At 40.1% G+C, this 144,179-nt stretch overlaps 1 protein-coding gene across 7 annotated transcripts; it reads right to left on the minus strand.

Moving 5' to 3' along the window:
- Positions 1–9,947: 9,947 nt before the first annotated feature.
- On the minus strand, positions 9,948–71,581 carry LOC131217056 (OVARIAN TUMOR DOMAIN-containing deubiquitinating enzyme 12-like). 7 transcript variants are annotated; one of them, XM_058211772.1, is made up of 14 exons: positions 71,420–71,581; positions 55,063–55,121; positions 54,532–54,936; positions 54,239–54,414; positions 51,155–51,228; positions 50,840–50,894; positions 34,227–34,301; positions 33,988–34,061; positions 33,825–33,873; positions 33,648–33,704; positions 11,820–11,904; positions 10,672–10,728; positions 10,346–10,382; positions 9,948–10,201 (listed from the first exon to the last, which is right to left on the minus strand). In XM_058211772.1, exons 3-14 carry the CDS (start codon positions 54,857–54,859, stop codon positions 10,153–10,155), a joined length of 1,116 nt encoding a protein of 371 aa, XP_058067755.1. In that variant the 5' UTR covers positions 54,860–54,936; positions 55,063–55,121; positions 71,420–71,581; the 3' UTR covers positions 9,948–10,152. The 7 variants fall into 7 exon arrangements, with proteins under 7 accessions (XP_058067755.1, XP_058067751.1, XP_058067756.1 ...); XM_058211768.1 differs by having other exon boundaries at positions 55,055–55,121; positions 71,420–71,580; XM_058211773.1 differs by lacking the exon at positions 71,420–71,581 and adding an exon at positions 61,560–61,684.
- Positions 71,582–144,179: the final 72,598 nt, after the last annotated feature.

The following is a 144,179-nucleotide window of genomic DNA, read 5'->3' on the forward strand; positions in this document are numbered from 1 at the left end:
GGGACGTGATGAGGTCGATCACTGTCTTCCTCAGTGGATGTCTACAACGAATCCACAGAGCTCTCTGAACATCTCACAGAGCTTCCTCAAATCCACGGGGGATAAAAGTAGAAATAATTTCTAATAAATTCGAAATTACTTAATTGATGATAAAAACAAAATTACAACCCTTTAAATAATGAGCTCAAACCTAAGACAGAGTTTGACTAATTAGACTCCAACTCAAACACCCTAAAAATGTGACTTATTATAAATAGTAAACTTATTATTTATAGTAGACCTTCATTCCTATTAGACTTCACGGTTTTCAGTCAAAAATAGCAAGTGTCCAATTTGGCCCAACCACCACCTTATTCTCCTAACATTTCTAAGACCTTTTCATGTTGGGCATGATAGCTACAACTTAAAGGAAGGATCAAAAGTTATACTCAGAACTAAAACTTACTATTTATAGTAAAAACAAAATTAAATGGGACTTTTGACCGTCGATATGATGGAATCTTGCAAATCTAGCATGGGCAACCTAACATAGCGGGTTGGTTGGCTTAGGTAGCTTCTCTTACTCCAAAATCATATATAATATATCGAAAAACTCATCCCGATTTGCAAGGTACAACTATTTTAAGGTTTTGATGATCCGAATCATTTCCGCCTACGATCGGGCCTTCTCTGGTTCATCTTTGCCATGAAAGTATATGAGACCCAGGGCCAGGTCATCCGCAACGTTGTTGCTTTCTCTGAAAATGTGCGATATTGAGTGGTTAATCTCTTTGATCTTCACTTATTTATCCCAAGACACACCACACCCTCCAAGCCTGATTATAATGGTTGCTTCTAAGACCGTCAATTATGATATTTGAGTCAAATTCAATCATCACATTCTGCACGCCAAATAGTTGGCAAAGGTTTTTGTCGCCGTGGCTTCCACAGTTGTATTAGAGACTAATCCATAGTGTTTGTGGAATGTGAAGATAAGGTTACAGTTGTGGTCCTTGCACGCACACTCTACCTCTGCCATCATCTCTCATGTTACCTTAAGAAGACCTATATATGTATTTAGCTTACATCTCCCCTCTATCGGTGAAATCCATCTTGTAACTATATAATCTCTCTTCTCTGCTTTAACCTAAATGTCAACTGCTTGTGGCCCTATTGCCTCCAATTAGCAGATGTTGAAGATTGATCAAGATTCTCTTCCTCGTTATGGATGAATTAATTTAGAAATCATTTCCCTTGCAACGTCCATGAATTTTTTAGCCATGTAAAACCTCGGATCAATCGAATTAAAAATTAATTTTTGTAATTTATAATTAAACAAATCACTTAATAATTAACACATTGGTGGAGGCACTCTTAGACATAAGAGAGGTCAAAGTATCGAATTTTGTCACCACAAGTAGCTTATAACCTATTCTTATGTTTTTTCAGTTATAATCCTCATATCTATACCATAAACAGAACAGATCAACATAAGTTCATAGCATTGGTCATAGAGATCGATAGGGTGTCGACTAGTGGTATCAACTCAAATCCATATGGATCATAAGATACCTAAGGCCAAAATATATCAAGGCCTCAAGTTTCAAAATGATCTAACCATCGGGTATGGGAGGCATGTCTGTTCGTTGGGCTCCACCATCTTCACCACAATAGCAGGTAGCTCTTGTTGTGATCTGTTCTGCGGAATCACACAGAGATCGATCTAGGATAGCAATCCAAGAGAACCAAGCAAACACAAGAGAACACAAAGATTTAATGTGGAAAACCCTTTCGGGAAAAAACCACGGCACAAAGCGACAGAAATCCACTATGAAAGCATAAATTACAAAGAGAGAGGACTTACCTGATTTGAACAACCTCGAATCTTACCCTTGCTACACCCTTTGAAAACTCTAGAACCCTTTTAGAAACCTTTAGAATACCTTTAGAAAGCCTTAAAATACATTAGAATGGCCCTAGGGACTCCTATTTATAAATGGGGAACTCCCACTTACGCACATCCCTAGAAATCGCTTCAAATTTACACGGTCCGCGTACAAACCATGCACCATCTACGTAACCTTCAACTGGTCAAGCCTGACCTTCGACTGGTCGAAGATCACGAGAATTTCAAATATATTGTTGTTGGACTTCGAGCCGAACTTTATCAGGGCTAGTCGAAGATATCCAGATTTAAGACATCTTTTTAACAACTAGCTCCACCATGTCTTCAATATTCAAACAAGTAACTTCTTGACCTCTTCTCTTATCTCTACATCACACCATAGCTTCAATCAATGCTTCTCGTGCACACTCCATCCTTCTTTTACGTCATCGCCAAGCGTAGAGAAGTTGCACAAAACTTGAACTTCTCGGTAGGAACGACCTTGGTGAGCATGTCTGCTGGATTCACGCTGGTGTAAATCTTCTCCAGTGTTACGCCTCCTTCCTCAAGCACCTGTCGGATAAAGTGGTGACTCACATTAATATGTTTAATACGTGAGTGATAAATAAAAATTTTTGTCAAATTGATAGCGTTTTCCCTATCACAATTAACCGACACGACCTCCTACTGAAGTCCAAACTGATTTATTATGCCTCTTAACCAAAAATTTTTCTTGAACGCTTCCGTCATTGCCATATATTCTGCTTCGGTTGTGAAAAGAGATACTACGGACTGAAGCTTCAACATCCAACTAATTGCTCCACTTACTAGTACAAACGAGTAACCTGAAGTCGACTTTCTGGAATCCACATTGCCTGCGTAATCTGAATCCACATAGCCTACCATCTTTGTTATTGTCTTCCCAAAAGTTAAGACGTAGTCTTTTGTACCTCGAATATATCGAAGTATCCATTTCACTATTTCCCAATGTTACTTGCTGGGGTTTGACATGTATCTGCTCACAACACTGACTACTTGTGAAATATCTGGTCTCATATAGACCATGACATATATTAAACTGCGCATTTGAATAAGGCACATGAGACATAACCTGCTTTTCCTCATTTGATTTAGGACATTATTCTGAGGAAAGCTTAAAGTGAGCTGCATGGGGAACGTTTACCGTCTTTTCCTGGTTCATCCCATACTTGATCAACACCTTTTCAAGGTATTTTACCTATGATAACCAAAGCCAGCTCCTCTTCATGTCTCTATGAATATTTATGCAAAGAGCCCTCTTTACAGCCCCCAGAACTTTCATTTCGAATGTCCCTGATAATTGAGTCTTCAGTACATTGATTTCAGACATACAATGACTGGCGATCAACATATCATCAACATACAATACTAAGATGATGAATCTGTCATCATTCAGTGTCTTGTAATAGACACAGTGATCGTATTTACTTTAAGTAAATTTTTTATTCAAAATAAAAGAATTAAATTTTTTATACCACTACATAGACGACTGTTTCAGGCCGTATAACGACCTCATTAACTTGCAAACCTTTTTCTCTACTCCTTTAACTTCGTATCCCTTTAGTTACTTCATGTATATCTGCTCTTCCAACTCCCCATGCAGGAATGCAGTCTTGACATCCATCTGTTCCAACTTGAGGTCGTATTGGGCAACCAGTGCCAACACGAATCTGATGAATACTTGCTTAACCACCGGCGCGAATATCTATGTGAAGTCGATTCCTTCTCTTTGAGCATACCCATTCACTACCAGTCTCGCTTTGTATCTATCATGTTTCCCTTTGAATAACCACTTGCACCACCTACTGGACGCTCCACCAGCTCTCATGTGTGATTTTTGTGCAATGAATCCATCCCATCATCTATAGCCGTCTTCCACTTTTCTGAATCAGGCTCATCAAGAGCCTCCTGAATAGTTGATGGGTCACCCTTATTTGCAATGAGGGCATATGCGATATTAGAGTCGTCCCTGTATCTAGCCAGTAACCTGCGATCATGCGGTGGGTTCATTCTCATAAGTGGCTGCTTCACCTGCTTCTGTACCTCTGTCTACGCATTTGTCTCTCCCGGAGTATCATCTATGTCAATTTACATGTTTACGATCAACATTTCTGGTTCTTCTTGCTCCTTTTGATCATTCTTGCAGAATAGGGAGCTTTCATCGAATCTGACGTCACGGCTAGTGATTACCTTGCGTGTGACCTTGTCGAATAACGTATAACCTTTCACACCAATATCATAGCCAACAAAGATGAACTTTTTGGCCCTATGGTCTACCTTATCTCTCTTAATTGATGGTATATGAGAGTAAGCCTCACAACCAAATATGCACAAATTTGAGTAGTCTATCGTATGACCACTTCATACTTCCTTTGAGATTTTACATTCAATTGTCATAGATGGGGATCAGTTCACTAAATAACAAGCCGTGTTAACGGCCTCAATCCGTAAGTACTTGCCCAACGCAGCATTATTTAACATACATCGGGCCCTCTCCAAAAGAGTCTGATTCATCCGCTCAGCCACACCATTTTGTTTAGGCATGTGGCGCACTGTGTTGTGCCTAATGATTCCTTCATCTTTGCAACTCAGTAAAAGTGAATTTTTCACCATTGTCAGTCCTTAAAACTTTTATTTTTCACCCTAACTGTTTTTCTACCATTGCTTTCCATTGTTTGAATATGGTGAAAACTTCATATTTACGTTTCATGAAACCCAAATTTTTCTAGAGTAGTCGTCAATGAATGAAACAAACTATGACAACCCCCCCCCCTCCCCAATGGAAACTTCTGGCGATGGCCCCTATACGTCAGAGTGCACATAATCAAGCACTCCCTTACATATTTTCCAGATTTAAAAGATAATCTAGATTGTTTACCTTACATACAATGCTCACATATATCTAAATTAGAATTCTTAAAAGCTGAAATCAAACAACGATTAGATAGTACTTTCATGCATCGCTCGCTCACATGGCTTAGACGTGCATGTCACATACGTACAGACGTGGAATCTGCAATAGCTACTGCCGCTCCACCTGCTGAAGTGCTCCCGATCAACTTATAAAGGTTTCCGTGCCTTTGCGCTATTATAACCACGAGTGCCCCTTTTGAAACTTTAATGACATCATCAATACTAGTGAACTTGCACCCTATAACCTCGAGTGTACTGAGAGAAATCAGACTTTTCTTTATATTAGGAACATGCCTGACATCAGTCAAGGTACGCTCCATCCCATCAAACATCTTGATGCTTATAGTACCAATAGCCACAACATTATAGGCATTGTCATTGCCCATAAAAACCTGTCCACCATCGCATTCATTGTAACTAGTGAACCAACTCTGATGAGGAGTCATGTGATATGATGATCCTGTGTCAAGGATCCTACACTCATCTCTAAGATTTTCATATAAGTGTCCGACCATAGACACTGACAGAACATCACCACCACTTGTCTCTTCATCAGATGTGACAACATTGGCCTCCTTAGAAGAAGCCTCTAAGTTTTTTTTCTTCACTTTAGGATTAGTGCAATCCTTGTTCATGTGTCCAGTCATCCCACAGTTCCACAATTTAGTTTTCCTTTGCCCTTGCCCTTGGATTTAGATCTAGATCTTGAAGATCTTGTACCTCGCTTAGAATTCCTGCCTCCCGTAATCAGTGCATCGGAAGATGTCCTCATGTCGCCATTTAACTTTCTCATGGCCTTCTCTTGAAGGACTGAGATAACGGTGACGACACTCAGGATTTTATTCGCGGTGCACATTGTGTCCTTAAATGACTCATACGATGTCGGAAGAAAATTTAGCAACATACATGCTTATTTCTCATCTTTAATCACTTCCTTCATATCCAACATTGCAAACTAATTTATTAAAGTTACTAATATGGGCCTCCAGATCTCCACCCTCCGCCATCTTGAAGTTATACCACTGTAGCTTCAAGTGTAGGCAATTTTCAGAAGATTTTTTTGTATAGATTTCCTCTAACTTTGCCCATAACTTAGCTACAGTTTTCTCCCTTAAAACGTTATAAAGAACCTCATTCGTGAGATAAACGGATTCAGGATAAAGCCTTCTTAGCAAGGGTATTCCATTTATCATCAATCATAGCAAACTTTTTCAGTTCAAGAGCACCATCCTCATCTTGCCTGGTTAAGGAACTGATCATCTTGATCTTCCATAACTCAAAGTTATTTTTACCTGAGTACTTCTCAATATCATACCTAGTGCTTCCATTAATGTTAATCCTGTAGATTTAAATTTATGCCCCAACGATTGATCTGATATCACTTGTTGGGATTTGTTTTGCGGAATCACATAGAGATGGATCTAGGACAGCAATCTAAGAGCATCAAGCAAACACAAGAGAACACAAAGATTTAATGTGGAAAACCCTTTCGGGAAAAAACCCCGGCACAAAGTGACAAAAATCCGCTATGAAAGCATAAATTACAAAGAGAAAGGACTTACCCAATTTGAACAACCTCGAATCTCACCCTTGCTACACCATTTGTAAACCCTAGAACCATTTTAGAAACCCTTGGAATATCTTTAGAAAGCCTTAAAAGCCTTAGAATACATTAGAATGGCCCTAGGGACTCCTATTTATAGATGTGGAACTCTCACTTACGCACATCCCTAGAAATTGCCTTAAATTTATACAGTCCGCGTACAAACCACGCACCATTTGCGTAACCTTCGACCGGTCGAGCATGACCATCGACTGGTCGAAGATCACGGGAATTCGAAATACATTGTTGCTGGACTTCGAGCCGAACTTTATCAGGGCTAGTCAAAGATATCCAGATTTAAGACATCTTTTTAACAACAACTCCTAGGTCACTAAAAGAATCAAAATAGCATTAGTAAATGCATAAATAAAGAAATTACTTTTAAGTAAATATGCAAGCAAGTGGTCTCTACCCAAGTCAGACCGAACTACGTAAAAGGCCAACCAATCCTTAACAGCTTGAGGATTTTTTATCACAGTCACTAGCGACCGAGTAGAGGTTGGGAATGATGGCAGTTTAGGAAGATAAGGTGTGAGGTATTTTTCATCAAAAGGGAGATTATGATCATTCAATCTCTCTTTATCCCGCCACCATTCATTCCAACACTTATTGAAATGAGCTTCTTCATGACGATAAGGTGTGAGGTATTTTTCATCAAAAGGAAGATTATGATCTTAATCTCTCTTTGTCCCGCCACCATTCATTCCAACACTTATTGAAATGAGCTTCTTCATGACGTTTATACCCTCATCAATCTCATGAGAATAATCCTTAACACCAAGACTAGGCCAATAGTTTGTTTTAAAATATTTCTCGAAGGCCAATACAGCCTCGACTATAGAGGTATTCGACGACCAACTTGATCGTCACATCGGCCAATCTTTTATTACTGGCCCAGACTAGGGAGGATCAGCACGCGGGAAAGAAAGAATAGGATCTTGTAAAGGAGGTTGACTGGGAATACCTCCCAAGCCTAAAATTTTCTTAGGAGCCATCATTTGCAATTGAGTGGATACAAGGAGTTCAAGATGCTCCTCTGTGATGGATGGGGCCTCAAGGATAGGATCTTCGGTGGCTAGAGTAGGGGAAGAAGCAGCCAACCTCGTCCTCACTCGCGTCGTCCTCTTTACAATAGTGGCAAGCAGCGTGGAGGTGCTCCTTTTCTTATTTACCACTAGGCCCAGTTGGGAGAGGAATTGGGAAATAAGCTTTGTTATGCCTCAACTGCCCAAAAATTTGTTATACTGGTGATCCCACCATGCCACGAAACTACCCATTGCTTCAGAAGACTCTAGATAGGTTGGAATCTTCAAAAAGACTGATTCCCTACGATAGTTTTTGCTGAGGGTGACATAAAACTCGTGATCGGTCGCTATCAACTGATCGTAAGGAGGTTGATTGAATGTTTTGTGAGTGAGAGGGCATGGGATGTACTGGACTAGGCCTAATTATCGAGCAAACAAAGAAGGATGATATTGCTCAACTCCAACCTTGGCGTTTTTTCCTGATTTGATTGTGCAGCCATAAGGCAGGTCGCGATCGATAACATAGCAAGTCCAAGCTTGATGCAATCGACCGGTTGAATGTCCATCATCAGGCTGGAATTGCCCTGTCAACCATCCTAGTCCATAAGCATTTTCTCCTGCAAAAGACATGAAAAAAATTATTTGCTTTGGTTTTATCAAGGGAAAAGATTTTGAAAAGATAGTTGTCAATCGCGATGTTCTCAGGAGGGATGTAGAGAATTCGGTCGCCATAAGAAGAAATTTTTTTATCAGCCTGGGGTTAGCTACTGGTTGAGCCGAGCTGAGCTATGCCAAGCTCGACTCGGATTGACTCAAGTACAGCTCTACTTGTAGCTGATGTTGTTCTTGCAATTTTTCCCATGACCGAGATGGCTCAAAGTCTCAAGACATTGGAAGATATCGAGGCTAGATTTCTTTAGGCAGAGCCATACCCCTGGTCCAAAATGGTGCCCACACAATCATTTGGCACTCCAGCCAGTTAATCCCCTCCATCCCCTCCTATTTTTCACTCTTCCTCCAACCTCTACCCCCGTCTTTAGCTTCCCTCATCCATAACTTGGGAGCCATCTCCAGTCAATTTAGCTACTCGCAACGGGAAACCCATTCTATAAACTCCGCCTAACGAGAGCCATTTCTAGCTAATACAACATCCTACAACTAAGAAACCCTTCCAGTCAAAACCCCCCTTGACAAGTGTTACTTCCATTTACTTCAACCTCCCACAGTTGAGAGTCAATTTCAATCATACCCTCCCTCTAATGGGATCCACTCACAGCATTTCACCACTACAAAATTCCATTCCAGTATCCTCCCGTAGTCGGGAGTCTTTACCGGTCACAACCTTACTCTAACAGGAGCCAAATTCAATTCCTAGCATTTCCCCGTAGTCGAGAAATCTTTCCATTCACATCTTCCCCTAACAGGAGTGAAGTCCTGCAAACACTGCCTAAATGAAACATTAGAAAAATTCATCCACCCCCCTAATGGGGGCAATAGAGGTGTCGGACAGGTGGGTCGAACAAGATCAACCACTACTATGAATAAGTGATCTAAGTATCACAGGAGGCAAAACCCCTCCACTCCAGCTCCTCAGAAGCTGAGCAATTCTAAGAGCAATTGCACATTTCTTACCATAGTGTGTGCATTCATGCATGAGAGATGCTCAAATTGAACTGATTAGATGAAAAGTTACAAAACAAACAGTGCATAAGTTAGAAAGTATCATTAGTATATGACATTCATCCTGTCCAACGGGTTGGGCCTGCCTTAAGGACCTCATTGTGCAAAAAAACAACCCAAGTTTCTCATTAGGTAGGCCACGGCAGAGAAAGCAATGGATAGATGCTAACAAAGAAGAAACGTAGGCATGCCCCATTTGATGAGTGGATAAAAATGATTTTTGCACAGGGATATATTAGGATGGAAATTATCAGCCAAATGGACGCTAGCAGGCAGCTGTCCAAATGGTTGGATGAGAGCATTTGCGTGTAATGTTTATACCATCAGAGAGGCAGACGACTGTTGTGGAAAGATCCATTATTCATTTGCCTCGTATGAAGCAGTGGCATTCTGGAGTAGGAAGGACTCAGGAGGGAAATGAACTAGGAATTTTACGATTTAAAAGGTGGATGGCTGAACATGATCCGCATGTGGCTGATTCATTACATAGGCAATACTTAAGTTTTTACTGGATTGCCATCCACTCCTTGCCTGTAGTCAGTCGCAAAACAGACATCACTCTCCTTTACATGTGCATGGTGGTCCACCCATCCATGGGTAACCTAACCTAAACGATTTAATCAAGCTTTTGCAACTGTCCTTTATTTGACTATATATTACTATTTAAAAATCATTAGATGATCTGATACGGTGGGTTCAATCCCTGTTAGTGTTACCTGTCAAAAAAAAAAAGAGTATCTCTACTGTATAAATACAAATTTGGACCTCTCAGCTGGATCATCTCCATGCTTAATGCATATTGACACAGATGCAAACGCAGCTCTAACCAAAATATAATAGATGTTCAGAGCCTTGCATGCATCATTTCTTTTTATTTTTTATCATTGCATTTATGATAGTAAAGTAAAATGCAAAAATACACAAGCATGAGCATGCGTGCATGCATTACAACGTACATATGTATTGTTGAAGTTGAAAGAATTGGGGGGGGGGGGGGGGGGGATGCGCTGCCTTCATGTTTATGAGATTCACATCACCATACAAAAGGTGGATGTCATCGGTTTCACAAAATTAACCCTGAGAGAAACAAGATACATATACCGTCAACCATGTACAAATTATAAAAATAAAATCAAGAAAGAAAAGAAAGCAGCTTCTGAGACTTGGAAAACAGTCCCAAACATATGTAGTCCTTAATGCTTATGTCCAAAGAGCCACCACCTTTTCTTCCTCTTAGTTTCCAGCATCATGGGCATGTCTGGATCCAGTCACACAACACACACATCAAACATGTTTATCCCAATATACAAATACCAAAACATCTGACAACATGCACTATTCACCATTATATAATGAGAGGAACCCACCCGCCCAAGCAGGTCAGCACAACGAGCATCCTCTCTCACACACATAGGCATGTCACCAAAATGTTATACACCAGATCCATATTCTTTAACTAATCATTGTAAAGCAGGGAGGATATGCATTGACGACTGCCACTTTAACCAAATACTACAACTGACTAGTTCATCATAGTTTTTGCTTACCTCCTTCAGGATAAATTGAGTTGTAATGTACCTCGGCCCAAAAGCTCAAGCATATAACTGCACACGAATGATAGATGATTCTTGTTCAAATTATATTACTAGTAGATCAGCAGGAGTTCTACGAAGATTACAAAGAATGACACACACCAGAGCTCCCTCCCTCCATGTGTGTGTGTGTGTGTGTGTGTGTTGGATCTCGTACACATGACACATCGGCAATTATTCAATTAGTTGGACCATAACTTCACAACCCAATGAATGAGCTTGTGAGAACTGTGTGTATTTATGTGTATGTGTGTGGATCCACATACATACACATAGGGGAACACTGAAGTCACATCCCTAAGCTTTTAAGTGACATGTGGTGCAGCCAATTATCGATCCAGACAGTTCATGCAATAATACCATTGGCTGTAACCCATAGTACAAAAGTCACACCAATCAGATGTCATAGGATGAAAAATGGATGGTCAGGATTGAGTGGAGAAATGAAATAGGTCCAAGAATCATCTTGAAACACCTATTCAACAGGTCTTAGCGTGGATTGCTTATGATACCAAAGAAGCACTTTGGTTATACAATGCCATACATCTGATCTTATGGTTTACAAAAAACAAACAGTTGTAATAATGGCCTACATTTTAGTGATGCGATCAGTGTGATTTTTGCACAACAGCCATCCCCCAACTGGTATTTATTGAATGGAGAGGCTGGTGGGGGGCCAATGAGTAGTTTAGGGCTTTTTTGGGCTGTTTTCCATTTTTTATGGTGTGGACCACTGATGATTGAATTGGCCTGATTGTTTTGGAATCTGGGGATAATGGTGGGGCACACCACTTGAACGAGTTGAATTTCATCCACAACACGTGGGGCAAAAAATAGCATGGTACCATCATTATGATGGTGATACCACTGGTATGTGGGGCCCACAATTTCTATAATCACTACTAAATGCCCTTAGTTGATCTGGCTTACGAATGAATCTAATTTAATAGAGGACTGTTAGTTCTAAAATCTCCTAAAGACTAATATGCATTCAATAGATGGAAAAGGATAAAAAGGCACAAGTGATGTTAGTTCTAAAATCTCCTAAAGACTAATATGCATTCAATGGAAAATGGAGATATGACACTGAGATAGATACTTACCTCGCTCTGACTTCTGAATATTGGGCAGAATTTCAATATAGCACGTGTCCTTGAAAGATGTTATGACGAATATTTTAACTCCATACTACAGCAACACATTGAAACATGAATACTCGTCAATCTGAAACTAAACAATCCATTATACTCACCTAGAGGTTCACATTGAAATGGAAACAATGATGCATGCACCAGCAAGAATAATATGGCAACCTATTTCACTTTATCATTATTATGAAATCAAAGTTATTAACACAATGCATTTTGAATGAGAAGGCATGTCCTCAATCCAAATTTCCATTTCATCATCAGGATCATCAAGGATTAGAGGTGCAACTCGGGCGGGTTGGATCAGGTTGAGGGTCAACCCGCACCCGACCAGACCTCAAGAGGACCCAACCAATAACCTGAACCCAACTCGAATTCCTCTACTCGACCAAACCTAACTCAAACCAACCCTACCAAAATACATGTGATTATTCCCAACCTGACCTAACCCGACTGGAATTTACTGAACCCGAACCCAACCTGATGTCCTATTGGGTTGACGTTTTCCAACCTAAACCTGACCCAAGAACATAACCTGAACCAACCCAACCCAACCCAAGAACCAACCCACAACCTAAACTAACCCAAACCCAAGTTCAGCCCTATCAAGGATGTCACAATGAAAATCTAGAAATAAAAAACATCAGATATTGGTGAGATATCCATGTCGTCCAGCAACACCCCACATCTAACCAAGTGTGGACGGTGGATCGTGCTCATGGGTGCCTTTCTCAAAGGGCTTTTGTTGGTGTATTTTTGGCGTGGGGGTATTATATTTGACTTGGAGTCGCCACTAGTCAATTACTCCGATTTCCGCATATGGCTAAACCTTGTAGAAACCTTAGGAAGAGAAATCGTTGGATTCCTTGTCCTAAAATGACTCCTTGATTTGCAGCCGAAAATTCTGGGCAAGGGACCACAATTACAAAGAGGAAAGGTGTTAGGCACCCTCTCAGCCCAAATAAGCATATTCTCTCTACTTCACATGACTAAAAAGACTATCAGGGATTCCATTGGTTCTTACGCACTAGATGATGCAGGTGTGTGGAATGCAGAGTGATAATGCGATGCCTATGACAAGCGTTGGCCCGGGTTAGATAAATCTAGACTGACTCACCCACTTGACAAAGCGGTCGAATAGCCAGTCTATTCGAGTTTTTGATGAGCAAGATCTGATATTTCAACAAGCCTCGATGTATACATTCGAATCAACCGGGTGCTCAGATGCAAAGCATGCAATATGCGATGTTGATGGGCAAAGTGAGCAAGGGGGGTGGGAATTTGATCCGTCGTCTCATAAGCCGAGGGTTGTGATTAGGATTAGTTGTGTTGGGCATATGTATGATTTTTTTGATTTTGCTTAGTGAATTGGAGTAGACGTTGATGGCTTGATTTGGGAGGATGTGAGTGCTTCTCCTTTCCATTTCCAGTAGTTGTCTTGAGTATTTTGGTCTGATTTGTACGATCTTGTGCTCGCAGTTCGTGGTGCAGCCATATCTGAGGTCTACAGCGTACATGACCCCCTTTGGGATAGTTGCTCTCAAGGCTTCCTACTAGCGCTGCCTTTTTACAAACCTTGAGACGTAAATGGTATCTAGGAGAGCGGCTCCTTCAACAGTTGACTGGCTTTGTGTGTACCAATCTCGCCTCATACGGAGCCCTCGCATTAGGACCAACTTCCTCCTGACAAGTTTACTGCTACTCTACTCGTCCTGCCAGCAAACCGCTTCATCACTCCAGATCATGACTATTCTACCTAGTACCATGAGTTCGGCCTGGGTCACTGTAGCCCACCCCTCACGAGCCACACGACCGTTGTTGCCGCCATTCTGGAGGGTCCATGATGGTCCCTCTTGTCGAGAGACATCGCTAGTAGTAGGAAGAGGATGATGAAAAGTAGATCGGCGGCCAATAGTTCTTCATGTAATTCATCTTTGTGCTTGTTTTAGACCAGCTGTAACGTCGTCTTCGATTTGTACAGCTTGGATTAGCTTCTTTGTACCTGATTCTGCTTGATCAATGAAATTGTTTGCTTGATCCATGGTTTGTCTTTTCCGTGTTGGGCATTCTTATTTCGAGCACGACTCTTTGCAATCTGGTACCTCAGGAATGTTTTGGATGGTGTAGATGGGTTGGGGTGAGGACCAAATTTTGAAGCAATCAAAGGTTTAAGCGGCACATAGGGTGTTGCCCAACCACTTGGACCTACAAGTCCACCTACCACAAGCCCCACAGGCCAACCTGCCGCCTAGAGCTTAGCTTGAGCTAATTTTTGGGTTTTCTTTCGGACATTCGAACATTCTGTTTCTATCCTTTTTTTCCCCTAATAAGGTTTGAGGAATCGTGCGTTGCCATTCCTTCCCATCATCTCTCTCTCTCTCTCTCTCTCTCTCTCTCTCTAATCATGGCAGAAAAACATGAGGGGGATAGCTTTGAAGGAGCTGGAAAACCCCCTTTAATACCCTCTCTTTGTCATGGATGGTTTTGATGGAAGTTTTTGTGGGAGCTTTAATGAGGGTATTGGTGAGGTTATTGGGGCACAATGAATACCTTAATCAATGGAGCTGCTGGATTTTTTAATTTTAATGGTGAGGATTTGGATGGAAGATCCAATGGCTTGGATATGCTTGAGGTTTGGGCCATTGGTGGCGGTGTAGGTTCTTTGGGGGTAGGTGGACGGGATGGGATTATGGACGTGATAATGGAGTTGGTAGCATAGAGGGGTCGATGTCCCTTTTAAATGGTGTAGATGGCATGGATGTGGTTTTGGGTGGGCCCGATCAGGTTGTAGATGGTGGAGACGAGAGTTCAGCCCACTTAGATGGTCGTGATATGGCCTTGGATGGTAGAGATGGGGTTCCCTTTAGGATGGAGGGCATGGATGGTCCGATGGCCCACTTGGATGGCCAGGATGACAATTGGATGGACATTTTTAACTTGGATGGGATGGTCGAGGCAGATCTAGGCTTCAATTCCTTTATCGAGCCTAACAGGACCTATGGTTCGTACGGGGCTTTTCTTGGTCCGGATGTGCATGTGGCTCCTTTGATTGGCTCAAATATTGTCTTGGACGTTCAAATCGGCTTGGATGACCATAGATGGGGCCCCAATGATGCCTAGTGTGGGGTCATCTTTAAGGATTGTTTGGATGGTCAAATGGCCAGCTTGGATGGAGGAGATCACTCGATGCTCTTGGATCCTTCATTTTTTTTTAGGAGTCGTCATCCTGTATGCTTGACATGTATGGGGCGATCATCCAAGATGGAGTGCGGTCCACTTTTGAGATCGATGAGTTTTCCAAGGCAACCAAGGAGTAATCAGGTATTAGCCATGATGAACCCTTAGCTGAGCTATGCAAGTCATCTTGTGATATGATCAAGCTAGATAGTGTTGAGGTTGCTACACGGGAGGAGACTATTCCCAATGCTACTTCTGACATGGAGATCTTGGGAGGCCACCACCTTGCTTCTAGGAGCATCTTTGCAGACATCCTTCATGAGGCTATGGGGGTGGCATGCTTATTCTAGCATGCATATATTGATTTATTGCATGAGGGTATGCCTATTCGAGACAAGCCGGATGTCTAGTCCGATACCACAGTAATCAAGGGAGTATCGGTGCGCATTTATCGTCTTCAGCCTCGAAGGACATGCTCGGAACGGTTGCTACGTTGGATTGATAGTTTGGCTGCTTATGAGTTGAGCAAGCTACATTATTACGGTTTTAATCCATTTGGCATGCGTGGAGATCAATTGGAGGATGTTGGGAGTTGCACTGACAAATTGGGTCCCTTCGTTGAACTTGTTTGTGTTCAATGATTTGGAGATGGGACCCTCTTTTGAGGAGTTTGCCCGGTTGACTGGCCTTCTGATTGATCGCTCCCCTTTTTGTTCCTAGTAGACATGTTGAAGGATGCGAACCCTCAGCATTGGTTTGGCATTCCATATATTCTTTGCTATTGAGGGTGGTGGCGATGAAGTGGTATGTATTCTCACTGGAGGCGTTGTATGTTGAGTTCTCTATTGATCATGGTTTTGTTGGGTCCTCCCGATCTTCTCATTGTTGTACCGCGCTTATGTTCTGTGTGATCATTGAGCAGTTGTTCTCTAATTGGCTTTGATCATTCACTGTGATGCTCCTTGAGTTGTAGCGCAGAGCCTTTTACGAGAAGAGTATCATCACGGTGTTTTTATCCGAGCTATTTCATGGGCTGATAGATTACGCTCTGGGGCACACCCGTATCCTCCGCAGTTGTTGCTCCTTTCTCCAAGTATTCTTCCGACACTTTGCTAACATCCATTTCCCTTAGCATGTTATTTATTTCCCTTTGTGTACCTTGTGATGATGCCTTGTCTTTTGTCTTGGCATGTCTAGCTTTGGGAGCGCTTGTCGATGACTACTCCCATTTCTTGGCCTGACTCACATTATGTGGACCTCCTAGATCATCTTTTGAAGACTCTTCCCCAGACGACGTGGATGAGCAAGCCATTATATCTCAGTTGCTTTCGTAACTTTAGAGTTGGGAGGTTTGTTGGAAGGCACCGTGGTTGCGTGAGACACCCATTACCTGTGGTTCGTCACCTTCCTTCGATTCTAGTCGAACTTTAGATGTATGTTCTTACCATCCTATCCGGTTCCCGCGATAGTTTGGTTACTGGCAGGACATCCTACCCTTTGCATTCTCTGGTTTCGACCATTGTCCCTACCCTCGAGTTGTTGTTGATCTTGTGGGATGGTTGCTTGACTGCAGATGCATTGGGATTCGAGACTTGAGCTCCTCCCATGGCAACCGCTCCATATCAACGCTAGATAACTAAGCAATCTTTGTATCGATGCATCCCTCGTTGGCATTTAGCCGATGCTAAGGATGAGTTTGATTTGCTTAGGGATGTCGAGTCATCCACCAGCTCCTTTGAGGAGCATCCATTCATTGATCCCAACTTTCTATTGTTGACCCATGGTCATCTATTATCAAAGATCTAATTGTTGCGGTACTACTGCGAGGATATGGCCCGCCAAGATAAGCAAGAGCTGGCCATCCAACAATTGGAGAGAGATGAGTTGGCATACCTGCATATGGAGGTAAGCCAACTTAGAGAGAGAGTGATTGAGTTGGAGTCTAGGGAGAGGGACATAGCTGGAGAGAATTCCGATGATGATTGAGAGCTTTTCTTCTTCTTCTTCTTTTTTTTGGGGGGTGTGTGTGTGTGTGTGTGGGGGGGGGGGGGGGGGTGTTAGTAGGAGTTGTTGGTTGTTGTACGCTCTTTTTGTATGGTACATGAATGGCGAGGAAAGACATTTATATTTTTAATTTTTTTAAACAAAACGAGGGATACATACATATTCATATATATAATATATATGTAAAAGAAAAGATGCAATGGGATAGAAAACATTTTGTATCTGCCTCAAGTTGTTTGCGTGTGTGCATGTGTATGGATTTTTGTGCAAAGAAGCCAAAAATCAGAACTGTGGCTCAGCCTATGTGTGTACTTGTAACCTGAGGTTCATCCATTGGGGAATCCTGAATTCCCTAGGAAAGCAAGTAATTGTAATTAGGGTTATAAATGGGTCAACGGACCCGATGGGGTACCCAAACCCGACCCATTTGTTATATGATACGGATCTAGGTCGAAGAACAGACCTAGTTGCTAAACGGGTCTGGATCTAGTTTCCTTTATATTAGGCCTGGGCCGACGCGAAACGACCCAAACCCATTTAGTAAATGGGCGGGTCTGGTCTATGTTGCAAGGGACCCATCTAGACTCGAACCCGTCAAAACCCATTTTAAACCCGATAAAAATGCTTGCATACCTTGACAAGCAACATGAGAAATCCAAACCCGTTAGACCCGACCCATTTATAAATGGGTCTAGGTGGATCTCCCTCTACCAAACCCATACCCATTTATAAATAGATCTGATGGGGTTAACTCAGATCCGACCCAAACCTGCCTATTTAATAAAAGGGTCTAGGTCTAAAATTTGGAGCTAGACCCATTTAGTAAATGAGCGGGTATTGTTTAAGCTAAACCCACCCCAAACCCGACCATTTACAGCCCCAACTGTAATCATTGTCTTCTAGAATTTGGCGTATCATGTAAGACCCTTGTCTTTGACCGCACTTCTTGTTCTTGACTTAGACTGCCTTTAGCTGACTTCTGGTACCTGCTTCTTATTTTTAATTTTCTTTTCTAAGCATTTTTTGCTTGTAACGCCCTTTCAAGTTTTCACCACAGTTGGCTTTTTTCTATCATTTTTGCTCATGGCGCCCTTTTGGGTTTTCACCATATCCCGAGTATTTGATCTTTTCTGCCCCTCGGCATCTATGTTGTTTTTACCTTTGGTGCCCTTTCAAATTTTCACCAAGTCCATTGCGTGCCCGTTGTTTTCACTTAGAGCACCCTTTTTGGGTTTTCACTCCATGTCTCCACCCATCTTGCTTAGGCATGCTTTCTTCTATATTTTTCTTCGATCACTATAGCGGTGGAGATGGTTGGATTTCTGTCATTGTTGACTGATTGGTAGTTCTTCTCTCCTTGTCTTGAGTCACAATAGTGAAGCCGTTAACTCAAAGCCAGAACCATCCTACAGGGGAGTGAGGGATCGATGTGGGTAATGTGCTTCTTTTTGGGTCAATCTCTCTTTTTTCTTTTTCTTCTTTTCTTTGGACTGTAAGCTTTTATTTTGTCCTTATTTTCTCTTTTCTTCTTCTCACCTTTCTTTTTCCATCTTTTTGTTTTGACCCTTCTTATTGGAGCATGTATTGGGGACAAGGGAAGATAAATCTTTGGAAGACCAACTTTGGTTACTTGGCTTCTGCTATGCTATTGTAACTCTTGACATGGTTAAAAAAACTTACCCATGAAAGATTTTCACATTGTCAGCATTTATTGGCTCTTAAAGATCCTCCCCCCTCATATTGATGAGATGTAGGGCACCTCCCGAAAGAACTTCTCGAATGATCAACGGTCCTTCCTATGAGGGTTTGAACTTTCCATGGGGATCTAGCAAATGTGACGGTAGAATAAGCTTCATAACTATGTCGCCAACCTTGAAGCTTCTCTTGTGCACTCTCTTATTGTAGGCTCGAGCGATCCTTTTTTGGTAGCATTAAGAATGAGTTAGCACACGCATGCGCTTTTCATCTGTGAGATGCAACTGATCATATTCGGCTTGTTGTCATTCCCCTTCCTTCACTTTGCTCTCTAGCAATACTCGTGATGACGGGATCTCAACTTCGACTGGCAGAACTACATCCATTCTGTATGTCAGCTTGAAAGGAGTTGCACCTGTAGCAGATTGCACATCTGTCCAATAAGGCCAGAGTGTGCATATTGAAGCATCTTAGACCGATCTTGATATGTCTTGACCATCTTCTCGAGTATTCTGACGGGCGTCTTGTTTGGGGCTTCGACCCACCATTCATCTGAGGGCGGTAAGGGCTTGACCGATGGCGTTGAATTTTGAATTTTTTGAGGTGGTCTTCGATTTTCTTATTAACGAAAGGAGCCCGTTGTCTGTGATGATATGATAGCATGTGGGATCCCATACCGGCAGATGTTCTTCATAAATTTCACCACAAGATTCTGAGATGGTAGTGTAGGATGCCACTTCTACCTACTTTGTCAAGTAATCGACAGCCACTAGGATGGACTCATGACCATTTGAAGCTTTCGGGTTTACCTTCCCAATGATGTCGAGACCCCACATTAAAAAAGGCTAGGGCATAGTTAGGTTGTATAAATCGGAAGCGGGTGCATGGATATGATTCTCATGCTCGCAAAACTTGAAGCACTTCTTAATGTGTTAGTGGTAGTCTGTCTCCAATGTTAACCAATAGTAGCCGAGTCATATGATATTCTTTGCCATCACATGTTCCATTCATATGTGGGCAACATACTCCGTCGTGGATTTCCGTGATTTTCGTAACTTCAGTTTCTTTCATGCATCAAAGGACTTGATTAAAGGATCGTTTATAGAGAACTTCGCCGTTGAATGGTGCGGTGGTCAGTGGTTGTAGCTTCTTTCGGATACTGCTGCCTTTCAAGATACTGTTTCATGTCGGAATACCAAGGCTTGTTGCTAGGGGCGGCTTCAACCTCTTCAATTTGCAGGCAAAAAGAAGGTTCATCTTGAATTTCAACCATGAGCTTTCATTCAGAAGCTCCCCTCAGAATTTCTAACATTGATGTTAAAGTGGCAAGAGCATCCGTGAATTGATTTTTGGCCTACGGCGTATATGAAGTGGTGATTTCTTCGAATTCTTCGAACGTATTTTCGCGATACACGTGGTATGGTATCAAGTTCTCATCTTTAGTCTTCTAGTCGTCATTAGTCTAGTTGATGATAAGCTGCGAGTCTCCGAATACTTACAGTTTCTTTATGCCAAAGATTATGGCCCCCTTTAGACTGACAATACGAGCTTCGTACCCTACCGCATTGTTGGTGCAACCGAATGCTAGTTGCATGGAGATCGGAATAGAGATGTCATCAGGGGAGTAGAGAATGGCTCCAACTCCACTCCCTTTTGAATTTTCTACACCATCGAAGAACGTCCATTCCCCTGCCTTCTTCTCTTCTTCTTCCTCCTCGATAAGGAGATCTTCATCTGGGAAGAATGTCTTCAGTGGCTTATAGTCGGTCAGGGAGTAGGCATCTAGATGGTCGGCCAGTGCTTGCCCCTTAATTGTCATCTAAGTGACATCGGTAATGTTGAACTCAGACAAAAGGAGCTGCCATTTAGCTATCCTTCCAGTGAGTGGCGGCTTCTTGAACAAGGACTTGAGTGGGTCCAATTCGAGTAAGCAAGAGAATTGGGAATGTAATCATGTATTGTCGGAGCCGTTGAGTTGCCAGACTAGGACGGGGCACGTCTTCTCAATCGTTGATTACCTAGACTCATGGTCGGTAAACTTTCAACTCAAATAGTATATTTTTGTTCTTTCCTTCCCGTCTCGTCGTGTTGGTTAACGACATAGCCGATTGTGTCTGCTACTACTGAGATGTATAACAGTAGAGGTTGTTCGGGAGTCGGTGGGCCTAGGAATGGTAGATTCATCTGATGTTTCTTGATTCTATCGAAGGCGGCTTGACAATCATCATTCCATTCTTTTGGCGAATTTTTCCAAAAGAGTTTAAATATTGGTTCATAAATAGGAGTGAATTCTGCAATGAAGCGGCTGATGCATTGGATTGTACTAAGAAAGCCCTAAATTCCTTTTTTAGCCCTCGAAAGTGGCATCTCGATGATAGCTCTGGTCTTTGTTTCGTCAACGTTGATGTCCTCTTCACTTACTACGAACCTGAGAAGCTTGCCACCGGTTGCACCGAAGACGCATTTTCGTGGGTCAAGACAGAGCATGATTTTTTCCAACTTGTCAAAGAGCTTCTTCAAATCTTCAAAATGCCCCTCGATCGTGCAAGATTTGGCAATCATATCGTCCACATAGACCTTCATTTCCTTGTTTATCATATTATGGGCCAAGGCCGTCCTTGCTCGTTGATATGTAGCTCTTGCATTCTTCAAACCAAACAACATAACATTGTACTAGAACGTTCCCCATGGCGTGATAAACGAAGTCTTCTCGTGGTCTTCTACGACTATCTTAATTTGATTGTTCCCGGAAAAACCGACCATGAACAAGAAGATCTTATGTCCTGTTGTGTTGTTGACCAAAGTGTCGATGTCCGACAGGGAAAAGTCATCTTTAGAACTGGCTTTGTTGAGGTCTCAGAAGTCGATGCACATCCAAACCTTGTCATTCAAGGTTGGATGCTACTAAGGATCTCGAATTGTATTGCTTGATGACCTCCTCTTAGATTTTTAGGGCCCATTCTGGCTTCATTCCTCTCAGCTTCTACTTGACTAGCTTCATTTCGGATATTGCCAGTAATGAGTTCATCATCGAGCCCAAGCATGTCTTCAGACAAGAAGACAGTTGGATAGTCTCAAAATTAGGAACTATTTTTTGCTTGTATTCTGGAGACAGATTTCCTAATGGGTCCCCAGGTTTACAACCTCAAAGTCATCCACCACAACATTAGCCTTAGTTTCGAACTTTTTGAGGAGATTCTCTAGTCAAGGAACCGAGTCATCAACTTCCCCATCCTAGACTTCGTCCAAACCCATTAGTTCGAAGTCTTAACTCAAGATCGAAATCGTATGAGCTAACCTCAAACTCTAGGTACTACAACATATGAACTCGGCACATTCTTGCATGCATGTTTTGAAAGATTTCATGATTTTTTGATGTTTTGAGAAATTTAGATATTCGATGTTTTTTGTTTTTGAAGATTTTTTTTCTGGCATTTTGGTTTCCAAGAGACCTTGAGCAAGACGATATTGCAAAACACGATTGATCATGCCCTAGCATAAGGTGCTAGATGCTACTTACGTCGGCGTTTTTTTTAAGCCAGGGAGCTGCCTCTGCAATAAGGGGAAACAACAAACCAGTTGAACCCCGCACTCCTTCCCCTGAAGAGGCAGCGTTCGATAGAACAGGCGGATGATCATGATCTGGCTCGATGACCATGATCTTTGCCAGACTAGGTTTGGGATCTGAATCAGACTTAGTCCCCCCCTAGTATCGCTCATGATATATTGGAGCTCCTCTGGCTCCTTGATTCTCATTGGGATTTGGACATCAGACCAATTTAGAGCATGTCATTTCCCCTTCACAGTCCAATGGATGGGCTCTCTTTACCGCTTGTTGGAAATGTTGATTGGTGTGGTCTTCTGCCCATGGTTGCTTGAAGTTGAGGTGGGCAGATAAAGCCCCTGGTTGATTGAAGCTGAGCCCCTGGTTGATTGAAGTCGAGGTGCGCAGGTCGTGCCCTCGGTTGATTGAAGCCAAGGTGCGCATGTCGCGGCCCTGGTTAATTGAAGCGAAGGTGGGTAGGTCATGCCCCTAGTTGATTGGTTTGGGCAATTCTTGCCCCTGGTTGGCTACAACTAGAATGGGCACCCCATGCCTCTAGTTGACTGTGTTGGGAGCTTCTAGCCCTTGGATTGTGTAAGGATGGGAACCAAAGCCTCCTGGCTGACCTTTGGATTTGGCGAATCCTGCCCCTGGTCTTGTTCCCAAGGCAACTCATTTATCTGGGTCAACTATTTCCTTTGCAGCCCCAAGATTCTCTCCCATCTGATGGGCAGCCAGGTCAGAATCCACTTTGGAAGGGACGGACTGTAGTCTTTCTTGGCCAATAGTTCTTTGAATTGCTCCTCCTAGGCAGGACCGATGTCTCGTAGGGAGTTCCCAACTTCACAAATCTTATGGAAGTGAACCTAAACCTCTTCTTCTTCTTATGGTGGCCACCTACTCCTTAAAGGATGGTTGATACCCTAGCTTCCACCTTTGTGCGTTAACAAACATCTCAATCACTGTAGATATGGAGTGGAACTTTTTACAGTATTTGAGTGCTTGACACTCAATTGGTGGGATGACATAGTCGGCGAGGGGAAGGATTTGTGATTGCATTTACAGTCTCGAACTAGAAATTGTGGGATGGGATATCCTCACCTGAGTGTTGAATATCGATGACTAGGATATTGGGCTCAAGAACAGCATAACTGACCAGGATGATGAATTCCAACTCAGCCAAAACGGAGATCATTTTGTTGTCCCAGATGTGTTTGACTCATTAGTGGAGGGTAGAGGGAATGGCCCCGACTTTGTGAAGTTGAGGTCTTCCCAACAGTAGGTTGAAAGAGGCAGAAATGTCCAGAACCCTAAATGTTATGGTTGATATGTCTGGAACGATTTGTGCCTCAATATTGATTTCACCCTCCACAATTCTTTAGGAGTTGTCAAATGTTATCACGTTCATGTGGCTAGGCTGGAATGAGGATGACTCAATCTCTGGACAAGCCGTAGTCATAAGTGGGCACACATTCAGACTTGAGCCATTGTCAATAAGGACCAACAAAATCCGGAAGTCCTTATGACGCATGGCTATGTTTAACGATCGTCCATGGCTACGTCCTTCTGAGGGCGGCTCCTCATCGATGAATGTGATTGCTCAAGAAGCGAGGAGTTGTCCAATCATAAAGGCAACCATTCCAGGCAATCTGTCCTAAGAGATATGGTTGTATGTTTGTGTCAATGGAGTGAAATTCCTAGGCTCCCTTGCCATTATAGACCTATAGGGGTATTGTGGATTTCCCTTGGTTTGTTATTGTGGTTGTGGTTACGGAGTTTGTTGAGGTGGAGATGGGCGCAGTTAATATCATTGTTGGGGTTGTTGAGGTTAGTATTGTTGATACTGTTGGCATCCTTGTTGAGGAGCATATTGATTACTTGAGCAAGGCAATGATGTTGTTCACTTCTGTTGGACGTTGGGCAGAACCATTTCCATTCCTGTTCCCGTACCCAACGGGCCTTCCTTTAATTTTTTCATGTTTCATCGAGGTGGCCTGATGATACCAAGGGGAGATTGTCCCAACCCTAATTCCGGATTCAACTTGTTCCTCGGCGTGGATGAGTTGAGTGAAGTTTGTGTAAGAGTACGAGATCAGGTACCTAGAGATAGTCAGTTTTGCCTAGTGAGCGATCATGGAGATCTGCTCCTCGTCATCAATGGGGGTTTCTCATTCTGGCGGCCATAGCCCGCCAACAACCAAAGTAAGCGAACAAGGTTTTGTCACTCTTATGCCTTAGGGCGGCCAAATCTTCTCTCTTAGGTGCCATGTTGAGATTGTGCACAAACCAGTCAACGATAGCTTGGGAAAGCTACTCTCATGTCTTAACCTGATGGCAATCCAAGGATGTGTACCTGTCCAAAGCACCACCCTTTAGAGATTTTTGGAAAAGGCGGATGAAGGCTCCATCATTCCCTCCCACTACACTGAGCTCCCCACAGAAGGCTTTCACGTGCGTTGTGGGGCAATAGCTGATATCATGTCTTCTAAACTAGCTACCTAAGCATCTGGGAAGGGGGCACAAGTCTCTGAACTTTGTAGAGGGAAGATCTAATCCCTATTATTTCTAAAGTTGATTTTACATTACTCGGAACTACTCCCTCAACTTGTCCATTTCTAATCGGCTCGTTTGAGGGATCGAAGTCTCTCGCAGCAACCCCTATTCTGCTTTTTCAGCATAGTGGTCGATTTCTTCGACCTTATGGCTTCTGTGAGGGGGAGCTTGCTGGAATGTAAATGCGTTCTCGGCTGCAGGAAATTGCTGGAATTGAAAGACACTCCCGGTTGGGGAAGGCTGAGAGATTAGGAAGTGGCCCCCATTGTGGGTATCTACCACTACCTGTTGACTGAATTGGACTCGATACTGACCCCCACTAAGGGCATTCATCAGTACCCACCCTTTGGCTTCCGTTCGGGAAGCTGCTACCGTTGGAAATTGACTGGAAATCTTAGTTGCGGGATTGGATTGAAATTGACTCCTGTTTGCAAAAGGATATTGAAAGAACTGCCTCGAGGTACAGGGTTGTGCTTGTTGGTGCCAAATATCCTGGGCGGACTCCAACAGCTAAGGTTGAACTAAACTGAAAGCTGGAAGAAAAGCAAGAGCTGGTGGTTGTGGTTGTGTTGGGCCAACCTAGGTGTTGGTTGTTGGAACCTGTGCACTCCTGTTCTGCAGAGTTATAAAAGCAATTCTTGCATGGCCTTCATGCTTTGGGTCGGTTTCTGGGTACAGGAGACCACATTTCGAGATCAAGTGCGAATTAGACATTGAAAAAAGGAGTTTGTTCAAGGACGTCTAGCTTGAACGGGCACAATGGTTTTGATTTTTAAGGTTTTGGATTTTCTTCTTTACTTTGTATTTTGGAGTTTAGGATGAATGTTGGATGCCAATGCGAGTGCGCCAGAACTAGAATCCCTGAAAATACGTGAAGCCCTATTTTTCAAGTCGAGTAACGGTTAGCGAAACTACGATGTCCCCAATGGAGTCACCATTCTGTCGATGCTTGATCGCGCTGACGGGTGTCTTTCTCAAGAGCTTTTGTTGGTGTATATTTTTGACATATGGGGCATTATATTTGACTTAGAGTCACCACTAGCCAATTACTCTAACTTCCACAATTGGCTAGAAATTATAGAAACTTTAAAAGGAGGAATCATTGGATTCCCTATTCTAAAATAATTCATTGATCTGTGACCAGAAATTCTGGGTAAGGGACCACGGTTACAAAGTGTTATGCACCCTCTACCCGTACAAGTGTATGGTCTCTACTTCACATGGCTAAATAGACTATTAGAGATTCAATTAGTTCTTGCGCACCAGATAATTCAGGTGTGTGGAATGCAATGTGATAATGTGATGCTTGTGACAAGCGATGGCTCATGTCAGATAAATCTACCCCGACTCACCCACTACACAAAGCGGTCGAATAGTCAATCCGCTAAAAGAAGCTAATCACGACTGGACGGATGGGTGAACGGTTTTATCGCAAGGGTCGAATCGAGTGGCTTGGATTGGAGTTTCTAGTTGCTCAGGCAACTGAGGCTAGGCTAGACTATGTTGACCTGGGTTGGAACTCCACTCTTACTACTTTTCCTTCTCCTTGGTGGATGGATGGAAGATGGAGAGAGAGGTTAAGGATATGAGGATGTGAGGGATTTGGTGTGTGGAAGTTGCTTGGAAGATAAAAGGGAGGGGGCTATTTATAGCCTTTTGACCCAGTTTTTCGATAATTGTTGGAAAGTTTAGGTGTGAAAAGACTCTAAGGGCTTTGTGATGCAAGACAATTAACCACTTGCTCTAAAAGCTCGAACTGATAGAGCATGGTGAATTAATCCCTTTCTCTTAAAGCCCAGGCCCCAAATCCATGGGTTAGGTCCTCGGCCGAACCCTCTTTATGGGCCCCAAATCCATAGGTTCCACCCCCTCGTGAGCCCTGAATCCATGGGCTCTGCCTCACACGAGCCACCCACCTCGAGTGTGCCCCTGCATCCGACATGCCTTCCTACTTGAGCCCGATGCGAAAATGCACCCGCATCAATCACGTCCGATGAGTCGAAAAACACAAGACCTGCTCTGATACTAATTTGATGCAGGACCATTAACAACTTGCTCTAAAAGCTCGAACTGAAAGAGCATGGTGAATTAATTCATTTATCTCATAGCTCAGGCCCCAAATCCATGGGTTAGGTCATCGGCTGAACCTCTCGTGGGCCCCAAATCCATGGGTTCCGCCCCCTCATGGGCCACAAATTCATGAGCTCCACCTCACATGAGCCACCCGCCTCACACGTGCCCCAAATCCATGGTTATGCGGGCCACCCACCCCGAGTGTGCCTCTGCATCCCACGGGCCACCCCCTTCAAGCCCGGTGCGAAAATGCCCCCGCGTTACTTTGATTGGCTACTGCCATGTGGTGCAATCCAGGTGGTTGTATCAATGCAATAGGGCATAGTTTCAATGAAAGGTAAGGGCAATTGTCACAATGCTATCTTTTCCCCTACTAGTGTGATTGACGAGGAGTCCAACTGATGTCACCACTCCACCTAACTCTCTCATGAAAGTGGGAGAATTACCATGTGGCAGGCGGCACGCCCAACACATGGAATCTACTATTTTTTACAAGGGAGCTCTTGGAGTGATGTATTACCCCTATTTCCCTCAATCTTGCATTATTGTGATCCTAAACTCTAATGGGCCTAGGAATGGGCTTGAATTGGGCTTTGGACTTTGGCCTGAAGTTGGGCTTGGTTGAGTTGACTAGGTTGATCAAGTTAATCAAGTTTCACTGAGTTGACTGGGTTGACTGGATTGTCGGTGCTTTGATCAACTCGTTAGCCTTTGGTTGGGGTGTTTACACCAAGTACACAAGTTGAGATACCATTGATGTTTAATTATCACGATGTGTCACATGTAGTACTGAATAAATCAATCCACTACCGTTGCACTCATAGTAGCACCCAATGAAACTTTTGTACCTAAATGTATCCCTATTTTGTGTACCGGATTATGTTTCAAACGGAATGCGTACTCTTGTATGAAAGACACCCACTTTTCATGTATATTCTCAAATTACTTCAAGCATCGATGCATTAAAATTTATAGGGCTTCATGCAGAGAAAATAACACAAATTAGCACTGAATTAGGCAATGCCACAAATACATCCAGTGTTCGAAATATCGGTATCGCGCAATGTATCGCAACCTTAGGATACAGATACGTATCGGTTATCGCACGAGATATATCGTTTGTATCGCATAATTTATCGCACTTTTTGGAAACATGGGGAAACATTGGCAAAATAGTTGAATTTTTTTATGAAACTTCAGGGATTATTTAAAAAGACCTTAATACACACTTTTAAATCATAAAATCTCAAGAAAGAAGTGCACATAATAAATTTCTTTTGTATAAGGTCCTAAGTTATGCGTTATCTGATTAAACTAAGGTAAATATATTCAAATATGATGCATAACTTTTATAAATGTATAAAGATGTGCATGAAAACATAACCAATGCATTCAAAAGCAAAAGATACATTAGAAATTAGAAAACAGACCTATCAATGATGTGTGTATTCAATATCCACCCCGTCCATTCGTTTTTCCATGACATTTTAGGACATTAGCCAAAAAATGAAGCAGATCCAATAATAACAATGGTGATTGACCATTAGTGGCCACAAAAGTTTTGGATCAAGTTGATAATTGTTTTTTCCCTTCATTCAAACTAATGTGGACCACGTAAGTGAAAATAGTTGGAATTGATGCTACCATCGAAAACAATAGGGCCCACCTTGATGCATGCACGACATATCTGCATTGGCCATTGGTTTTGTAACTTGATTTTAGGGGTTGGCCTAAAAAATGAGACAGTTACAAATTTCAGGTAGATGTGGACCACTCCATGCGAAATAGTGGTTATTGACCATTAAAAATTGTGGGCCACAATTTTCTGGATCAATCTTATATTTGTGTTTTCCTTTCATCCAAGTCTGTGTGAACTTATCAACGGGTTGGATGGTCACGATGGACCTTAGGAAGTTTTCAATGGTGGGGCACATCGTGATGTTTGTAAGAAATCTACCCCCTCTATCCGTTTTGTGAGCTTATTTTAAGACTTAAGACAAACATTGAGTAGGATCCAAGACTCAAGTGGGCCGCACTAACAGAAAAGGTGGGTAGGGAAATTCCTACCGTTGAAACCTCCCCAGGTCGATAGTGATGTTTACATTCCATCCGTACCATTCATAAAGTCATTTCTATTGGGATGAACTAAAAACACAAATATTAGACTGATTCAAAACTTCTATGGCCCCGCGAATATTTCAAGTGATGTTTACATTCCATCTGTACCGCTCATAAAGTCATTTCTACTGGGATGAACTGAAAACACAAATATTAGACCGATTCAAAACTTCTATGGCCCCACGAATATTTCAACCGAGGACATTCAATCCTCACGTTTTCAGCCCACCCCCATGTCCTAAAATGAGCTCGAAAAACGGATGGGCAGGGTGGATTTCTCACAAACATCACGGTGGGCCCCACCTAAGTTTCCGGCGCAGGAACTTCCTGCAAAGGCTTTCGCAGGAAATCCGCGTCTGTGAAGGAAACGGATTGGCTACTCCCCTACCCCGGGGCAGGTGGTCGGTGCTCTGTGGGCCCCACCATGATGTATGTGTTTCATTGTTCATCCATTTTTAAATATCATTTTAGGTCTTTATCCCAAAAATGAGAGGGATATAAATCTCAGGTGGACCACACAACAGGAAAACAATGGTGATTGGATATCCATCATTTAAATCCTCCTAAGGCCCACTGTACTGTTTATTTGACATCCAATCTATTGATTAGGTCATAAAGACCCAGATGAAGAGCAAAAACAAAGATCAACTTGATCCAATACTTTTATGGTCCCCAAAAAGTTTTTAATAGTCGAAGTTCATTCAACACTGTTTCCTATAATGTGGTCCACTTGAGACTGGGATATACCTCATTTTCTATGTAGTAACATAAATTGATCTAGAAAAATAGATGGACGGAATGGATGAAACACATACATCAAGATGGGGCCCACATAGCACCGACCACCAGCCATTGGCTGGTGATAGGGTAGCCAATCCGTTTCTGTCCATGAAGATGAGCACTGAAAATCCTCGAGCTAAGTAGTACAAACAGTTCAAAGGAGATCAAAGTTACATGGGCCCCACAATAATGTATTTATTATATCCACACCGTTCATCCATTTGGAGAGATCATTTTAGATCATGAGCCCAAAAATGAGTCATATCCAAAGCTCAGGTGGACCACACCACAAATAGCAGTGAAGCAATGATTCTCACCATTATAACATTCGTAGGGCCCACCATAACGTTTATTTTCCATCCGATTTGTTCATGAGGTCACAAAGACCTTAATGAAGAGGAAAAACAAATACCATATCGATCTAAAACTTCTGTGACCCCAAAAGGGTTTCAATGGTAGACGTTTAAAATCCTGCAACTTTTTTCAGTGTGATCCACTTGATCTTTGGATCTGTCTTATTTTTTGGCTAAAGACTTAATACGAGCTCGCAAAATGGACAAACGGTTTGGATATAACATATAACTCACGATGGGACCCATAGAACTTGGTGACGTCAACACACCATCCAAGTCAGTCGTGTGCAATACACCAGCCCATCCGCTTCCTGTAAATAAGGGCTCGAGGCACTTTTTTTTTGAAGCAGAGAGGGTTCCGAAATGCCGGAACCCTAAAATCTCTCCCAAATGACAGGATTTCGAGGATTTCTCCGGATTTCGCGCCCAAATCTCTCCAAATCAGAGAATTGGATTCGAATGGCCCATCAAACGCAACTTTCGATCAGGACGATCTTCTTTACAGGTACCGAAATCTACTCTTGAAAGTTTTTCTTCCGATGAGGACGATCTTCTTTGGCGATATTATGCAATATTTATTGATATATTGATCGATACAAGAATTATGTAAATTTTTTCAAATTTTTAGTATCTTCTGAAGGGTTTCGTATCGCTGGACTGGGATACCGATAATATCAACCGATAGTACCGATATTTCAAACACTGAATACATCAATCTTAGTTGTATCATGAACCTTCCACCAGGGTGTCGCTCCTATTTTGAATCACACTTTGGACTCATACGGCATTCCTGCTTTGTGGCATTTAATATGATTTCCCATGTCTGCCGAATTGTCTATACTAGCCAACCTTTGTCGGTTTGGATTGTCCATTCACTGCATGCCACTATTGGCAAGAAGCCGTGATGCAAAATCACACAAATTGGATGATGTTAACCATCTGAGTAATTGCATGAAAAGTAGACAACCAAGAATGAGTAAATGGAAATTAGGTCCAATCGTCATCTTGAAACATCTATTTAATAGGCCCCAGAATATATTGATAAGGATTTTAAAGAAGCACTTTGGTTAGATGATGCTAACCGTCTGACATATGGCTAGTAAGATCAATGGTTATAACAAAATGACCAAAGTTCAAAGGGGTAGGTGCATCCAAAAAGCATGATTTTTGCACTATGGATGGTATTGGTGGTACAGAACAAATGGACAGTCTAGATTGATGATTGGTCATCCCACATCAATTACGGGGTAATATTGAAATCCTACTTCACCAAAATTTCTAAAACTGTATTTACAGTAGTGAAACGGCCTTCATATCCCTTCTCACATCTTCTATCAAAATCCTTTTAGGTCCTTCCTCTTGACTCCTTTCAGGGCCTACAACTCTAATCGAACTTCCCTTCCTGACCGATATCCAAGTCCTTTTAGGACTTTCCTCTTACAGTTTCTTCCAAGACCTTCAAACCTAATCAAAGTTCCCTTCCAACATCAAAGCAATTTCCGGTCTTGTACTCTTCTTCACACTCGGTTGAAACATCTCAAGAACCTCATCATCATGACGGAGTGTATGTATCCTAGAAGATATCTACGAAAGTGGGCCTAAGCTAGATTTCCTTGGGCCATCACCACTGACCAAATAAGACACTGCATAAATTTAAAATGCAATTCCTGGATATGAATTATTGGGTGGACGATGATATTCAGGCCTCGCCAACAAAATCAAGCAATTTAGGCAATTGCCTGAGTTACCCTTTGTTAATCATGTCATTGCCTCATTTCTCTACATTTCTAACATGGCGACTCCATTCCTGCAAGTTGATGGGTGGCATGAAACATAGAATGTTTCAAGTACAAAAGGCTATGAACTGCACCCCAAGTTAAATGTAGCAAAGTCTGAAATTCACAGTTGATTTTGGGCCCCATTTACAAAGTTGGTGGTATTGTTGTGTCCATCGTTCAAAGTATCCCTGATATTACCAATAATATCCCCAATATTATCCGTATCTCTAGCTCGGCGATACCTAAAACACTGGTAGTATCAGAAATTCCAGGTATCAATGATATATCGCTAACTATCGCAAATGTATCGATATCATCAATATATTGCCAATATTTTCAACTGTGTAAATTCCAAGCACCGCTTGTATCGCCAATGCCTCGATATTGCCAATTTATCACCGCTATTTCCAACTGTGTAAATTCTAGGTGTCGCTTGTATCACCAATGTCTTAGAGATATTTAGATAATATCATCAATGTAATGATTTTGCCCCTAATGATATTGCCCCAAAAAAAAAAAAAATTGTTTATTAAAAAATTTTAAGATGCATGTTTGTATGTGTGTATATGTATGCATGCATGGATGGATGGATGGATCATTGACGGATGTGTGTATGTATGCATGATGTTGGATGTCTATGTGTGTATCTGCACGCATGCATACATGGATGGATGGATCATGCATGTGTTTGTATGTATATATGCATGCATGGATGGATAGATCATGCATGTGTTTGTATGTATATACACATGCATGGATGGATAGATGGATCCATCATTTTCCCCATGTTTCCCTAAGTTAACGTTACATGCTTTTAGGCACCATTAAAGGGAAACTTATTATTTGATTCCTAATATGCAAATATTCGTCTTTTTCACTATAAATTGATTTGTAAATATGCAAATGTGTATTTCAGCATCTCCTATACTACCATTGAAAAATTCCACCATTTCCCATGTTTCTCTAATGTTTCCCTGAATTAGCATTATATTCATTTAGACCCCCATTAAAGAGAAATTTATTATGCATGTGTCTTTTTTGCAATAATTTAATTCCTAAATATGCAAATATGTGCATTTTAGCATCTCCTGAAGTTTCTTTGAGAAATTCCACCATTTCCTCTTTCTTTCTTATACATAAAAATGCATATTTGACTCTCGATTTACAAGTTGTAATTCTTGTTTAAACAAACACCTTGAAATGATAATGACCGCTCAATTACTTTGCATTACAGCTGTAATCGGAAAACCAAACACGCCTAATGTTTCCCTGAATCAGCTTTACATGCTTTTCAACCTCCATTAAAGATAAACTTATTATGTATGCATCTTTTTTGCAATTATTTAATTCCTAAATATGCAAATATGTGTATTTTAGCATCTCTTGAAGTTTTATTGAGAAATTCCATCATTTTCTCATGTTTCCGCAATGTTTCCCTTAGTCGGCAATACATTTCCGAGCATCAGCAATAACATCCACGACATCGATGCATGTCTCCGCATCCCCAGCCAGCTATACATGTAATGACACCAATACTAACAACACTGATTGTGCCACAAAATTCTCATTTGCATGGTCGCATCACAAGGAAAGAGAATATTTCACATATATGTTTTTTTAAGGATATTTCAGGTGTTACATTCAACATTTATTTCACATGAATGTTAAATGTAACACGAATAATAAATAAATGTATGAATGCCCCTACCAGAAATAAGTAGTATGGCTGCAAGGTAGAAAGCAAGACAGGATAATGTACAATATCCTGGTCAAGATATACAAAAGGTGTTTCATAGGAATAAATGTTCTCTTGAAAAACAATCAATTTGAAGGAATAAAGAATAAATGGAGAAATAACAAACAAAAGGTATTGGGTATTCCATACCGAATCTGCAGCAGCCTGCAATGTGACATGATCACCCCATTCACCATCCCTAATTTTCATTAGCATAGAAGGGTATAAAAATTAACAATTCTTGCCCCCCCTCCCTGAAAAAACTAATGACTGAAATAGCTAGCAAATGTAAAGAAAACCATCGGAAAGTTACTTCGAGATCTTCTTCAGATAATCACCATAAGCCATGGGAACATATCCCTCGTAAATATCTGGATGAGACTCAAGCTGGCATAAAAATAAAAAATCATAATAAGCAAAGACCTGATATTCAAATTAATATGAATTTCCGAGCAAATGCTGTGTCACTGAGAAGCTTACAATCTATTTAAGTTCATTATAAAAGAAGCATAAAGATAAGCATAACTTTAGACCTATAATATGGTGACCAACCTGATTAACAACTTGTTGTCTCACAAACTTGTGGTGCTCAGTAGTGCGATAAAACTGATCTGACAGTGCTCGGAACTATTAGGAAAATGAAAGCAGTGAGACACCATTCAGTTATTGATGGACCAATGAAAAAAGTCATCAGTAAAGACTCAGTAGTCACAATCAATCAAGGAAAACAGAGACTTCACAGCCACAATGAGCTAATACAAGATATTACAGAATGCATTCAAATAGTTGCTGCCAAAAATAAAATAAAATAAATAAATAAGAAAAACCTTCCAATTCAGAGGTCACAATACTCGTTATGGGTCTTTTCTAGCGGAGATTGCTATTTTTATGGACCAGAATTGTGATCCCACACTCTCGTTGGCAATTAGGTGGTTATAAATTGGTTCTTGATATAAATAAATAAACATGAGGAACAAAAAACAAGAATTGTTTCTTGAGAAAAAATAAATAAACACGAGAGAAGAAAAAAAAAAGGGCCAGATGCTGGGCAGACAACTTCCTGAGGAATAGGTGCACAACATGGCTAGGGTCCTTGCTGCAGGAGCAGTAGCTTTCTATCTTGGCCTTCCCCAGCATGTTGGAAAACCAGCAAAGCGACTGTGGGACTTGTGATAAATAGGTTGAAAGGAAACTCTTAGAATGGAAAAGCATCTAAGGGGCTGCATTACTCTCATCAATGCATCCCTTTTGAACATGACAATATGTGTCTTGTCCCCCTGTTTCAAGGCCCCATGAATTTCATTCACTGTATTGAAAGATTGCAAAGGGGCTTTCTTTCGAAGGGAATTGAGGAAAAGAAAAGGTTTCAATTGGTGAGGGCAAGAGGTATGACACCCTCCAAAGAGCTCCAAGAGCAAATGGAACAGCAGGGCGTCTTCCAGTTTTTGGGTGGTGACACCCTAACTTTGAGCTTCAGCGTATTTAGGCGTTGGGCAGAGAAAATCTCTTCCTTCTCTTGAGACAGTCCACAATTACATCAGAGGCAATGCTCATCAACATGCCTCTTCAGGTATTTAGTGCACAGTCATTCCAGAAAGGTATGATCTTGCTATCCAAGACTTATCATGGAGGACCATGTGAGAAAGGGCAGTATCAGGGGTTTTCCTCGAAATACCGACAGGGACAAACTTGTCTGCACATATTGTGGTTGTCAAAGACTTGTGCATGAACATTGTTACGATCTTCACCCCCACCTTTGATGTAAGCCCAAGAAAGCAGCTCATAATGTTGAGGTTGAGGGAGAGCAGGCTTCAGACGATGTTTCACAGTCCAGGGAGCAGATCAGTGTCCTCACCTCAACAAGACTGTCTAAATAAACAGTTGAATTGTTCTCACTTTCTTTCCATCTGATTTGTGTCATCCAGGATCTGCAAACCAAGAGGATTGGTGGTGGACATGAGGATCAAGGGTTGTACTAATTCAACAGTGACATCTCTACTACTCTCGTCTCAGAGTCGCGTCGTAAGAAAAAGCGCGTCCAACTTTGGCATGCTCGTTTGGGTCATGTGTCCGTAGGGTATCTAAGGCCATTGTTTCCCAATAAATTTTGATCAGATGTGGAAATAAAGTATGATGTCTGTGAGTTGACAAAACATTATCGTACTACATTTCCTCCTAGTGCTCATAAAAGTTCAACTTCTTTTGATTTAGTCCATTCTAATGTGTGAGGTCATGCCACCATTACTTATCATTACAAATACTTTATTTCATCTGTTGACGATTTTTCTCAATTCACGAAGATTTATTTGACGAAATATATTAATTATGATAGTATCATCTATTATTGAAGTTTTTCATAGCATGATTCTTACACGGTTTGAGTTCCTAATCATTGTAGGCATGCACTACAGGTCGGCATTGAGCCCGTACCTTTACACATTAGTTATGGACGAGTTAATGAGCCCGTACCTTTGCTGGAAGAGATACCATGGTATTTTCTTCATTTTTCTTTTTTTCAGATGACAGTTTTGATTGACAAGACGATGGAAGGCATAAACAGAAAAGCTATATTTATGAAGGGTTGCTTTAGAATCTAAAAGATTTAAAATTAGTCAGACTAAAACAAAGCATATAAAGTGCAATTTTAGTAACTAAACAAGTAGGAACTTCAAATTAGTTAAGATTGCACACCAAGAGTTCTCAAAATGACACCTTTTGATATCTTAGGTCGACAATTTGTAAGTGGAGAGATCGAGAAGGATGTTGCCCATAGAATTCAAGCAGGGTAAAAGAAATTGAGATGTACCTCTGGAGTTTATGTGATTGTGATGTACCACTCAACCCGAAAGGGAAAATTTATAGGAAAGCTATAAGACGAGCCATGCTTTATGGGACAAAATGTTGAGCAGTTAAGGAACAACATCTTCATAGGACGTGTAGCTGAAATGGGTATGTTGAGAAGGATGATTGGTAAAACAAGGACAGCTTTAGAAATGAATTCATTCGAGGGAACTTAGGAGTAGCATCAATAGGTAATATAATGAGTGAAAGTATACATAGATGATTTGGTCATGTGCACCATAGACAGAACTACAGCAATTAGGAGTTGGTACAAGTTGAAGGCTAATGGGCAAAGGGGAAGGCCCAAAAGGACGTGGGTGGAGGCAGTATGAAAAGACTCGCAGTTAGGAGTTGGTACAAGTTGAAGGCTAATGGGCAAAGGGGAAGGCCCAAAAGGATATGGGTGGAGGTAGTACGAAAAGACATGATAACCTATGTTTTAACTGAGGTCATGGCCCTTAATAGAGTGAAATGACAGAAAAGAGTTCATGTAGCCGATACCAATTACTTGGATAAGGCTTAGATGATGGTGATGTGACAGTTTCATAAAGAGAAAATACAACTACTGTCTGATAATGCTAAAGAATACATATGCTCTTCAAGGCTACTAGTGCAATCATGGTAGAGAATTCCAGATATCCCTGTTCCTGCACTCCTCAACAGAGTAGAGTTGCAAAATAGAAAACGTTCTTCTGGGGGTCTCTAGATCCATCTTAATAGGGATGAATGTTCCGAACGTCTACTAGGATGAGGCAGTCCTTACATGATCAATAGGGATGCCATCCCCATTATCTGGAAATAAGTATCCCCTAAATTTGTTAAAACCCAATCTGCAATTGTTCTCTGTTCTCCCAAAGACCTTTGGGCCATTAAGAAATAAATTAAGTACCCAGTTAGTTAAGTCCATTTTCTTAGGCTATACTAAGAAATTATACAGGTGCTACTGTCTGGTGACTAGAAGAAGTTAAATCACCAAGGATGTTATATTTTTTTAGAATGTCTCTTATTTCTTATCACATACAATTGCTCTTACCCCATCTACCAATGATGTTTTTCCTCTCCCAGTTGTCGATGACCTTACAGGTCTAAATGAAGTAATTCCTGTGTTAGTAGACAAACCTTTAAAGTTGTATACTCTGTGAAAGCACATGGATCGGCCCTTATATATGATCACCAGCCATCCATCCATCCACCGACTTGATGCCAAATACAAAGAACCACCAACCTTCTGAAACTGGTCCTTCCACTCAGTCTAAGCTACCCATTGCTCTTCAGAAACACATCCCATGCTCTTGAAAGATACAAATCCAACAATTCTCATCCATCAGCAATTTTGTTTCTCATAAGAACATTTCTCCTTCAAAGCTTTTCTTTCAATCATCTCGTCCATTTCTATACCATCTAATGTCAAAGATGCCTTGCCTGACCTTGGTTGGAAAGCTACAATGATTAAAGAAATGGCAGCTTTTAAAAAACAGCGCAAATGGAATATAATCAATCGTCTTGATGATAAACATTTTGTGGGTTGTAAACAGATATTCACCCTCAAGAATAATTCAAACAGGTCTATTGCTCAATCTAAGGCCACCATCTTGTCACTAAGGGGTTAACTCAAAAGTTTGGGTTTTATTATCAGGAGAATTTTGCCTCTGTTGCCAAGTTGATCTTTGTGTCCTCCTGTAGTATCTCACAAACGATGGTCTCTTCTTCAGCTTTGACATGAAGAACGCCTTTCTTGATGGTGATATTCATGAATTTACATGACTCTCCCACCTGACTTTCCACCATCTCTCTCTAGAGAAAAAGTTCACAAGCAAAAGAAGTCTTTGTATGGTCTCAAATAGTCATCCCGGGCATGGTCTGAAAAGCTAAAGGATGATTCTCATATAAAAATCTCATAGAAGTGTGTGAGACCAGTTTCTTAGTTGTCTACGTAGATGATGGTGTTCTTATTGGTGAGAGTGAAAATGAGCTCGCCATTGTGAAATAATTTGAGATGAAAGATTTAGGCTTGGTCAAAATACTTTCTTGGAATTGAGGATGTCTAATTGAAGTGAGATATATTCATTTCTCAGAGGAAATATGTTCTTGATTTACTTCATGAAACGGATGTTGGGTGCTAAAAAAAGAAAGAAAGAAAAAAAGAGAGAGAGAGAGAGAGAGAGAGAGAACCACATGTTCATCATACCGAGTCCACTCTCAATGATCCCAATATGTATCAACACTTATTTACTTGATTGTCACTTGTCTTGCCATTGTGTATGCGGTGAGTGTGTTCAGTTAGTTCACGAAAGCTCCTTTCTCTCACCATCTAGATGCCACATATGGAATTGTTCATTACTTGAAATCAACCCTAGGAAAAGGCCTCTTGATGCCGATCATGGTCACCTTGATCAACAATAGTGATGCAAATTGGGTTGAATCCTTTACTTCATTCCACCTTTGGTTAACGCATGTTTGTCACCTTATTTTGTGGAAAAGTAGGAAAAGGTCAGTGTTCGCTCATTTCGCCGCCAAAGTGGAGTATCAGTCGATGACGCATGCTACTTGTGAGTTGTGAGGTTATTGAGGCTCAATCCCTTCTTCGAGACATGGTCAATTTCTACTCTGATTCCGTTGTATTGTGAAAATCAAGCCATTATTCGCATTGCCTCCAATCCAGTCTTTCATACATGGACAAAACACACAGATTTATTGTCACCAATGCTGTTATTATCTTAAAATATACAATTTGAATTGTACAATTCAAAAAGTATTGTATAGGCATATGATTCAAATCGTATACTTAAATTGCAACTTGACTCGGATCGTGCAATTCTGTTGAATCGTACGATTCGAGCAACTGACGTCAATACCAGAACTTTCTAGTAAAAAAATCAGAATTTTCCACTTTAAATCATTTTTTTCTTCTTTTTTTTGTGTTTAAAAATCATTTAGTTCCCACCTACACATCTTTCGCTTCTTTTGAGAGAGTGGAGAGATTGGAGTTTGTGGCCCACAAAAAACTAAGAGAAAAAAGTTGACACATCTTTTTCGCCACTCAACGGAACCAAACATTGCTTGTTTGATTCCATTTCCACATCAAAATAGGTATGAATACATACAAAATACTTCTTTTATCTTTTTTATTTCATTTCTTCCATTTTTAGGTTAAAATATGCATTTTTCATTTTTAAAATTCATTTAGGGCCAACCCACATTAGAATATCACATCTTTTCCTTCTTCAAGAGAGAGTGGAGAGATTTGGAGTTCATGGTCCACAAAAAAACTTAGAGAAAGAAGTTGTCATATCTTTTTCGAGGTCGTTGTTCGGTTTGAATTGAAGCCGCAAATTCAATTCTGGCATGCCCGCACTGTGTGAGAAAACAGCAGCAAATACCTTCCTTTTTAAGGATCAATACAAGGGAGGCCCCAAATTCCTTAGGGAGGCACCCCCTGCAACAAAAATCCAAAATGGATAGAGCAAAAGTCCACCTTCACTATTTCCCAAAATATCTAGAAGAAAACAATAGGAAACTCATCGAGTTTTGGGGCTTTATCTACCCATAATTCCAACACCGCTGCTTTCACTTCCTCCTCATCTACGGGTCATTCCACCTTACCGGCTTACATCTCGCTTATATGTTCAAAATCCAAGTTTTCTAGTTTACGCATTTTATCCAATTTTCAGACAAAGGCTTGGAATAAAAAACCACAGTAGCCCCTTACCCTACCTGTTTAACACCCTCGAGTCCTCCACTACTATGTTATAGATAGTTTATTTTGACTTCTCTTGGCATTCACAATCCTGTGGGAAAAACCTATCCTTGTCTTCACCTTTTTTAGCCATATTGCCCAAGACTGTTGTCACAATTTGATTTTTCTTTTCTCGTACTTCCCTTTGGAATTCAAATTTGATACCAAATCATCTTTTCCTCTACTAATAACCCCGAACTTTCCTCTTTGATGTTTTCATTTTGTACATCTTTCAATATTGCTGCCATCCTTTAACACACATTCGGAGAGAGGTTCTTCTTCCAACCTTCGATGAGTTAGTTTGAGTTTCTTCTTCATTATAAGTTGGAAGTCAGCCTCCCTCCTCCACTGCCAAAGAAGAAAAAAATTTCACCAATTCACAAATCCTTCCTCTTCCAACCACATAAGTTCGAAGCGAAAAGGAATCGGAACCCAAACTTCTTCTTTGGTGGCCAGCAGCACGGGGCAATGATCTGAAGTAACCACGGGCAAACCAATTTGAGTCGCACCTGGGTAGTGACTTTCCCATCCTCTCGGAATCAAGAACCAATCTAACCTAAACATTACCAAATTATCTTGGTAAACATACAGGTCAATCAACACCCCCTCCAGCAAAAAATCAATGAGCTTGTTGTGGCCCACCCAGTCTAAGAACACCCTCATTGCCAACGTGATTCTGTTGTTGCTCAACTTTTCAGATGATATGACGTTTAACCCTCCACAAATGCATCAAGTGAAAGACCATTTTGATATAATTTTGTTTTCCCTCCCACTATTGTGACCACCCACATGAATCCCACATCTTTCTTTGCAGACCACTGCCTATCACCTCCAGGACATCATTAGGGCATCTTATAGCTATTCCCGCAGCTACACCATTTGCATTTAAATGTTGCATCGTCCAATCCACTATTTCCCCATAATGCTCCCCAAAGAACCTTGTTGAAACTATAATTGCACGAAATATGAAGTAGCAACAGATTTGGGTGCAGGAGCAAGGAAGCATCCATTTCAAAATCTAAGTATAAATGGGTAGGAAGCAAGAGCAAGGGAGACAATTCGAAGTGCAATTCGAAGCAGGAGCGGCACCTAGTCAGAAGGATCCTGCAACTAAGGTTAAAATTTTGTAACTTGGTTTCTTGAAGAGCCAGAATCTGAGTGTTCCATGTAATGATCATCAAGGAGACACTGTCTATACCCTTTTTACTTTTGAATCCCTTTCATTGAAAATTGAGACCTCACCTAATTTATCCACCTTCACCTATCTTTATGTATCTTGATTATTAATGGCAGCATGGGAATGCTCCAATTCATGGATTCTCTTGCATATTCCGCTATATACTTTCTGATGATGAAATGGCCACCCTCTTAATCCAGGTACCCTTCAATTTTCCATTGGGCTCATCGAAAGCACTGCGAGCATTATTTTCATTTATCCATGTCAAACGATACCCCGATCATCTTATTTTGATCACCCCATCTTGAGAGTGATTTTGTGTGCGACTGACATTGGGATTCCTCCAACAGGACCAATACCTCGATGTGAGACCCGGTAGACACTTCGTTCACAACAACCTTGGGATCTTCTATATTGTTGCTTACCTACTGGGAAATTCATTTGTCATTTGGACCAACGTGATCGAACTCACTATGTTCCACATTTGAAACTTGAATTGGGTCCTTTCTTTGCGGCGAGACCCTCGACGACTTCTCCCTCTTCACAAATGTTATACCACCATGAACTAGATCTTATGAAAGACTCATGAAACACCTCCCTTTTAGTAATGGCTACTTTCAGTGACTCCAAGTAATTGAACCCACCCAGGGAATCTTTGTAAGGGACAATCCTAGGGAACAGAATGGGAGATGACTATCAACATGGTCCACTGGCTACGAAAGGCGAGGATTGCAAGATGGTGCCCAGATGTGACTGATTGTCTTAAGGCCAAGCGGCCTCAATGTTGTGACGAAAAATACATTTGAATGAAGATATTCATAACAATACCTGCCCATCCATCTCTTTGTTAGTGCACTAATTTGTGCACCTTGTTAGTCAATCACGTGCTTCTGTGTCAAGGAGTCGGTTGAACCCTTAAAATTTGAAGACTAAAGCATCAAGGAAGCAAAGAACAGGTAAATGAGGTGCCTTGGTGACCGAAACCTTGACCTAAAACAACCCTTGAACCTATAGATGATCCCTGCCTTAATAGAAAAACCTTGTGTGATCATCCCTTAGCCTAAGGAACCTAATTAGAATATGATAAGATAGGCTATGAAGGTCCTAAGATGCTAAAAATATAAACTGCCCAAACCAGTAGTCTTAGTGGTGTGCTCGAGCAAAGCTCGATCGATCGACTGAACATGGCCAAAAACGTCCAGCAAATTGTAGCCTAAAATTGATTTAGTTCGAGTGCTCGAAGCACGAGCTTAATCGATCGAGGAATCCTCGATTCCTCTTGAGCAATCGAGCTCGATCGATCTAACATGGCCAAAACAATCTAGCAAGTTCACTAGACTATTTTCGACATAGCTCGATCGATCGAGAGCCAGGCTCGATCGCTTGAGCCTAGTCATTGGAGACATGTTGGAGCCTTTTATAATAAATATTATATTTGGATCTTTGGCTATTTAAGGGGTTTTCATTGCAAATAAAGGCTAAGGGTTTTCCCACTCATAACTCATATCCTAGACCTCTATCCAAAGAGTTTAATGTCAATCTTCTTGTGATCCTTCACTCTAATGAGCATTCAATGCTCCTATTCAAATATATGAATGAACTCTCACATTTCTAGAGATTAGACATTATGCCTATAGTTAAATCCTTATCTAAACTCTTTAGAAGACACTTCTAGGTGAATCCCCTAGGATCACAACATTCCCATGAGTTGTAAGAGATTCACCCATCCTCCCTTGCCTTGGCCACCTCATTGGCACTTCACATGCAAGGCAAACAACCGTAAAAGCTGAAGCATTGGCAACACATCGGCATCAACGATCGGGGGAGCAAATGGGGAGAGGATTGAAGCACGGGAGAGCATCAATCAAGCAACTCGAGAAGGCGCTTGAAAATGGGCTCAATCCGACAAATAAGTTGTTGAATTGTATGAGCCAGTACACTCCTTGTATAAGATTGAGTGTAGAGTTTGTAACCCAAACTCGTGTAGGTTCTTGTGTAGGACCGTATCACCACCAACACGGGTGAGTACGTGTGTAAGTCCTTGAGTATGTCACCCGACAAGGGGTGCGAACATGTTAGTCTCAGTGGGAGCTTCCGGCGGGAGCAAACATAGGTCATTGGATTAGGACTGAGATTGTTGGCAGTGTTTTAAACATCGACGATATTAGCCAATATATCTCACGATATATCTTATATCCCACCTATGTGATACAAAACGCACAGGTAATGTCGATATATCCCACCTATTCGATCCAGTGAGCATTTTCTATTTTCGATCCATGTTTTTGTTGTAAATCACATTAAACCAATGTCAAATGGCTGCAAATATATGATTCTTCATGTTTTTCATGAAAAATCATGGATTTGGAACTTCTGTTTTGATATTTGGGGGAGATGGGTCAAGTTATGGGAATTTGAGAAAAATTAAAATTTCTTTATCTCATGCAAATCAGTTGCGATCTTTGTATCCAAACACAATTAAACATGTATGTAACCTGATCTAGTGTTTCTTCTTTTGCTTTTGAATGTATTGTTTGTGTTTCCATATATGTCTTCTAATGTTTATGAATTATATGAAAAAACTTTGAACATACTTGCATTAGTTCAATTGGAAAGCACATACATTAGGACCCCATACAAAGGAAACCCTTATTATGTGCACCGTTTTTTATAATGTTTTGATTTCTAAGTGTATTGATGTCTTTTTCAACAATCCCTAAAGTTTCGTTGAAAAAATCGACCAATTTCCCAATGTTCCCATGTTTCCTAACAACAACAATACATTATACGATACAACCGATATATCCCATGCGATAATTGATATTTATCCGTATCCCAAGGGTGTGATACATTACACGATAACGATATTTAAAACATTGGTTGTTGGTTAGCCGATAGAAAAACAACTCAAGTCTCTTGCCGGAGCCTCCGACGGGAGTGTACGCTAGGGTCCTTGTGTAGGGCTATAAAGGTTAGATGTGAACCTGATTTAAAACCTCCGATAGTGAAATCCGGTATACTCATGGGTTGAGTGCATCCGTCAGGAGTGGAGTAGGGAAACCAAACCACTATACATGCTTGTGTTTGGGATTATCATTTGAGCGTTTTTCTCATTATACTTAATGTGATTGTTTTGTTGAATTATATGTATGCATGATTAGATTAATATTTGGAGTTGATAGTTAACACATCACACACACACACATGTACGCTATCATATACAAACTAGTTGCTTCATTAGCATATATCATTTGTAATCTATGTGATTGGACCTTCTATTGGCATGGAATAGTTGTAATTAGAAATTAATGTAAGCAATTGTATGTTTAATTGGCTAAAATTTTATATAATCCTAATCACCCCTTGTTGTAATTAGAAATTAATGTAAGCAAGCAATAGTATGTTTAATTGGCTAAAATTTTATATGGTCCAAATCACACGCACACCCACACCCGCCCGTCCTCATTCTATTGCACCACCAGGCTCATGTGCAATTTCACTCTTGACATGAAATTATCACATTACCCCCACTATCATAGCTATTCTTTAGTCAACATCAGATAAGATTGCAATCATGCTCTTCCTTCCAACTGATTGTTGCCATGTCTCTCAACGTCAGCCAACGAAAGCCAATTATCATGCCACTTCCTAAATTTTGGAAAGGGATGGCTGGCACTAATGTGTCTCTGGCTACTTGAAGCATTAGAAAGAGCATGTGCAAGGACTTCAGTCTTGCAACACAGCACCTGCTAGCTATCAGTGTTCTGTGGTCCGCAGGACACACGCTAGAAGCTCCATCATCCCTAAAAGCTTTCCCCCTTATCGGCAACTTTGTTGAAAGGCACGCCGGATCTTGTAGTCAACAAAGAAGAGTTTCTAGATTCTCTTTGCATCGAACTAAGATCTGGCGGGCCATGTTTTTGAACCACAGATTGATAAACTCTGGAGGCTAGATCCCCTCCTTTTGACCTTCATCCTAGCATGCAGGATTCTCTCCATCCTCTAGGAGATTTCATCTGTCTCCATCAATCCTACACACTCCCCAACGGCACTAGGACATCGTCTATCCAGAGTTCCAACGGTCTACCGGATAAGTGGTACTAGTTGATGCTTTCCTCAAACTAGACCAGCCCTGGCATGAATTGAAATCAAAGATCGAGCCTTCAAAGGGAGTGGATTTGACATCATTCAGGCGATCGGTGTTGACATTCTATTGCAGCACTAGCCACATATGACCATGGTTTGAGGAAATGATGGAGAACTGCAACAATAACCTCCATCATTGACTCATTGAAACCCGCAACTTGGCATTGGAAACCCTGCTATCTGAAAATAGATAATACAAACTTCTCTAACAATCTTCTACCAATGCACTGTCCACAACAACTAATGTCCCATTCACTATGATTCAAGCTACTGCTATCAACCCTCTTCCTCTAGTGGAGCTTCTACCCTTCCTATAGACCTTCCAGCCAATATCTCCCTATATCCTCTTCCCCAACCAGGGTTTCTAAATCGGTTTCGCCAACAATGCAAGGTCATACTGCCCCACCACGTATCACCCTGGTTCAGGCCCGTATCAGGGCAAGTATCGCTCATGGACAATGTTGGTACATACGGGTGATACATACCAGTTTTGAACAATACATCAAACCTTGTCCCCAACCCCATTTCCAGTAAGTGCGATGATCCCAACCCCTTCCTCAAACACCCTGTCCCATTTAGATTTTGCCCCCCTCCCCCTACTTGGCTAATCCACTGCCCCTTTAAGGACATGCTCCAACTAGCTTTTGGGTGGCTGCCCACTTCCAGGCCATATTTTCAAGCTAACCTTTAGCCTCCTTCCATCGAACCTGGTGTCATCCATTCTTCTGCTTGCTTCCACCGTCCATTGATCCCTATTTAAAGAGGCAAAATCCCATGTCACAACCTGCAAAATCAACCGGAGTGAAGACCTCAACTGTAAGACCCGTGTCCTAATCCGTACTGTTCCGTTGGCTTCCGCGGTCCTTCCGGTCAAATTCCGGCAACCTTTGCACCGTATCCGGCGTTTGCGCATGATCCTAAGCTAGGTCCCGCGCACCGACGTCGGCTTGATCCGAAAGTTGTATCATAGCGACCGCGTCGTCGCTACGGTTCCAACGCCGTGACTTGCGCACCGAACCGATACCCAGGCAAGAAGATGCCGATCTACGTTTATTCCGAAGAAACACCGCGCGTTGCGGATTTCGAGGGAATCTCTACAATTAGTCCCATCAATCAACCATTAATGCAAGCCTTACCTCAAGTACAATAACCCATTCCCTCCTTTTTCAAAAGTCTACCCTCTTTCCACCTCACTACTCCTCTTTTTCCAAAATTCAACCACAACCATACCACCTTTACAAAATTTTCAACCCAACCCATCACCCATCACACCTCACCCATCCATATCACCTCTCTCTCTCTCTCTCATTTCTCAAATCTCCAAGCAACTCAACCTCTCAACGTCCAAGCTTTCCTCTCCCTCTCAAGTGTGGTCCACCTTCCATCTTCCATCTACACCCTCTCATCTCTCATCCCCACCATCAAAAGTCCATCAACCTCCATCAAAAGGCAAGCTAAGGAGCATTTGAGGCCAAGGGAGCAAGGAGGAGGCTTAAAGGTGGGTGATCCACCATTGAAATCTTGATCTTTAGGGCCCACTTGTTGTGGGACCCATTTTGATGTATGTGATGTATCAATGGAGGGCCATAGTGGCGGGGTCCCTCCTCTTTATCTCACCGTATATTTCTCTCTCTCTCTCCCTCTCTTGTTGTGATGGTGTGGATCCCACCAATATGTGTTACATCTACCCCGTCCATTTACATCAGACGGTGTGGCCCACTCTATTACAGGTGATGATCCACACCATCCACTGTTTGGATGGGCCCAATGCATTTCTTGTCCTCTATATGTTATATTTTATATAATATGTATAATATTATATGTATTATATATATAATATAAAATATATTTATTATTGTATATATGTTGGTGGGCCACATTCACGTGGGACCCACCACATTAATGAATTCATGCATGCCGTCCGTTGACGCTGGACGTTGGCGAACAGTTAAGTGTAAACTGACATGGGCTGTATTAACGAGCTAGCCAAGAGGAGGGAGTGGTGGGCCACCCATGCAGGCCCCACCTTGATGTATATATGAAATCCAAGCCGTCCATTTTGTTCCCCATCTCATTTTAGGCGTTGAGCCGAAAAATGAAGTTAATCCCCTTCCTTGGCAGGCCATACCATAGGAAACAAGTTTCCTACCTTTGATTTACTCCCTGATGCTCCTGTATATTTGAAACAACCCAATATTGGACTCTATGGGTTTGTATCGAGCCACAGGGACTCATGGCTGGTGTGGATCTTACTGAAGCGGGCCCCACCTGGGAAAAACCACAGAAAAACGATTTTTAAAAAAAAAAAAAAAAACAACAAAGCCAGCAGCAGCAGCCGCTGCCACTAACAACAGACGCAGGCAGCGCCTGCGCTGGACGTCCTGATGGACGGACGAGGCAGGGCCTCACGGCCCAACTGTGGGCCCCACCTTGATGCGTTTCTCCCATCAGAACCGTTCATTTGATGGGACCCCAAGGACCATCCGTCCATCCCAAAAATCAGCCATATACGGAACTCAGGTGGGCCATACCATCTAAAATCATGTGAAGGCATACCTAAAATATATAAAATCGCTTGGTGGGGCCTACCTGAGTTTTGGATGTTTCTGAAATTCGGTCTGGACCGTTAGTCCAGTGGGACCCACATAATGGGCGGGCTGGATTTGTGAACCACATTTCGGTGGGCCCCACATCCGCCCCAAGGTCCAATGACCTTATCAACAGGTTGGACGTCAAATAAACGTCACCGTGGGCTCCCTGCCCACGTGACCTAATCAACAGGTTAGATGAAAAATAAACATTACGGTGGGCCCCTTCACCACGTGGCCCCGTGAACAGGTTGTATGAAAAATAAACATTTCAGTGGGCCCTTGGTCCACACGGCCCCATCAACAGGTTGTATGGAAAATAAATATTACAGTGGGCCTTATCCAGGCCCACATGACCTTATGAAGAGATTGGATGATAAATAAATATTATAGTGGGCCTTACCCTGGTCCACATGACCATATGAACAGTTGGTTGGAAAATAAACATTTTGTTGGGCCCTAAGTTGGGTGGAAAATAAACATTATGTTGGGCCTTAGGCTGGGTGGAGAATAAGCATTATGGTGGGCCCCACTTATGTAAGTATTGTAAACCACACCCTCCATTAGTGTGGGCTCCATCAGGATGCATGCGTTTCATTCGACTATCCAACCGTTTTGGAGATAATTTAAGGCCCATATTATGAGGCCCATTGTAATGTATGCAAGCCTATGTGACTAAGCCCATGTTGATGCATTTATGGCCCGTCATTGAGAGCCCACCTTGATATATGTAAGACCCATGTATGAGGCCATTTGATGTATTAGAGGCCCATGAGTCGAGGCCCAATAAGATGTACAAAAGGCCCATTGAAATGTGTGATTCGTGGAAGGCCATCCTTTGGGAGCAATGTTGGTTTGATGTCCACATTGTGAGGATAATGTTGGTTAAATGTCCGCATTACGATTCTCCCTAAGGCCCACTAATAGGCCCATACCTGTAGTATATAGGCCGTCCAGGCCCATCTTCATTTTGATCAGAGCCCATCACCACATAACATGATTAACATAGATCCATGATTCATGATCATTCGCATCATATGTATGCCTGATGTGAGGAGTGACCGATCATAGCATATGCCTTTGAGCAGACTGTTTATGGGCTCCCTGATAGGCGGAGTTGCCCCATATAAGTGCATGGTACATACAGGACTGTTGCATGACTGATAATGTGACTCATGCACTTGCATTTGTGTGATTGTAGTTACTGTATGCCCTAGCGACATCAGGGTCATAGCCTCCATAGACACATCATGGATGGCTGAGTTGGATACCGGAAATGTTTGGTTCTAGCATACGGGCGCCATAGACGTCCCTGAGTGAAAATCCCTAAACCCGATGGTACCAGAGGATGACTCCAATGTCGAGACCGAGTGGATATATGAGCGCACAAGGGCCGAATACCAGGAGGCCGCGTCTCCCACTGTGTCGTGGTCGGTTGGAAAGGAGTGTGGCCTTACTCGCCCGAGGGTAGGGGGCAATACTAGGCTGAGTTTGACCAGCTCACGACTGCTATCGACGTGCCGGATAGGTATTGGCAGACTATTGGCCAGGCGGATAGTGAGGTTTCTTACGCTTACTTGGACTGTGCGGCTAGGAGAGCGACAGTGCCATTTGGAGTGTATTGAACCCCGGTGATTATCCAGAATGAGAACTGTACTGATACATGATGAGGATTGGCATGCTTGAGTTGCATCTCGCATCGCATGGCTGTGTTATGGCCGATAGCATTCATATCTTGCACCGCATAGCCTTGGTACGGCTGATTGCATTCATGTGCTCATCACCATGATTCCGCATTACTCTGACCTTGCATTTGAGCACGCATACATTGCGCACATACTTACACCACCCTCTAAGCTTTCTATAAGCTTATGCACGATTGATGCGTGCAGGTGACGCCGAGACGCAGTCGCAGCCATAGTCTCGCCGTAGTTGGACCGTGCAGACGAGCCTTGGAGTTTCTATCTTTTGCACTACATTGTATTTTCCCTTTTTGTCGCATTGTACTAAAAAGTTTTTGATCATAGTGGATTTTGTGGTGGTGTTCTTGTGCTTAATGTTTGTGGGTTATGCTTTTGTTATGTTCATTATGAATCAGACTGATGATTTGAAACCCTCCTTGTAGTATCCCAGGATCGGAACCTAGTGAATGGGTGCCGGGATCCGAGAATGGGGTTCTACGGAGGCTGTCGGCGCCGGATTCGGCGATCGGGAATTTTGTGAGCCCGGTTTCCGAGTTTGGGGCGTGACATCAACTATGCTACTGAATCTTTGGAATTGGTGTCAGAAACCGATTGTGTTCCACAGTTCTAGGAAATTCTCAATGAAGAGAATTATTGAATTCTGTTGTATCTTGATTTTGAGAACCCTTCAATTGCTAAATCTCGTCCATCCCCCTTCCTCCTCCATTCTCGCCCTCAAAGAGTTTATTTCTTCTATAAGTCTTCTTTTGTTCTTTCTTTGACTAAAGAATAACAAAAATAGGTATAATAAAAAACCATTCACAGCTTCCTCCAAGAGATGCATGAAGCTCTAATTACATCATCATCTGGTAGTTAAATTCGGATTGAAGCCACGATGTAAAAGTTGTGGCAAAGAGCACTGTTCAATTGATAAGCAACACGTGTGATTTGTGCTGCACATTAATTGCATTTATACAAAAGACTCATTAACTGACCTGGCAATTACCATCTCCTTGGACTTTAAGCTCAACCAAATCATATATGTGCAGCCTGTAGAACACCACCCATCATCATCCAAATAACAAGACAGAAATGCAGAGCTTACAAAAGGTTGAAGAGAGAACTAGGCAAAACTGAAAAACTAAATAACCAGTGCAGCAATGTGTATTATTAGAAGGTGGAGAGGCAAGAATGCTGCATCTCAATCACATCAGGATTGCACATTCTAACTGGCAAACAGCGTGTTCTAACAAGAAGATCCATGAATCAATGATTCAATTCTTCACTCATACAGTTCGAAGGGAATTGACCTTTCTAGAAGCCTTTGATGATCTGAAGTTGCTTCATCAATGGAAGGTATTTCTCCATTAATTCTAGGCACATGCTGCAGAAACCCAGATAGTACAAAATTAAGAGTGAAAATACTAGTTTCCATAAGTACTTAAAAAAGAGTAAAGAAACACTAAAAACAGCATCCGGCCAATCACAAAAGCCAGCACTACTCGGTGATAATATATGAATCAAATGACAAATGAAGCACATTTAGGAAGAAGAAACATGAATCATGTAACATGCAACATCAATTGGCCCACCAAATCTTTCTATATTACATCAAACATCCAGATAAAAACTCCAGATTTTCATGGCCAGCTTGGGGAAAATAAAGGTAGGAGCATGTTTTTTTTTTTCCACACAGTCATTGCGGACCTGCACTACTAGAATCTAGTTGGTAATGATATTCAAAACTTTTATTTCTGACATCATCGAGACTGATGTGGCTCCATTCTGAGGTGCATGCATATAGAGGTACATATCCGTATAAAAGCCTTTAGATCACATTATGTGATGCATATATATGTGATGTGCACATGAACGTGCATATGCACTACAGGCAGGTCAGATGTTCTGTAAATGAAAAAGCTCCTCATCTGTGCTCATACAGACAAAGGCGAAACCTTGCAGCGATGCAGAGCCCTTTACTCTGAGAATAACTACGTCCATAACCACCCCAGCCCTGCCGAAAACCCTAGAAAAGTTAACTAGCCCAACCTTTTGGGTATCCCTACACATACAGGGTCAGAAAGCAGGAAACATCAATCCTGTGTCCACCCTTCTTAGCCAGATCCTTCTTCCCGCCATTAACCGACTTCCACTCTCCCTCTTCTTCTTCTCCATGATCGGAGTCTTCTCCAATCTCAGGCATTCCTCCGCTCTCCACAATCCACTTTCAGTGGATCCTATAAACAATCAGGAAGGATTCTTTAACCAAAATATTGAGCTGCCCTAGGTCCAAACCAGACCTAACCGACCTTTAATGGAGACGAACAATCCTGCCAAAGAGGATTCACATCTAGCCAATCCAATGCTTGGGATCACCGATATGTTGAGTTATTTTTCTTCTTCTTTCGTCATCATCCTCTACATGTTGGGTTCTTTTTTTTTCTTTTTTTTTCTTTTTTTTTGAAAGGTAACGATTCTATATTGATAAGAGAAACGGATTACAAAAGAAGAAGGGGGAAATCGGCCCGCTGAGATAGCGAGCAGATTACCCACATAAAAAAGACAAATTACAACCCTTTAGAGAAGCAACATTAGAGGCCCATTCCACCAAGAGGAATTTCACCCTATTAACTAAAGAATCTGCAAAGTTTGAAATATCCCTGAAACATCTCCCATTTCTTTCTTCCCAAACTGTCCACCAAATAGCGAGAAGGGTCATTCTCCAAATCTCCTTTCTTTGGTTTCCTAAATCAGCACCTTGCCACGCTGAGAGCAAACTCTCAGTGGATTCTGGAAAAGACCAAAGAATACCAAAAAGGGGGAGGATAGCTGCCCATATATAGCTGACGAGTGGGCAGTGAATGAATAGATGATGAGCAGTTTCTGCGTTGGCCATGCAACACAGACAAACATGTTGGGTTCTTTATTGACTAAGCGAACTAGTGAAGCGTTTGATAGGGTCCCTAGAGAGTTAATCTGGTAGGTGTTGGGAAAGAAAAGAGTTTCAAGAGGAATGGCTTAGAAGACGATAGTGTTCCTTGACAAGGTGGAATGGTTGAACGACATTCATATAGCTAACCCCAATTAGTACAGATCAGGCTTAGAAGACAGTAGTGGTGGTGGTGGTGGTGGTGGTGGTGATATAACATTTTTTTGTCTCCCAGACAATCCCTTGAGTTCAGAGTCTTCAAGCAAATAGTTTTATTTATCCAAAGAAAATGCATGGTCCAGCATATGAAATTTGGCAAGAGAAGCACTGTAGAATTCTTTAAGACAAGAACGACTCAGTCGAGAAGAAAACTTGGGGAATAATATTGGAGTGGTCCATGTTTGGTCCAATCTTCAAAGAGGTTTACCACAAGGGCATCCATTCATCTTCAGATTCTCTTTGAGAGGGTGTCTTTTATTTTGTTTTTGGGAAGCATTGTTTGTAGTTTTTGAGGTGATGACTGCTCCTCATCTCGACTTTTTCCTTTTGTGTTGTAGCTGTCTTGTTGTTGCAATAAAATTTTCTATTCAAAAAGAAGAAGAAAATGTGATATATATATATATATATATATATATATATATATATATATATATATATATATATATATATATATATATGCAAAAACAAAGCATACAAAAAAAGGGAAATGTTGATCTTCAGTGATCCCATTCCTTATCAAAACTCTAAGGCTATATTGGGAAAACTCGGTCAATCTTCAACAGTTACAATAACGAAGCCTGTCCACTGATACACAGATCATGGCAAGGAATGCCATCAGACCATAAAAAATAGACAACTGATTAATCAAGCTTCTCTCTTAACAAAACTATAAAGTCAAAGCACGAAACTAACTCAACAACACAAACACTATGGTACACCACAAGGCATAATTGCTGTTATGAGAAATTTTGGCTTTCTCTATAATATAGGCCTTTATTTTTGTTAGGTAAAACTGCGAAACATTTGGATTTATCACGCCAATGCATGAAGGTCAGAAACCACAGTGATGGAATGTTCTCTTAAGCTTGAAAATGGCAATTGTCAAACCATGTATGCTGCATAAAACAACAAAAAATTTGCAGATTTTCGATCTTAGAAAGCTTTCATACAGGATGTCACCCTAAGATTCCTTGGCATTAATTCAATCAAAATAAGGTATATTTATGTTCAAAGGCAGTGGTTAGCTACAGCATAGCAATATGTAAAGAAATGCTAAGGGATGGAAAGTAGAGCAATACTGACACAAATTTAATCAAATAAGACAAGTGGATGCAAATGACCACTAGCATGTCAAAAATGTCAAATGACAGGTAATATAAATAAGATTCAGCAACTTTCTTCAAAGAAATGCCTCAAATTAGATGTCAGTAAAGGCAAGATTCAGACTAAAGCCAGCAAAACTTACAGGAACAGGAACCATCTGAATTAATCTCTTGCCTACTTCGCCATCTAGAGCAGAAGGCTCATCCATTAAGTCCAGTGAAAAAGACCACTGATCCCCATCATATGAATTCTCTCCAGGACTTGAGCCTGAACTAGATGGTTCCATATCATCTGTGTCCTCCTGACCACCCTCTTGCCCTGCATATGATCAAGGATGCAAAGGATACAATATCAAAACTGGAAACGGCCCAAGGAAATGGAAAACTACAAACTCATCAAAGAGATCGCATTGGAAGCTCCTGATTTTCTCGATACCTGAACTATAATTTATCGTAGATGGGCCAAGCCAGTCCTGTGCAAGAATGGATGCTTGCACATGCTCTTCCCCCACCTGTGAAGATCCAGATGCTTCAGCAACTGCAAGATGCGATAGTTCTTCCTGAAGAGCATATGCTATAACCTCATCATTCTCTACATTAGTACGGTCTGTTGCAAATTGACATTCTCTGTCATATTCTCCATCGCAGTAATTGGCATCAGGTTGGGTAGTGGTTCCACAATACCCAGAATTGGAAAATGGATCACCATCAAGAAGATGCAGACCCCACCTAACAACATCAGGATCTGGTTCGTAGGTAATCATCAGTTAAATGTATGAATCTCAAGCCGAAAGTAGCATCAGCTCTTCCAGTGGAAACCAGATATAGCAACCAAGTTTACCTGTCAAAAGGAATACATCACATTCAACTTCCACTCTTTGACAAACATAATACTGCAATTCTCCTTCAACTTAGGAAGGACTGCTCTTCAAAATACACAAGGAATGTGAATGGCCTACCAAGAGACCTCAAATAAGCATAGATTTATATATCCAGAATGCACCCAATATGTAGAGATCTTTGCACCTGCAACGGAATAAAGATATATGAAGAACCGTCCTAAAAAAGAAGGGAAAAATAAAAAATAAAAATTGAAAGGTAACAACCATTCAAAAAATCCAGATTTATTCTTTAAAATCCTTTCACAACTCAAATAAAAAATTCTTGAGCAGATTCTCATGCAATTTGTCTATTTAAGAAAACAATTACAGACCAATTTTAGCACCATTTTGTTGCTTTCTAATTCAAACCAAAATGCTTCCTTGAGACGCCAAAAGGAGTAAGAGGAGTATGATATTCAGGCTGCATATGATGCTTGAAACTCAGGCATTCAGAAAACATACACGTGGCATGTATTAGCTCAAATAAAACCTACTAGATTGTGCAGCTCGCCGTCACAAAGTCACAATCCCAAGATCAGATTGGTTGAACAATTCTAACACATGATTAGTGGACATTAGTTTGTGGAAATATAACCATTGGATATTATTCATTTTCATCTGTCCACACATCCACCAATCCGATAATCAGATAATCAAGTAACCTTAATCTTTGGCATGACGCATCTATACCGGGTAACATAATTTGGAAGGTTTAGTTTGACTACCTGTATAACTTGTGAGCAATTGCTAAGAAATTTCTAAGTGCTTGCGGATCATCCATCACACTGCCAGAGTATCAAAGTTTTTCTCAAAGAGTAAATATCACTGCAGCTCAAGTCCCTACGCACTTCCCGCTTCTGATGTGCAGTCGCACTTGAGAACTGATCACCTACAGGTGCCTGTACCGCTATTGGCAGTACAGGGTGCTTTTAGCAACAATAGGCAACCTTTGCTTTTTGCATGTTGTGGCTGAAAGCACCCTGTCCCGCAAATAGTGGTTGAGGTGCCTGTAGATGATCAGTTATCCTTGAAAAAAGCATCCCTTCCATCAGATACATGAAAGCCTGCTGCAACCAAAAATATATAATCTGATCCAGAAATGCCAATTCCCTTCTTTATGTGAAAAGAATATTCAGTTTCACAAAATGATTTAACGAATAGTAGTGGTGCCACGATGATTGAGCTCTCGGGGCCTATCACTATCAAAGACGCCAATCATGTTGTGGCTGAAGCATTGTTGCAGGCCATAAAAATTGCCATGCAGTTCAACTTGTTTCCAGTAATCTTTGAGGGAGATTCCAGCAATGCTATCACGTGAGCCAGTTCCAAAATCTGTCTAGGAAGGGTGGCTGACATGGTAGAAGAAGCACTGGACCTATGTGCTCAAAAAGCGGTCCTTTCCGCTCACCCCTAGAGATGCAAATGATGTGGCGAATGGCTTTCCCAAGCAGGAGTCGCTAGGCCGATCTCTGTGTTGTTGACAGGAGACTAGATAAGTGCCTTTAAGTTTGGGTTAGCTTTGGTTTTTATTTCCTCCGACTATTTTATATTTTGTTGCCTGTTTTGGTGATGTACTGATGCAGGATGGTTTCCTAACCTAGGATGATGGATGAAATCAGATTTTCAGTTTAAACATGAGCAACAAAAGTATGAAATTTCAGCAACCTCATCATAAACCAAACAATTAATCAAATAAGCAATTGCATGCAATCCTAGGCTATCACATTCACATGCTCGTATAAAGGAACTAGTAAGATGTAAATTCGAAATAGGCCCAATGGAATAAAAAATTCCGTCCAAAACATGAGGGTAGAACTATTTTAAAGGGAATCACCTAAGTCCTAAAGGGATTCTAAACAATTCTAGGTTTAGGGAAATTAGGGTTTATTTGAAAGGGGAATTTAGGGTTTTGGGTTAGGGTTTGATTGAAGAATGAAGAATAATGAATGATGTAAGAAAAAGGATTGAAGTGGGGTCCACAAAACAGTCTATATGGACTATACAGATTCACATGTACTGTTGGACTTTTGTTCGGGTATGGGTTGGGATGGTTTGGGTTATGGATGGGTTGAGGATGCTTGGGTTTAAGAAAAAAAAAGGGGGGGGGGGGGGAATAAAGGAGAAGACGATTTGATAGGAAAATGAGAGGAGATGAGAGAAAACACCTTTGGAGCTTGAGAAGAGAAGATAATCCTAAGAAACTAAGACTATCCGATGAACTCTAAAGACGTCCACGATCAAGCGGGTCACGATCAAGTCACATCCAACTGTCCAATCATGAAGCCCCTGCGATCCAACAGTCCAAAAACATCCTCCACGCAACCCACATGCTATGTGGGATCTTCGGATCCTTCTCGAGGCTCAACGGGTACTCGCCTAGCCACAGAGACACTGGTGCTTGGACCCAACTCTAATACGTGCGTAATGGCGTCTGTAATGTGATGTCCCCATCAAGTACCCTCTCAGTCAAACTTCTTCTTTTTCTTTTTCTTTTTTTCTTTTTTTTTTTTTTTTTCATTTTTGGCTGTTTCGTAGCTCTATCAGTGGAGTGTAGACCTGTAATTGTTTTTCTTTTAAGTTTTTTTAACTAAAATTTTAATATAGCAAAAAAATTGAATTAATGAATAGAACTACCAAGGCTGATTATAGTTGGAAATCTGTGTAGCAGGGCATAGATCCGCTGAATTGATGCACTTTATGGTTTTAAATAGATGGAAGTTTCTCATTGTAAGAACAGGAGCCTATGATCAGATCATTTACGTTGAAGCGAAGCCCATAAATATTGAAACTATAGTTGCACAAAGCATGAAATGATGCAGAAACAGCTTTGGGTAAGAGAGTGGGGAACCATCTGTTTCAAAATGTAAACAAGTACAAATTGGAAGGAAGAGAGAATCCGAAGCATGATTCAAAGTGAGAGCGGCACCTAGTTCAAAGGATCCTACAACTAAGACTGAAACTAGTTCAAGGTCTGACCTCTGCTAGAAGGTTTGGATTTTGCAGAATTATCAGTATAGACAAAGCAAGGTTGTCTGGAGTAGAAATTCTCTAAATGAGGGATTAAAGCAGTTGTATTTGAGACAGATGGGGAAAGAGTTCCGAGTCCCTTGCTATTTTATCAAAACTTTTGGAATGTGGTGAAAGTTGATCTTGTAGAAGGCATAAAGGGTTTATTTCAGCCATCATCTAGTCTTCGCAGAGTACCTGGTAGATCCATTTGTTATGGGCCTTTTATTGCTAATAAATTAGTTTATGCATGTGCGAAAAAAAGTTGTAAAGGTATTTCATTAAAAGCATGCCTTGCTAAAGCATATGATTGTGTCAACTGGAGATTATGTCCACAAACAGGATTTGGAGTCAGGTGGCACGGATGGATCAAAAGGCTGCATATGTTCACCCTGGTTCTCTGTTTTTCTACATGGATCTCCAAAAGGTTTTTTTAGCAACGAAAGGGACTTCATCAAGGTGATCCTTTGTCTCCCCCTTTGATCACAATCGTTGGAGAGGCGCCCTCCGGCTTGCTGAACCAGTGGTGCAATCAAGGGTTTTTGTTGGCATATATATGCCCTAGTGTCAGGGTGACACATTGGCAATATGCAGATGATACTCTATTATTCAATGATGGTTCTCCTCGAAAAGCATGCAACTTCCGGAAAATTTTTAACTTCTTCAAAATCATCTCAAGGTTGAAGGTGAACTTGTGCAAAAGCAGCATAACAAGGATCAACCTAGAGGTCGATGTGGTGACTACCATCGCATAGGGGTTGGGATGCAAGGTGGTTGAGTTCTCAATTCAGCATCTTGGCATATTGGTGTTTCATGGTCATGATAAACCAGTGTTTTGAGAGAGGACCGTTGAGAAGTGTTGTAAGCAGCTTGCAGTTTGGAAAAGTAGGCTTCTATCTCTTGGTGATAGAATAACCATGCCAAAATAAGTGCTCTCCGTCATTCCAAGTTATCTCTTATCAATTTTGAGGTGCTCAATTAAGGTGATTGCTCAACTTGAGGCAACCCAAATAAGATTCTTGTGGAATAACACTAAGGAAGTTCATAAGTTTCATCTGGTTGACAGGTTCCATGGGAAGAGGTATGTAGGCCATAGGAATGTGGTGGTCTGTGAAGAAGAATTTGGAATATTGTGTTATCGGGAAATGGAATGGATGTGTTAACAGCCAAATATGGGATAACAACAAACAGTTCGACGTTAACAAGGCTCCCCGAAGAGTTGGACATTAATAAGGCTCCCAGAAGAGAGGCCTCTCACATACAGCGAGCAATTCTCTAGACTAGGGTTAGTTTCTGGGAGGACATATGGTGCAGTGACTAGCCCCTAGAAGAAAAGTTTGAGAAGTTATATACAATCATCCCAAGGTGGAAGCTCGATCAGGTATGCATTAGCAAAAAACACCTTTTTGGAGTGGAGGTTGGTGTAAGATCCTGGTGGAAACGTCTCAGGTTTGGGACACACCCTAACCCTATTTCGTTCATGAAATCATGCAAAACATCGTCAAACATCTGCATGCCCCTTGTAATTTTCATTACTAAGGATGATCTTCCATCCAACTTCCTCATGTATCTCCTTAATATTCTTTGAAAAAGATTCAGTGTCCTGGCTCGATCGAGTCGCAATAGGAAGCGGGACTAAATTGATAGTTCTCGAGGTTACATGCCAACCGTAATTTTGAAAGAGTCCCTTAGTGCGGTTCACAGAACTGTCGTAGGCAAACTTGGCTTATGATTATACAATGTCCCATGAATTGATGTGATCATCAACCAAACATCGAAGTAGATTCCAAAGACTACGGTTAACAACCTCAGTTTGTCCATCTGTTTACGGATGATAAGCACTTGAAAACTTTAATTTAATTCCCATTTTAGACCACAAGTATGCCAGAAGTAGCTCATAAACTTAACATCACAATCAAATACAATCGTCTTAGAAACATCATTTAGACGAACCACCTCTTTCAAGAAAACATTGGCATAAGGCATTCGATGTCTTCATAGAAGGGATGAAATAGGACACCTTAAAAAACCTGTTGACCACGACTTAAATAGATTCATGGCGACGTTGAGGCTTAGGTAATCCCAAGATGAAATCCATGTTGATGTCCTCGAATGAAGCATTGAGCATAAGCAGTGCAGCATAAAGACCAAAATTTTGCTTTCTACCTTTGCCTAATTGACACACTCGACACTGCCAAACAATGACTCCAACATTTTTCTTTAAACTTGGCCAATAAAAAGAGTCCTCGACTAAGGCTGTTGTTTTGTCGATTCCAAAGTGACCACTGATGCCACCTGAATAAAGCTCTCATATCACAAGCTCTCTCAAAGAGCTTTTAGGAAGACAACCCAATATCATAAAATAAGTACCCATCGTGTAGGTCATATCATAGGTACTTAGTGCCGGCAAAGAGTGTTGAAAATACCTTTCCAAAATCATCACCTATTGCATAGTCTCTTTTAAGTTCCTCGAACCCAACAAAGGAGACTAATAAGGTAGACAATAAATATGAAATTCAACTGAGGGCATCTGCTACTTTATTTTCAACGTCGGTCGATGCTTTAGGTTGAACGTGAACTCATGAATATAAGCATTGCACTTAGCGTGCCTTGTGCTCAATTTCTTCTGGAAATTCAAATAATGCAATGCTTCGTATTCAAAATAGAGCACAAACTCTCAATAAATGAAGTAACCATGTAAATCTTCCAAAGCCGGTACAATAGCGTAAAACTTTGCGTCTATGTAGAATACTTCTTCGTACCTTGTTGAATTTTTCGCTAATGAAGGCTACTAGATGTCCTTCCTAACTGAGAACACATCTAATGCCTATATGAGATGCATCAAAAGCTACCTCAAATACCTTCTCAAATCAAGAAGCCTGAGAACTAGAGCTTCCATCATTTTTCACTTGATTTCTTGAAATGCTTTTGTTACTAGTAACTACTTTGGTCCACTCAGTCTCAAATAGAACGGCTCAAATAGAACGGCCTTCATACATTCAATAATGGGCGTCATGACAAAACTAAAGTTACGAATAAACCTTCGATAAAAACTTCGCTAGATCGTGAAAACTGTGAACCTCATTGAATATTCATGGGCGTAGGTCATTCAACAATAGCCCTTATCTTTTCGGAATCAATCCTCATGCCTCAGTTGAAATGACTAACTCCAGAAAGACCACACTAGAACCCATGAAGGTATAGTTATTCGAATTGATATAGAGTTTCTCATTGTGTAATACTCTCATCACCTTGCAAAGATGGATCAAATGCTCTTCTCGTGAATGATTATAGATAAGGATGTCATCAAAGTACATCACGATGAACTTGCCCATGAATGGCCATAAAATTTGCATCATCACCCGCATGAACGTACTTGGTGCATTTGTCAAGCCAAAAGGTGTGACTAGCACTCATACAATCCACCATTTGTTTTAAAAGTGGTCTCCCATTCATCCCTAAGACAAATTCATATCTTGTAATACCCACTTCGCAAATCGATCTTTGAAAAGAGTATAGCATTCGCTATCATGTATTACATGTCCTCTAGGCATAGAATTGGAAAATGGTACTTTACTGTTATCTCGTTGATGGTGCAGTTGTCAACACACATCCGTCAACTATCATTCTTCTTTGGTTTCGACAACACCGGCATGACACACGAGGCTGAGGTTATCACAAATGAAACCCGTGGCCAGCAATTCCCCCACCAGTTGGCGAAAATCTGCATGCTTTTATGGTTCATACGGTAAGTTAGGATATTTAATTGGTAAAGGTGCTCCAGGTACTAAATCAATTGTGTGTTGAATGTCATGCATGGGTGAAAGGTCATAAGTAGTTCGTCAAGGACCAAGTCACAATGTTAGGATATGCGACCACATAAGCAATTGTGCCATTGCATATGCCATTTTGGACTAGCAGATCGCATATGCCATGGTAGCATATGTGGTTATTGTGTCGTTGGAGCTTATGCAGTCACTGAGAGAAGCATGCGACCGCATAAGCCATAGTTATGCAATTATGTGATTGTGTACACAATATGCAATTGCATAACCTCCAAACAGTTAGATTTCTAACTGTTGGAACTTTTTTTTCTTCAATTTCTCACTTTTTGCCTATAAATAGGCACTCCCACACCCAAATTTCACAACTTTCTTATTCTTGCTCTCACTCTAATACTCACATCTCTCAATCTCTATAGTCTCTTAACTCTCTTACTCTTTCTCACACTCTTTAACTCTCTTACTCTTTCTCACACTCTGTTACTCTCATTCTCTTAAAATGACATCAACAAAATATATATGTTGTTTTCTCACATTTTTAATATATGTGTTCATTTGAGTAGTTGTTAGTTGACTATTATAGTCTAACAATCTAATAAAACTATAAAAAAAACAATTCCCTACATTTGTATTTTTACATAACTTTTCATAATCTTTCCTTTTTTTCATTTTTCCTTAAAATTTTGTTTTTCTATTTTTTCAAAAGAAAAAATTTGTTTGGAGGGTTGTGTCATCACATAAGCGCACAGCCCCCATGGGTTGCACAAGATCGCTTATGCCATTTGATAGCATTGATAAATCCTGCACAGAATGTCTTGAATCACAGGTGGTTGACAGAACATCACCAGTTGGTTTGATCTTGAATTTGCATCCTACTGGAACATACATGATTTCCTGTTCTCAACTTTCCTCCACAAATCAGGCCATACTCAACACCATGGAAGCCAACTTTGCTTCTTTAGGTTCGTTGTCTCTCATAGGGTTGAGAGTGATGGGCTATACATAAAGTTGTACATGTTCTTGCGACTCTTATGAGTCACATCCTTGTCATGTATTGGAGTAACCCCGTTGAATCAATGACATCTTCACACCCGATTCGCAAAGAAATGGACAAAAGTACATCCACAAAAATGTTTAAGTAGAGAGGGAGAAATAACTTCATTGATATCAAACTTCTTCTTTTACAATACTTCAGAAACTCACTCTGAGAACCCCCCCCCCCCCCACAAAAAAAAAAAAAAAAAATCGAAAAGAAATGGTCAATGCCATGTTCGTATTGTTGCCTTTGTCAATAATGACCTTGGCAACGTTTCCACCACACAATACTACTCGTGTATGGAACATATTGGTTCTTAACAATTCTTCTTGGACCTCTCTTGTGGTGTCATCAAAATTCTCCTAACCACCAACAATAACTTATTCTCCTTAAGGCCATCTATGCATTCCTATAGTCTTCAACAAAGTTGTCCTTATTTCATTCATCCTCTTGTCCCTCGCATAACTAAAGTTACCAGAGGGCACTCCATTGCATAATATCCACGACCACCACACTTGAAACACGTGTTGGTCCACCTCCCCCAAGTTGCCACAACAAACTTTCCCTGTGTGTCAACATTTGGGGAAAGAGGATTAGAGGCAGAGTTTTGGTCAATTTTGTAATCTCAAAAAAAATCACCGTAGGGGACAATTGGTTGTAGACACGCTATGGAGCCAGTAGCAGTAGGGCGAGCAAATGTATCAACATATGTAAAAATAATTACGTAATGGCCCTGTAATGCGTAACAGTGCGTCGGTGCCAAGACACTATGGTTGTTACATAACAGTATGGCGGGGCACCATTATGCCTAATGGGATGATAATGGCCGTTACGAAAAAAAAAAAAAATGGCCCATGACAGGCTCTTACAAGCAAGGGGTCGTAACGGTCCATTACAGGACAATATTGGTTTTTTTTTATTAAAGGTCGTAGTCACCGTAACGGTGATGCTAGTAATTGTTGCAACCATCGTTACCATTATTGAATATTGTTGATACATTACGGACCATTGGTTCACATATGTCTAGGTCTATGATGGGCCTTAGTTACATGTTTGGATTAGAGTCCTTGGCCCATAAGTCATAAGTTCATTTTATCTTTCAGTAAGAGGGGTATAAGTGTAGTGTCATTGTAATTAGTGATTGCCCAATTTTATAATTAAAAGAGGTGCAGCGTGTAGAGCTCTTTATGCACTCATCTCCTCTTCTTCTTCCTCTCATCTTTCTTCCTTTCTTCTCTTCTTCCATCTCAAACTACAAGTACCATAAGATAGCCCTCGGCTTGAGAGCTACTTCTTGTTGTTAACTTCTACACTTTTTCGGGCCATCTGATACACTTCATCCACATTGTTGAAACAAACAGTCACCAGTTCTCTTTGAATATTGAATCATAGTCCATTGTTGTGGCCATATATTGTTTTCCCATCTATGTTAGGTGGCAACAAATTGCCAATTCGTAATAGCATTGCGTACTTCTCCACAATCAAATTGCCTTAATATAGTATGAGGAGCTCCTAGAAGGAAGTCACTCATAATCCAATGGCCATTGTTATCATATGTGATCGCATAAGCGGTTATGTGATAGTATAATCGATTTCGGATCAATGGATCACGTATGCCACAGTGGCTAATGCGGTCGCACAAAGAAGTATGCCACCGCATAATCCATAATTATGCAGTCATCACCTATGGCATAACCTCCCAACTGTCAGATTCTTGATCGTTGGGACCTTTTTATGGTTTTTTCTCTCACTTTTGCCTATAAATAAGCACTCTCACCCCCTATTTTACAGGACTCTCTCTCTCTCTCTCTCACACACACACACATGCACATACGCGCACACACAATCTAATATACTCACATTCTCTCTTAACTCTTTTACTCTCTTTACGAGAACTAGTTGGAACCGTTGATGAAGAAACAAAAGAAGAGGACACATCGAACAAGATGACTCTGATGATGATGCCAATGATGGTGGAAATGTGCCACAATGGATTATGGATCAATATGTATAGCGAAGTTTGAATTTTGAATTTGACACTATAATGTGTATCTGCATTAATAAATTGTAATTTTTTTCAAATTTTTTAGTATATGTATTCATTTGAGTACTTGTTAGTTAACTAGTTATAGTCTAATAGCCTAATGGATGTAATAAATATAATATTAATAAAATAGGCAAAAAAAAAAACTCTGTACACTTGTAGTATTTTTACATATTTTTATAACTTTTTCATTTTTCCTTGATTTTTCAGTATGTTTAATGCAGGACAATTAACCATTTGCTCTAAAAGCTCGAACTAATAGAGCATGGCGAATTAATCCTTTTATCCCACCCAAATCCATGGGTTAGGTCCTCGGCCAAACCCTCCTCGTGGGCCCCAAATCCATGGGTTCTGCGGGCCACCTGCCCCAAGTGTACCCCTACATCCCACAAGCCACCCCACTCGAGCCCAGTGTGAAATTGCCCCCGCATTAATCACCCTCGATGAGGAGTCGAACACGAGACCTCCCGCTCTAATACCAATTTGATGCAGGTCAATTAACCACTTGCTCTAAAAGCTCGAACTGATAGAGCATGGCAAATTAATCCCTTTATCTCATAGCCCGGGCCCCAAATCCATGAGTTAGGACCTCTGCCGAACCCTCCTCGTGAGCCCCAAATCCATGCATTAGGACCTCAGTCGAACCCTCCTCGTGGGCCCCAAATCCATGGGTTAGGACCTCGGCCAAACCCTCCTTGTGAGCCCCAAATCCATGGGTTCCGCCCTACATGAGTCACCCGCCTCACATGGACCCCAAATCACGGGCCACCCACCCCGAGTGTGCCCCTGCATCACGCGGGTCACCCCACTTGAACCCGGTGTGAAAATGCCCCCCCATTAATGTTTTATTTTATGCAAGAAAAAAGTGTTTAGGGGGTTGTGTGGCCACCTCACCCGATTATGTGATCACATAAGTGCACAGACCCCCTAGGTTGCTTGGGATCACTTATGCCACTTGACAACACTCATAGCAGCAGAAACCTCTAATTCAATTTCACCTTCATTTCTCAATTACCTACAAGAGGAAAGCCACATCACTATAAGTCTTCTTTGACAATGTACCACCAGTCTCGAGTCGCACCGTAAGTTTTACGGCAACAAAACCTAGCTTGACAACTTCAATGTCATTCCTTCAGAAATACTGCTCTATTGACTTTTTCAGTCATTAAACACCTTGAATCCATATTAACATCATAATCCAAAATCTCAATCTTGACATGCTTGGTGGGATCCACACTACGAACATTCTATCCATAGTCCAATTGAAGGTTGTTCGCTCATCTTGTCTTTAGCTACGCGTAGCAATGTGTTGGATCTCACAGCTCAGATCCTACTACTACTTCCGAAAATCACCATTTCAGCCATGATGTCTTAGGTCGACATTCCTAAATTCCAAGTCTCCTTCAAGGCTAACCATAGATGTTTGACGGTTCGGATTGATTCTCTTTCTTGCTTCGCCATCAAACTAGGCACATGTGTGAGAATTGAGATTTGAGATTTTCATCTAGTGGCTCACATTGGTTGGATCTTCTAGCTTGAAATCAGATCCTTTGGCACCTCAGGTGGGCCATAACAAATCAAAATGAATGGACGCTTAAAAAAATGCTTCGAATTGCCAGTTTAATATTTAGGCTCCCGCCCACATGAGAGACGACTCATCAATGATAGGGCCCACTGAATAGAAGGAATAGAAGGTAAATTGTGGTAGATGAGCATATGCAAATCCTCTATGGCCATCTATAAAGTGCAATTGCATTGACACAATCGTGAAGAAATTGACAAAAAATTAAAGCCGTTTGATACTCTGTTTAGAACGTCGATTGGGTACTACCTCACCTATCTCGAGGTCAAAACAAGCATGGGCTCTTAGAGGCAACTGTAATCAAGGTGTTCCATATCCATTACAATACACCCGTAAAGGCCGATACGTATAGGTAACAACCATAACCGTCACGCGATACGGGGTGAAACGGGGCAGATGGTTTTTTTGGACCGTATCAGCCATTATGGTAACCGTAAAGGTCGTTACAGGGCTTACCGACTGTTACCCCTATAACGGTCGAAAAACGGCCACTTTTTTTTATTTAAATCTATTTTCTCCTCATTTTTCCTCTTTTATCATTCCAAAAACTCTCCTAGATCATTTTACAACAGATTTTGACCACTCTTACTATAGTTTTTAATATTAAAAACATATGTCTGCAAAGGATTTTCTCAGTTGCCTTTATTAAAAAAAACCATATATTGAAGTGATATGAGCGAATAGAAGCTCCGAGGGCCTTTTTTTTTCAAAAATTTGAAAAAGTAATATTTATGTCCTTTTTCTTATTTCTAGTTCTAATGCTCGATTGTGATATGTAAACATTAGAGACATAATAATGTTCACAAATTCATTAAACAGCCCGATCTAACACTATCACCAAAGAGTGAACCGTTACACTACCATAAACATGTTGAAAAAAAAAAATAATGAATACATATTTGGAATATTTACATTATTTTAGATTTTCTAGATATGTTTTCATAATTTTTCAGGTAAAAGAACATTTTCAACCGTTACGGGGGTCATAAAGGTCGTTATACCGGCCGTTACAGCCGATACCCGTATCGGTAATGGTGACCGTTACAGCCACCACATACGGAATACCTTGACTATGATGCATGGGTTTTATCCCACACCATACATTCATTTTTCCATTTCAATTTAGGATATAAGCCCAATAATGAGGCACATCTAAGGCTCAAGAGGTCCATACCATGGGAAGCACTAGTGATAATGAGACCTACAATTGAAACCTTCACAGGGCCCATCATGATGGTTAATTTCCATCCAACCTATTCATAAGGTCACATGGCCCTAGATGAAGTGAAAACACAAATATCAGCTTGATCCAAAACTTTTGTGGCCCCCAAGGAGTTTTCGATGATAATCGTTAATCCCCACTATGCGGTCCACTTGAGCCTTGTATCTGCCTCATTTTCGTGCTTATATCCTAAAATGATGTCGAAAAATGGATGGACGGTGTAGATAAAACCCATATATCACAGTGGCGCGTCCAAGCCCCTACCCATTCCAATCTCTGAATGGGCGAGGGTGGTACCCAATCCACCATCTATTTGGTGGATCCCATAAATGATGTTGTTGATCAAATGCAATGTTGTCAAATCGCATATGCGATCACACATGATCGCAAATGCAATCGCATATTTTTTTAAAAAATTTTTAATTAAGAATATATATATATAATAGGGAAAAATTCAAAAAAAAAATGTAAAAAAATATAAGAAACTAAGGAGAACTTTTCTAAGTTAATATATAACTAATTTTACATATTTAAAATACATTTGAGAGAGATAAATCAATTAAACAATGAATTAAACATCAAGTCATCCACATTTAACAATATAGTTAACAAGAAGTAACAATAAAATCAACAAGCTATTTATTTATTATTGAAGAAAATCAACAAGCTATCTTCCTTGAAACTTGAAAGTGCTTGAATCTTGATCTTCCAACTTCCAAGAGAGAGGGAATGTAGGAGAGAGAAAGAGAGATTAAGATCACTTGGAAGTAGGAAATACAAGAGAGAGAGAGAGAGAGAGAGAGAGATTAAGACCACTTGTAATTAAGAATTGTAAGAGAAAATTAGAGTAAGAGAGTTTTGGAGTGGGAATATTGCGAATGGAGGAGATTTGGAAGCCTTTTATAGGCAAAATGTTATTTTTTTGCAAAAAAATAAAAATAAAAATTCTATGTGCCATGGCCAATATGCGATCGCATATTTTTGCATATGCCACATATGCGATCGCATATGTGCCATGTCCGCATATGCCATGATTGCATATGCACATATGCGCATATGCGGTCGCACACGACAACAATGATCAAAGGGCATCTACTTTGTAACCGGTCTCCTTCAAATTGAAGGCTAAAGAATTAAAAATAGCAACTGACAATAATAAATGGTGGGTGGGAGTTTTTGGATTGTGGCCAATCAATATTGGATCCCCACCTAATGGATAGTTGTGGATAGCTCCACTCATCAGCCACATTTACGGGGGATGAAGGCAGTACCCCACTTAGTCAAACTTGTAGAATAGTAACTGATGTTGAAAATCACTTAGATGTAATGATTTAGACCATCCATCTAAATAGCTACCAGCTTCCACGTTGGAACAATTGGCTAGAGTTGAGATCGATGATGGTAGCAACCCAATGATGTCAATACACTTGAGATGCGCCATAACACATTGCTAATGAATTGCACCAGATCACTCCAACAAAAGGGGAGTAAATTTGCATTTTGTACACCAACCTATAGGGCCATTATAAGGTACATGACTTTCCATACATTCAAGCTCTATGGCCCACCATATCATCCTTCTAGAGTATCTACTCAGGTCGTGAAACAAGCCTCCATATCATCCAACTGTTAAGGTGAGATGAAGTCTATATATGGTCTGTGGTGGAAGGGCTGAAATAATAGGCTGGTTTAGGAGGGTAGGTATGGGAAACAGAATTTGTGGAAAGAAGAAAAGTAAAGGAGAAAAGAATCTCCCAGTAGTAAAACATACTCTAATACCAAAATAATGCAACTAGATCAAGGAAGAAACTTATTGCAATGAAGTTCAACATGCCAGATTGAAAATTTGAAACACAATAGATAAAAGATGCACTAACTATGAGCAAGCTCAACAGTCCTTCAGTCTTATACTAGAGATCACCACTTCCGCCCTTAACACACTTCCATAAAAACAAAAGAACTTGCTCACAGAAAATATCATTCAATTGTGTCTCATCCGATGGTGCCTATGCCTTACTTATAATGAGTGTTTACAAGGTTTCCTCCTTGAGAAAGTCTCTAACAAAATCTAAGGAATCTAAAAAAAAAAAAAAAATCCTTGCTAGCCAAGATCTCTAAAATAAGAAAACCCTTAAAAATGGAAATCTAACAATACATATTTCCTATCATAGAAATATGAAATAAAGTAAATTAGGAACAACCTAAAAAAGGAAATTGGACATTTTATTATGCACACATGGAGCGATTGCAGCATGTTCCTTACTCCATAAAAGAGCAATTACATCATGTTCCTAAGGTGCCGTTTGGATGCCTGTAAAGTGCTATAGTAGGAATCTATTTATAGGTAATCAGATTACAGGGGCCATTTAGATGGGTATATCTACCTGTAATCAAATTGCAGGTTGCAATCCAATTATAGCTTTTAGTTGTAATCTGAAACATGAGACAAAGTCATGTTTCAGATTATAGGTAAAGGGATTTCAAGCAACAGCTATAATTTTTGAAAAATTTCAAAGCAGCGAAAATCGTGGATCATCTTCCAACAATTACAAGGACCCAAAACAAAAGAAGAAGATGAAGAAGAAGACAAACCTCTCTCTCTCTCTCTCTCTCTCTCTCTCTCTCTCTCTCTGTTGTTAGGGTTGAAACTTCTCATACGTTGGGATGTTATCAAACCTAAGTGTTGTGTTTGAATTAGTGGCCCCACTTCTGTGGCCCACCAAATGATTTGCTTACCATAAAAATAGGTCACTGGCTTTATTGAGTTGGCCTTATCCCAATGATATATCTTACATAAAAAATTTGTCCTTTAATTATTTTTGAAGGATTTACCACTCCAAGCTCTGTTGTGAGTGAATACCTAAATACAGGCAGTAAATTTACAGATTTCAAGTTATCCAAGCACAGACAACTGTTTCCCTGTAATCAGATTACAGCTTAAAGGCAAACAGAACCGCATGTAAACACTTTACACCTGTAATCAGATTACAACTTAATGACTTTACAGGCATCCAAACAACCCTGACTCCAGAAAATGAAAATAGCAATCACCAAAACAACATAACCAGCCAACAATCTAGGGCTTTCTAATCATAACACCACCAAAATTCAAGAACAACAGAAATTAATTCCAAAATAAAGAAGAAAGAAAGAAAGAACGGATAAACAAAATTGGCGCCCAACATCCAGCGATCCATCCATTGATCAGATGAAGCCATCATGGATGGACCATGCCTCCCATATTGGACGATCCTAGCCATCCAATATCGGGCCTATCATCTGTTGAATGCAGACTGCTGCCAAATTTCTGCAGCCACTTTATATTTTTCAGGGCAGAAATTGAAGGGCTACGATTTCCCCATCAGAAAGATCTCTGGGACGGAGGGGCACATCAGATCAACAGCCTAAATGACCGAATGGAGAGCCCCGCTATTACAAATTTAGAGCCTAAGGATACTAAATAAGGAAAAAGTGTCTCATAATTGGTCGCAAGAATCAGAACCCTATAATCCCCCAAAAAAAAAAAAAATTAATTAAAAAATTAAAAGGGGGCGGGGGGGGAGGGGGGGGGCCGTTTGGATGCCTGTAACTTCTGTAATATGTAAGAAAGTTACAGGTGACTTTCTTAGAGTTTGTGTATGGGGGAGAAATGTTACAGGTAACAAAGTCTCAACCTGTAACTTTCTATCAGGTAAGATTGCAAGAAATGTAACAGGGGAATTAGGTGTTTTTCAAGTCACAGCTTACTTTGTTACAGGTAACGGCACCTACCTGCTCTGACCCAACGTCTCCTTCTCCCTCTCTCAGCGTCTCCTCCCCTCTCTCTCTCAGCGTCTCCTTCCCTCTCTCTGCTATAGCAAGGAAAGCCCTAACCCTCGTCTGTTTTTCTTTTTTTCTTTCTTCTGTTTTTTTTTTTTTTTTCTCTTCATCACTTTCTTCCTTTTGGGTATGTGCGGAGCGGGCACGGTTCCGCCAGAGGCGGTTTCGGATCTCTGACTGCGGGGGCCACCGTGATCGTGATGTACTTTCCTTACATCCACACCGTCCATCTCTATTGAAAGCTCGTTTAGGGTGTGATCCAAAAAATGAAGCTGATCCATATCTCAAGTGGGCCACACCACAAGAAACAATCTTAACTAAATCCCTACCATTAAAAACTTCATGGGGTCCCATGGAATATTTCTTTGCCATCCAACGTGTTGATAAGGTAACAAAGGCCGGGATAAAGAGACCACCCAATTATCATATTAATCTAAAAACTTTTGTAGCCCGCCAAAAGTCTATAATGGCCAATTATTATTGTTTCCTGTACCATGGTACACCTGAGATTCTCATGTCTTCTTATTTTTTGAATCATGTCCTAAAATGAGCTTTCAACATAGATGAATGAAGATGTGAAGAAAATAGATCACAATGGACTCCACAATTTACGGTCTCACCCACCTCAATGATCCTCTCCAATTTAGCCATTGACGTTAGCTAATAGCTAGATCGCTATTGGTTGGTGCTTTGTAGGCCCCACCATGTTGCATCCGTTTTATCCATGTTGTCTATCAATTTTTTCAGGTCATTTCAAGGCTTAATCTTAGTATGAGGAAACGAAGGCAGATCTCGCTCTTAGGTGAACCACAGCATAGAAAAACAATAGTGATCGAATGTTCATGATTAAAAACCTCCTAGGGCCTACTATATTGTTTATTTGATGTCCTACTTGATGATTAGGTCATAAAGACTTATATGAAGGGAAGAACAAATATTAGTTTGGTTTTAAACTTTTGGCTCTTAAAAAGTTTTAAAGTTACATATAAGTGAGCCCACTTTTATATGTTTTTTAATACACATGCTTACTTTTAGAACCCGTCTAATGATTAATTTAGCATAAGAATTGATCTAACTATTTATTTAAATGGGCTTAATAAAATTACATAGTTTTATCAAAGCTTGTTTATGTGTCAATTTGATTTTTTAACAATTTAATACTTCAAATTCAAGTTGATGTGAATAAAAAACAATTTACTTATAATTAACTTACAAGTTATCCAAGCACAAAAATTAAGTTACCTATAATTAAGTTACAGTTTACACACGAATATGATTATTTGTAACTTTCTTTCATCTATAAGTAGGTTACCTATAACTTGCTTGTAACTTTCAAAACTTATAGGCATCCAAATTAACGCTGCCTAAGTGACCCATAGGCCAACATTTTGATTTTTCAAAAAGAAGTGAAGATGAGAAAATGCACCTTTGTGCTCTCTTGAACTGTAACCGATCGAGGATATGTCCCATCAGATGGACGGTGTATAGAGAGCCGTGTGTGAGTTTGGATAATGAGAATTTGACAATTTTAAGAAAAGAATAAGGATTTCTTGCAGGAAGAAAATGTGACTTCTGAATTATTTCCTCAATTTTATTTGGATCTAATCTTCCCTACTAGGAGTCGTCGAAATAGCAAGGATCCAATCTTCCTTCGAATAAATCTAAAGCCTTTCGCTCGAAGTTATGCATTGGGAAGCTAGGTGGGACCCATTAGGAAGCTAGGAAATCTACACCGTATTCTTTAACTTCGTGAAGCGCACCACGATTTATGTATTTTATCCACCACGTCCATTCATTTTACCAGATAAATTTGGAACTATAGCACAAAAATAAAGCACATCCAAAGCTCAAGTGTACAATATGAATTGAATGTTTACCTATCGTATAAAATTTCTTAGAAGTAACGAAAGTTTTAAATCAAGCCGATATTTGTGTTTTCCCTTCGTCTATATCTACACGATTTTATTATGAATAGGTTAGGTGATGACAAATAAATGTTACCATGGGCACTAGAAATGTAATATTCCAGACTTTTTAATACTTGAGTATTAAAAGTTTTCGAGTGTTATCATGAAATTTAATTTAGAATATACATGTATATGTCATCAATTTAGCTTATCATAACCTTACATATATTCTTTAACCTAAATTTGATTATTGTGAATAATATTCATTCGTAGATTAAGTCATCCAACCGTTAATTTTCAAAAGTAGACCATTAAATATCTACGTACTCTCAGCTGTCCCTTATAACTAACTGTTCATTTAGCTATTCATCGCTAGGCAAAGATATCCGACCATCTACTTTGATTTTGGACAACCCAATAATAGTAAACTGACTACTTAATCTCTACATCTGCTCGTACACGTATCGAATCGAAGTTATGATCCGTTCATCTTATTTACCAACATTAAATATGCTTAACTCACTATCAACACTACGATGCGAGAAACTTATATATATGAATAAGTCACTTGAATCTAACGGTATACGTGTTTTACCTCTTGATTATTCAAAAAACTCACTCTATGTTCATACATTTACAAAATTGACCGTACATCTACTTACATACGCATGGTAAGAATACTAATAATAAAGTTTCATTATTTTTAGCAAATCATATGATCATCCATCATAATTGGATCTGCCAAACGGGCCATCCACATATTAAGATAAAAAAATCATCATAAAAATCTTAAGGTATAAGTCCAAATTATTTAGTAACTTGTCAATTAGATGTGTATAAACATTATTTTGACTTATGGAGTGTGTTAATTGTTAAAAGCGCATATTGGTCATCCTTGAAAGATCAAGGTCCAAATTTAACGGGTTAAGAGATCTTGAGAAATAAGGATACGTGGTGAAGTTTTGCTTCTTTTGAACGGTGTAGCAAGGAGGCAAGTACATCGTAAGTTGTTACAAGGGAGAATGAAAAAATTGTAAATATGAACACAAATTTTGTTTACACGATAGCGTGCACGAGAAATTCACGGAAGTTTTGCGTGTGAGCTTCATACAAAAGTCTTTGCAACGTGTGGCACATCCAAAACTCTGATCTGCTTCATATTTGAGACCGTGGTCCAACACGACCTAGAAAAACGGATAAATGATTCGGATCTTTTCATAGATGTTACAATGGACCCCACATGATGGAGCAGCCGTCCAGGACCAATGTACTGGATAAGAGTCGTGGGATGAACTTTTCAACGAATGAACTTAGACATCCAAATAAGGAAATCGGATTGCGTACTGAGTTACTCAGTACGCTTTTATCGTACTGAGTAAACTCAGTTGGGCCCACTGTTAATGTATGTAGTTTATCCACACCGTCCATCCATTTTTACTGATAATTTTAGGGGTTGATACCAAAACTAAAGTGAATCCAAAGCTCAAGTGGACCATTACACAGGAAACAGTGTGGAATAATGATTTCCACCGTTGAAACCTTCCTAGGGTCCAAATTAATTTTTATTTGTCATCCAACCTGTTCATAAGATCACAAAGACATGAATGAAGAGAAACCACAAACATCAGCTTGATCCAAAACTTCTTTGGCCTCAAAAAAAGTTCAATGGTAGAGGTTCAATCAAACTGTTTCCTGTAGTGTGGTCCACTTGAGATTTCAATTTGCTTCGTTTTTGGGATCTAGTCATAAAATTATCTGTTAACATGGATTAACGGAGTGGATAAAATAAATAAATAACAGCAGACCCCACACAGTTTACTCAGTACGCTAAGGGTACTGAGTTACTCAGTACGCAATCCGCCTCCCAAATAAGACTCCTTGCTTCCCTCACCCCGAATCGATCAGACTCCTTGCTTCCTTATACCGAATCGATCAAACGATCATGGAAAATCTCAACCGTCGAACTAGGACCATTGACCCTTTGAACCATGAAGACAATCCCATTAAAGAACTTGAAACTGGAAATATTCCTCCAAGCAACCTTCCACTTTCTTCCGGAAACAACAAATCTCTAAAATCCTTACGAGAACCCATTGAGAAAACACATCAGGACCTTCGAAAAATGGGTTCCACGAGCTCCCTGGGGTCCATCTAGACCGCTCACAAGGACCAGTATGAAAAGATAACTCATCTGTCGAAAATTTCCATTAACGCCGCCATTTTTCCCCGACAAGAAAAGCTAACCACTGATTATGGATCAATCACCGATTCAAGATCCAAGCCGCTCGTAGTGTGATCCAGCTCATCAATGTTTAATCAGCGGACTTCAATCTATACCAAATATCATATGTTGTTGCACCACGTAAACCCAATAGTTACAAGAATCTCGACGCAATAAAAATCTAACGCAATCCGCTGTAGGAACCGTAGGGAGAAGCTGTGAAGGCTATGTAAACCACTCCCGACTCGAAGAGAGGTGAGCGAAATTAAGAAAGGAAGAAGAAGAAGAAAGACAGCATGGGTGCTGCACACCAAACCATGACTCACTGAGTCGCAGGTCGAGTCCGGATCCGAGTCAAGGTCGAATTCGTCGGAGGTTAACGGATCGTTCAGAATTTTCCCGAGTTATTTTCAAACTTTAAAATGATTTCAAACTTAAATATTCAAACTAAGGGCATGTCTGGTAACGCTGACAGTTCTGACTTATTGCTTCCTGAGTTATTTTCAGACTTTAAAATGATTTCAAACTTAAATATTCAAAAGTAACGCTGAAAATTTTGACTTAATGCTCAATTAGATAGCAATTGACGTTTAGTTTTGTTTGCTAACATTGAACGTGGAAAGTGCTCCGTCTAGTTTGGCTGAATTTATTCAGCAATATGAAGGTCTAGCTTATCGGTGAATGGAGAATGCGCCCTGCACTTTGTCATTTGCCTAAAACATAACCTGACTTTTCACTTATGGCACTTCTTTAGGCCCACTGTGATTTATGTGTTAGATCCACACCGCCCATCAACTTTTCTATATCATCCTATATCATGATCCCAAAAAATGAGGCACATCGAAACCTCAAGTCGACCACACCATAGAAAGCAATGGAAGTAGAATGACTACCATTAAAGCTTTCTTAGGGTCCATTGTGGAGTTTATTTGCCATCTAACTTTTTCATAAGGTCACAAAAACCTAGATGAAGGGAAAACATAAAAATCAGTTTGATCAGAGGCTTATGTGGCCCAAGGAAATTTTTTATGGTAGGCACCCAAGTCCCACTATTTCTTGGAGTGTGGCCCACTTAAGCCTCAGATCTAGCTTGTTTTTGGTCCTTTTCTCTAAAATGATATGGAAAATGAATGGATGGTGTGGACAAAAGATATATACCGCAGTATGCCCCGTGGAGCCGTTTGACTGGACCGTCCATCTCTAGCTATACAGTTTACCAGGGGAGGTAGTAAGAAATTCCACCCGGATTTGAGGGTAGAGGATCAGGTCATACTTGCTACTTAAGTGACGTCACTAAGTTCTGTGGGCCCACTATGATGTATGTGTTGTATCCGGACCATTCATCCATTTGGAGAGATTATTTTATGGTATTATACAAAGAATGAGGCAGATCCAAAGCTAGAGTGGACCCCACCATAGAAAATAGTGGGGAGAGTGACGCCTACCTTTGAAACCTTCCTAAGGTCTACCATGATATTTATTTGAGATCCAACTTGTTCATATGTTAACGCAGACATAAAATGAGGGAAAAAAATATCAGCTTGACAGAAAACTTTTGTGGCCCTTAGAAGTTTTTAATGGTGGGCGTCACTCTCCCCACTATTTTCTATGGTGGGGTCCACTCAAGGTTTGGGTCTGACTCATTCTTTGGTTCATGCCCTAATATGATTTCTCCAAATGGATGAACAGTGTGGATACAACACATACATCATGATGGGACCCATAGAATTGGGTGACATCACTTTAGTAGCGAGTCTTGCTACTCAACCCGACAGTAGCTAATCTGCATCCGATCATGGGGTTTAACAAATTGCGCGGTGTGCCACATGCCACCTACCTTGGCCCTAACTGTGGGGCCCACCTTGATGTATGTATCCTATATCCACTATGTTTTTTCAAATCATTATGAGGCATTAAACAAAAAATGAAGCAAATCCAATTATCAAGTAGGCCATATTGTAGGAAGTAGTGGTGAGTGACCATTAATGGACAAGAAAGTTCTAGGCCACATGAGATTTGGATCATCCTCATCTTTAGGATCAATCCCTAAAATGATTTGGAAAAATAGATGGACAACGTGGATAAAACACATACATTATGATGGGGGCCACACAATACCATCCAATAGCTAGGGGCTATTGACGTCGATAGTATGCAATCTGGATCCATGAAGGTGCGTGGGACCCTGACTGTGAGGCCCATGGTGATGTATGTGACTACGTTCATGCTATCCATTCATATTAAAAGCTCGTTTTTGGGCATGATCCAAAAAATGAAGTAGATCCAAATCTTAGATGGGCCATAGCACGAGAAAAAGTGGTAACGGTAGGGATTCAATCATGATTATTTCATAAGGGCAAGTGTGTTAAATTAACATATTCCAAACATTTCAGATGTTAGTTAACAAGCGGGTTATTCTAAATCCAATACTAGGTTTTTGACTTTAGATTCAGATTTCACATTCATATTTCAAATTCAGACTTTCAACTTTAGATATAAAAAACAGGCTCTAAGTATATAGTCATCAAGGGATGAGAAATGCATTGAACTTCGAGTCTTCTCAAGGTAAAATTTGGCGCTAAATGAGGTGAGTCACTGTAGACATCCCACCCAGGCTAGCATCTCGAGAAGACTAGAACAATCTGGAAACCCTGATCATATCCTAAACCAAACCCTAATCCCAGCCTAAAACCCTAACCGTACCCTAAACCAAATCCTAACCATAGCCTCAACATAAAACCTTGACCGCACCCTAAACCAAATCTTAACCATAACCTCAGCCTAAACCCTAAACCCAACCTAACCCTAGCTCAAACCCTAATCCAAACCCTAAACTATCATCCTATCTAGAGTGAATGTGAAAAATCAATATAAACCTCAAAAGTACACTCGACCATTTGAGCTCAAAATCTCGAAAGAAGACTTTGACCCGAATCAGAGCACCAAAGAAAGCCCACCGACCAGAGCCCGGAATAAACCCAGCTCTCGACTACCGCAGGCGGTAATTTAACTGCCACCCCTTATCCCGACAGGTGTTCCCTCTGGGCACATAACTGTTCCTCATCCTAAAGTTAACTTTTATATAAAATTACCCCTGTAGTTCACCTTATTTACCCTTCTACCTACTCCCAAGAGCCCATAATAGTATGCCACATGACACTTCTCTTTCCTCAACCAATCTCAAGCTGCCATGTCAGCTTTTGCCCTTCATAAACCCAATAATTACCACAATGTCATCCCAAAAGGCTATAAATAGCCCTCTTCCCTTCACATTTCACACAACACAACAAAAACAATCCAAGAGAGAAAGAGAGAGAGGGAGAGCAGGAGAGAGAGAGAGAGAGAGAGAAAGACAGTGAGGGTGAGAAGGAAGCTCCAAGCCTCCAAGATCTGATTTTTCAGCTACCCCTTAGCCTCCTCCCGACCATCTCAACCCCATAGTCTAGCCCGGATTGATCATGGTGTAGTCTGTGTTCTAGCCAACTCAAGATCAAGTCAAAGATCATGTCATTTTCTATTCAAGCATTCATCATAACATTTCCACCCTTCTCAACCCCTCTGCTTATCTAGATCGCTTGTGAATGTATGCTCTATGACTTGCCGTACATCGGATCCTGTCACATTAGAAACTCCTGGTGATCTAGTCCATTTTTCTTTACGTTTACATAAGCATCATCACATCCGCCTCTAGACACATCTCCGGACGTATGCTCTGTTGCTTGCTGGAATCTCGGATATTGCTGCGTTAGAAATCTGCGTGTGCCTAGTCTTACTCCAATCATATCATTCATCCCTTGAGATTACTTACCACATTAAAGTAGAGACCGTACATTTGTACGGGCAAAGAGGGTGCCTACCATCTTCTCTCTTTGTAACTGAGGTCCTTTACTCAGAATCCCGGATCGCAGACCAGGAGTCAATTTAAGGCAAGAGAATCTTCGGATTTCTCTAAGCCTTACATATTCTGCAGGTTCTAGCCGACTGCGGGATTTTGAGAGTGAGTGGATAGTGATGACTCCAAACTTACAATCAAGATCACACCCTCACATAAAAGACAAAATCATATCGCTTAAAGCGTGGGCGCCGATCTCCCAGCGTTCATAGAATGACGACTCCGTTAGGGACTTCCTAGATCACACTAGTTGTGTAACACCCTGTACTTTTTAGTACTCGGGTGTTACTATGGAACTTAACTTGGCATAAACATAAATCTAAAGTAATGGAATGATCATTTACAATTTGGCCTGGTCAGACCGATAGGGGAAATCTTCATCAATTCATTAAACCCTGTTAGAGACAAATCAAGCCTTTCATCACCAACACCATCTCCTAGATCACTAAACTCACCCTTCAATCTTAAGGTAGATCGTACATATTCACTAGGACTCCTCAGAGAAACATTAGGTCGATTGCTCTAACATTAATGTCCCTAATCCAACCATCAGATTGTAAAAAAAATCAATCTCTGGGTTGCGATTAGACAACCTTAAAAACCATTAAGAATGTTCAACATTGGCTATGGCAGCCCTGACCTTAAAAATTAGAATCCAATTCATCCAATTTGTCATTCAATGGACCGAAACACTTAAATTAAGAATCCATCTCTTAATCAAACACTATATGATTAATATAAAAGAAAACCATTAAAATCTCTCTAAAATTTACTAAGGAACCTAGGAGATAAGATAAGAGATGATCCAACCATCAAATCAATAGAAATTTGCAATTTAAAACTGAAAGATCGATTGGTATCGCCCACTTAAGCTTTGGATCTCCCTCATTTTTAAATCCCTTGCTATATATCATGGTCTTGCCAAGTAAATGGACGGAGTGGATTGCACTAAACATCACTGCAGGCCCCACATCCATCACATGTGTGCACCAGAAGTGGTGCACCCACGGTGCACTGGACCGTGAAAACGGTCAAAGAACAGCTGACCCGAACTCTCCTCGAAAAAGAGAGTTTTCTCTCTCCTTTCCTTCTTTTCCGTCAGGGACGAACAATGTCCGTCTGTTTAAAGCTTAGGCCCACCATAAGATCACAGATCGAGAATCCGAACCGTCCATCTTGTTAGGCTCTCAAAATGGACCAAAAAACAATTGTTACTACAAGTTTTCCGATACTTCTGGACACACAATCCTCGACGTAAGGAGAGCCTACAAACACAAGTTTCCGAAAATGGAAATGGTTCTCGCAGCCAGCTCAGCAATCCGTGTGCACTGGCTTCTGTGCCATCTCAGCCCTCTATTCTCAAGAAATCCCAGCCGTTCGTCATTAGGGCTTTGCAAAGGGAAAGCAAAAGATCAAATTCACGGCTGTTTGCTCCCTTCCTTCGAACCCACCAGCCAGCACTCCTCTAAGCTCCGAGAAAACTCATTCGTGAGCTCCTTAGGGTCCATTCGTGTTGGAGTTAAGAGAGATATTGGTGGAAGAAGACGCGGTTACAAAGATGCCATTAGTGGTGATCTTCTTCCCCGCCGCTGCATCCATCAGGCTGCACTGAGTTGCAGACGCAGTCCGTCCGGGTCGGGGTTCACTCAGGCTCTCCCGAGCGCCCATACAAGAAGAGAAGAGAAGAGGAGAGGAGAGGAGAAATAAGGAAGGAGAAAGGAAGAGAGGCAGCAAGTCGAGTCAGCACGCCGGGGCCGCACTGCACCGCTGTCTGAGTCACGGACGCGTTGACTCTGGTGCGAGTTGTTGGTTGGTCCAGCAATTTTGCTGGACTCCCAGCAGAGAAAAAGAGAAGAAAGAAAGAGAATCCAGAGAGAAGAAGAGAAGAAGAGAGGGGGATCGGGTCGCTGCCCCGCTCCCACCCAAGCTCGGGCCGAGTTGGGCCGAACCACTGAGTTGGGCCTGGTTCTGTCCAAGCCACCCAAGGAAGATAAAAAGAAGAAAGAAGAGAGAAACGGAGGAGCAGAAAAGAAAGGAAGAAGGAAGAATGAAGGAGAAGGAAAAAGAGAGAGGATTGGAGTCGAGTCGGGTTGGACTGCTGCCGAGTCAGACCACCTCGATTCGGTTCGAGTCACGGCCGAGTCTGGACCAAATACAGACCTTGCTGGACGAGTTGCTGAATAAGGAAGGCGGAGAAGAAGAAATGAACAGTAATGAGGGAAAAGAGAGGAAAAAGTGAGAAAGAAAAGACGAGAAGACGATCGAAGAGGAGTGCTGTCACGAGTTTACTCAGCTAAAACTCACTGAGTCAAGTTGCACGAGTCGGGTCTAGTCTTGTTGTGTCCAACAAACTTGTTGGACATTGCATGTTGAGAAGAAAGAGGAAAGAATGGGAGAAGAAATGAGAGTCAAGAGTCAGAGTGATGACCATGTGACTCGCTTGAGTCGAGTCGCCAAGTCACCAATCAATTTTGGAAATATTGATTCTCAAACGCTTTCTTTAATCGTGAAAAAGGTACCAAGTTGAGCTGGGAACTAACTCATGTGGATCGCCATGCTTAGAATACAATATAAACAAATAGATTTGACTTGAAAGGTGAGGAACATCCCACATTGCTTCTTTCATGTCATTGAATTCCAAAGTAGTTTGAGCCTAAATAGTAGAAAAATCTAGGATAGTGCAACCATTGATTTCACTCATTTTGACCTCTAATTGATATTGATGATCGTGAATGAATGATTAAGTCCTATTGCTCTAATTCACTTATAGAACTTTGTATTATACTCCTTATGCCACATTTGAAATTGCCTGATCATGTGTACACACCTACTAGTTATAATATGAGATAAGAAATCTCGTTTCCACCTATCTTATAAATAGTACAATTGCCCCATTACTTCTTATATATGTTAGACCTATTTTAGTTTGAATATAACGTGCACAAAATCTTAGAATAACGGGAATACTAATCTATTTCTTTTATTCCTATTTTTGTAGTGATGAACATGAGTTAAAACTTCATTTTCTATTACTCAAGTCCTATATTTATGTGATTAGGATTTAGTCTTGCATTCTCTATTTTATTTTAGTAATTGTTTGATGTTGGTCATAGCCCTACTAGTAATGCTAAGAATTTTGATATTTCATCTCATTCTAGGTTACAAATCAAGATTATGTGTGGGATGCTATCTTTCATGATGAATGTAGAATGAACTCATTTACAATTTAACCACTTCTAATATGTCATATTTGTGGGCCTCCTTTAGACCTTGTGAAAGTAAATAAATATATATTGAGCTCATATTTGAATGTTAGATATCCTATTAAAGGACCACAAGTCTTGATTATGCTTATGAGAGAAATCTTGTTAATCCTATGGAATGTGCATGAGCATTATGGTATATGACATTCACGCATGACATATGAGCTTTTCCGAGTGCTCAATGTAAGCCATACTCTGTTCGATTTACTGAAAGTTCCAACACTTTAGTTTAACTCACAGAACCTATGCATTTGGGTCACTTTTGGCGCTTTTCTTTACATGAGGCTTTTCCGGGATTAGACACTCCTCGAGCGTACCCCGTGTATTTTTCTAGGAGATATCCTTGGGCACACTCACCTACATGGTCTTTTTCGGGCGGCTAGTTCTCCTTGGGCGTACCTATGAGTATTTTTCCAGGTGACTAGTTCTTCTTGGGCGACCCTTTATTTTGACAGCTGGATGTGCATCCCCAGATCTGTGACTTAAGCATACATTCATACATTCATGCATGTATTCATATGACTTTGCCTTCATTATGATTTTACTATCTTATGAAATGAAAATGCTGGTTTAATCTGCATTGGAATGATTTGATATGCTTGAATCTTTGAAGGAAGTTCCCACTGAGTTTTCACTCATTCAATCGTACGGTTGCACCAAATAGACGCAAGTTTGATGACAGGTGGAGACCCCTATGACGGGATCCCAGGGACGATTAAGGTGGACTTTGACGAGGAAGAACTCTATGTAAATGTAATTGAGCCGTTAGAGCTCAATTGATGTTTTAGGGTTTACTTGCTTTCATATATTAGACTTTAAGCTTTGTTTGAGTTGTAATAACAATTTCCCAGCTGAGGGATTTCATTTTGTTGTCACTTACTTATATTGAACTGCTTCACTGTTACTTATGAACTTCTCAGTTATTGCAACAGTTGCCTTACTTTACGCCATGAAATTTCCTAGTGATTAGATATAGAGTTGTTACTTCATAGTGTAATATTACTCGGGTTCTTATACTCGGGCGATCGTCCACGGGTTTTGAGAACCAAGGTGTTACAAGTTGAGACTCGACTCGAAAGCGTATCTCAAGGGATATTCTTCATATATTACATTCATAAAATAAACAAAAAATCAATCTTTGACTTACACTTGTTTAGGCATCAATCCGAGCCATGACTACCCGATCCCGTGCAACTTTGGCTACCCATAAAGAAGAGCTGGCAGCTCGGCCAGCTCCTGAAACATCGACACCAACACTAACACCGACACCAATGCCGGCAACTCCCATAGACTCGCCAACTATTGCAGCCATGAACGAGATGACCCAAAATCTCAAAGCACTGCAGGAGCTACTGTTTCACCTGATACCAAGTGTCATACCAAACATGCAGGCAACACAACCTAGTGTTGAAAACAAGTCAATCCCACAAACTCCCTTTGCTTTCTCTCTCATTCTCCCAACAAATCCCGTTCTTCCTTTCCCTATAGAATCAGCACAAGATCAACATCAACATACAAATGGGAGCAACCCTCACATTACTCAGCACATCTCCCTGGAAACAAAACAACCATCAGATTACAACACAGGCTCCCCCTAATGGGAGTCACAGACAAGAGATGGCGGATGCCCATGAAGGGGGCCAGTTTCAAGTCCAACTTACTCTCCCTAACGGGATTCACACTCTGGATTTGGCAGATACCCCGGGCGGGAGCCATTTCTGTACATCACACCCTCTATCGAAAGGGAGTGGAGTTCAGTTTCAATTACCTCCCGCCACCGGGAGTCCATCCTCTTTCCAACAACCCCCCATTCTCAGAAATCAGAGGGTTGGTGAAACAGACCCTTATGATGAAGAAGCAGCCCAAGCTTTGCAGCAAATGGTGCAAACAAGTCAGAAATTGAGGAGATGCGGGAACAATTGCAAATGGTGCAAAATCAGCTGCAAAGGCAGCAAGGAGTAGATCATCCATCCACCAACTTCAGGACTTATGTCCTTTTCCAAATGCTAGGGTGCCTCAAAACTTTGAGGTACCAAAATTCAAGAGGTATGACGGTAGCGGGTGCCCCACAGCACATCTGAAAGCCTTTTGTGGAGAACTCAATATGATTGCAGGGAATGATGGAGCCTTGATACAGCTCTTTTAGAAATCCCTTAAGGGCAATGCTCTGGACTGGCACACATTGCTTGACAGCCATCAGATCAGGACCTGGGAAAGACTTTCCCAAGCATTCATTGACAGATTCTCTTACAATCTAAATATGGCTCTAAGAAGAGCGGATTTAGCAACCTTGAGGCAAAAAACCGACAAGTCATTGTCTGCATATGTGGGACGATGGCGAGCCATGAACGCCTGGATGAGGAATCTCATCGATGAAGAGGAACAAATATCTATGATCGTCCACTTAGCAAAACCCAAACATCTATGGGTACCTGATCTCGTACCCATATATACACTTCTCCTAGCTCATCCGAGCCGGAGAACAAGTAGAAGCTGGGATAAGAGCCGAAACCATCTCCCCATGGTTGCGTCAGGCTCCCTCACTCAAAAGAAATAAAGTTGAGGGCAAACCCATCAGATATGGGAATGGAAACAGCACTGCTCCCGCGCAACGTATCACAGAAGTCAATAACATCATTGCAGCCGCTTAAGGCAACCAGTACGCTCCACACTAGGAGCCATGACAAAAATAGACAGTATCAGCCGCAACAAACCCAGCGAGGATATTAGGCATAACCACCTCAACAGCAACCGTAACAGCCTAGAGAAAATGCGCAATACCCATACAAGCAAGCAATGATAGGTAAGAAGTTCACCCCATTGGCATAAACATACAATTAGATCATGACAATGTTGGTGCAAAAACAACTTCTGACACCACTCTAACCTCGGCCTCCTCCAAATCCCTTGCTCGCAAGCTATAATGAGAATGAGTATTTCACATACCATCAATCTTGAGGCCATCCGACTGTCCACTGTTTCGCCTTGAAACACGCGGTCCAGGACTTAATCGAAAGCTAGAAGATCACGATCACCCATAGGCTAACACTACGGCTCAGGCCAACATTCTCTAGGATCCCCCGCCATCACACCAAGCAGGGCCCAGCACATCCGGCACCTCTACCATCAACAACATTGAGGAAGGACGTCCCGTATACTCCTTCCCACATCACTCCATACAAGCAATCATGCCTGATACCCCAAATCGGACATAGAGATACCGATGGACACCTCCGCCTAGGCCACAGGTATTCCTTGAAGCAACACCAACCGCACAACCTCTCATCTTCCAAGGAGCGTCTCCGGCTTCGAACAAATCAAACTCTCAGCCTCGTATTCTGCAAGGGACACCACCAGCATCAATTCGTTCAAACTCTCAGCCTCTTATTCTCCAAGGGGCACCTCCAGCATCATCTCCCGCATATCTAAACAGGTCGAACCCTGAACCTCTTATTCTACCAGTAGGCCTCCCCAATTCGACTCCATTAGTCTTGCAAGGGACACCCCCAATCTAAGAACAATCCCCAAGCTTCCTCCTCTTACCCTATCAATTGGCACACGCCTAAAGGACCCCTCTCACACAAGATGCATATAAAAAAAGATAGGAGAATCCTGTCGCAGAATGGTCAAAACCCTGTGAGGATTCAGTCGTACTCCAAGGGAGATCCTCGAGTTTTTCGTAAACCGTACCAACAAAAACTCCGCAGTCTCAAGAACCAGTATACCTGGAGGGAAGGGCAGTTCCTTCCTACGACACAAAGGTAGTCCCATGGCACTATTCGGAGTGTGCCAAGGTGGGCGACAACGGTCAATACTTCAGGAGAGATAACCAAAATCAGAAAGAAACCCGGAGAATTTTGTCAGGAACAACTCACAAAGCTGATGCTGCCTACAATATAGCAACTCAGCTTAAGATCATTCCCGCACAAATTTCCATCTGGGAACTCCTGTGCACATCAAGGTTGCATCAAGAAATCTTCACAAAGACCTTGAATGATGCACATATCTCTCCCGACGTACCACCCAAGATGGTGACAAACATTATCGGACAACTCCTCGTACCACAAGCCATCAAATTTTCCAACGACGAGTTGCCAGATGAAGGTTGCAAACACTGGCGCTCGCTTAATATAGCCGTCCGTTACAGGGATCTCAAGGTCCCACTCATGCTTATTGACAATGGATCGAGCTTAAACGTTTGCCCTCTAAGGACTGTCGAGCGTTTGGGGGTCAAACCGTCCTCCTTTAGGCCTAGTATCATGAGTGTCAGAGCCTTCGATAACTCCTAAAGGCAGGTAGATGCAGAGATAGACCTCGAGATACAGATTGGACCAGTTGTGACCCTTGTCACATTCCAGGTCCTTGATATCTCTCCTCATTTAACCTTTTGTTGGGGAGACCTTGGCTCCATGCTGTTGGAGCCATCCCATCCACTCTCCATCAAGGGGTTAAATTCCCTTCAGGAAATCGAATCATTTCTGTACTTGCCGAACCGAAAATCATCCTACCAGCAGCGGTCAACATCCTAGAACCTGACATCCCAGTGATTGACGTTCAGCTTACGGAAGGTGACATACCATATCATAGTTTCGAGTTTGAAATTGTGAACGCCATCACCAACCCCTACCCACTCGCTACTGAATATATCATTCCGCCTGCTGAACGACAAATCCTAAACTGCCATACTGAGTTCCATGAAAAGGGTATGGTAGTAAAACAAGCTTGTGCAAACGAGCAAAGACAGAGACTGGGATATCGATTGATGCCGGAGGATCAGGGCGCAAGGCCTAAAAGGAGACAACCGTTTAACTGTGTGCCCATCAAGTTTGTCAAATCTGGAACAGTTTGCGGTGACACAGTGACTTCTCTCGAGGAGCACCTCAAAAGGCTTAAGCTATCAGAAAACTCCAGCTAAGAGTTCGTTTGGCCGCCAATACGATGTGATAAGATCCTCAGAACTTCAAAAGCACATTGAAAAGCCAGGGGCAAAACCCCTAGACTTATCAGACAAGGCAAGGGACACGGAAGCAGGATCACCTACAAAGGATTCGAGACAAAAGGTGCCCACTACAAGACAGACGGACAGGAACGGGGAGATACCCATCCCCCCCAATAGCCAAAAGGAGACACCCCCATCAACAACTCAACATCACAAGGGGTAAAAGCAGCCCCTTCATTGGATCGAAAAAGGGAAGTGGCCTTCCTTGGATTGGACAGACATCAAGATTCTACTGCAATATGGATCTGAGGAGCCTGAAGAGCTCCAACTTCTGAGTAAAAAGATCGGGTTAGACACAGACTCTGAACCTGGTCCAGTAGACATCATGGTCAGCGGGACGGATGACCCACAGGTACAAACAAATCAGGGCAGAGAGATCGAAAGGGGGGAAGAACTGAACTGGTCAGCTATCCCCCTAATGATCGAATTGGTCGGTAAGCCATCCACGAATACCGGTCTAAAAAAAATGCCAATGTAAATAGCAGTTGGCATCTCGGACTAGGACATGATCAATCATAGTTTGCAACTCCGTCCTGCTCGGGATCCCTTGGCAACACGAAATTTTTTTAAAAAACTCTCAAAATACAAAAACAACAGACATTTCAGAAATCACAAAAAAAATCAGATATTTTTCAAAACCACAAAAAAACAGAAACTCTTCAAAAATAAAAAACAACATAAAACTTCATTGTGCCAAACATACCACACATAACACCAAAGTTCGAGGTCGACTCATACAATTTCGATCTAGAGTTAGACTTCGAACTCATGTGTTTGGATGAAACCCAGGATGAGGGAAAGATGATATAGCTCTCGAACTTGAGGATTCCCTCAAAAGGTTCGAAACAAAGGCTAACGTTGTGGCAGACGATTTCAAAGTTGTGAACTTGGGATCATCGGAACTCCCTAGAGAAGTGCACATTGGTAGATCTTTGCCTCCAGAATATAAGCATAGGATGATGGAATTCTTAAAGCAGAGGTTATCCAACTTTGCCTTCTCTTATGAAGACATACTAGGACTCAATGTAGAATTAGTGGTACACCATTTGCCAACAAAGCCAGAAATGAAGTCTGTCAAGTAAAAGCTCCGAAGAATGAAGCCAGAATGGGCCATGAAGGTCCGAGATGAAGTCATCAAACAATACAATGCGGGGTTCCTGGTAGTCTCCAACTATCTGGATTGGCTCGCAAATATCGTACCAGTTCCAAAGAAGGACAACGAAGTCAGGATGTGCATCGACTTTAGGGACCTTAACAAAACAAGTCCTAAAGACGATTTCCCTCTGCCTCACATCGACACGCTGGTAGATAATACTGCTGAACACAAGATCTTCTCCTTCAAGGCAGCTTCTCCGGTTACAATCAAATCAAGATGGTCGTTAAAGACCGTGAGAAGACATCCTTTATCACACCATGGGGAACCTTCTGCTATCGGGTTATGCCTTTTGGGCTGAAGAACGCGGGAGCTACATATCAGCGAGCCATGACTGCCTTGTTCCACGACATGATAAACAAGGAAATGAAAGTCTATGTAGACGACATGATCGTCAAATCTCGCATGATAGAAGGGCATTTTGAAGATCTCAAGAAGCTCTTCGACAGGATGAAAAAGTTCAAGCTCCACCTCAACTTGCAAAAATGTGTCTTTGGAACAACCGAGGGTAAACTGTTAGGCTTCATCGTCAGCGAAGATGACATTCGGGTGGACGAGACCAAGACCAAAGCAATCATCGAGATGCTGACTCCAAGAACTGAGAAGGAAATTCGGGGTTTCCTCTGATGGATCTAGTACATCGGCCAATTCATCGCACAACTCACACCTATTTGTGAGCCCATATTCAAGCTTCTCAAGAAGAACTCGCGAAAGGAATGGAACAACGACTGCAAGCGGCCTTCGACAAGATCAAGAAGTACTTGCTAAACTCTCTAGTGCTCATGCTACCTACACCAGGTAGGCCACTGCTGCTATACAGTTCTATCACAGCGGAAGCAATCGAATGCGTTCTCGGCCAACACGACGCTACAGGAAGAAAGGAGCAAGCGATCTACTATCTAAGCTGAAGGTTCACAAGCTACGAATCCAAATATTCTAGCTTAGAAAAAACTTGTCTCGCCTTGGTCTGGATGACACAACGGCTACGATAATACATGATCGCCCACCCAATCCTTTTGCTTACTTGCATGGACCCGTTAAAATACTTGTTCAAAAAACCAGCACTAACGTGAAGAATTGCAAAATGGCAACTGCTGCTTTCCGAGTTCGACATCACCTATGTCACTTAGAAAGCAATCAAGGGGCAAGCACTGGCCGATCATTTAGCAGCACACTCTCTGCCTAATTATCAACCATTGAAGACCTTCTTCCCGGACGAGGACATTCTCCTTATCGAGGAAGGCGAAGAAAGAAAGGTAGGAGAGTGGACGCTCTTCTTCGACGGAACTGCAAATGCAAGGGGGAGTGGGTAGGAGCAATACTCTACTCTCCCGACGACATCCCAATCCCCATTTCTAGGCGATTGACATTCCACTGCACCAACAACGTGGCTGAATATGAAGCATGTATTGCGGGTCTAAGAGAAGCCATCATCCTCAACGTGAAAAGGTTGCGGGTCTTCGGAGACTCACAACTCATCATCAATCAGACAAATGACGACTGGAAGACCAGAGATGAAAAGTTGATCCCTTATCATGTTTACCTAGAGAATCTGACCGAGGAATTCGAAGAGATCACTTTCTCTTACATGCCCCGAGCCAAGAATCAATTTGCAGACGCCCTGGCTACCCTCGCCTCAATGCTGGAGATCCTTAGGGGAATCGCTGAATAGAAACTCACCGTCGAACTGTACGAAGAACCCGCATTCTACCTGCAAATTGATGAAGCGAAAACCTCATTGAACAATCAGCCATAGTACACAGACATTAAAGAATATCTCGAGCATCAGAAGTACCCAGAAGGAGCGACATCAATCGATCTCGCACTATCCAACGGCTAGCAGCCCAATTTACGATCACTGGGGCATCTTCTACAAGCAATCCTTCAATCAAGTCCTTCTCCGTTGCGTGGATGAAACAGAAGTAGCTTAGATCATGTCAGAAATCCACGAAGGACTATGTGGCCCACACAAGAATGAACATATGTTAACAAAGAAGATCATACGGCTCGGTTATTATTGGCTAACGATGGAGACAGATTTCTGTAAACACGTCAGGAAGTGCTTCATATGTCAGGAAAATGCAAACAAAATCCACGTGCCTGCTTCCGAACTATACAATCTGACGACACCATGACCCTTCTCTATATGGGGACTTGATATCATTAGAAAAGTCAACCCCAAAGCTTCAAACGGGCATGAATACATCCTGGTGGTGGTAGATTACTTCACCAAGTGGATAAAGGCAGCATCCTACATTACCAGCGCAACATCTCACATGATAAAGTTTATGAAGATTAATAGCATCAGCCGGTACGGGATCCCTTAAGCTATCATCATAGACAACGGAACTCTGTTCGTCAATAAAAAGATGGGCGATTTCCTTGACAAGTTCAAGATTTAGCGTCATCGGTCAAGTCCCTACTACTCTCAAATGAATGGTGGGGTCAAAGCTGCAAATAAGACTATTATTCGCATACTGGAGAAGATGCTTAAGACGTATCGCGACTGGTCGAAAATGCTCCCATACGCACTCTGGGCTTATCAGACGTCTATACGGTCTGCTACAAGCGCAACTCCTTACGAACTTGCATACAGAATGGAAGTGGTGCTACCAAACGAGATCGAAATCCTATCACTTCGAATACTGCTGGAGAGCGAAGTCGAGTGACAACAAGCAAGATATGATCAACTGCATCTGCTAGATGAAAAGCAAATGTGTACGCTAATCCACTCACAATGTTATCAAAGAAGAATCGCACGGGCCTACAATAAGAGGGTCCGAAAGAGGAGCTTCAAAGTCGGCGACATGGTTATGAAGCGTATCTTACAGCCGCACTTGTCAGATCCCAGAGGAAAGTTTAAACCCTTATGAGACGGACCACTGATTATTCGGGAGGTACTCCCAGGAGGTGCCCTTCGGCTCACCAGTCTGAGAGGAGAGGATCTTTCCGAGCCCATCAATGCTGACAATGGGAAGATTTATCATGGGTAATCACACCTAACCTTGTCAATGATTACAATCGCAAAGCTGAGATCAACAATAAAATTTAAAAAAAGGGGGAAAGAGAGTACCCATTATTTCTCCCACAAAAAGAAGAGAAAATAAAAAAAAGAAAGAAAAAAGGAAAAAAAGGATAAAAAAAAAAGAGAAGAAGAAAAGATAGAAACTCAAAAAGAAGACAAAAGGGAAGAAGAAAAGAAGGTCATCCCACATCCCCAAATAATCCGACCAACATAAAACAGCTTACTATTGTGATCAAAGATAAGGACAGGAGGGTAACCAATCAGCTGGCTATGAAGGAAACCTTTCCGTCTCTCCCGGTACTTCAAAAAAAATGCCTAAGCAAGAAGGGTGAGTTGAAAACCCGAAAGGGCGACTCGAGTAAAACGGGAGGGCATGTAGCGGACTTGGTGAAAACCTAAAAAGGCGCTAAGGGTAAAAAAGCACAGTTGCCAAGGGGCAGACAAGAATAAAAACCCAAGACGTAGTGAAAATCCGAAAGGACGCTATGGGCAAAAATGACGGAAAAGCCAGTCGTAGTGAAAACCTGAAAGGGCATTACGGGCAAAAGTCACAAGAAATGAAAAAATCAAAATCAAAATCAAAAGTGCAAGTACAGAGGAAGCCGAGGCAAAGAGCAGAACAAAGAGATACAAGCAAAAGATAAATGCCGGATCAGTATTCTATCAGATTCTGCCCAAATCTAAAGGGCACGATCCCAATGCATATTATCAGGGAACTGAGATCCCTAATACACAACTCAGACTATCGAACTCAACGTGGGCCGAGCCCAATATTCCGATTCCAATCATCTAAAGTACAAATCCAAACATAAGCAGACATTAACAAATTTGGCACAAATAAAAATTTCCATTCCCTTTTTCAAGTACACTATTTCCCTTTCTTTAACAAAAAACAAAAATATACATGCACAAGATAAGTAGTTAACAAGTCAGGGATCGCCAGGTAAGCCTTTATCCCATCCTTCATACACTGACAGCCTATGCCTAAGTCTATCCACATCCATGTGCACGTAGAAGACCTCGTCCATCTCCAAACGGCGCGACGTAATCATACTCTCATCATATCGCTGCCCCACCGCCAGACGATGAGCCATATCCTCGCAAGCATGACGGAGCATTGCAAGCTCAGAAATAAGATGGTCATGAGTGACTAGCAAAAACGATGGGTCAACAAAGGGTCTCTCCTCGAACGCTTCAAAGAAGTCATCAACCCCTGAAGAAGATGAAGCAGAATCCCCGAGGATGTCCCTATCAGCCTCATTCCTACCGTGGCAAGGCATGCTGCATGGCCAAACATTCACAGGTAAGTATCCCTCTTACTTCCATAAAATAACTTAAAACATTATCGAAGAGGGATACACATCATGAATGGGTCACTGAAGGCCCACATTTCAAAGCCCACATCTCAAGAGCCCAAAAGCCCATGGATTAAAGCCCACTCCAAGGCCCACACTGCTAGGCCCACATTTCAAAAGTCTAAAAGCCCACATCCAAAGGCCTACATTTCAAGGCCTACATCTCAAGAGCCCAAAAGCCCACAAACTAGAGGCCCACTTCAAAATCCATATTTCAAGGCCCATGTTCCCAAGCCCAAAAGTCTATATTTCAAGCCCCATGTCTCCAAGTCCAAAGTCCACATTTCAAGGCCCACTGTCCAAGGCCCACAAATCCAAGACAAAAGCCCATGTTTCTAAGTCCATGATCTAAGGCCCACTTAAAAAATCCAATCCATACAAGGAGCCAAAAATCAAGCCAAAGAGTGTGATCCACTCGACAAATGATAGCCCATCATCAAGATCCATGCTATTGGAATATCCAAGTGGACCTTGAATCATCCATCCTGGCCCACCATTTTACGATCTGGATCATCTTCTTCCAAAAAAAACCTCAAAAATATCTCCAATAAACATTGTCAGCCTTGTTAGCTCATTAGTGGAGGCAATGTGACTGTATACTCAACTTACATAATAAAAACCGAACAACGACGCCCACTGCGAGATCGAACATATATTTTTTTTTAAAAAATATTTTCAATAAAATCCCTGAGAAATCTAATTCCAAAGAGGATAGTCTTCAAACAAAAATAAAATTTTTCAAAAAAACACACACGGCGTGCAGTACATTGAGGAATCTTCTATATTCCCCAGTTGCGGTCAGTGCAAACAGCAAAATAGGATTTGATCCCTTCCAGTCTCCATGGAGGATGATCGAACCCGTATATGAGACAAGTACGATTGGTCTAATATCCATATCTGGACAGTCGTACGAGTCGATTGCAAGAGAAAGTGATTTGATCCATCTCTGGAAAGAATAATCAAACTCAAAGTGAAGACAATTCGTTGTAACCAAAATATCATAATCAACAGATTGCATGGCAAAAGATTACCGGCACATATCTAGTCCGAGATATTCGGAAAGTTTGATTAAGTCCAAGTAGACATAGTGATTCCCCGTTAGGCTGCATTGACGCGCAGGGTAGCTAACCACTTTGACGATCAAACGGAATGCATACTCCTAGGGTGATTACATAGCAAAAGAAACGATAGATCCAAACAGTACGAGAATCCTTGTAAAGTTGCATTGACGCGCAGAGGCCCTACTTTTCAGACTTACCCTCTAATGTTATTAACAACTGATGTGAAAGGGTTGTGATTTGTGGCCCGTAATGCCGCAGAACGCGCAGGGACAATCACAATGTTTTTCTTAACCCTCATGATATGTGCTAGTCATCTCTTTTCCAAATAGTCAATTGACAACAATACAATGACAGACAATAGATTCGAACCACTACATTTTTTTACCAGAAGGGTGGGGTGTCCACTTACTTTGGCACTCGGTTGCTCGCAACCTCAGCCAAAGAGGGGCATCTGTAGACACCCCACTCAGGCTAGCATCTCGAGAAGACTAGAACAATCTGAAAACCCTGATCATATCCTAAACTAAACCCTAATCCCAGCCTAAAACCCTAACCGCATCCTAAACCAAATCCTAACCATAACCTCAACCTAAAACCCTAACCGCACCTTAAACCTAATCCTAACCATAACCTCAGCCTAAACCCTAAACCCAACCTAACCCTAGCTCGAACCTTAATCCAAAACCTAAACCATTACCCAAGTCAGAGCGAATGTGAAAATCAGTATAAACCTTAAAAGTACACTCGACCATTTGAGCTCAAAATCCCGAAAGAAGACTTTGAGCCGAACCAAAGCACCGAAGAAAGCCCACCGACCAGAGCCCGGACAAAACCTAGCTCGGGCGGTAGTTGGACTACCGCAGGTGGTAATTCGACTGTCACCCCTTATCCGACAGGTGTCCCCTCTTGGCACACAACTGTCCCCCATCCCAAAGTCAACTTTTATATAAAATTACCACTGTAGTTCACTTATTTACCCTGTCACCAACCCCCAAGAGCCCATAAGAGCATGCCATATGATACTTCTCTCTCCTCAACCAATCCCAAGTTGCCATGTCAGCTTTTGCCCTTCACAAACCCAACAATTACCACAATGACATACCAAAAGGCTATAAATAACACTCTTCCCTTCACATTTCACACAACACAACAACAACAATCCAAGAGAGAGAGAGAGAGAGAGAGAGAGTGAGGGTGAGAAGGAAGCTCTAAGCCTCCATAATCTGATTTTTCAGCTACCCCTTAGCCTCCTCCTGACCATCCCAACCCCATAGTCTAGCCTGGATTGATCATGTAGTCCGTGTTTTAGCCAACTCAAGATCAAGCCAAATATCATATCATTTTCTATTCAAGCATTCATCATAACTTTTCCACCCTCCCCTACCCCCTCTGCTTCTCTAGATCGCTTGTAAATGTATGCTCTGTAACTTGCCGTACATCGAATCCTATCACATTAGAAACTCCTAATGATCTAGTCCATTTTTCTTTATGTTTACATAAGCATCATCACATCTGCCTATAGACACGTCCCCGGACGTATGCTCTATTGCTTGCCGGAATCCCGGATCTTGCCGCATCAGAAATCCGCGTGTGCCTAGTCCTACTCTGATCATATCATTCATCCCTTGAGATTACTTACCACACTAAAGTAGAGAGTGTACATTTGTACGGGCAAAGAGGGTGCCTAACACCTTCCCTCTTTGTAACCGAGGTCCCTTGGAATCCCAGGTTGCAGACCGGGAGTCAATTTAAGGTAAGAGAATCTTTGAATTTCTCTAAGTCTTACATATTCTGCAGGTTTTAGCCGACTGCGGGATTTTGAGATTAAGTGACTAATGGCGACTCCAAACTTACAATCAAGATCAAACCACCACATAAAAGACAAAAAAATCATATCGCCTAAAGCGTGGGCGCTGATCTCCCAGTGTCCCAGCGTTCACAGTCACCCATCTACACAACATCCCATTTAAAGTTTTTTGTTTTTTATTTTTTTAGACCACCAATTAGTGTAAATTCTAAACTTGGATCATAAACTCAAATATAGCTTAATCATAACCGTTCAAACCATGTGGTTTAGGATATAATTTGATCTTAAGGTGTATACATTGCCATCTAGGTTCAAGTGAGGACAATTTGAGTTAAGAGGTGAGGGATTCCTTCAAGCTTATACTAATTTGAGTTGATTTATACATAATTCCATGAATTTTGGGTAGTGATCCTCTTAGTCTATGCGTAATTCCATGAATTTTAGGTAGTGGTGTACAAATTGATGTTAGCAATCCGCAGTGCGTGTTACATAACTTCCAGGATTGGATGTCTCAAATAGTTGCTCTATGAACAAATCGCATCACGTAATTCATTCGATCCATGTGTTATGCCGTCTTGAGGTGTTCACATAAATTCACGGTAGTATTCGGCACGCTGACGAATCTCTGGAATATGGGATGTGGGACGAGCCAGGTTTTCTATGAATTATATTCCACATTGTGATGATCATTACATATGATGGACCACACACACTATGCTAGGCGTGCATTTATGTAGATATATTGTGCATACCGAGACCACTCGTAGTGGTGAAGTACGAGATGTATCGGAACCCTCACATTATTATTATGAATCTCTAAAATTATTGTTAATCTTAAAGGATAACCATCACTATGAGTAGAGTATTGACTCTCCCCAACCATATAAACCTTGCAAGTAAAGTGCATATTAAAGATACAGATGATGATCGATGTGCTTGAAGAACTGTTCCTGAGTAGGGGGATCCTCCTAAACCAAGATGAAGAGGTCGTTACATGGCTCCTAGGCCAGTTAGAGGAAATGATCAGTGTCGACCATAGTGAATGGCTTTTGATTGCCACAAGCAAGTTGGCGCTAACCCGGACTTAAAAGCGTTGATGGCAAAGGCATTGAGCCGCTTTAAGGAGAAAATCAGAAGTAGAAGCAAAACCCCCTCAGTTAGAAATAACTCAACCCAAGCCTTTCTGGAGGATGCCTGTGTTTGAAGGACACATGGCTATAAACATAGTAGGGGTAATACTGTCTCCTGTGTTACAAAATTCAGATTCTGATGTTCTCGGCCAACCTAATCAGTCAGTAAGTTCAAAGGAGGAAGACTATTATGATAACTTATTAGACTACCTTAACGATGAGTGCTTCCTAGCAGATGAATGGTTGGCCAATGAACTAATGTCGATTGCTGAATCATTGAAAATTGTCTCACCAGCAAACGCCTCAATCAGCCTCGTGATCGATGAAAGTGTTGAACCGACAGAAGATCTCATAATGGAAGCAGACCTTGAAACACAAAGGGGGCAATGTCCAAATAATGGAATTGTGGTTGAGACATTGCCACCAGTCGTGTTCCATTACAACATGGACTTCACATTGCCTTTCAGTTTTTAAGCCAAATAAGTCTAGCCAAATATAATGGTGGGCAATATGAAAGAATATACCCCTTCGATAATAACACAACATGCTTCTTTCTCATTCGAAGAAGATGCTAGAAATGAATCCAAGTCTGACGAAACCCCTCATGTTAACATCATTATAGTAGAGGCGGGGCTACATCTGAAAGGGTGGTCATAGATAAACCTACCCATGACGTGATGCAACACGTCAAGCCGTTGTACATATTGGCTCATCTCGAAGGGTCCCCCTTTGCCAGAATATTGGTCAACAATGGGGTCGTCGTTAACCTGTTGCCATTAAGGATGATGGCTAAATTGGGAAAAATCACGGGCGATTTGATTCCATCTTAGGTAACTGTTAGTAATTTCATTGGTCATGTCATGAATACTCATAGTGTCTTACCGATCAATTTGATTGTTGGAACCAAGACAGTTCTGGCACTGATCAATAAGAAATTTACCTATTTGGTTTGAGATCTCTAAAAGTTTAAGTTGTTTTGGGTTAAGGGTTAGGGTCATAAAGGCACTGTATTTACCTGTTCTTTGATCTTTAATATTTCACATTTACCTGTGTCTTTAATCTTCAGATTCCAAGTGCTCAATTGACTACATGCCACAAGGACTCACGTAATTGACAAATAATATGCACGAATCAGTGCACTAACAATTTAAGAGTATTTAAGCATTGAAAATTTATCCATTTAGATAGATTTTAATAAAATTTCTCAAAAATTTCCTTATTTTTCTCATGGATTTGAGAAATTTCTCTTGTGGATTTAAGAGAGCCTTGTAGATTTAAGGTGTTTATCGTTTAAGGAAGATGGTGATCATCCTCATTACACCCTTCCCCGCGTCATTTAATCATAATCATAATGAATATCAAGATTGTTGGTTATCAAGTCATTTTTTTAGCCTTACCAAAAATAAAATATTAATCTCTTCTAGCTAAATTGAACTAAATTTTAAGAGGTGTCCAAGAGGGCCCAAAGTTACAAATTGTAAGTGATGTGAAAAATTCTTTCCTAGCTGTCAGTATTATTGATATTATTATTTATTCTTTTCATATTTTGAGGTCTAAACATAGCTACTGAATTTCAAACAATCACATTTCCAACGCCCAAAGGACACCTTAGGTGCAAATACATGCACATTCCATGCATGCTATCCAACTCCTGATACTGCTACATGCTTGTAATATTACACTTTACATGTGCAATGTGCATATAATTTACACGTACATTGTGCACACATGAAGATTTGCACAAAAAATTCCACTTGAAGGTGATCGTTCACACAAAACATGTATTTGCACGAGAATAGTGTTGCATGCTCTTCCATGTAGTCGGTTGAGCGTTTGGAGGCTAAAGATTGAAGACACCAATTTATCCGTAAGGAAGACGATCATGAACCTCATAATGTCCTTCCCCGCATCAATAAACTTATTAATTTCCATTTTACTTTTTCATATTGAATGTTGACAATTACTTATTTTCTTTAAAGTAATGTACCAATCGGATGTGATCATCTTATGAATTTTTATAAGTACCATTTTACCTACACCTTATGAATGGAATAGATTGATTAATCACCCCATTAGTTTTTTTTTTAATGAAGAGATGGTTGTACCATGTTCCGGATCGACTAGCTCTGTCAATCTAGATGACAAGCTTCCTACCTTATTTATTGAGTTTTTGGGGCCAATGGCCTCGTGGTGTATGACGTGGTCATGACTTTAGCTTCTCATTTTCAAACTTAAGCTATTTTATCCTTGGGGATACTGTTTTTCTTTCTTAGGATGAAAATACCCCTTTGCCAACTTCTTCCTAATGGTATCTTGCCTCAAAAGATGAAAATATTTTTGAAAGGAGGGATTGTGGGTCCCACTAAACCATGAATGAGGCCACTCCTTGGCTGATACGAACCATTCATTTTAATTGGACAATCATAAACCATAAAAGAGTATTTTTCAGTTTCTAAAAAGAACCTCTTTTGTGGCCCACAATGGTATTAATGTCATTCATTCGTTCTAAACTTTTTTCTCTAGTGTAGTCTATCTGTGATGATTTTTCCCTCAAACTTGGGTTAATGACATAAAATTAAAACCCTTTTTATGTGGACGGGTTGGATTTGCCTCACGATAAACTAGTGAGCCCCACATAAGATATGGGATGGGTTCTTATGATGGGGCCCTTCCCATAGGAAGGCTATTTGGTCGTTTTGTTATTTTGTTCTTCATTTTTTTAGGGGAGCGAACCATTTGGTCAGTAGGACAGCTGCCACCTCCATGGGACCCACTCTGACGAGCTTTCATTGTGCATCCAACATCATTCACTCCATTTCTGTGAGCTTCTTAGATTTTTTTGAAAATTTCCATCCACACTCTCCGACATAAAAGTTATTACAACTAAAGATAGGTTTAGGTTAGAAGAATTTTATATATTGTTTTTGTTTTTATTAGTGGGTATCAATGATGAGAGTTTGTGAAAGGGATAAGAGTGTGATGGTTCCCTTTATAATAATTATTATCGTGGATATGAATGGTGGGAGTTTGTGAAAGGGATGAATTTTTTAATGAAAGAATATTGTGATGGATGAATTTTCAAATTGAAAAATGTTGTAATGAATAAATGTGATGAATGTTGTAATAAATGACTTTGATAATGAATGAATGTTGCACTGGATAAATTTTTAGTGAAAGAATGTTAAAATGGAATAATGTTGTAATGAAAAAATGTTGAGATGAAAAAAATATTATAATAGATGAATATTGTATGGTGGATCACTGATATTTAGTGTGGATCGCCAATATTCACGATGGATCACTGATATTCAGTGTGGATCATCGATATTTTCACTGTGGATCACCAATATTAAGTGTAGATCGTCGATATTCGCTCTGGATCGTCGATAGTCAATGTGGATTATCGATATTCATTGTAGATTGATAATATTTTACTATGGATTGCCAATTATTTTACTGTGGATCGCATATATTCACTATGGGTCATTGATCCCATAAAAATGACCATCACCCCCTCGTTACATGTTGAATTTAAGTGATCTTATATTTGTTGAAAAGATAATTTGTTGAACTTTCAAATAACTTTTGAATCATCTTATTTATTTGGACACTAATTGATTGATTGACTAAAAGTAACCTCAAAGTTCATTATTCATTGTGGACCATAGATGTTAAGCTTGGATCACACTACCAAAAAATAACGATGAAAGTTAATTGTCACATGGTAGTTTCCGAAATGTGTGTATATATATATACATACATGATGGTTCATTTTTTGTATGAAGCCCTAAAACAATATTCAGAAATGGATGGGCAGTGTAGATGAAGCACTTATTTCCTCCATTTTCTTTCCATCAGATTTGCTTGTATCCCTCTGGGATAGGTATTTTGGTAAATGAGACAATCTCGTTTGTTTCATTTTTTTAATTGCACAGATCACTCATTTTAGGATTTTAATAACTGAGATTTTTTTTTGATTTTTTGATTTTTTGTTTTTGTTTTTGTTTTTTTTTGTTTTTTTGTTTTTTGTTTTTTTGTTTTTTGATTTTTGATTTTTTTTTTTTTTTTGATTTTTTTTTGTTTTTTTTAAATTTGAGAATAGTTGTGAAGTGTCACATGTGTGAAGAACCTGGCCGTTCATTGGGCAGGCCATCGGTGAATGGGCAGCAACCTAGAAATCAGGTCAGCACGCTCGTTGGGCAGGCCACGAATGTGGATTGAACTATTCATATTATGTCTGCAACATGCATGTGGTCTCATACACAATCAAAGCTCACCGCCAATGTAAATCATTTATGTAAATGACTTAAATATGCTATGAGGGCTGGAGCTAAGTGGTCAACAACATCTGGCCCAACATCCATTGAAACTTGCTAATGTTTTATACTACAACTACCCTTGCCACTGATATATGTTCACTAAGTAGACATGCCATGAGGATCTTCGTTGAGGTAGAGACTCAATTTTTTGGAGTATGATGCATCTTACATGGAAAGACAGGAACTCTATATGTTTACTATCCTCATGTTTATCCCTAACTCAAACATCTGCTTTAGTCCATATTACATTGTTTCTTCAGGGTGAACCTTATGATGGGTCATAAAGTGTGTATATGCCTGCTATGAGTTCCCTGCCTGTGTATGTGATGCTCTGTACCATGGCCATACACATCAGTAATTGCTAGAGATATGAGTAAGCCAACCAACACATACTGAAATTTTTTGCCCAACTATACTAATCAAATTCCCGTGACACCTACAGGAGTGATCTAATCTACATGGAATTGATGTAGAGCGGTTCGTGGACAGTTTCATGGCCAAGATGGATCAGAAAAAGCCCGGTTGACGACGGAAGTGATCCGGACCGTCAGACCTTAAATCGGGCATATCTCGCAATCTGGAATGAGTTATTGGACGTAAAATATATGATTTTGGGGTAGAACGAGCTACTTTAGTCACCCAACCCAGCTAGGTCGGGTTACACAATCTGGATTTGTGAAATACCACCAGATCAACGATCGTTTTCCTATTTTAATTCCGTTCTTACTATAAATAGTAATTTTAGTTTGATTATAACTCTTCATCGGTTGGGCTTTAGGAGTTGCGCCCAATATGAAAAGTTCTTACAATAATTAGGAGAACAGCGTGGTGAAGCCAAATAACTATTTTTGGCCAAAAACCTTGCGCACTAGTAGACATCACGACCGTCTATAAATAGTAAGTTGCGAATTCTAGGAGTTTTAGTTGTAGTTTGATTCTGAAATTTCTCTCATTGCTTGGTATCCCAATTTAAAGGGTTGTGAACTCGTTTATTTCATCAATCAATTAAATTACGAATTTTATAGAATTTATTTTCTATTTTCTTGCTTTTTCCTCATGGATTCGATAAGTCTTCGTGAGGAGTCTAGAGAAGCTCCGTGGATTCGGAGTAGTTATCCTTGAGGAAGACGGTGATCGGCCTCTTCATGTTCATCCCTGCGTTAGGAATGTTGCATATACATTACATAACTAGCACATAGGTTATGTTGATATGTGAGAATAATATAGATTTGAATAATGCAGTCCAAATACACAATATGGTAAGGGAATGTACATCCATTTTAGAAATAAATTCACCATCATATTTAATGGGTTTGGGCCTTATATAACCAGTAGGGTTGCAACTTGGGCACATTGGGTCTGGTTAGACCAATTTTCTCTCGTAGAATGGATACTCTGTTATGGTTCTTATACATTAGTTATTGATATTATGTTTGTTACTTTGTTTAATATCATATTTGGTTTTAGTTCATTTCTTTTAAACTCCATATCAGGTGTATTTCTTGTCATTAAAATCAAGCAACAATATAGTGCACCTTTCTTCTTCTTTTGGCTTACCTTGTGTGGATTATACATTTCTATGTTGACATATTTTTGGGCATGGGTACCTCCCTGCTTTTGGAAAAAAAAAAATCACATTGTGGCTAACTGGTTTGGAACAGAGTTTAAGACATTGTTATTGTTTTGTATTCTAATTTTCTGTTTGTCCATGTTTTCATATGAGCCTCTGGTATGGCTATTCCTTATAAAACAAGTAAAACCATTTCCCCAAAAAATTTCTTTAACATAGATTTGCACGGTAACGAGTGACAACTCCTGGTATTCAATTGTTTACCTTTTAATATTTGTATGGAATTGAATTTTCAGCATCTTTTTATTTATTTATTTATTTATTTAATACTCGGGATAATTATCATTTCAATATACCGATTGATTTTCATTTTCCATTCTTAGTCCTTTCATTTATGATGTTCTCTCATTTTGTGGGCTGCAGGTCGAGCAGATTTGCTAGGCTTTAAGGGGTTCAATGCTCATCGGGCCCATGACCAGCCTTATACAGACCAAACACAACCAACTATGCAACAGTCATATAGTGCAAAACTTGTTGCTAATATTGTTAGATGAACAAGAGAATAAATTAGAAATTTATATCAATTCAATCTCCTTGTTTGCCTTATTTATTTATTTATTTTATTTTATTTATTTATTTATAAATATTAATGTTTTTCTTTTGTGGTTATATATGTGATTTTTTAAAGAAAAAAGGTGCCAAATAGCCATTTGAATGAGTCGTTTTTTCTCAAAATTTAAATTAAATACTTACATTTTCAAATGGAGATTAACCACTTTGAGAAGAGTAAATGCCATCAATCACCTCGTGTTTAACTTTTAGGTGAAATTTGAGAAGAGTAAATTACATTTAGCTGAACCTCTAGGAGTTCTGAATGTGGTTTCTGAATATGGTCCAACTGCTAGTGTAGCTCTTGCTAGTCACATGAATATGTTCACTGAACTTCTGATGAATTGTTTTGATCAAGATTTTTAAAGGTGTCCTCTTTGTTTGGAATTTCTTTTTAAAGTAGGTGTCCTATTTTGATCAAGATCTTTAAAGTAGGTGTTCTGATTTAAATATTAAAAAACTACCTAGTGGCTTGATCCCAAACCACCTTTTTGGGCAGCTGTTCGTACTAGACCGTATCGGCCTAGCCACAATTTCTTGCAGTGTGGATTCTGATTATATGCGACCTTTTGTTATTTCTTTCTCCACCACATGTTTGCTATCTCCACCTCTCATTTCAGTATTTGATTAATCAGAATGAATGCATAAGATTTTTCTTTTCTTCTAAATCAGTTTCCGTTTTCAGTAGTTGGTCTTTCCTTGTACCGGGCAATGCATCTAACAGTTCTGATTTCCAATCTAAAAATTAGAAATCCATCTCAAAGGTATGCAGACCATTCATTCTAAGATCAAAGTTCTTGCATTAAAAAAAAAAAAAAAAATAGCGGTAATTTTGTTGTGCTTCTTTCACATGATAGGAAAAAATCAGAAATATTGATGATTTTTCACAAAATAGAAATGCTGATTTTTACCATATTGATATATCATATTGATTCATATGAATTATAAAAATTTAGAGGTCAAAGACAAAGCTACTCAGCTTTCAACTGTTCGCTACTCAGCTTTCAACAGCCGAACAGAAGTCAAAGACAAATTAGCAATGCTGATTTATACCAAATGTTATCCAATAAACCATTGAATTATGTCCAAAACACACACAATAAAAACAAAACAAAACAAAACAAAAAATAGATTCTTGTGTTTCACCAGTCTGTTCATTCAGTTGAGGCTGCAAAAGTTTCTCATCTCCAAGCTGTACAAAAAGAAGCACCAAAATTTTCTTTCTAAAATCATGATTTAATTTTAGAAGACTTGCAGTGTGGTCATTTTGGCTTGGCCTTTATAGTTTATTGGACTGACTAGTAATTTTTCTTGTATTGACAGATAAATAATGGGATGCTACAATTGGATATGTTGCATAATGCATTACTTGACCTCTGTATTCTTGAAAATGTGACTGACTTATGGGTTGTTTGGAGCTTCTACAATTAAAAATGAGGTCAAGGCTGCAGATATCCATGTTCTCTTTGTAAAGCCTCTTGTATACTAGACTCACTTGTTTATCATTGCAACAGCTTTTTCTCGCCCTCAAATTGATGTAATAGGGTATGTGGTACAATTCTCACTTTCAACGTATATGATCATTTGCTTACGAAGACTTTAAAAGATGGAATGATGTGCCTGCAGGAATTTAGATGCCACGAAGATTTTTCCCTAAGAAGGAAATGTATATCCATTTTAGATGAATCTTTAGGGAATGCTTGGATGTGCCTCAAGGTACCATTGAATTGGCAATCCATGGTGATTTTGATGGATATCGAAATGGGAAAGCAGTTGGTGCCGTGGCTTTTTTCTGGAAATTGCATCTGTCTTTTCATTTGTCTGATCTTTCTTGGTTTTATCTTTATTCGCCATTTTATTCATCAAAAGAAAAAATCTCAGCAACAACAACAAAAAAAAAGAAAAAAAAGTGAGTGGGTACCCTTATAATCAGCAAGAATGACATGGATTTTTTCTTTTATAATATTTTTTTTTCTGCCATTACAGAATCTCAGCAACAAAAAAGAGAGTGAGTGGAAAAGGCCAATGATATATGCTGTAAGCCTGATTGTAGTCGAGGTTGATCTACGTGCAGGGTGAGGCATATTTGCTGCTCTCGAGATTCGAACATAGGACCTTCCGCTTTGATACCATGTCAAACAACCATTTACTCTAAAAGCTTATGCTGTCAGAGTGTGGTGTATCAATGTACATCGAGGGGCTTTATCACTTCAACAAGATATTCCCCTGATACCTCTATATTATAGGATGTGACTCGAGGCTTTGTATCGTAAATGCAGGTGTTCAATTTAGAAAGTGAGGCTTATGCTTCAGTAATTGAGACTTGTTAAGTCCTACCATGGATGGGCCATTACCCAAATTCTCCCAGATTGGACAGAGATTGCACAAAAAATTGGACTGTCAGCCCATCGCAATGTATTTGTTTGCATCCCAAACAGACATCAGTGTGCTGTCTTGTAGTCACCATAAAACCTAAAATTCAGGCCAATCCAAGAGTCGGATGAGCCGGGTGTATATGGACGTATGGTGTGGATAAAACACATGCATCAACGTTGGCCCACAGATGTGGGATCTTCACTCTGACAAAATGTCCTTTGGTTTCTTCTGTCCTGCTTTCCAATGCTTGTGCAGTTTCAGATTGGGTGTCTTTGCTCCTACCTTTGGCTGTGGAAAGAAGAGTTTGTGTAATTACCAATATGGGTGCAAGTAAGAATTTCTTATCATTCACTGAGCTTGCAACATTTCAATTACATGATATTGATGAATAGTTGTTTGTCACTAATGTGTCTAGATCTTTTTCTTGGAAGTGGATCCACGTGGTGCATAGGTAGCAGTCCTAGATATATATATATATATATATATATATATATATATATATATATATAGTTTGAGTTTGGTTTTTTGTCTAATTAGCAATTAAAGGCCTCAAATGTATTTTTTTAATAACTTGCTAGTAGAGAAGCAATTTGATTTGGATTTTTTGCTTCTTCTTCTTCTTCCCGTTTTTTTTTTTTTTTGGTTTTAAATTTGGATTGTTGCAAAAGAAGGCTGCAAAACAAAGGTTTATTTTTTTTTTTAAATTTTTATTTTCAAGTGGTTTGAATTGGGTTTTCTCTAAAACAGAGGCCCTTTATCTGTTGTATCAGTTCAATGATTGTTAGGCCATGCTCTATTCATGATAGGTCTGCAATTTAACCGTTAACCGTCATGCATACGACCATGCAGTTCATGATTCTCCACCATAGAAACAGTCATGTTTTCCACGCCAACCTGGAATTTGTAAATTGGACCTACTATCTGGTGGGCCATGTGTATACATAATTTCTGAATTTCACAGAATTTCATTTCCAATGCCCAAACAACCCCTTAATTGCAAATACATGCACATCCCATGCATGCCATCCAACTCCTGATACTGTCACATGCAAGTAATTTTACACTTTACATGTGCAGTGTGCACACAGGAAGATTTGCATATAACATTTCACGTACTTAAAAGTGATTGTTCACACAAAACATGCATTTGCACGAGAGCAGTGCTACATGCTCTTCAATGGAAGAGGCATTTATGAAAACAAACTTGCGAGTGCTCATACATGAGCACATTGTAAGTATTGTGGGCCCATTTGGATGTCGTCCAAATTGGTATTGTTTTATCATATGAAATTCAGCTTAACCAGATGATCATTTGTTCTATCTGGCTTTCGGTGACTATGTCTGTCAATGGGTTGGGCTGTGGCTCGGCAGGCTTGGCCAGCCTTGGGCTGGGCTTGAGCTGAAATTTCAGGGCCGAGGGTCAGGCTTAGTCTTCAAATTCAATCCAGCCCGTTTTATAACCGGCACGGCACATAGGGTTTGCAGGGGCAACCTTTGCCTAGACCACTCGATCCCATTGAGCAATTATTGATCCCGTCGATAACCCATTCAATTTAATCAAGAAAATCCCAATTGATTCCAATTGCTCGCTGGACAACCTTTAGGTCTAAATCGATCTGATCGAAGGTGGCTTCGATCCTATCGATCCCATCGATAGAAGTGCGCAGTGGAATTATGGGAGGTATTTCCTATTATGAGTGTGACGCTATATATGGGTGTAATTGCGAGATCAGGAAAATCCTAAGATATTCTAAGGAGGATTAAACATTTTTAGGGGCTTAGGGAAGGTAAAACCAAAGGTTTTTGGATTATTGTAAGTGATTCAATATCTTTTACTTTTGCTTTCATAGTGAATCGCTGTCACTTTGTGTCGTGGTTTTTTCTCATAAGGATTTTTTCATGTAAAATAGTGTGTGCTTTATGATTGCTTGAGTTCATTTGCTTAATCTTGTGTGATTAGAATTTGAGGTTTGCTTTTGTGGATTCCTAACAAGTGGTATGTATAAGAGCGTACATTGGGATTCAAGTTTGGATTGACATTATGACAATTAAGGAATCAAACGTGAAGTATGAAACAAAGAAGTTCATCAAGAAAAATAACTTCAAAATATGGAAGGTGAAGATTAGAGGCCTTCTAGTTAAGTAAGGATTGCAACATGCACTCATTGGTGTTAAGAAGAGTCCAAGGTTTATGAGCTATAAAGAATGGGAAGAGTTGAACGAAAAAGCAAAAATCTTGATCCAATTATATTTGGCGAACGATGTCTTTTACAATGTCCTACATTAAAAGGCCACCGTAGGACTTTGGAAAAAGTTACATAGCTTGCAAATGACGAAACTGTTGTTGAATCGTCTATATTTAAAGAAGCAAATTTATAATATGAAGATGGCGTATGGGTCGGATCTTTATGAACACATCAACGTGTTCAATAAGATCCTTTATATATTGATAAGTGCGAAGTGAAGATACGCGAGGAAGGTCAAGTCCTAATTTTGTTGGACTCCCATCCAGAGTCTTACGATAGCTTTGTATACATTATGTGCCATGATATAGAGACCATTAATGTTGAGGTTATCATCTTATCCATTCAATATATGGTGTTGAGAAAGAAGAACAATAATGCATATTCCTCCACGGATGCATTGGTAGATAGGGAAATGAATTTAAAGTGGGAGAATGGTAATTCATTGCATTCATGGTTCAAGTCTAAGGGTAAGGAGAAGATTAAGTGTTGGAACTGTAGAAGATAGAGGTATATAATAAAGGATTGCCAAAATCCTAAAGCCCAAAAGGGAGATAAGGTAGATGAAGTGTTGAAAGAGGCCAATGCAGCAAAATCAATGAGGATATGGACACTAGTGATGTTATGACTGTGTCCAAACTATCCACCTCAGCAATGAGTGGATTTTAGATACGGGAGTATCATACCACATGACCTCACATCAGGATTGGTTCACCATGTACTACGAGTGTAATCGTGGCTAGGTGTTTATGGGTAATGATGTTGCTTGTAAGGTCATTGAAATTAGATCAGTGCGCATTAAGATGTCTGATGGGATGGAATGCATCCTGATGGATGTGACACACGTTATTAACCTATTAAATAATCTGATCTCACTAGGTGCTCTCGCGACAATTGGGTGTAAATTCATCGATTTTGATCGTGTCTTGAAGCTTTCAAAAGGGGCACTCATAATGATGAAGTCACAATGGAATGTAACCTTTATATAGGTTGATCGGGAATATCATATCCGGTGGAGCTGCGACGTATATAGCGGAGTCCACGTTTGCACATTTATGGCATGCACGTCTATACTGCATGAACGAGTGTGACATAAATGTATTTTTTAATTATTCTTTAATTCTTACATTTAAATGCATTGATTTGAATATATGTGAGCATTGTATATTTGGTAATCAGTCATGGTTATCTTTTAAGTCAAAAAAACATGTTAGTAAGAGTTCTTTAGATTATGTACATTATGATATATGGGGCTTTTGCTCATTTTTCTTGAGTAGGGTCATTATTCTTTGTATCATTCATGTATGGCTATTCTAGAAATGTGTGAGTATACTTTATGAAGTACAAGTCATAAGTTTTTGTCACCTTCAAAGTGTGGAATGCGATTATGAAAAAACAATCAGGGCGCAGTTGAGAATTTTGAAGACAGATAATGGATGCGAATTCACTTCTAATGAATTTAACTAGTTTTGTAGAGATGAAATGATCATGCGACTTAACAAAATTAGGTATAAACCATAGCAGAATGATGTAACAGAATGAATGAATTAGACTATCTTGGAGAGAGACTGAAGCATGTTGAGCAACGCTAGATTAAGCAATGAGTTATGGACTGAGGCTACTAACACGGCCTGTTACTTAGTGAATCGGTAATCGTCTACACCAATTGGTTGTAAAATTTTAAAACAATGTGGAGTAATCATGATGTTGATTCTCAGGGCTGCGGGTTTTTAGTTGCGATGCTTGCTCTCATATACCGTTAGTTGAGAAAAATAAGTTGGACTAAAGGGCTAAAAAGTGTATCATTTGTTGGCTATAACAATAGAGTGAAGGGACATAAAACTTTATGATTGGGTCACATGGAAGATCACGATTAGTCGTGACATCAGGTTTAATAAGAATTCTTTATTCCGTAAGGAAGATCACGAGGAATCGAAAAAATCAGCACTGATGATGGCGATGATAAGGGAAAGGCAAGCTGAAATGTTGGAATTGTGGCATGACAGGGCACATGAAAATGGATTTTCAGAATCCCAAGTGGAGGAAGAAGAAATTAGAGAGTTTTTCCGTAGAGGCCAACACTTCGGAATCCAGTGAAGAAATGAATGGTAGTGATGTGCTGAGCGTATCAAAATCCGAGTACTTTGAGTGTGAATGGATTTTGGATATAAGAGCTTCGTATCACATGACCTTTCATAGGAGTTGGTTCACCGGTTATAATGAGTGCGATGGTGGCCAGGTGTTTATGAGCAATGATAATGCCTGTAAATTGGTTGGTGTTAGATCGTTGCACATCAAGATGTTTGATAACATGGAGCATATCTTGACCGATGTGAGACACGTTCCTAAGTTAAGGAAGACCCCGATATCCTTGGGTGCACTCGAGGAACTTAGGTACAAATTCACCAGGTATGATTATGTCCTTAAAGTTTTAAAGGGGGCACTCATGCATAGATATGAATGGAAACCTTTATCGGTTAATTATAAGTACTTCATTGGGTGGAGCTGCAACATTTGTAATGGATTCTATGTCTGCATGTATGTAGCATACATGCTTGGGCCACATAAGTGAGTGGGACATGAAGGTACTTTCTCACCGGTCAAGGGTTCGAGTACCCATAGGTGGTGAAATTCCACTAGCGTGAGTGTGTGTGCGTGTGCAAATAAATAAATAAATAAATAAATAAATATATATATATATATATATATATATATATATATATATATAAATATATATATATATATAAATTCTAGCAAATATGTTTGTAAGGGGGTTTTAGATTATGTGCATTCTGATGTTAGGGGCTATCGCCCGTGGTTTTTGGTGGAGTGTCGCTATGGTTTGTTACATTCATTGACGACTATTTCAGAAAAGTGTGGGTTTATTTTATGAAAAATAATTCCGAAGTTTTCACCAACTTCAAAAAGTGGAAGGCAGTGGTGGAAAACAATCAGAGCAAAAAGTGAAAGTGTAAAGGATAAATAACGCCGATGAATTTACTTATGAGGAATTTAATCAGTTTTGTAAGGATGAATGAATCATAAGGCACAACACATTACGCCACACACTAGAGCAGAATGGTGCGGGTGAGCGAATGAATTATACTTTCTAAGAGAGGGCCGATACATGATGAGTAACGTTGGGTTGGGTAAGGAAATGTGGACCGAGGCCGTTAACATGGTTTGTTACTTGGTGAATTGGTCTTCTTATATGACCATTGAATTTAAATTCCAGAGGAAGTGCGGAGTAGTCAACATATAGACCACTCGGGGCTGCGATTATTTGGTTGCGATGCTTACTCTCATGTACCATCAATTGAGAGATAAGCTGAACCAAAGGCCTAAAAAATATATCTTTATCGGTTATGGAAATAGTGTGAAAGGGTACATGCTATTTGACCAGGTCACACGGAAAATTATTATTAGTTGATTGTGACGTCAAATTCAGCGAAGGATCCTTATTTCGTAAGAATGAGTATAAGGAAGCGGAAAAGTCAGTTGTGGACGTTCAGATAAACAGAGATGAGACACAGGTTGATACTGAAATGCTGACAAAGGTCCAGGATTAGGTGTAACAGACACTTGTGAGAAGGAATCTGTCAAGGGATCTTAGGTTACTGGTGAGATACATGGATAACTCGAATATTACATTTTCCCTAATTACGGATGAGAGAGATTTGTCTACTCTTCAAGAGGTTCTTGACGATGTAAATGCTGAAAAGTGGAAAGTAGCGATGCATGAAGAGATTGACTCACTGTACGAGAATGAGATATGAGAGCCAGTAGAGCCTCCTGTTAGTGGTAAAGCGATCGGGTGCAAGTGAATCTTTTAGAAGAAATATGATGGGTGCAATACAATGTTGGTAGTGAAGGAATATGCTTAGAGAGAATATGTTGACTTTACTGACATATTCGTGTCAGTTGTTAAGCAAGTATCTATCAGGTTCATGTTGACATTAGTTGCCCAATACGATATCGGGTGTAATCGGGTTTAGGGAAAGATTAGGACTTTCTAAGATATTCCTAAGGGTTCAAGGGCATAGCTAGGGTTTGAAGGAGATCGATGGTCGCTTAAATCGGTAAGATCATCTATTTCTTATAATATTGCCTTTATAGTGCATTACTTGTCACTAATTTGTGCCGTGGTTTTTTTTTTTTTTTTTTCCACAAGGGTTTTTCCATATAATTCAGACTGTTCTCTGGTTGGGTTTGTTTGTGTGATTGTGATTACTTGTTTGATTCCGTTCCGTGTGCTTCGGTGGTTCCCGACAAAGAAATGCTCCAGTGCTTTTAGAGCACTTTAAGCTACAGTGCAATTATTTGTATTTATCCACTTTCACAATCCAATAGCTCAATCCCACCTGTCCATTAATTTCAGAGCAAATTTCATGGCTTAAGGATGATCCAATCCATCATTTTTGGCCTTATTTCATACCCAGTCTTTTTCCAAGACATGATGGAATGGTTATGCTTGCTTAACAAAAGTGATTCTTTAGAGTAAAAAGTAATCCATGATGGTCCCTAACCTACAGATGGATCAAGTTGCTTATTGGACCTATTTTTGTTTGAATGACCTTGATCATCTATATTCACGACCATTGATGAAATGGTTAATAATATTTCTCAGATTGATGCAATTTTTTCTTCCATGGAAATGTAAGTTAGACCTAATGAACAGTCAAGATCAATGGATCACAGTGTCCAAGTGTCCCAAAACAACTAGGACTACTTATAACCTATAGTGCTTTGGGAGCACCGGAGCATTTCTCGCTTATGTCGAGGGATACGAAGAACATGCTACTAGAGTTATTACCTTGAAAAGAGGTTTACTGCCGTATGTCCCTTGTTGTTATTGGACAAGCAACTCGATCATATATAGTTGTTGGATTGATCTGGTGAATATTTCATGGATCCAAAACGTTGTTCTGACGAGATACACAGCTGATGATGGCCTAGCTGAAAATTTTTATGATTAAAAGATGGTAAGGGTTGAGATATTTTTCTATGAGAGTTTTTCTTTTAGATATCCTTAATGTGCTGTGAGGCCCCTCACATAAACCCCTGAACTATATGGTTTAAGTGGGTTCAATACAACCAACGACGCTTCTAGTGTGGTTTAATCCAAACCGTATGAGGTTTAAAGAACCACCCAAATGTTACCGAGATCATAAAAACCAACATGAATGAACGGTAAAGATTGGTGGTTTAATCATATATAGTTTAAAAACTTAGAAACCAGATAAACCAAGTTGATGGGGTTGACTCTTTTAAAGAGTAGGATATTTATATATTACACATGTATATGGAAAGATACAGATGGATACATGTATATCTGTTAAGATTTCCATGATCTCCCTAGTGTTGTATACATTCATGTAATTTTCAATGAAATACATAACACAGAACAATTCATAATATAGTCCTGAATTAAATCAGACACAAAGAATCAATATCTTTCCCTAATTAAATCATACTTAAAGAATCAATATTTTATAAATAAAGATGAAGGCATTAACATTGTGATGCATCTTTAGACATGATCCATGTACTGTTCATTCAGAAAACTATCTATTTGACCTTATGAGATAGTTTGGGAACTTAAAAAGTATGCGGTTGGAAATGGAATCCTTTTCTATATTTATTTCTTGCATTTGAGATCTTGGAAAAGGTTAGAAACAATTTCCAATTGGAAACTGGTTCCAATAAAAAGATTGCTTTTGAATATTTATTGAAGGCCAACTCCAGATACCGTCACATGCTTGTAATTTGCACTTTACACGTGTAGTGTACACACATGAAGATATTGCACATAATATTTCACTTAAGGTGATTGTTCACACAGAACATGCATTTGCACGAGACCAGTGCCGCATGCTCTTCCATGGAAGATGTATTTATGCAAACAAGCTTGTAGATGCTTATACATGAGCACATTGTAAGTATTGTGGGCCTGTTTGGATGTCACCCAAATCCGTATTGGATTATGTAAAAAAAAAAAAAAAAAAAAAAAAAAAAAACCACACGAGAGAGCACGTTTTAGGTGTGACTGTGGGTCTCACTAGGGGACAGTCGGAATTCGTACATTTTTTATGTGACTGTGGGTCCCACTACTAAAGGACGGGAAATCTAAATGCACCTATGTACCTCATCCTCATCATGACGTGATTGGATACTCTGACAGCAAATGGTGCTTCATACACAGGCACTTAGAAATTATATATATGACATAGGCTAGTTCAAATTAAACTGTCGGAACTGTGGAAACCACTGTTACTAACTCATGGTCCAAAAAATCAAAGTAGTTGAGCAATCCTAACCTCAGCTGATTGATAGACTTGTTGAAGCAGGACCATTGGGTAGTTTTCATCTTAAAACTCTTTTATTGGGTAATAAGTATTCTTTTTTTTTTTTTTTTTCATGATACATCTAAATGGCATTTGACTAGTTTAATTTGAATTACTTGCATGACATATGCCCAATTTCTAAGTAATTTGGAAGTACTTGCGTATCATCCTCCACAGTCTGTCAGAGTATCAAAGTTTTTCCCTTGTGAAAAATACATGGATGTGCATATGTAGACGCACTACTCCATCAACGTACACATCCACTCATATTTCGGTAACGTACTGGGCCACATCTTGGTTGTGTATGGCCGTTGTTTTCGCCGGACAAAGTAGACTTTTCTCTTGTCACTTAGCAGGCGTTAACGAGAAAATGGACAACACGCTTCCTTTACTATCATGGACACGCAATGTGATGTAGAGTGGGTCGTCGCAGACACTTTCATGGCCAAGATGGACCTGAGAAGGCCCGATCTGAGGCGGAAGTGATCAGGACCGTCAAAATCTTAAAACGGTCGTATCTCACAAATCAGAATGAGTTTTTCGACATATCATATAGATGAACCATATATGATTTTAGGGTCGGAGAAGCTACTTTAGCCAAACAACCCCGCTGCACCACGTTGCCCATGCCGAATTTGTGAGATTCCATTGAATCAACGGTTGAAAGTTTATTTTATTTTCATTTTTACTATTTATAGTAAGTTTTAATTCGGTCATAACTTTTGATCCTTTAAATTTTAAGAGTCGTGCCCAACATGAAAATGACTTAAAAATTCCAGGCGAGTATCTTGGATAGGCCAAATTGGGCACTTACTATTTTTGTCCAAAAATCATATTTCTAATCGAAATCGTAACAGTCTATAAATAATTAATTTATTATTTATAGCAAGTCACATTTTTAGGCTGTTTGAGTTTGATTATGAAACTTCTTCTTATGTTTGACATCATTATTTAAAGGATTATAATTTATTTTTTCATCAATCAATTTATTTTTGAATTTATTAGAATTTATTTATATATTCTATTTTTCCTCATGTATTTAATGAATCCCCCTGAGGAGTCCAAAAAAGTTCCGTGGATTCGAAATAATTATCCTATGAGCAAGACGGTGTAGGGGTGTACACGGGTCGGTTCGGTCCAGTTCTGGGGTGAAATCGGAACCGAACTGTTCCTAATGGTTCTAGGATATTCGGAATCGGAACCAAACTGTTAGTACCCTAGAACCGAACCGGAATCGGACTGTTAAAACCGGTTCAGTTCCACAATTCTGGGCTTTTTATAGTCCAGCCCAATTGCTTGTTTTATTTTGTAATGTTGCCCATGTTCATTCGTCTTGTGATCCATTTGATGAATGGTTTAGATATTGTATAAGGCGTGCTAAAATACATTTATGGAAACAATCAAATGGTGCATTGTAAACCATAAATCATGAGTCAAATATGGAAACAATCAAAGAGTTCTTGGTTCGGTTTCAAGTTCGGTTCCAGGTTCGGTTCCATGGTATAGTTCTATGGTTCGGATCCACGGTTCGGTTCTACAGATTGGTTCATGGTTCGGTTCAGTTTTACGTACCCCCAAACCGAGAACTGAACTGATGTAATCGGTTCTTTAATTTTTGGAACCGGAACCAGAGCTGGTGCACTCTAGAACCAGACTAAACGCACCATTTGGTCGGTTCTGATCCGGTTTCACAGTTCTACTGGTTCGATGTGCACCCCTAAGACGGTGATTGACCTCATCATGTCCATCCCCACGTCACAATGCTAATAGTTATTGGATCTTGTGTCATATTTCATAGATCCAAACGGTTGATATGATGAGGTACACAGTTGATGGCCGCTTACATAGAAAATTTCATGATTAAAAGATTCTACTGCTTGGCCGACATTACAATAAGAAAGACAATCTTAAATGAAAGGAAAAGATTTCATTTGAGAGTTTTCTTTTAGATATCCTGCCATATAAATCCCGAACCATAATTTTGTTATCAGAACTATGCAGTCCAAGTGGGTTCAATGAAAACCAACACTCCTTCTAGTTCAGCTTAATCCAAAATGTATATATGAGGTTTCAAAAACCACCCAAAAGGTATTGAGATGATAAAAACTAGCGTACGTGAACCAAAGGTAGGTGGTTAAACCAAAGTTTGAAAACTTGGAAAGTGAATCAACTTGAAATCAAGGGGCTCAGGTTGCCTTTGTTATAGGATATGTATGTACAGTACATTTATATGGAATGATATAAATAGATACATGTATATTTTTTAAGATTTTTCATTATCTCCCTCCTAATCTATATATTCATATCATTCTCAATGAAATATGTAACAAGAAACAATCTATAATATAGTCTTTAATTAAATCAAACTTACAGATTCAATATTTTATGAATAACTAATGAGATGACTTACACTATGTATAAGACTAGCATTAGGGCAATTTCACCCCTTAATTAGTCCAAAGGAAGGTTGTAAACTTTTGATTTAAAATAGGGATGATCAATTTCCACAACTAGGGCATGAGCTTTAATGTGATGCATCTTTAGATAAAATCCACGCCAGTGTAATTATTTGTCGATCCAAAAAAGCTAAGTAATTAGCCGTTGGAGGTCGTTTGGCAACTTAAGGAAGTACCCATCTAGAAATGGAATCCTTTTCCTAAGTTGTTTCTTGCATTCGAAATCTTGGAAAAGATTAGAAACTGATTCCAACAAAATGACTACTTTTGGATACTTGATTGAAGGCTAAGGGCCTGTTTGGGTGCCACTTCAAAATGAGCTTATCTCATTATTTAATCATAATTGTATGGACGCCATGATTGTTGGTTATCAAAATCAATTTTGGTCCTTCCCAAAGACAAAGGATGACATCTTCTGAGGTAAATTGAAATGAACTAAATTTTAAGTGGCACCCAAGAGCCCAAAAGTGGATTGCGTCCAACCAGGGGCTCTCGTAGGGCTCACCATGATGTATCTGTTTATCCATGCTATCCATCCATTTTCTTGGATCAGTTTAAAGTATGAGCCCAAAAATGAGGTAGATCTAACACTCAAGTAGATCACACCAGAGATGACTCTTGCATTTATGATGTAGAGCAGGTCGTGGACAGTTTCATGGCTAAGATGGACCAGATAAGGCCTGATCGGAGGCGGAAGTGATCCAGACCGTCAGAACTTAAAACGGATGTGTCTCGCAAACCAGAATGAGTTATCCGACGTGCCATGGATGATTTTGGAGTCAGATGAACTACTTTATCCACCCAACCACCAGGTTGACAATCGAATTCCTATTTTCATTTCGTTTTTACTATTTATAATAAGTTTTAGTTTGAGTATAACTCTTCATCCGTTGGGCTTTAAGAGTTGCGCCTAACATGAGAAGTGTTTAGAATGATTAGGAGAATCAGACAATTGAGCCAAATAGGACAATTACTATTTTTGGCTAAAAACCATGCGCACTAGCGGAAATCATGACCGCATATAAATAGTAAGTTTACTATTTATAGTAAGTCATGATTTCTAGGAGTTTTAGTTGTAGTTTAATTTCGAAACTTCTTCCTAGAATTTATGTTATTACTTAAGAGGTTGTAAGCTCATTTTTCATCATCAATCAATTTATTACGAATTTTAAGAAATTATCTTATTTTTCTTATTTTTCTCGTGGATTCGAAGCATCTTTGTGAGGAGTCCAGAGAAGTTCTATGGATTCAGAATAGTTATCTCCCTGAGAAAGACGGTGCACAACCTCAACACGTCATTCCTTGCATTAATTTAATACAACCCAAGCTTACTATACACACTTGAGCATTGGATCTGCCTCATTTTTGGTTTCATGCTTTAAAATGTTCTAAGAAAATGGATATACAGCACGGATAAACAGATATATCATGGTGGCCCCACAAGAGGCCCTGGTGGGATGAATTATTGTACAGGTGGGGGTTGGCGGCAATCCGCTTCTACTGAGTCCTAGGTTACAAATTGTAAGTAATGTAATAAATTCCTTCCGAATTGGCATTATATATATATATATATATATATATATATATATATATATATATATATATATAGAGGTCCAAGCATATTTTATGGAATTACATAATCACATTTCCAATGCCCAAAGTATCCCTTAGGTGCAAATACATGTACATGCACATCCCAAGCATGCCATCGAACTCCTGACACTGTCACATGCTCTTAATATTACACTTTAAGCATGCAGCGTGCATACGCAAGAATCTACTAGAAGGTGATTGTTCACACAAAGCATGTCCTGGCACTAGAACATTGATCATTCGTTCCATCTGGCCCGGCAGTGGCCGACTTTTAAAGCAATGATCCGTATAAGAAAAAAAGAGACCACGTTTTTGGCTTGACTGTGGGTCCCACTTAGGGAAAGCCGGGAATCTAAACGCACCCTTATTTTGCATCCTCATCATGAAGTGATTTGATACTTTGGCAACGGACGGGTAAGCGAATTGGCTGGTGTACCACACATCAGCTATATGGTATATTGATGTTAGCAAGTTTTGTGGGTGCCATCATGAGGTATGTGTTATATCTAAACCGTCCATCCATTTGGAGAGATTGTTGTTAGGCTTGAGCTTAAAAATAAAATAGATCTAAAGATCAAGTGGACCACACTGCAAAAAAACAGTAGGGGATTGAATGTCTACCATTGAAACCCTTCTGTGGGTCATGGAAGTTTTGTATCAATATGATATTTATTTTTCCTCTTCATATTTGTGACCTTATGAATAGATTGGATGGAAAATAAACGTTATTGTGAGCCTTACGAATTTTTTAACAGTGAAAATCACTCCCCGCTATTTGTGGACATATGATTTATTTTTTGGCTCATGATCTAAAATGATCTCGAAGAATGGATGAACGGTGTGGATATAATAAATACATCATTTAGGCCCATGTAACTTTGATCTCCTTTGAACCGTTGTACAACTCGGAGCTCGAGGAGTGTCAGCACTCGCTTCGCACGACACGTACCCACATCAGCGATGTCGCTGGTGTGGTACACCAGCCAATCTGCTTCCAATGGATGGTGCTTCATACACAGGTACTCATAAATTATACATGTGGAGCCCACTATCACTAACTCACGGTCCCAAAATCAGAGTAGGCGATCAATCCTAGCCTCCGATCCATAGACACTTATTCGTTGAAGCAGGACCATTGGATACTTTTCATCTTAACGTTCTAGACGTGTAATCAAGCACTCTCTATTTTCGGTTCATCACACGTCTAAAACGCATAGTTTTGACAGTTTAATTTGAATTACTTGTCTGACACATTTGTAATTTTTGAGATATTTAGAAGTGCCAGTGTATCGTCTTTCACACTCTACTAGGGTATCAAAGTTTTTACTTCAGGAATTAGGGATACGCATGCATGTGCATACGCAGATGCACTATTTAGTAGAGTGCATATGCCGCACATCAACGTAGACCTCAACTTACATTCCTGTGATGTTCAGTGGGCCATATTTTTGGGTGTGTATGACTGTTGTTTTCACTAGTCAAAGTAGATTTTCCTCTTTTGGGTCTGTATAGCTTTTGTTACATTCATTGACGACTATTTCAAAAAAGTGTGGGTTTATTTTATGAAAAATAAATTCGATATTTTCACCACCTTCAAAAAGTGGAAGGCAGTGGTGGAAAACAATCAGGGTAAAAAGTGAAAGTTTTGATGATAGGCAATGCTGGTGAATTCACTTCTGGGGAATTCAATATTGATTTTGTAAGGATGAAAGGATCATAAGGCACAATATAGTGCACCACACACCAGAGTAAAATGGTGTGGGTGAGTGGATGAATCATGCTCGATCTCTTAGAGAGGGTTGATGCATGATGAGTAATGCTGGGTTGGATAAGGAAATGTGGATTGAGGTCATTAACACGGTTTGTTACTTAGTAAATTAGTCTTCTTTTACGACCATTGAATGTAAAATTTCAAAGGAAGTGTAGAATGGTCAGCAAATAAATTACTCGGAATTGTGATTATTTAGTTGCGATACATACTCTCGTTAGTCAAGAGAGATAAACTGGACCAGACCTAAAAAGTACATCTTTATTGGCTATGGAAATAGCGTGAAATGGTACATGCTATTTAATCGAGTTACACGGAAAATCATCATTTCGTGACGTCAAATTCAACGAAGGATCCTTATTTTATAAGAATAAACATAAGGAAGTGGAAAAGTCAGTTGTGGATGTTTAGATAGACAGAGAAGAGACATAAGTTAATACTGAGATGCAGGCAAAGGTCCAAGATTAGGTGTTGCAGACACCTGTGAGAAGGAATTTGTTAAGAGATCGTAGTTTACCGGTGAGATACAGAGATGACTCAAATATTGCATTTTTCTTCATTATGGATGAGAGAGATCCATTTACTTTTTAAGAGGCTCTTGACGATACAGATGCCAAAAAGTGAAAAGTAGCGATGCATGATGAGATTAACTCATTGTATGAGAATGAGATATGAGAGTCGGTAGAGCTTCCTGTCAGTGGTAAAACGATCGGGTGCAAGTGGATCTTTAAAAAGAAATATGATAGGTACAATGCAATGTTGGTAGTGAAGAAATATGCTCAAAGAGAAGTTATCGACTTCACTAAGATATTTGTGTCCGTTGTAAAGCAAGTATCTATCAGATTCGTATTGATACTAGTTGCCCAATACAATATCAGGTGTAATTGGGATAATGGAAAAACTTTGGCTTTCTAAGATGTTCCTAAGAGTTCAAGGGCATAGCTAGGGTTTGAAGGAAATTTGAGAGTTGTTCAGATCAGTAAGATCATCTCTCTTATAATATTGCTTTCATAGTGCATTACTTCTCACTAATTTGTGCCGTGGTTTTTTTCTTGGAAGTGTTTTTTCCACATAAAATTCAGATTGTTCTTTGGTTGGGTTTATTTGTGTGATTGTGTTTACTTGCTTGATTCCGCTTTGTGTGCTTCGGTAGTTCCCAACAAAGAAATGCTCCAGTGCTTTTAGAGCACTGTAAGTTATAGTGCTCTTATTTGTATTTATCCACTTTCACAATCCAATAGCTCAATCCCATTTGTCCATTAAGTTCGGAACAAAGTCCATAGCCTAACGATGTTCCAATCCATCATTTTTGGCCTTATTTCATACCCAGTCTTTTTCCAAGACATGGTGGAATGGTTATGCTTGCTTAACAAAACTGATTCTTTAGAGTAAAAAGTAATCCATGATGGTCCCTACCCTGCAAATGGATCAAGTTGCTTATTGGATCTATTTTTGTTTGAATGACCTTGATCATCTATATTCAAGACCATTAATGAAATGGTTAATAATATTTGTCAGATTGACGTAAATTTTTTCATGGAAATGTGAGTTACACCTAATGAACAGTCAAGATCAATGGATTACAGTGTCCAAGTGTCCCAAAACAACTAGGAATACTTATAGCTTATAGTGCTCTGGGAGCACCGGAGCATTTCTTGTGTATGTCGAGGGATACAAAGAACATGCTACTTGAGTTATTACCTTGAAAAGAGGTTTACTGCCGTATGTCCCTTGTTGTTGGACAAGCAACTTGATCATATATAGTTGTGGGATTGATCTGGTGAATATTTCATGGATCCAAAACGTTGTTCTGACGAGATACACAGCTGATGGTGGCCTACCTGAAAATTTTTATGATTAAAAGATGGTAAGGGTTGAGATAATTTTCTATGAGAGTTTTTCTTTTAGATATCCTTGACGTGCTGTGAGGCCCCTCACATTAACCCCTGAACTATACGGTTTAAGTGGGTTCAATACAACCAACGATGCTTCTAGTGTGGTTTAATCCAAACCGTATGAGGTTTAAAGAACCACCCAAATGTTACCGAGATCATAGAAACCAACATGAATGAACGGTAAAGATTGGTGGTTTAATCATATATAGTTCAAAAACTTAGAAACCAGATAAACCAAGTTGATGGCCTGGGTTGACTCTGTTAAAGAGTAGGATATTTATATATTACACATGTATATGGAAAGATACAGATGGATAGATGTCTATCTGTTAAGATTTTCCATGATCATACTTAAAGAATCAATATTTTATAAATAAAGATGAAGGCATAAACATTGTGATGCATCTTTAGACAAGATCCATGTACTGTTCATTCAGAAAACTATCTATTTGACCTTATGAGATGGTTTGGGAACTTAAAAAGTATGCGGTTGGAAATGGAATCCTTCTCTATATTTATTTATTGCATTTGAGATCTTGGAAAAGGTTAGAAACAATTTCCAATTGGAAACTGGTTCCAATAAAAAGATTGCTTTTGAATATTTATTGAAGGCCAACTCCAGGTACTGTCACCTGCTTGTAATTTGCACTTTACACGTGTAGTGTACAGGCATGAAGATATTGCACATAATATTTCACTTAAGGTGATTGTTCACACAGAACATGCATTTGCACGAGACCAGTGCCGCATGCTCTTCCATGGAAGATGTATTTATGCAAACAAGCTTGTAGATGCTTATACATGAGCACATTGTAAGTATTGTGGGCCTGTTTGGATGTCGCCCAAATCCATATTGGATTATGTACAAAAAAAAAAAAAAAAAAAAAAAAAAAAAAAAACCACACGAGAGAGCACGTTTTAGGTGTGACTGTGGGTCCCACTAGGGGACAGTAATTCGTACATTTTTTACGTAACTGTGGGTCCCACTACTAAAGGACGGGAAATCTAAATGCACCTATATAACTCATCCTCATCATGAAGCGATTTGATACTCTGACAGCAAATGGTGCTTCATACACAGGCACTTAGACATTATATATGTGGCATAGGCTAGTTCAAATTAAACTGTCGGAACTGTGGAAACCACCGTTACTAACTCATGGTCCAAAAAATCAGAGTAGTTGAGCAATCCTAACCTCAGATGATCGATGGACTTGTTGAAGCAGGACCATTGGGTAGTTTTCATCTTAAAACTCTTTTATTGGGTAATAAGTATTCTTTATTATTATTATTTTTTCATGATACATCTAAATGGCATTTGACTAGTTTAATTTGAATTACTTGCATGACATATGCCCAATTTCTAAGTAATTTGGAAGTACTTGTGTATCATCCTCCACACTCTACCAGAGTATCAAAGTTTTTCCCTTGTGAAAATACATGGATGTGCATATGTAGACGCACTACTCCATCAACGTACACATCCACTCATATTTCGGCAACGTACTGGGCCATACCTTGGGTTGTGTATGGCCGTTGTTTTCGCCGGACAAATTAGACTTTTCTCTTGTCACTTAGCAGGCGTTAACGAGAAAATGGACAACACTTCCTTTACTGTCATGGACACGCAATGTGATGTAGAGTGGGTCGTTGCGGACACTTTCATGGTCAAGATGGACCAAAGAAGGCCCGATCTAAGGCGGAAGTGATCAGGACCGTCAAAATCTTAAAACGGTCACATCTCACAAATCAGAATGAGTTTTTCGACATACCGTATAGATGTACCATATATGATTTTAGGGTTGGAGAAGCTACTTTAGCCAAATAACCCCGCTGCACCAGGTTGCCCATGCCGGATTTGCGAGATTCCATCGAATCAACGGTTGAAAGTTTATTTTATTTTCATTTTTACTATTTATAGTAAGTTTCATAACTTTTGATCCTTTAAATTTTAACAATCGTGCCCAACATGAAAATGACTTGAAAATTCTAGAAGAATATCTTGGATAGGCCAAATTGGGCACTTACTATTTTTGTCCGAAAACCATAAATTCTAATCGAAATCATGACAGTCTATAAGTAATAAATTTATTACTTATAGCAAGTCACATTTTTAGGTTGTTTGATTTTGATTATGAAACTTCTTCTTAGGTTTGACATCACTATTTAAAGGATTATAAATTTTTTTTTTTTCATCAATTAATTTCTTTTTGAATTTAGAATTTATTTATATTTTCTATTTTTCCTCCTGTATTCAATGAATCTCCGTGAGTAGTGCAAAAGAGTTTCGTGGATTCAGAATAATTATCTTCTGTGCAAGACGGTGATTGACCTCATCATGTCCATCCCCAAGTCACAATACTAATAGTTATGGGATCTTGTGTCATATTTCATAGATCCAAACGGTTGATATGATCAGGTACACAGTTGATGGTCGCTTAGAAAATTTCATGATTAAAAGATTCTACTGCTTGGCCGACATTACAATAGTAAGAAAGACAATCTTAAATCAAAGGAAAAGATTTCATCTGAGAGTTTTCTTTTAGATATCCTGCCATATAAATCCCATAACCATAATTTTGTTATCAGAACTATGCGGTCCAAGTGGGTTCAATGAAAACCAAACGCTCCTTCTGGTTCGGCTTAATCCAAAATGTATGAGGTTTCAAAAACCACCCAAAAGGTATTGAGATGATAAAAACTAGCGTGAACCAAAGGTAGGTGGTTAAACCAAAGTTTGAAAACTTGGAAAGTGAATCAACTTGAAATCAAGCGGCTCAGGTTGCCTTTGTTATAGGATATGTATGCACTGTACATTTATATGGAATGATATAAATAGATACATGTATATTTTTTAATATTTTTCATTATCTCCCTCCTTATCTATATATTCATATCATTCTCAATGAAATATGTAACAAGCAACAATCTATAATATAGCCTTTAATTAAATCAAACTTACAGATTCAATATTTTATGAATAACTAATGAGATGACTTACACTATGTATAAGACTAGCATTAGGGCAATTTCACCCCTTAATTAGTCCAAAGGAAGGTTGTAAACTTTTGATTTAAAATAGGGATGACCAATTTCCACAACTAGGGCATGAACTTTGTGATGCATCTTTAGATAAAATCCACGCCGGTGTAATTATTTGTCGATCCAAAAAAGCCAAGTAATTTACTGTTGGAGGTCGTTTGGCAACTTGAGAAAGTACCCATATAGAAATGGAATCCTTTTCCGAAGTTGTTTCTTGCATTTGAAATCTTGGAAAAGATTAGAAACTGATTCCAACAAAATGACTACTTTTGCATACTTGATTGAAGGGTAAGGGCCTGTTTGGGTGCCACTTAAAAATGAGCTTATCTCATTATTTAATCATAACTGTATGGACGCCGTGATTGTTGGTTATCAAAATCATTTTTGGTCCTTCCCGAAAAGAAAGCATGACATCTTCTGAGGTAAATTGAAATGAACTAAATTTTAAGTGGCACCCAAGAGCCCGAAAGTGGATTGTTGTCAACCAGGGGATCTTGTTGGGCCTACCATGATGTATTTGTTTATCTATGCTGTCCATCCATTTTCTTGCATCAGTTTAAAGTATGAGCCCAAAAATGAGGCAGATCTAACACTCAAGTAGATCACACCAAAGATGACTCTTACATATATGATGTAGAGCGGGTCTCGGACAGTTTCATGGCTAAGATGGACTAGATAAGGCCCGATCGGAGGCAGAAGTGATCCAGACCGTCAGAACTTAAAACCGATGTGTCTCACAAACCAGAATGAGTTATCTGACGTGCCATGTATGATTTTGGCGTCAGACGAGCTACTTTATCCACCCAACCACCAAATTGACAGCCAAATTCCTATTTTCATTTCATTTTTACTATTTATAATAAGTTTTAATTTGAGTATAACTCTTCATCCATTGGGCTTTAAGAGTTGCACCTAACATGAAAAGTTGTTAGAATGATCAGGAGAATCAGACGATTGAGCCAAATGAGACACTATTTTTGGCCGAAAATCATGCGCACTAGCAGAAATCATGATCATATATAAATGGTAAGTTTACTAATTATAGTAACTCATGATTTCTAGAAGTTTTAGTTGTAGTTTAATTTCGAAACTTCTTCTTAGAATTTATGTTATTACTTAACAGGTTGTAAGCTCGTTTTTCATCATCAATCAATTTATTACGAATTTTAAGAAATTATTTTAATTTTCTTATTTTCCTCGTGGATTCGAAGCATCTCTGTGGAGTCCAGAGAAGTTCTATGGATCCGGAATAATTATCGCCTTGAGAAAGACGGTGCTCGACCTCAATATGTCCTTCCTTGCGTTAATTAATTTAATATAACCCAAGCTTACCATATACACTTAAGCATTGGATTTGCCTCATTTTTGGTCTCATACTTTAAAATGATCTAAGAAAATGGATAGACAGCACAGATGAACAAATATATCATGGTGGCCCCACAAGAGGCGTTGGTCGGATGAATTATTGTCCAGGGTGGGGGGTGGACGCAATCCGCTTGAACTGAGTCCTAGGTTACAAATTGTAAGTAATGTAATAAATTCCTTTGGAATTGGCATTTTATTAATTTTTAGTTTGTTATATATATATATATATATATATATATATATATATATATAGGTCCAAGCATATTTTGTGAAATTACATAATCACATTTCCAATGCCCAAAGTATCCCTTAGGTGCAAATACATGTACATGCACATCCCAAGCATGCCATCCAACTCCTGACACTGTCACATGCTCCTAATATTACACTTTAAGCATGCAGCGTGCACACGCAAAGATCTACTTGAAGGTGATTGTGCACACAAAGCATGTACTGGCACTAGAACATTGATCATTCGTTCTATCTGGCCTGGCAGTGGCCGACTTTTAAAGCAATGATCCGTGAAAGAAAAAAAGAAAGAGCACGTTTTTGGCTTGACTGTGGGCCCTGCTTAGGGAAAACCGGGAATCTAACCCCACCCTTATTTTTCATCCTCATCATGAAGTAATTTGATACTCTGGCAACGGATGGGGAAGCGAATTGGCTGATGTACCACACATCAGCTATATGGTATAATGACGTTAGCAAGTTCTGTGAGTCTCAACATGAGGTATGTGTTATATCCAAACCGTCCATCCATTTGGAGAGATCGTTGTTAGGCTTGAGCCTAAATATAAGATAGATATAAAGATCAAGTCTACCACACCCAAAAAGCAGTAGGAGATTGAATGTCTACCATTAAAACCCTTATGTGGGTCAAGGGAAGTTTTGGATCAGTGTGGTATTTATTTTTCCTCTGTGTATGTGACCTTATAAACAGATTGGATGGAAAATAAACGTTATGGGGGAGGACTTACGAATATTTTAACAGTGAAAATCATTCTCCCCACTATTTGTGGACATATGATTTATTTTTTAGCTTATGATCTAAAATGACCTCAAAGAATGGATTAGCGGTGTGGATATAATAAATACATCATTCAGGCCCATGTAAATTTGATCTCCTTTGAACCTTTGTACAACTCGGAGCCCGAGGAGTGTCAGCAATCGTCTTCGCACGACACGTACCCACACTAGCTATATCGCTAGTTCGTGCTACACCAGCTAATCTGCTTTCAATGGATGGTGCTTCATACACAGGCACTCATAAATTATACATGTGGAGCCCACTATCACTAACTCATGGTCCCAAAATCAGAGTAGGCGACCAATCCTAGCCTCCGATCCATAGACACTTATTCGTTGAAGCAGGACCATTGGATACTTTCATCTTAACCTTCTAGGCGTGTAATCAAGTATTCTCTATTTTCGGTTCATCACACATCTAAAACGCATAGTTTTGACAGTTTAATTTGAATTACTTGTCTGACACGTGTGCGATTTCTGAGATATTTAGAAGTGCCAGTGTATCGTCTTTCACACGCTACCAGAGTATCAAAGTTTTTACTTCAGGAATCAGGGATATACATGCACGTGCATCTGCAGATGCACTATTCAATAGAGTGCATATGCCGCGCATCAACGTACACATCAACTTACATTTCCGTGATGTTCAGTCGGCCATATCTTTGGGTGCGTGTGGCTGTTGTTTTCACTGGTCAAAGTAGATTTTCCTCTTAGCAGCCTTTAATGGGAGAATGTACAATAAGAACCATCCGGTCGAAAGGACTGGGCCCCACCGGATGCATGTCCAACCTACCGCTCACATCCATCACCATCTCTACAGCCTCCACAGCACATGCGACAAGGTGATGCATCAATCAATGTCGTCCATCTAATCTGCCTAACATGGATTGGCTGTTCCAAAAGCTAAGGTAAAGAGAAACTTATTAATTTCCTTTTCGCTTTTTTAAATTTAATGTTGACAATTAACTATATTTTTCTAACTAGTGTACCGATCGGATGGATATGATCATCTTATAAATGTATATTTGTAACATTTTCCATCTACACCTCAGGAAACTAGATGAACGGTATAGATTGAGTAATCACTGTAATAGGTATTTTTAAAGAGAGACGGCTGTACCATATCCCGGTTCGACCTGCTCTACCATATCTGGAGTGAAAGCTCCCCACTGACGCGGATTGGCTACGTACATACGGTATGTCTGACAGGTTGAGTAGCTAGACTCGCTACTGGAGTGACGTCACCAAGTTTTGTGGGTCTCACCATGATGTATGTGTTGTATCCACAACGTCCATCCATTTTTAGAGATCATTTTAGGGTGTGATCCCAAGAATGAATCAAATCCAAAGTTATAGTGGGCAGAAAAAAATTATATGGAGTGATGCCCACCATTGAAACCTTCCTAAGGTCCACCATGATGTTTATTTGAGATCCAACCTACTCATAAGTATTTTTTTAAAAAATTTATTTTATTACACATACACACACGCCACCAAACATTCATGCTATGGTGGGATTTCACCACCTATGGGTACTCGAACCCTCAACCAGGTGTTGAAACTCCTAAGGGCCTGTTTGGCAGGCAAATCCCATAGGATTGGGAGGAATGGGATGGATTTTAAGGTAATGATGGTGGTGTTAGTGGATTGGTTTAAGATCCATGGGATTGTTATATCCCAGGACTAATTCACCGGGTCTGTCTAGCATGCCAGCATATCTCGAGATTTTACCTTCCAATCCGTCCAATCAAAGAATGAGATCAATTTTAAAGTAATGATGGTGCTGCCACAAGCCAGTTATCCCTGTGGTAATTTTTCTGACATCTCTAACTTCAAATCCCAAAGGTCTAAATGATCGATAGGCCACGCTTTTACGGTTCGTATTCGTACTGGAAATCAGAATCAAACGAGCTTTTACCCTTTTGTTCCACACGAGATTTCTGTTTTCGTTGAGCTCATCTTAGGACACCTGCGTTATGATGTCAGTGAATTGTTTTCAAATATATGGGATTGCTTATATCCTGGGACCGTATACGGTTTTGTTTGGCTCGTCATGCATATCTCAGGATATCGCGATCCCATCCCTCCTAACATAGTGGGTTCGGTGTGGCTAAATAGGCCCTAAGGGTCTACCACAGGAGTAAGAGTAAGGACCCCTATTTATAAGTTAACACAGACATTAAAGAAGAGAAAAAAAAAACTTTTGTGGCCCTTAGAAGTTTTTAATGGTGGGCCTCACTCTCTCCACTGTTTTCTGTGGTGGGGTCCACTTGAGCTTTGGATCTGACTCATTATTTGTATCATGCCCTAAAATAGTCTCTCCGAATGGATGGACGGTGTGGATACAAAAATATGTCATGGTGGGACCCACGGAACTTGGTGACGTCACTTCAGTAGCCAGTCTCGCTGCTCGACCTGTCGGTAGCTAATCCGCGTCCTGATTGTACATGCTCGTACATGGCACATCATATTAGTGTAAGGCTCGTTTGGACATCCCTAAATTGTGATTTGGATCATATACAATTCAGCATAACCAGATGAACATTCGTCCTGTCTTGTCAGTCGTCCATCTTTAAAACTTTGATACGGAAAAGATAAAAGTGAGTTCATTTTCGGCTACACTGTGGCAGGGACAGCGGGAATCCAAACACACCTTTATGTTTCATCCTCATCATAGAATGATTCGATACTCTGGCAGCAGATGGTGCTTCATACGCAGGCACTCAGAAATTGTACATGTGACACTGTCACAAATGGTCCCAAAATCGGCATAGTTGAGCAATCGTAACATCCGATCCATAGACACTTATTTGTTGAAGCTGGACCATTGAATACTTTTCATCTTAACCGTCTAGTTGGGTAATCAAGTATCCTGTATTTTTTTATATTCATGACACATCTAAAGTGCATAATTTGGATAGTTTAACTTAAATTACTTTTATCATTCGTGTGCAATTTCTAGGTAATTTGGAAGTGCCTGTGTATCATCCTCACCACTCTGCCAGAGTATCAAAGTCTTTCCCTCGTGAATATGTGGAAACGGATTGGCCACTCCCCTGCCACCAGCCTGGTGGCTGTTGGTCTGCGTTCCGTGGGCCCCACCATGATGTATGTGTTTCATCCATTCCGTTCATCCATTTTTACAGATCGTTTTAGGGTTTTATTACAAAAATGAGAGGGATATAAATCTCATTTGGACCATGCCACAGGAAAACAATAGTGATTGGATATCCACTATTAAAAACCTCCTGAGACACTGTACTGTTTATTTGACATCCAATCTGTTGATTAGGTCATACATACCAAGATGAAGGGAAAAAAAAAAAAAGAAAGATCAGCTTGATCCAAAACTTTTATGGCCCCCAATTTTTTTTTAATGGTCGACATTTATTCAACACTATTTCATGTAATGTGGCCCACTTGAGATTGGGATATAGATCATTACCTCATTTTTGGTATCATCCCATAAAATGATCTATAAAAATATATGGACGACATGGATGAAACACATACATCATGGTGGAGCCCACATAGCACCGGCCACCACCCATGGGCTGGTGGCAGGGGGAGTAGCCAATCCGTTTCCTGAATATGCATGGATGTGGATCTGCAGACGCACTATGCTGTCGAGTGCACATCCAGAGCATCAACGTACACATCCACTCATATTTCCTTGATGTTCAGTGTCCCATGTCTTTGGGTGTGTATGGCTGTTGTTTTCACTGGACAAAGTAGATTTTACTCTTGTAACTGCAAGGCTTTAATGGGAGAATGGACGTACAACACGCTCAATCTCAATCGGGTGGAAAGGACTGGCGCTGCCCGAATACATGTCCACCCTACCACTCTCATCCATCACCATCTCTACGGTCTCCACAGCACGTTGTAAGGTGTTGCATCAATCAATGCCATCGATCTAGTGATGCTTGCCATGGATATCTTTTTCAAAAGCTAAGATATAGAGAAACTTATCAAGTCCTTTTCACTTTTTTAAATTGAATGTTGACCATTAATTGGTTTTTTTTTTTTTTTCAATGCTGACTGAACCGATCAGATGGATGTGATCATCTGATGAATGTCTATTTGTAAAATTTCCATGTACACTTCACTAAACTGGATGAACGGTATGGGTTTAGTCACTCTACTGGATGCTTGTAAGGAGAGATGACTGTATCATACTCCGGTTGCTCTGTCATATTTAGATTGCAAGCTTCTTACCTTATGATTTAGAGCGGGTCCGGATATTAATTTCGATGGACCAGAAAGGCCTGATCGGATGTAGAAGTGATCCGGGCCATCGGAACTTAAAATGGGCATATCTCACAAGTTTTACCTGACATACCATATATGATTTTGGAGCAGGACGAGCAACTTTTGCCACCCAACCCTGCTATGCTGGGTTGCCCATGCCAAATTCATTAGATTTCATTGGATCGAAATTCTTACTTATTTTCATTTTTACTATTTATAGTATGTTTTAGTTTGATTATAACTCTTCATCCACTGGGCTATAGGAGTTGCATCCGACATGAAAAGTGCTTAGAATAATTAGGAGAATAGCACGGTTGAGCCAAATAGTTCCTATTTTTGGCCGAAAACCCTAAGGTCTAGTGGAATTCACGACCAATAGTAAGTCGCGATTTTTAGGAGTTTTAGTTATATTATGATTCTAAAAACTCTTACTAGGGTTTATCTTATCATTTAAGAAATTGTAAGCTCGTTTGTCATGGTCAATCAAATTATTAAGAATTTTATTAGATCTATTTTCTATTTTCTATCTCTCGTCATAGATTCGAGCATCTCTTTGAGGAGTGCATAGAACTTTCTATGGATTCGAAACAGTTATCTCTGAGGAAGACGGTGCTCGATGTCTACACATCCTCCCCTGTATCAGCTTGTTTATGCTGAGAAATGCTCTGGTGCTCTCAGTTGAACTAGTAGTTGCAATTCTCTTCGTTGCAATTTTTTTCTAATAAATAGTTGGACAGTTCAATCAATCGATTTGAACTATCCATTAAGTTTATAACACATTTCATGGGCTACTAGGTTAAAGGTACACTGATTGGATGATCCAGTCTGTCCCTAATTTAGCCTTATTTTTTTTATAGCCATTCAAGCCATCGATGGAATGGTGGTGATTAACTAAAAAAGTGATTCTTTAGAATCATAAGTAGTCCATTGTAGTCTCGAATCCATAAAGAAAGATAGGAACTAGAAGTAATTCTAGAAATCAAAATTTCATTAATAGATAATTGTCTTCTATGTATGTCCATATTACATCATTAATATAAAAAAAAACTCAAAATTTGTAATTAACAAAAATAGTAAAATTTTAACTCTAACAAAAATCCTAATTCTACTAAAATTCTTTTAAAACCTAATTTCTAAAAATAAAAATTCAAATAAACGCTTGCTAGAAGAGTCCTAACATGGTTACAAGTTAATCCTAAAAAAAGAAGAAAATCTAAAACTTTAAAAATAAAAATATTAAAAAATTTTAAAATACTAAAAATATTAATTTTTCTTTAAAATTTGTTTTTGAGCTGAGAGTGTGTGTTTTCTGACGAAATAAATAGATGCGATCCACCTTATAGGTCGATTCACCTCAGATGATTCGTTTCAGTAAAGATTGATAGGTTGTGCATCCCGTAACGATACTCAGATCAAAAGTTATGATCAATTTATAGTCTACCTTCTTTTAGCCCAATCATGTTAAGAATGTAACTGTGACACGTTCTACATCACATTTTTTCTTTTTTCATCACTTTTCCATGAAGGGTCGAGATAATGATATCAACGCTAAGGGTTGATTTACCGGTGCATAACGAGCCACTGAATGACTCATACGAAATTGGAAGATAATTCAATAGGATGCATACCTGATCCTCATCATTCATTGTTTCTTTCATGTATAATAATTTGCAAATCATCTTGTTAAAGTTAATAATGTGGGCCTCAACATCACCTCCCTCTACTATCTTTAAATTGAACAACTGAAGCTTTAAGTACATGCAATTTTCAAGAGATTTCTTCGCATATATGTCCTCTAATTTAGCTTATGTACTTGTTGCAGTTTTCTCTTTCATGACATTGTAAATGATCTCATCCGTTAGACATAATTGGATAAAGGTTCTCACTTTCTTATCCATCTCGTTTCATTCATCATTTGTCATAGATTCCAGTCGCTTATCAAGGTGTGTATAATCCAATCTTTGCTGAACTAGGTGACTGATAATCTTGATATTCCATAATTCAAAGTTATTTTTTTCCTAGAATATTTCTCAACATCGAACTTATGATTAAAAGACATTGATCATATGCTTTCAGATTCAGCCTGCGCTCCAACGTTATGCCTAGTATTACTTGTTGGGGGACCACAGAAGTACACAGAGATGAATCAAGTAAAGTAATCCAATCACAACGATCAAGCCCAATAACACGCTCCGAATTTAACATGAAAAAATCCTTATGGAAAAAAACCACGGCACAAAGCTACAAATATGCATTATGAAAGCAGAAAATTACAAGATATAGAGAATACCTTATTCGAACAAGCTTCAAATCACCCAAGCTACACCCTTGAAACCCTAAGAACAAATTAGAAAGATCTTGATTCTGCCTATTCTCGATTGCACCCATATATATAGCCTATAGGTGAATCACAATCGAAATAGGAAACAAATCCCGTAGTTACGCAACTCTGCGTAATTTCTGTGCTATCATTCGATGACATTAACACACTGTCGGTGGCATCAAACCTCTTCGATATTATCAGACAAAACACCAAAATATTCCAGCGATTAAATATGAATTTTTCAAATTTTCTCAATGACACTTCAATGGGATTTCAATGTCATCGACGGTTCGTCGATGGCATTGAGCCTTTTTCAATGGCATCGAGCAGGATACCAAAAGTGTCTAGCAACCAATTATGAAAATATAAAATTTTTTCGATGGCATCGAGCTAGACTTCAATGGCATCGACGTCTGCTCGATACCATCGAGTTGTTATCGACAGATAGTTGATTTACATATTTAAGACATCAATCAGCAATAACATCTGCTTCTGACCACTCCCAGCATCATGGTTCAAACTGGTGACATGTGCTAGACTTCCTTGTAGTTCACTGCCATTTTCAAAAAGGCGGTGATTTATTTTCGGAAGCGGATTGGTAAGTGTAGATGTGAATGTTGGTATTGGTCGGTGCTCTGCGGGCTGCAACATGATGTATGTATTTTATCCATACTGTTGATCCAGTTTTTTAGGTCATTTCAGGGCATGGCAAAAAATGAGACAGATCCAAATCTTAGGTGGACAACACCACAGGAAACCATGGTCATTGAACGCTCACACCAAATTTTTTTGTAGGGCATATTATAATGTTTATTTTGCATCTAACCTGTTTATTAAGTTGTAGAGACGAAGATGAAGGGAAAATACATATATCAGCGTGATTAAAAAAGAAGAAGACTTCTGTACCCTCCAGGAAGTTTTAATGGTGGGGTTCAATCACCGCTGTTTCATGTATATAGTGCAGTCCATCTGAGATTTGGATCTGCCTCATTTTCCAGCTCATGCCTTAAAATGAGTTGAAAAATGGATGAACGGCGTGGATAAAACACATATATCATAGTGGGACCCACATAGCTTTTACAACAAGGGCTAGCACCGAACTAGTACTGGAGGGTTCACTACCAAATCGGAGTCCTTTATTTTCCTCACATGTGGCATACTCCTGTGAACTACAGGAGAATTGTCCATATTTTCAATTGATGGCAACCAAATAAATAATTCTGATTTTACAGTGGTCCAAGCTTTGAAGGACCAAAAAGTAGATGTTTAGTATCATCTGGCAGTCATTTTCTTTCTGAATTTATGGTCTATTGACAATTGGGTCAGTGGTTAGGGTGGTCCTGATTGCTGCATTTTGCCACGTGTGCACTTGAAGGGTCACCATCATCAGACCCTTTACACTTTGTTACCTCCATTATCCATAAAAAATGAAAGAATAAATAATTATTTCCACTAAATGTTTAATTATTATAAAATATGAAGTTTGTTGAGCTGCATGCGAGGGGAACAATGGCACACATGTGGATCCACTTCCAAGAAAAAGATCCAGACACGTTAGTAGAAAACAACTATTCAACAATATCATGTAATTGAAATGTTGCAAGCTCAGTAAATGATAAATTTTTTTTTTTTTACTTGCCTTCATGTTGGTAATTACACAAACTCCTCAAGCTTCTAGTTGTTGTATTTGTGGGTTTGTATCAGCTGGGCTGGTAGCTGGTAAGGTCGGCTTTCTGAAAAAAAAGGAAAAAGAAAATAGAGAGACAAGGAACAGGTTGCCCGAATGGTGTAGAAGCAATCGGTAAAGAGAGTCTTTTAGCCAATTCATTTCTTGTGATGTTAGCATAAGCAGAAGAGATAGATCTAAGAAATCCGGTGCTAGACTATGGGTTCCTGTTAGTGTTTTTGCTTTCCTAATTATATGATAGGCGAGGCCCGATTTTGTGACGCCCACCTGAAATCTTCGTTAAAATTAAAAAAAAAAAGAGTATGAGCAAAGACATCCAATCTGAAAGTGCACAAGCATTGGAAAGCATGACAGAAGAAACCGAATTAAGGACATTTTGTGAGAGTGAAGATCCCGCGTCTGTGGGCCCACATTGATGCATGTGTTTTATCCATGCCATACATCCACATACACTCGGCTCATCCGACTCTTGGATTGGCCTGATTTTTGGGTTTTATGGTGACTACAAGATGGCATTTTGATGCATGTTTGGTATCCAAAAAAATACATTGCGATGGGCGGACAGTACAATTTGTCCAGGAATCTCTGTCCAATCTGGGAGACTTTGGGTAATGGCCCATCCACGGTAGGACTTAACAACAGTCTCAATTATTAAACCATGAGCCTCACTTTCTAAATTGAACACATGCATTTACTGTACAAATTAAGCCACGAGTCACATATCCTAAGCCAAACATGATACTCATTTACCCAGACTTGATTTTATGCGACCCACTGAAGATGGAGAATGGAAGATTCTAACCATCTATATTTGGTCTTTTTGGACCATTGTCATAATTTTCAACTCTGTTTGTGAGCCACTGGTCAAACTTAGCTGGTAAGGTCAGGACCAGAAGGCCTGGTCAAGAAAAGAAAGAGTTTATGCTCAGGTCTAAAGCTCATAATTAATATGGAGATAAACTCGTATGAGTAAATCGGTCGGGTCTTAAAAAAACTCGACTGCAATTAGGCTTTTCATCAGTTCAAACCCTCATCTTATTGAGTTGAGTAGCTCCTTTTAACAAATACATAATGCTGCATCAGATTGCATTCTAATGCATCAAAACTTCATAAATCATCTTGTCCCAACATATCATACGACTGAAAATACAGCAGCTAGCATTGGCCTTTTACTGCATGAAAATCAAGTTCTCAATCAAAACGAGAAATAAAGCTGTAATGGCAAAAAAATATTATAAAAGAAAAAATTCATGTCATTCCTACTGCTTATTATAAGGGTTCTCTCTCTCTCTCTCTCTCTCTCTCTCTCTCTCTCTCTTAATTGCTGAGATTTTATTTTATCTTTTGATGAAATTATTCTTACAGCATAATTTTACAATAGCTAGAAGTATAATTATCTTGGGCATAGACAACTTAGAGAAAAGTTGATGAAAGATTGCACTTGAGAAAATTCATTCAATTAGATTGTGCCAAAGGGTAAAGCCGTAAAGGTAATTTTCTGCAAGTACAAAGATTTTCAGGCTAAAAATAAATGCGAATATCAAGATTTACATGCATAAATACACTAATTATATGAATATCAAGATTTGTATGTGAGTTGTGCATTCCTATCAAATGTCAACAGGATATGCTGGCTGCAACTTGTGCGTGTCAACCCAAACCTGACTGACACAACCCACCCAAACCTGACTGACACAACCCATGTTTGGATTGGGTCAGGTCAGGTTTTTAGGGTCCTCGAGTCAGGTTTGGAAAAGAAAATTCAATTCAGGTTTGGAATAATCACATATATTTAGGTTGGGTTGGGTTGGGTCCGTTCGAGTTAGCTAGTGTTGACTATAAAGGGATTTGTGTTGGGCACCTTGGGTTGGAATTCGGGTCGAGTCAGTTTGCATGTTGGTCCTGTTGACGTCAAGTTGAGGTTTTTTTTTTTTTTTGAAAAGGTGGAAGCACGCCACCTAATTTTATTAAAGAAAGGATCAAACTGGACAACTCTTCAGGCGGGCTCCCACAAAAAGGAAAGGAGCCCCACCTATCATATAGACCCAAGTTGAGCTTGGCTTGATCGACCCAATCTGACCAAGTTACAACTCTACTGGTTATATAAGGCCCAAACCCATTAAATATGATGGTGAATTTATAGACCCAAGTTGAGCTTGGCTTGATCGACCCAATCTGACCAAGTTGCAACTCTACTGGTTATATAAGGCCTAAACCCATTAAATATGATGGTGAATTTATTTCCAAAACGGATGTACATTCCTTTATCATATTTTGTGTATTTCGACTGCATTATTCAAATCTATATTATTTCCACATATCAGCATAACATGTGCTAGTTATGTAATGCATATGCATCATTTAGAGGTGGGCACGGGATGACTCGATCCGGCTAACTCAACTCGTCCGACTCGTTTAGATCCGACTCGACCTGAACCGAATGGGTGAGTCAGTCTGAACCGCATAGGCTTTGCCCAATCCGTAACTCAAACCGAGTCGAGTTCGAGTTGCCCAGTAACTCAACCCGAAACTCGATCCTGTTAGACTCAACTCGATCTGAAACCCAACTCGACCCGACTCTGTAACCCTACCTGCCGCACCCTAACCCAACCCAATCCCAAACTCTCTCTCTCCCTTCCTCATACTCCTCCTCTTCCAAGCTCAGCAACCACCCACGACCATCACCCTCCTCCTCCTCCTCGCTCTCCTCTCACTCCCTCCCTCCCTTATCTCTCAATCCGACTCAGTGTCAACTCGACCCGACTTGGTACTTTTGAGCAGATTGGACTCGGTCCGGGTCAGTCCAGGACAGACTGAAACTCAGATCGAGTCAGGCATGCTGGACTCGGTATCAAGTCAAGCCTATTTCAAAATTGATCAAGTCGAGTCAGTCCTAACTTGGTCCCACTCGGCTCGATGCCTAGCTCTAACAACATTCTATGTAGATTAGATCACTCCTGTAGGTGTCATGGGAATTTGACTAGTATATTTGGGAAAAAAAATTTAGTATGTAATGTTGGTTGGCTTACTCATATCTCCAGTAATTACTGATGTGTATGGCCATGGTACAGAGGATCAAATAAACAAGCAGGGAACTCATAGCAGGCATATACACTCTCTATGACCCATCATAAGTTTCACAAGCAGATGTCTGAGTTAGGGATAAACACACGAGGATAGTAAACATATAGAGTTCCTGCCTTTCCATGTAAAAGATGCATCAAACTCCAAAAACTTGCGAGTCTCTGCCTCAATGAAGATCCTCATGGTATATCTACTGATCAGTGAACATGATATCAATGGCAAGGGTAGTGGTAGGATAAAACGTCAGCAAGTTTCAATGGATGTTGGACCAGATGTCGTTGACCACTTAGCTCCAACCTGTTGCGCAGCACGCCAACAACGCAGTGAGCCTAGATCCAAACTCAGGCCTCACCCACAAACGATAAACAAGAAAAAATATAAACTAGAAAAAGATCAAAGCAATCCAAACAAACCACAAGACAAGATATATGTGAAAAAACTCCAAACTAGGGTAAAAAACCACGGATGCAAACTTCCACTATAAAGAATGAAGATTACAAGGCAATATACTAACCTCTCCCTTGGAAGAATATAGAAAATCCCTCGCCCACACCTTAGAAATATTTTCCAATATTCACCTTTTAACCTTAGAATAGCCCTAGGGACCCCAATTTATAGTTTTGGCAACTTCCCTTTCGCACCCTTGCGAAAGGCGACACAGAAATCCGCAATCCACATCAGATTCGGAAATGAATCTGCGTAACCACGACCGGTCGAGCAGACTACATGACTGGTCGAGCGGACCCTACGACCGGTCGTGCATGGCCCATGACCGGTCGAGCACCTCGGACTCAAAAAACTGATGCTCACTGGAGTTCGAGTCGTGCTAGTCTACGACTGGTCATGACCGGTCGAGCGGGTTCCACGACTGGTTGAGTAGGGGCCACGACCGGTCGTGCGCAGCCCCAGATGTGGCTATACTTCTTAACAATCTCCCACTTGGAGGCATATCGCCGTAAACCTTTGTCTTCTTCATCCGGAGTGCACTACCTCCCTATCTTCAAGCCTGAAGACTAATCAAAGCTGAATAGAGCTTCAACTTCTCCCGTGTGACCGCCTTAGTCAACATATTCGCAAGATTCTCACTTATATAAATCTTCTCTAGAGCAATCGATCCATCTTTCAGTAACGAACGTATGAAGTGATATCTGATGTCAATATGCTTGGTCCTTGAATGAAAGGCTGAATTCGTTGCCAAGTGTATTGTACTCTGACTGTCACTGTACAGCTTGCAATCTACTTGCTTCTTACTCAACTCTTCCATGAAACCTTGCATCCACACCATCTCCTTGCACGCTTTTGTGGTCGCAACATATTCTGCTTCTGTCGTACTGATAGATACTATCTTCTGTAACTAAAAGACCTAACTGACTGTGGCACTACCCAGAGTATAAACATAACTTATAGAGCTTTTTCTGCTGTCAATATCTCCTGCCAAATCTGAATCCATGTAGCCTTGTAGCTTGATTTTCAATCCACCATAGCACAGCCCTACATCCTTAGTACTCACCAGATATCTAAGAATCTACTTCACAGCTTTCCAATGTTCCTTCCTGGGGTTGTTCATGAACCTGCTAACAACTTCCACTGCTTGAGCAATGCCCGGCCTCGTGTTCACCATAGCATACATGAGACTCCCAATAGCTGACGCATATGTGATTTTAGTCATGTAGTCCCGTTTCTCCTGCGTCTTTGCCCCTTGCTCTTTAGATAGCTTGAAGTGGTTGGCTAATAGAGTGCTAACCGGCTTAACACATCCCATATTGAATCGATCAAGTACCTTGGCTATGTACTCTGCCTATGACAAAACTAGTATCTTGTTTTTCTTGTCACGCTTTATCCTCATGCCTAGGATTTATTTTGTAGCTCCTAAATCTTTCATGGCAAATTCTCTAGACAGTTGTCTTTTGAGATCTGAGATGTCCTTCATGCTTGAACCGGCCACAAGCATATCATCAACGTACAGAAGAAGGATGATATACGACATATCAAACTTCTTCAAGTAACAACAGTGGTCTGCATGACATCTCCTAAAATAGTTTCTCGATATGAAACTGTCGAACTTCTTGTACCACTGCCTCGGGGTCTGTTTCAGGCCATATAGACTCTTCTTCAGTCTGCACACCTTGTTTTCCTTTCCTGGTGTCATGTACCCTGTCGGCTGATGCATATATATCTCTTCTTCAAAGTCCTCATGAAAAAAAGCTGTCTTAACATCTACCTGCTCTAGATGTAAGTCTTCTGTAGCCACTATACTCAAGACCATGCGAATCGTAGACATTTTCACCACAGGTGAAAATATTTCAGTGAAATCGATACCTGCCTTTTATTAAAACCCTTTCACAACCAATCTAGCCTTGTACCATTTCGAACCATCATGCTCCTCCTTCAGTCTGTAAACCCACTTGTTATGAAGAGCTTTCTTACCCTTGGGTAGAGTGACTAGCTCCCATGTACGATTGGACTCAAGAGAGTCCATCTCCTCATCCATGGCCTGCTCCCACTTAACCTGTGTATCTGACTGTAACGCCTCTTCAAAACATTCTGGTTCACCATTATCTGTCAGCAGTAGATAATGTAAGGAGGGTGAGTAACGGACCGTGGATCTCTTCTCCCGAGTAGACCTCCTTACAACTGGTGTATGTGGCTTTACCTCATAACGCTCCTATGCATAATCATCTTGTGGCGCTGTAATACCCATGTCCTGTAACTCTTCCAAATCTATGAATTCTTTCTCCTCGACCTTATTTTCTTATACACTGTCCTTATACATCACTTTTTCATTGAAGACTACGTCCTTGCTTCTGATGATTTTTCTGTTTTTTGTATCTCGAAACCTGTAGCCAAAATCATGCTGCCCGTAGCCTATAAACGTGCACCTCCTGGACTTCGCATCCAGCTTGTTTCTATGCTCTGCATCAATGTGAACATATGAAGTGCAACCAAACACTCTGAGATGTGCAAGGTTCACTTCTTTCCCAGTCCACGTTTCTTCTGGTAGCCCACCATCCAATGGTGCTGAGGGACTTCTATTGATGAGATATGCAGAAGTATTCACAACATCTGCTCAAAAAGTTTTAGGCAACCCTGCATGTAACCTCATGCCCCTAGCGCGCTCAAGGATGGTCCTGTTAATGCGCTCAGCCACACCATTCTGCTGTGGTGTCCTTGGAATCGTTTTTTGATGTTTGATTCCATTTGCTGTATAAAACTCCCCAAACCTCTTATCACAGTATTCTCCCCCATTATCAGATCTGAGATATTTTACTGTTTTACCTGTCTCGTTTTCTACTATAGCTTTCCACTTCTTAAATACATCAAATATATCAGATTTATGCTTTAAGAAATAGACCCACGGTTTTCTACTAACATTATCAATAAAAGAAACAAAATAACATGAGCCACCAAGAGATAATACCTGTGTCGGTCCCCACACATCAATGTGTACAAGGTCCAACAGATGCGTCTTTGGAGCGCGTCCCGTCTTCTTGAAACTTACCCTCTTTTGCTTTCCACACATGCAGTCTTCGCAGAATTCTAAGTCAATAGACTTCAGCCTTGGTAGCTTCCTTTTTGACAATAACACTTTCATCCCTTTCTCACTCATATCTCCCAACCTATGATGCCATAACTGCTCATTCACTCCAGTTGATGTGACTGCGAGTGAACTATATGATCCTGAAGTCACGTACAAAGTACCTTCCTTTTTGCTTCGAGATATCACCAAGGCACCTTTTGTGATCTTCCAGGAATCACTGGTAAATGTCGTCACATAACCGGTATCGGCCAACTGCCCCACTGAGATCAGATTCCTTCTCAAACTCGGTACATGTTTGACATCCTTCAATTTCAACGCCGTTCAGTCTTTCTGATTTATATGAATGTCTCCCTTTCCAACAATACTGCACGACTCATCTTCATCCAGGTAGACTCTCCCAAAGTCACCTGACACATAATCACGCAGAACTTCTTTACATGAGATGGCATGAAACGAAGTACCCAAGTCTATAACCCAAGACTCATTCCTCGCATCAAGAGACAAGATCAACGCCTCTGTGTCACTCTCCTCAGATAGATTCACTGAATCCTTCCCTCCTTGAGAGCTTCCATCTTGTTTCTTGAGCGCCCTGCAATCACATTTCATATGTCCATTCTTGCCTCAATGCCAACACCCGTCTTTATCTTTCGGTCTCTTGGACTTCTTCATCGACTTAGAACACCCGTGTTTATTGCCTCCTTTGTTCAGTGATCTTCCTCTTCCTTCAACGTTTAGAGTATTTCTTGAATCTCCTGAAACTCCTGATGCCTTTCTTCTAGATTCTTCGCTGAGAATTAGACCGGCTACATCATTAAATTTCAGCTTTGTCGACCTTGAAGAATTGCTCACAACAATCACCAAACCATCCCAACTGTCTGACAAATTGGACAAGATCAATAACGCCCTGACCTCATCCTAAAAAACAATGCCAACGGATTCTAACTGGCTCGTGACTGTATTGAACTCGTTTAGTGTTCAGACACGCTCCCACCATCTGACATCTTCATATTGAATAACTGTTTTATAAGATGAATCTTGTTGGATGCTGAGGGCTTTTCATACATGGTGGCTAGGGCTTTCATTAATTCTTTTGTAGTTTTCACCTTCGATATATTGAAGGCGACGCTCTTAGACAAAGAGAGTCGGATCGTTCCTAAAACCTTCCTATCCAGTAAAAACCATTCATCTTTTGTCATCTTTTTTGGTTTCTTCTCTTTTCTTCCTAGAGGAATATAGAGGTCCTTCTGATACAGATAATCCTCCATCTGCATCTTCCAGAAGGCAAAGTTTGAACCATCAAACTTCTCAATTCTAGTTTTTCCTTCTTCTGTCATCGCTCCCAATAGAACTAAACCAATAGCTCTGATGCCAGTTGTTGCACAGCACGCCAACAACACAGTGAGCCTAGAT

Source organism: Magnolia sinica, chromosome 10 (genome assembly GCF_029962835.1).
Source record: "Magnolia sinica isolate HGM2019 chromosome 10, MsV1, whole genome shotgun sequence".
Taxonomy (NCBI): domain Eukaryota; kingdom Viridiplantae; phylum Streptophyta; class Magnoliopsida; order Magnoliales; family Magnoliaceae; genus Magnolia; species Magnolia sinica.

Excerpts from the sequence above, each read along its gene's own strand:
- LOC131217056 (XM_058211772.1), bottom strand. The coding sequence starts at position 54,859 with ATGATTACCTACGAACCAGATCCTGATGTTGTTAGGTGGGGTCTGCAT. Across the intron at positions 34,302-50,839 it reads AAGGAGATGGTAATTGCCAG|TTCCGAGCACTGTCAGATCA; the intron begins GTCAGTTAATGA and ends TTTTCCTAATAG. Across the intron at positions 11,905-33,647 it reads AGCCATACTACTTATTTCTG|TATGGAGTTAAAATATTCGT; the intron begins GTAGGGGCATTC and ends GTGTTGCTGTAG.